Consider the following 113,811-nt stretch of genomic DNA (forward strand, 5'->3'; position numbering starts at 1 on the left):
TGAGACAGGACAGGCTGACAGGGAGAGAACTAGACCAGAATCCATCCAGACTCATGGGGCGGCTGAAGCCCGAGGGTCTAAGCCTAATGCACTGTCTGATTTTAATAATTTCAGGAAGTCAGATAGGCATATGCACTTGAAAGTAGATTTCAGCCCATCAAGATTTAGGAAGAAAAGACACAGAAACCACTGGCCAAAGGCCTAAGCTGATTCGAATATGTCTGGTATTTAAGCAGCGACTGTGCAGGAAATCATCAGAGTTCAAATGGACGATCCATCTTCAGACCAGAACGGAGGAGCAGTGGGAATAACCAGCAGCCAGAATGAGCACATGAGCTTCCAAACAACAGCTTTCTGCATTCTCCTCAATAAGGAAAGGAAAGCAATGAAAAGAAATGAAGTGAAAAAGAAAGTCTGGGTCTTCAGTTGGATTTGTGCCTTTTGCTAAAGAGTAGTATTCTATCTTTCCTTCTTTCCCTCTCCATGCTGCAGCAAATACATGGAGAGAGGGTTGACTCCCCCACTGAGTTGCAATAGCATGATTTGAGGGGTTGATACCAGCTCCATGGATGTACTCTGACTGGTCTACACTAAACAATTGTAATTTGGTCCTCTAAGTAGAGATTGGTTCAGGAACCTAGGTCTAAGCCTGTTAGGGAATGGATTGATTCAGAAACGGGCACGTGGCTCAATTCAAACCAAGGCAATGCAAGAAGTTTGGGTTTCTGGGTTTCTGCTATTCAGAGAACCACAAGACATAAAACTATCTCCCACTAGATGTGAACAGAGAAGCATGAAGCCCTGACTGAGCTGCAGCCAAACCACGACTCCTCAGAAAGCTAGTTTGTGGATGAAACTGATATTGCAGATGTCAGAACAAACAGACAGAAGATACCTGGACGCTTGAAGACCAACCACACTGAGCCGCTGGATCAAACAGCCCCAGAGTGTATCATAGCCTTGGATTTCTGCATGTGAGTCATTTCATTTTCTCTTAAAGCTGTCTTGAGTGGAGTTTCTTTTTCTTTGCAATTAAAACACCCTAATGGTCCCCCCCTCAATTTGGACCAACCCTCAGTCTCATGGTTCAGCATGCTTCTCACTCAATGTTCACCTAAGTGTGGGTGCTTGTCTATTAGCACCTTGAAAAATGCAAATTTTGAATTGAAATTTCTAACATGATTTTTTTTTAGTTTGTTCTTTTATACTCTACAATGTTTCAACAAATTAGTGTTGTACACCATAAAGACTGTGTAATTGCAAGTACACACACACACACAAACACATTATTCCCTCTAAAACGTTGATTTTTTTTCCCCTTGTTAAGATTACGCCAAGTAGACAGTAGGGCTCTAGTAAAAACAGTGAGCAAAAACTATGGTAATAGGCATGACACCAAGGATACCACAATGGCCCACATTCTACATGAGTAAATACATCTGTTTGCTGTGCTACTCTGTGGCCAGGTCCATGGAACGCTAAACATCTGGTTGAAAACTAAAAATAATCAAGTAATAATGAGGGTTTCCAAATAGTCATGGCTTTCAAATATGAAATAGAATTTTACACATTAAAGTTTTCATCCCACGATCTACCTATAATACAGCTTGTTGGAATTAAATTAAAAACTAAATTTTAACATTTGTGTACTTTTCGAATTAAGAGCTAACATATTGTATTCCTCAACTACTCCATAGACCAGAACTAGAAAATAAAACATAAAATTGAATTTGAAGTCCCTGTGTTTTTCCTTAATAAAGTCATCTAAATTTTGAGACTCCTATACATTTTCCAGATGTAGATTCCACATTAATTTCACAATTTAATTTTGAAACATAAATTTATTTCAAATGTTCACAGATGTTAGAATTCAAATACTCAAATTTAAGACACATACATTCTCTGGCGGTAGTAAATATATACTGTACTTTTGAAGAATTCACAGAACACTTCAAAAAATGTTTGCATGAAGTCAAGGAAAAAAAGTAACGACATTTTAACTGAAATCTGCCTCATAACAATTATGAAAGAACAAAAGCAGATAATTAACCTGTTTATTGTAATATAAACACCAGTAAGTTTTAGGTAAACTGTCTAATGAATGGTCTAGAATATAACAATATGGTAAACATCATCTCCAAACACATTTTTAAATATTTGACTTAAGTGGAAAATAAAAAGCAATGGTATTGGCATTTGCCCAAGACACTCACTTGCAAGTTCTTGTATTTATTTTCTAGATCTACATAGTACCTTTCATCTCAAGAATTCCAATTTAATATTAAAAATCTTGAAAATAACCAGGGGCTAACACACTGCATTGTTCTCCTCAAAAAACTCCCTAAGAGATTATATATCCACCAACATGTGAGAATCAGCTTAAACAATTATATTTAAAGAATAACTCTTGGAGGCCAGGCACGGTGGCTCATGCCTGTAATCCCAGCACTTTGGGAAGCCGAGACAGGTGAACTGCCTGAGCCCAGGAGATCGAGATCAGCCTGGGCAACATGGCAAAACTCTGTCTCTACAAAAAATACAGAAAATTGGCCGGGTGTGGTGGTGGGTGCCTGTAGTCCCAGCTACTCAGGAGGCTGATGTGGGAGGATCACCTGAGCCTGGGAGGTCAAGGCTGCAGTGAGCCGTGATTGTGCCACTGCACTCCAGTCTGGGTAACACAGTGAGACCCTGTCTCAAAAAAAAAAAAAAAAAAAGACTCCTCTCTCTCCCTCCTTCTCTGTCTCTTTCTCTTTCTTTCTCTCTCTCACACACACACACCCCACACACACATGAACACATACATAAAGAAAAAAAATACCAAATTGATTATTTGGATCTGAATAAATAGGCAGTAACAATTTAGCCTAATCTTTTTAAGCTACTGTCCTCTGATATATTTTTGGAGACTCCCAAGTTTTCTGCCTAGATTATTAATTTTCACTTCTTCATTTCAGTAACAATCTGATGTTGTGAATGCAAGCATGCTCTGGGTTATTTGGGTGTCTGATTTCATTTGTGGTTGTGCTTCTTGATTACATGGTCATCAGGTAATATCACTTTAAGTTTGGTGGGCTATGCAGAGTTAGACTTAATAGATCAAGGGGGTTTTTTTGGTTTTGCTTTGTTTTGAGACAGAGTCTAGCTCTGTACTTAATAGATCAAGGGTTTTTGTTTTGTTTTGTTTTGTTTTGTTTTGTTTTGAGACAGAGTCTAGCTCTGTCACTCAGGCTGGAGTACAGTGGTGCCATCTCTGCTCACTGCAACCTCCCCCTCCCAGGTCAAGCGATTCTCCCACATCAGCCTCCCAAGTAGCTAAGACTACAGGCATGTGCCACCACACCCGGCTAATTTTTTTGTATTTTTAGTAAAGACAGGGTTTCACTATGTTGTCCAGGCTGGCCTTGAACTCCTGACCTCAAGTGGTCCACCCACCTCGGCCTCCCAAAGTGCTGTGATTATAGGTATGAGCCACCGTGCCCAGCCTAAGGATTATTTTTAACTCAGTGAAGGTAAATTTCCTTGCAGACCACAGAAGAAATACATATTTTGCAATATTCTGAATAAAGTGTTAACAGAATTGTATCGCCTCAAGAACGGAGCCTGCCAAAGACCACAGAGGAGGGGAGGGGCAGAGAGGAAAATTGTCAATGTTAGGTGCAAATTTGTTTCACTGATGCTGTTAATTTGAATTAGATTGGTTTCATAACTTTGTTTGGATTAAATGATACATTAATCTTATTTTACAGTTGAACAAGATCTGTATAAATAGAGATATATAGGTTTGTATTTTTATATATTCATATTAAATATAATAAAAAATAATTTAAGGTTAAAAAAACAAACAGCTAATAGAGTCTCCTGAATTCTTTCATTTACACACACACACACACACACACACACACACACACACACACACAATGGGTTTCTTATTAAAATTTACCATTCCTCTGATATTTCACAACAAATTAGCAGAGTGGGAAATTCCAGACAACTGCTAAATCATGGCCTACGCCAGGCTCCATGGCCCGCATCTTGCTATCATAACATGTAGTCTTACAACATATTCTTAAATACACAGATTTTCATCCAACAATATGTCTGCTTATGGCTCTCCAAACAGAGGTTTCATAACATAGGTTCTGGCATTAAGGGAATAAAAAAATAAAAATAGTCACTCTGATTCAGTTCATTCATTCAACAATATTTATTAAGTGTACAGTACACTGTAGCAGGTTCTGGGGATACAATGCTGATTTTCTTTTCTTTTTTTTTTTTTTTTTTAGACAAGATCTCACTCTGTCTCCCAGGCTGGAGTACAGTGGCACAATTACGGCTCACTGCAGCCTTGAACTCCTGGACTCAAATGATTTTCTCACCTCAGCTTCCCAAGTAGCTAGTATTACAGGTGAACCACCATACCCAGGTAATTTTTTTTTTTTTTTTTTTGAGAGGTGATGTCTCACTATCTTGCTCAAGCTGGTCTCAAACTCCTGGGCTCAGGTAATTCTCTCACTTTGGCCTTCCAAAGTGCTGAGATTATACGCATGAGTCCCCGCACTCAGCCACAATGCTGATTTTTGAAACAACAGCAAGGTTTGTGCCTTCATGGAGCTTATGACCAAGTGGAGGAAATAGCTATGAACCACACAATCACATAATCAAGCAGGTAACAACTAACTGTGGTAAGTGCTCCAAGGTCACCTGGTGCTTTGAGAAAGTTATACAGACAACCAAGTCAGGCTTTGTCAATCTAACAGTCTATTGCCAAAAAGGAGCCCTCGCTTTGATCTAGGAGTTGATTTAGACTAGCTTTCTGGCTGGCAACACAATGAACACAGCTCTAGAAATCACACAAATCATACTTTAAATAATCTTTCATAATCTTACCTCTCAACTCTCAGGAACACAGCTGACCCTGACATTGCAATTTAAGGAAAAAAATTTCATGTTGATCCACCAGAAGGAGAAGGAGAAAGAGAGGAAGAGGAAAATGAAGGGGAAGAGGAAGAAAAAAAGAGATAGAGATGAAGCCTGGCCAACATAACAAAACTCCATCTCTACTAAAATTACAAAAAATTAGCTGGGCTGTGGTGGCACACACCTGTAGTCCCGGCTACCCTGGAGGGTGAGTCACGAGAATTGCTGGAACCCAGGAGGCAGAGGCTACAGTGAGCTAATATCACACCATTGCACTCCAGCCTGGGCAACAGAATGAGACCCTGTCTCAAAAAAAAAAAAAAAAAAAAAAAGAGAGAGAGAGAGAGAGAGATGAAAGAAAAGAAAGAAGGAAAAAGGAAAGAAAGGAATTGAGGGAGGTTAAAAGGAAGCAAGGAAGGAAAAAACAAAGGGAGAGGGTGGGCAAGAGGAGCGAAAGGGAGAAAGGGAGCAGAGAGAGAGAAGGAAGAAGGATGGAGGAAAGCAAGGGCAGAGAGGAAAGAAGAAAGCTATGATATACAAGCTGAGCAATGTACTCTCAACTCACACCCCTCCAATGGCCCCATCTCATTCAGAGCAAAAGCCAGTGGCCCTCCAGAGGCCAACAAGGCCTCAGAGAACCACTTCCCTAGACAATCTCTCCACCTCAAGGCCTGAGTGGGGATGATCTCCCTAGATATCTGTGTGTCTCACCCCAACTTTCTTCAAGTGTTCACTCAAATGATGCCTCAGGGAGGCCTACCATGCACCCTTCTTACAGTGCCCCCTCTTCCCCACTGTCTTACTCTACTCTGCTCCATAGCACCCTCGCTGTCTCTTGTATTCAGTCATTTCCTTATTTATTATGTTTCCTGCCTGCTCAACCAATGTCAACTAGAATATAAGCTTCTTGAGGGCAGGGGTTATTTAATGTTTTGTTCATTGCTCTATCACCAGCAAGTTAAATTATGCCTGGCATGTAATAGTCAATCAACAAATACTTATTGAATACATGAATTAATGAACATTTTGGCAACAGCTTTAGCATAATACCATAAGGGACTTCTGTCTTACAATGTTACCCCCATGCAGGCCAAGGACAGTACAGGAATGTGCGGTTAATAACTATGTTAAAATAGTTTTTAAAAATATATTAAAATATATCTCAGCTGGGTGAAGTGGCTTATGCCTGCAATCCCAACACTTTGGGAGGCCAAGGAGGAGGATTGCTTGAGCCCAGGAGTTTGAGACCAGCCTGGGCAACATGACAAGACCCCATCTCACTATATATATATATATATATATATGGAGAGAGACAGAGTACTTACTATGGGCCAGGCACTGTGTTAAGTGCTGTCCATGAATTATTTGTTTAATCATTGCTACAACCCTGTCAAGGGTATCTTTAACCCATGTGACAGATGAGGAAACTGAGGCAGAGAGGTCAGGTAACCTGCCAGCGGTACATGGCTGGCAAGAGGATAGAGCCAGGATCAGAGCAGGGTTCAGATCAGGGCCGTTGGTCTCCACAGTCCAAGCGCTCAGCTGCTTTCTTCTCCCTACCTGTTCAGTGAATGCAGGTCTACAAAAGGCCGCAATACCTCAGTCCATATGGGCAGCAGCCCAATGGTCTGCCCAGTTCAAGAATAATTTCTAGAGCATCTAGCAAAGTCCAGAGAACAGATAGACTTCATCATCATCATATCAAGGAAGAGGAAGTCCATGTTGGGGGTGGAGAGAGAGCAAAATCTATTATTTATGGATTACCGTGTAATGTGCTAGGCAGTCATGCTTCAGACAAATTCCTATAATTATTATTTCCTAATTTGTATAAATATTGGTCAGCAGAGTTTGGGGTTTTGCTCTGACAATTATCCAAAGTAAAATTACAGTATATGTTGCAAATTACGGACAGGTTCACCCTCCTCAAGAACCAATAGGGTTGAGGCAGGGTCTCTAGAATAAACTACGATGTGCCATTCACTCCACAGGAGGCGGCCCGGGATGGCAGCCATAGGCAGGGCCCTCGTTTCCCAGGGGATGGTTCCAGGGCCCCTCAACATACAAATGGACCCTTGAAGTCCAAGCTGTAGGCCATTAAGGATACCCACAGAAATTCCTACCAGGCGAGTGTTTTTAAATGAATTTTACCAAACGCTATTTGTAGCTGGGTTTTTTTTGTGTGGTTTTTGTTTTTGTTTTTGCTTTTGTTTTAATCTTAGTAAAGAGCCAGAAATGTCTTTAAACATTTTAACATTTCAGAAGCTTAAATAAACTGACCCAATCATGCAGCGTGCTTAGCAATGAGTCTTTAGAATGACAATCAGGCTTTGGAAAGGGCTACCTTATGTTACATTCCCTGATGATCATGACATGTCTATTTAGACAACCCCTCATTATTCATAATAAAGCCATTGGCATTGCGGTAATGCTTTCTAGTCCGTTTTCCTCAACAAAAAACACACGCCATCTTAACTGAGAAAAACAATGGACTAAAATAAAACGTGAGAAGGAAACACTCAAGGACAGAGTTCTTAGGTTCTAAGTATTCCCCATTTTAAATTAACACGCGCTAGGCGTCCAGCCCTGCGATAAGCTTTCAGGACACAAAAGTGAGTAACAGCCCCATTCCCATCCTGAGAAACTTGAAGCTTGTGGAGAAAGCAGACCTAGAAGCAGATTAAACCAGCAAGTACCAGAAAAGAGGGAGGAGCAGAGCCAGTGATCGATTTGGCCTGGGGCCTCAAAAAGAGGCACCGTTACACGGAATCATGGAGAATAAGGGGATTTTCCCAGACAGAAGGCACAAGTGAAACATTTGAGGAAACAGGAACTGAGGATTATAACCTACACAAATCGGATTACCCTCTTTTGGGAAGAAACTCCTGGGCAGGAAGTGAAGGGAATAAAATAAATACACGCCGTCGTGATTGGCATTTGCACGGGCGGTTACCCTACCGACCCCTTCACCTGTCTGAAAACTGACTATGGCATCCTGGTAACCTAAGTAAGTCAGAACAAAGGATTCAGAAAAAAAGAACTTGAAGCATGAGTTATTGCCTTAGGAAATGTTTTCTAGATGGGTAAGAAAAAGGAGAACGATACTAGTGCGTTCAAATTGGCATGTGATAATAATTCATCCCCGGCAGATTGAGGCAGCCTGTGCGGGATTGTGTATGTAGGCTAAATACTCTACTCAAATGTATCGTACAAGACAAACGGAAAGAGTGTTTTTTCCGTGGTCCCCACTTGCACAGGGTCATGTCAGTGTCCAAGGCAGGTTTCAAGCAGTTTCTAGTGCAGATCGTCAGAGGCCAGAGCCAAGGCCCGCTTCCTAGACGGTGGGACCTGTGCAGATGCACAGGGACCATACCCAGAAAATCCTTGCTTTGTTTAATGCTCTACTGGCACCATCTGGAAATCCTTAATAATTTTATCTTTGAACTTGTGTTTTGGATGTGAAGTCCAACAGGACACAGAACATGTAAATCAGCAGAGGAGACAGGCACAATGCCCATGTCTGCAGTTTACAGATGTCACATTCGTAACACTGGCGATGCCCAGGAGCACAGAATTCCTGTGGCCCATGATGAGTGGCGTTCGGTGACACCCAAACCAAGTACTCGGCAAGTACATGTCACATCTGTGACAGAGTAACAGGGCATTGACAACTCTGCGTTGAAACGCCACACTCTGCGTTTCAACTAGAACCTTTTTCCAAAGTAATGAAAGGAACACAAAAGACCAAGGAACCCTATCATGTTCATTATGACACGTGTTATTTTGTTTTAACCAGTCAGCTGTGCAGAAAACAGTGATGTAGAAGGAAAAGCAAAGAGAGGGCTCCACGTCATTCCTTCTCCTTTCCGTCCTCCCTTATTCATCAGTAAGCCAAAGGCAGAGAGTGTCATAGAATGTGCATGTATCAGGAGGAAATAAAAACAAGTGAGTTAGTACTGTACAGTGTTTCCACCCTTCTGGTAGGAACAAAATTCACCTGTACAATCTACAAATTATGCGTTGTGTCATTATCAGTGAGTCCCCATATGAGTTAAATGCTCTTATATTTGCATTGAAAACTACCATTACAGCAAGGCGCAATGGCTCACGCCTGTAATCCCAGCACTTTGGAAGGCCGGGGCAGGCGGATCACCTGAGGTCTAGAGTTTGAGACCAACCTGGCCAATATGGTGAAACCCCATCTCTACTAAAAATACAAAAGTTAGCTGGATGTGGTGGAATGCGCCTGTAGTCCCAGCTATTCGGGAGGCTGAGGCAGGAGAATCCTTTGAACCCAGGAGGCAGAGGTTGCAGTGAGCCAAGATCATGCCACTGTGCTCCAGCCTGGGTAACAGAGCAAGACTCCGTCTCGAAAAAAAAATAAAAAAGAAAAGAAAAGAAAAGAAAACTAGCACTGCACAACATAAAGATGAGTATTAAAATTAATGCTAGTAATTTACATTTTAAATTATTCTTTCTTAGAATGGCATTAAATAGCAAACAAAAATACTGTGAAAAGCTAAGAGAGGCTGTGAAAATACGGCAAAGGTCTATATTTCAGTAACTTTAATAGCACTTTTTCTGCTTTTTGAACAAAGGACACCACATTTTCATTTTGCACTGTGCCTTGCAAATTATGTACACAACTCTGGTGTGAATTCATGGTTTTCAATATATAAAAATATAGAAATAAATATAGCTGTATTTGTCTGATATATGTATATCTATATATATACACATATGTATATCTATATCTATACATATGTGTATATATTTTTGTATATGTATATGTACATATAAAAATAAAAATATCTGTGTGTATATGTATATATCTATACATATATATTATATCTATATCTATATATAGGTATTTAGCTCTGCCCATCAAAAAGACCCACAAGCAATGATACTCCAGTAGCAATGAGCTTACCTGAAACCACTCTACACAAAAAGACCCAGGGATCTGAGGAGAAATGGCTGATTTGGGATCAGAGGAAATACAATTTGAACTTTGAACGTGTTGTGCCAGAAATTATTGATGAGCATATCAAAAGGTCATAAAAGACATCTTGAAGTACTTTCCACCGACTAAATCTGAAACAATTTGAGCATCAAAATACCTACTAAAAGAAATAGAAATTCATCAGTCTATACTTACATAAATAAATAAATGAATAATTTGAAAGTTTGATAATAAACATGATACATAGTCTCAAAGTAACTCCTCACAAAAGTCCTATTAGTTACAAAGGGAAAGAGAATGTGTTTCCAGTGGAGAAATCTGGCAGACACAAAGAGAATCAACTGATCAAAGTTAACATCACTGATAATGAAACAAATCAACACGGTGTGCCATCTGATAGTATGCAATGATATTTCTGCCAAATACGCATAACTTTAATATTACAAAATTTAGACAATCCTAAATTGAGGGACATGCTACAAAATAAAGCATGTAATCTCAAAAGTGTCAAGGTAACGGGAGACAAGGAAAGACTGTGGAGCTAGTCCAGTTTGAAGGATAGTAGGAGATATGGTAAGTAAATACACAGGGTGATTGTGGACTGGGTTTTGCTATAAAGAGCACTATTGGAACAACTGGTGAATGGTATCTGAATGGTATCTGAGGATTACAAGATGGTAATGCATGAATGTAAATTTCCTGATTTTCATGGCCTACGGTGGCTATGTAGGAGAATGGCCTGGTTTGCTGGAAATGCACATAAAGTATTCAGCGGTGATGGTACATCACATCAGCAACTTACACCCCAATGACTGGAAAAACTAAGGTTCTTGTACTATAATTGCAACTTTTATGTCTCAGAATAAAAGGAATTTAAAAGTTTAATAATGAAAATAAAGTAAAAGATTATCAGTTCTCAGTGAACAACAACAAAAAAAATTCTGGGTAGAGCTCTGCTTTGTGGCACACACCTGCAATCCCAGCTACTCAGGAAACTAAAGCAGGGGGATCTCTTGAGCCCAAGAGTTCAAGACCAGCCTGGGCAACATAGTAAGGCTCCGTTTTATATTTAAAAAAAAAAGTTCTGGGAAATATGCATCTTAGGAGAACTCCTTTAAGGCTGTTCCAACACCCTGAACCCACTCTGCTTTTAGGTAAATCCTAGTACATGAAAGGGAGAAAAGTGTAGAAATACTGCCACCTACCGGTTATGGAACAAATATAATGAAGTTAATAAGAAAATAAGAACTCTGAGATTTACTCGGACAATGGAAAATAGAACTTTTTAGGGACATTGACTTTTAGAAGTTGTTGGAGAGCAAAGGAAACAGAGGTCTTTAACCTTGAGACGTGCCTAGGAATTAATTCTGTCAGAGCAGAGGGCAAATGACTTTTTTATTTTCAGATGAGCCCCAGGGCATAGGGGGAGTTTAAGAGAAGGGGTTCATCTAGAGGGTTTAATAAAGACAAAATAATTTTTCATTCCCCACCCAACCTCAGCAGCCTTGGCGAAGATGAATTCCCTAGAAGAGAGAAGAAATGGGAGTAGCGTACCAGGCCAGGACTCAAGGAGGGAGAAGACTGCTAACAAGGCCTAAGCTAACTCATGGAGCAACTTTGTAAGACCCAGAAGAGGAAAAGAACATCCTCTTCCTCCAAGCAGGTGCAGCTCCATGGGAGAAGTTTCCCGCCTTACCTGGAGCTGAGTCAATTTAGAGAGCCGAGTGAATTACAGGGGTAGAAGAAGCAGCGGAAAGGCGCTGGGAGCTCACTGGCCCCCAAGCAGGCCATTCCTGCCTGGCACCACCAGGCACCCTTCAGGAAGGTGGCTGGAGGCATGCAGGTGGTTGGGGGGAGGATGCCACAGGGAGAAGGAAGTCTTCAGCTGAATTTTGTAACAATTTGAACCGGGTGAGAAACCTCCTGGCCAGAACTTGGGGGAGGGTGTGAATCTGCCGTTCAGATTCCACAGGCAGGGGAAGAACCAAAGCCCTTTTCTTTCACAGTTGAGTGGTGGGTAGCCTGCCGCAAGTTCTGAAGCCCTGCTGGGGCTGTTGGTGGGAGTGAAACCAGCCCTTAGGATTGCATGGGAGCTGGGTGAGGCCTATGACTCCTGGCTTTCCCCGACTTCCCTGAAAACCTGCATGACTCTGCAGAGGCAGCCATACTCCTCCTAAGAACACAACTCCATTGACCTGGGAACCTAACCCCCAACCCCTGCAGTGGCCACAGCAAGACCAGCCCAAGGAGAGTCAGCTCAGACATGCCTAGCCCTGCCCCCACCTGATGGGCCTTCCCTACCCACCCTGGTAACTGAAGACACAGGGCATATGCTCTGGGGAGTTCTAGGGTCCCGCCCACCGCCAGTTCCTCTCCATACTACCACCGCTGATGCTCTCTAGAAAGCACCACCTCCCAGCAGGAGACCAACCAGCACAAAAATAGAACATTAAACCAAAGCTAAGAACCCTCACAGAGTCTATTTCACCCCCAGCCCCCTGCCACCCCCACTGGAACAGATGCTGGTATCCACAGTTGAGGGACCCATGGACAGTTCACATCACAGGACTCTGTGCAGACAACCCCCATTACTAGCCAGAATCCAGGTAGACCTGCTGGGTGGCTAGACTCAGAAGAGAGATAACAATTACTGTAGCTCGGTTCACAGGAAGCCACATCCATAGGAAAAGAGGGAGAAGTACTACATTAAGGGAATATCCCATGAGACAAAAGAATCTGAACAGCCTTCAGCCCTAGACCTTCCCTCTGACAGAGCCTACCCAAATGAGAAGGAATCAGAAAACCAACTCTGGTAATATGACAAAACAAGGCTCTTTAACACCCCCAAAAAGTCACTCTAGCTCACCAGCAACAGATCCAAACGAAGAAGAAATCCATGATTTACCTGAAAAAGAATTCAGGAGGTTAATTATTGAGCTAATCAGGGAGGCACCAGAGAAAGGTGAAGCCCAATGCAAGGAAACCGCCCCCCCCAAAAAAAATAATACAAGAAGTGAAGGGAAAAATATTTAAGGAAATAGATAGCTTAAATAAAAAACAATCAAAAATTCAGGTAACAGTGGACACATTTATAGAAATGCAAAACGCTCTGGAAAATCTTAGCAATAGAATTGAACAAGTAGAAGAAAGAAAATCAGATCTCAAAGACAAGGTTGTTGAATTAACCCAATTCAACAAAGACAAACAAAAAAGAATAAGAAAATATGAACAAAGCTTCCACAAAGTCTGGGATTAAGATAAACGACCAAACCTAAGATTAATTGGTGTTCCTGAGGAAGAAGAGAAATCTGAAAGTTTGGAAAATATATTTGGGGCAGTAATCAAGGAAAATTTCCTCAACCTTGCTAGAGACCTAGACATCCAAATACAAGAAGCACAAAGAACACCTGGGAAATTTACCGTAAAAAGATCATCACCTAGGCACTTTGTCAGCAGGTTATCTAAAGTTAAGATGAAGGAAAGAATCTTAAGAGCTGTGAGACAAAGGCACCAGGTAACCTATAAAGGAAAACGTATCACATTAACAGCATATTTCTCAGTAGAAAGCCTACAAGCTAGAAGGGATTGGGGCCCTGTCTTCAGCCTTCTCAATAAAACCAGTTAGGCCGGGTGCAGTGGCTCACACCTGTAATCCCAGCACTTTGGGAGGCCAAGGCAGGCAGATCACGAGGTTAGGAGATCGAGACCATCCTGGCTAACATGGTGAAACCCCATCTCTACTAAAAATACAAAAAATTAGCGGAGTTGTGGTGGCGGGTGCCTGCAGTCCCAGCTACTCGGGAGGCTGAGGCAGGAGAATGGGGCAAACCTGGGAGGCAGAGCTTGCAGTGAGCCAAGATTGTGCCACTGCACTCCAGCCTGGGTGACAGAGTGAGACTCCATCTCAAAAAAAAAAAAAACAGTTATCAGCCAAGAACATCCAGTGAAACTAAGCATCATTTACGAAGGAAAGATACAGTCTTTTGCAGACAAACAAATGCTGAGAGAATTCGCCGCTACCAAGCCACCACTACAAGAACTGCTTAAAGGAGCTCTAAATCTTGAAACATATCCTGGAAACACATCAAAACAGAACCTCTGTAAAGCATAAATCACACAGGACCTATAAAACAAAAATACAAGTTAAAAAGCAAAAACAAAAAACAAAAAAACAAAAAAACAAGGTATACAGGCAACAGATAGCATGATGAATGCAATGGTACCTCTACATCTCACTACCAACATTGTAAATGGTCTAAATGCTCCACTTAAAAGATACAGAACTGCAGAATATATAAGAACCCACCAACCAAGTATCTGCTGCCTTCAGGAGACTCACCTAACACTTAAGGATTCACATAAAGTAAAGGGATGGAAAAAGGCATTTCATGCAAATGGACACCAAAAGTGAGCAGGGGTAGCTATTCTTATATCAAACAAAACAAACTTGAAGGCAACAGCAGTTAAAACAGACAAAGAGGGACATTATATAATGGTAAAAGGCCGTGTCCAACCAGAAACTATCACAATCCTAAACATATATGCACCTAACACTGGAGCTCCCAAATTTATAAAACTTAGTAGACCTAAGAAATGAGATAGACAGCAACACAATAATAGTAAGTGACTTCAACACTCCACTGACAGCACTAGACAGGTCATCAAGACAGAAAGTCAACAAAGAAACAATGGATTTAAACTATACCTTGGAACAAATGGACTTAACAGATATATACAAAACATTTCGTCCAACAACTGCAGAATATACATTCTATTCAACAGCACATGGAACTTTCCCCAAGAGATAGACAATATGATAGGCCATAAAATGAGCCTCAATAAATTTAAGAAAATTGAAATTACATCAAGCACCCTTTCAGACCACAGTGGAATAAAACTGGAAATCTACTCCAAAAGGAACCTTCAAAACCATGCAAATATGTGGAAATTAAGTAACATGCTCCTGAATGAGCACTGAGTCAAAAATGAAATTAAGATGAAAATTTTAAAATTATTCAAACTAAACAATAATAATGACACAACATATCAAAATCTCTGCGATACAGCTAAGGTGATGCTAAGAGGAAAGTTCATAGCTCTAAACACCTACATCAAAAGACTGAAAGAGCACAAACTGACATTCTAAGGTTACACCTCAAGGAACTAGAGAAACAAGAACAAACCAAACCCAAACCCTGAAGAAGAAAGGAAATAACCAAATCAGAGAAGAACTAAATGAAATTGAAACAAACCCCCCCAAAAATACAAAACATAAATAAAACAAAAAACTGGTTCTTTGAAAAGATAAATAAAATTGATAGACCATTAGCAAGATTAACCAAGAAAAGAAGAGAGAAAATCCAAGTAACCTCATTAAGAAACAAAATGGGAGATATTACAACTGACACTACTGAAATCCAAAACAACATTCAGTCCTATTGTGAACACCTATGTGCACATAAACTATAAAACCTAGAAGAGATGGATAAATTCCTGGAAAAATACAACCCTCCTAGCTTAAACCAGGAATAATTAGATACCCTGAACTGACCAATAACAAGGAGTGAGACTGAAATGATAATTAAAGACTTACCAACAACAACAACAAAAAAGTCCAGGACCAGACGGATTCAAAGCAGAATTCTACCAGACATTCAAAGAAAAATTGGTACCAATCCTTTTGACTCTATTTCACAAGATAGAGAAAGAGGGAACCCTCCCTAACTTATTCTATGAAGCCAGCATCACCCAAATACCAAAACCAGGAAAGGACATAACCAAAAAAGAAAACTACAGACCGATATTCCTGATGAACATAGATGCTAAAATCCTTAACAAAATAATAGCTAACTGAATCCAACAACGTATCAAAAAGATAATCCACCATGATCAAGTGGGTTTCATACCAGGGATGCAGGGATGGTTTAACATATGCAAGTCAATAAATGTAATACACCACATAGACAGAATTAAAAATAAAAATCACATGATTATCTCAATAGATGCAGAAAAAGCATTAGACAAAATCCAGCATCTTTTTTTTTTTTTTTTTTTTGAGACAGAGTCTCACACTGTTGCCCAGGCTAGAGTGCAATGGCATGATCCTGGCTCACTGCAACCTCCACCTCCTGGGCTCAAGCAATTCTTCTGCCTCAGCCTCCTGAGTAGCTGGGCTTACAGACGCTTACCAGCACACCTGGCTAATTTTTTGTATTTTTTAGTAGAGACGGGGTTTCACTATGTTGGCCAGGCTGGTCTCAAACTCCTGACCTCGTAGTCTACCCACCTCAACCTCCCAAAGTGCTGGGATTACAGGCGTGAGCCACTGCACCCAGCCCAGTATCCCTTTATGATTAAAACTCTTAGTAAAATCAGCATACAAGGGACATATCTTAATGTAATAAAAGCCATCTATGACAAACCCACAGCCAACATAATACTGAATGGGGAAAAGTTGAAAGCATTCCCTCTGAGAACTGAAACAGGGCAAGGATGCCCACTCTTACCACTTCTCTTCAACATAGTTCTAGAAGCCTTAGTCAGAGCAATTGAACAAGAGAAAGAAATAAAGGGCATCCAAATCGGTAAAGAGGAAGTCAAACTGTCCCTGTTTGCTGATGATATGATTGTTTACCTCAGAAACACTGAAGACTCCTCCAGAAAACTCCTAGAACTTATAAAAAAATTCAGCAAAGTTTCTGGATACAACATTAATGTACACAAATCAGTAGCTCTTGTATACATCAACAGCAATGGGGCAGAGAATCAAATCAAGAACTCAACCCCTTTTACAATAGTTGCAAAAATAAAATAAAATACTTAGGAATATACCTAACCAAGGAGGTGAAAGACCTCTACAAGGAAAACTACAGAACACTGCTGAAAGAAATCACAGACAACACAAACAAATGGAAGCACATCCCATGCTCATGGATAGGTAGAATCAATATTGTGAAGATGAACATAATGCCAAAAGCAATCTACAAATCCAACACAACCCCCATCAAAATACCACCATCATTTGTCACAGAATTAAAAGAAACAATTCCATAATTCATATGGAACCAAAAAAGAGCCTGCATAGCCAAAGCAAGACTAAGCAAAGAGGAAAAATCTGGAGGCATCACACTACCTGATTTCAAACTGTACTGTAAGGTCATAGTCACCAAAACAGTGTGGTATTGGTATGAAAATAGGCACACAGAGCAATGGAACAGAATAGAGAACCCAGAAATAAACCCAAATACTTAAAGCCAACTGATATTTGACAAAGCAAACAAAAACATAAAGTGGGGAAAGGACACCCTTTTCAATAAATGGTACTGGGATAATTGGCAAGCCACATGTAGGAGAATGAAACTGGATCCTCATCTCTCACCTTACACAAAAATCAACTGAAGATGAATTAAATACTTAAATCTAAGACCTGAAACTATAAAAATTCTAGAAGGTAACATTGGAAAACCCCTTCTAAGCGTTGGCTTAGGCAAGGATTTCATGGCCAAGAACCCAAAAGCAAATGCAATGAAAACAAAGATAAATAGTTGGGACTTAATTAAACTAAAGAGCTTTTGCACAGCAAAAGGAACAGTCAGTATACAGACAACCCACAGAGTGGGAGAAAATGTTCACAATCTATATACCTGACAAAGGACTAATATCCAGAATCTACAACGAACTCAAACAAATCAGTAAGATAAAAACAAATGATCCCATCAAAAATTGGGCTAAGGACATGAACAGAAAATTTTCAAAAGATTTGCAAATGGCCAACAAACATATGAAACAATGCTTAACATCACTAATGATCAGGGAAATGCAAATCAAAACCACAATATGATATCACCTTACTCCTGCAAGAATGGTCACAATAAAAAATTCAAAAACAATAGATGTTGGCCTGGATGTGGTGGTCAGGGAATACTTCTAAACTGCTGGTGGGAATGTAAATTAGTACAGCTGAGAGGTGAAGCCAGCTGAGCTTCTGGGTCAGATGGGGACTTGGAGAACTTTTGTGTCTAGCTAAAGGATTATAAATGCACCAATCAGTGCTCTGTGTCTAGCTAAAGGATTGTAAACACATCAATCAACACTCTGTAAAGTGGACCAATCAGCACTCTGTAAAATGGAACAATCAGTGCTCTGTAAAATGGACAATCAGCAGGATGTGGGTGGAGCCAAATAGGGGAATAAAAGCTGACCACCCGGGCCAGCAACAGCAACCCGTTCGGGTCCCCTTCCACACTGTGGAAGCTTTGTTCTTTCACTCTTCACAGTAAATCTTGCTGCTGTTCACTCTTTGGGTCCGCACTACCTTTATGAGCTGTAACACTCACTGCAAGGGTCTGCGACTTCATCCCTGAAGTCAGTGAGACCATGAACCCACTAGGAGGAACAAACAACTCCAGATGCATGAACTTTAAGAGCTGTGTAGGTCTGCAGCTTCACTCCTGAAGTCAGCGAGACCACAAACCCACCGGGAGGAACAAACAACTCCGGACACACCATCTTTGAAAGCTGTAACACTCCTGGCGAGGGTCCACAGCTTCATTCTTGAAGTCAGCAAGACCAAGAACCCACCGGAAGGAACCAATTCCAGACACATTTTGGCAGCTCCGCCGGGACAATCACCAAGCGGTGAGTACCATCAGACCCCTTTCACTTGCTATTCTGTCCTATTTTTCCTTAGAATACAGGGGCTAAATATCAGGCACCTGTCGGCCAGTTAAAAGTGAGTAGCATCGCCGCTGGACTAAAGACACGGGTGTCAGGCTTTCTGGGAAAAGGCTCTCTGACAACCCCCGACTCTTCGGAGTTGGGAGCATTGGCTTGCCTGGAACCAGCTTCTGCTTTTCGTGTACTTCTGGGCTGAGCTGAGGGTGGACAGAGAGGAAAGGCACTCAATTCCGGGGTCCCAACAGCAAGTTGGTTGACCCTGTGGCCATGAGCAGAACTCTCAAAGTCACGTTGCCCAAGCGAGACTCACCCATCTATCCTATCTATCCTGATCCTTGCCTCCTGAGTCCTAATAACTGTCAGACAAACTTCCTCCTGCCTTTCTTCTCTGAGGCCAGTCCTGCTTCTAAAAACCACTTCCTGTCTCTGGTGCTTTTCTAGTTTCTCCTATAAGAATGATTTCTAGAATAAACTCCAGGACTCTATTCCCTTCTTCAGGCACCTGGGCTCACCAATCAGAAAGACATAATTTTTGCCCAAAGCCCCATTGTAGGGGGTACTAGCTGGAATTTTAGGATCCCTCCTCAGACAAGCAGGCCTAACAAAAGCTATTCCTGAAGTTAGGATATGGGGAGCCTCAGAAATTGTATCCTTCCTCTTCATATAAATGAATACAAAAGGCATCACTCTTCCAACTCTGGAGATCCCTTCCCTCCCTCAGGGTATGACCCTCCACTTCATTTTTGGGGGATAACATCTTTATAGGACGTGAGTAAAGTCACAGTACTAACAGGAGAATGCTTAGGACTCTAACAGGTTTTCGAGAATGCATCAGTAAGGGCCACCAAATCCGATTTTTCTCGGTCCTCTTTGTAGTCTAGGAGGACAGGCAAGGGTGCAGGTTTTCAAGAATGTGTTGGTAAGGGCCACTAAATCCAAACTTCCTCAGTCCTCTTTGTGGTCTAGGAGGAAAACTAGTGTTTCTGCTGCTGTGTAGGTGAGCACAACTATTCCAATCAGCAGGGTCCAGAGACTGTTACGGGTTTTTGGGCAGGGGGTGTTTCTGCTGCTGCATTGGTGAGCGCAACTATTCTGATCAGCAGGGTCCAGGGACCACTGCGGATTCTTGGGCAGGGGGAGAAACAAACAAACCAAAACCATGGGCAGTTTTGTCTTTCAGATGGGAAACACAGGTATCAACAGGCTCACCCTTGAAATGCATCCTAAGCCATTGGGACCAGTTTGACCCGCAAACCCTGAAAAAGAGATGGCTCATTTTTTTCTGCACTATAGCTTGGCCCCAATATTCTCTCTCTGATGGGAAAAAATGGTCACCTCAGGGAAGTATAAATTACAATACTATCCTGCAGCTTGACCTTTTCTGTAGAAGGGAATGCAAATGGAGTGAAATACCTTATGTCTAAGCTTTCTTTTCATTGAAGGAGAATACACAACTATGCCAAGCTTGCAATTTACATCCCACAAGAGGACCTCTCAGCTTACCCCCATATGCTAGCCTCCCTATAGCTCCCCTTCCTATTAATGATAAGCCTCTCTAATTTCCCCCACCCAGAAGGAAATAAGCAAATAAATCTCCAAAGGACCACAAAAATCTCCGGGCTATTGGTTATGTCACCTTCAAGCTGTAGGGGGAGGGGAATTTGACCCAACCCAGGTAAATGTCCCCTTCTCCCTCCCTGATTTAAAGCAGATCAAGGCAGACCTGGGGAAGTTTTCAGATGATCCTGATAGATACATAGATGTCCTACAGGGTCTAGGGCAAACCTTCGATCTCACTTGGAGAAATGTCATGCTATTGTTAGATCAAACCCTGGCCTTTAATGAAAAGAATGTGGCTTTAGCTGCAGCCCGAGAGTTTGGGGATACCTGGTATCTTAGTCAAGTAAATGATAGAATGACAGCCAAAGAAAGGGACAAATTCCCTACTGGTCAGCAAGCTGTTCCCAGTATGGATCCCCACTGGGACCTCGACTCAGATCATGGGGACTGGAGTTGCAAACATCTGTGTTCTAGAAGGACTAAGGAGAATTAGGAAAAAAGCCCATGAATTATTCAATGATGTCCACCATAACTCAGGGAAAGGAAGAAAATCCTTCTGCCTTCCTCAAGTGGCTATGGGAGGTCTTAAGAAAATACACTCCCCTGTCACCCGACTCACTCGAGAGTCAATTGATTCTAAAAGATAAGTTTATTACCCAGTCAGCCGCAGATATCAGGAGAAAGCTCCAAAAGCGAGTCCTGGGCCCTCAACAAAATCTAGAGGCAGTATTAAACCTGGCAACCTCGGTGTTCTATAATAGGGACCAAGAGGAACAGGCCCAAAAGGAAAAGCGAGATCAGAGAAAGGCCACAGCCTTAGTCATGGCCCTCAGACAAACAAACCTTGGTGGTTCAGAGAGGACAGAAAATGGAACAGACCAATCACCCAGTAGGCTTTGTTATCAGTGTGGTTTACTAGGACACTTTAAAAAAGATTGTCCAGTGAGAAACAAGCCGCCCCCTCGTCCATGTCCACTATGCCAAGGCAATCACTGAAAGGCACACTGTGCCAGAGGGCAAAGGTTCTCTGGGCCAGAAGCCCCCAACCAGTTGATCCAACAACAGGACTGAGGGTGCCCAGGGCAAGTGCCAGCTCATGTCATCACCCTTACTGAGCCCCAGGTATGTTTAACCATTGAGGTCCAGGAAATTGACTTCCTCCTGGACACTGGCACGGCCTTCTCAGTGTTAATCCCCTGTTCCGGATGACTGTCCTCAAGGTCCGTTACCATCCGAGGAATCCTGGGACAGCCTGTAACCAGGTGTTTCTCCCACCTCCTCAGCTGTAATTGGGAGACTTTGCTCTTTTCACATGCCTTTCTTGTTATGCCTGAAAGTCCCACACCCTTATTAGGGAGGGATATATTAGCCAAAGCTGGAGTTATTATCTACATGGATAGCAGAACTAGTGGCCCTTACCCAAGCCTTAGAACTGGGAAAGGGAAAAAGAACAAATGTGTATACAGATAGCAAGTATGCTTATCTAATCCTACATGCCCATGCTGCAATATGGAAAGAAAGGGAGTTCCTAACCTCTGGGGGAACACCTACTAAATACCACAAGGAAATTATGGAGTTATTGTATGCAGTGCAAAAACCCAAGGAGGTAGCAGGTTTACACTGACAAAGCCATCAGAAAGGTGAAGGAGAAAAGACAGAAGGAAACGGTCAGGCAGATGCTGAGGCCAAAATTGCTGCCAGATGGAACCTCTCATTAGAAATACCTATGGAAGGACCCTTGGTATGGAAAACCCCCTCCAAGAGATTAAGCCCCAGTATTCCCCAACTGAAACAGAATGGGGACTTTCACGGGGGCATAGTTCTCTCCCCTCAGGGTCGTTTACGACAGAAGAAGAAAAGATACTTATACCCGAAGTCAGCCAGTGGAAAATACTTAAAACCCTCCACCAAACTTTTCATATGGGTGTTGAAAACATTCATCAAATGGCCAAATCCCTATTTACAGGGCCAAATCTCCTCTGGACCATCCGACAGGAAGTCAAAATCTACGAGATGTGTCAAAGGAACAATCCCTTGGTCCACCGTAAGGCCCCTTTGGGAGAACAAAGAATAGGTCACTATCCCAGAAAGGACTGGCAGTTAGACTTCACCTATATGCCTAAGTCAACGGGATTTCAATACTTGTTGGTCTGTGTTGATACCTTTACAAATTGGATAGAAGCTTTCCCCTGCAAGACAGAGAAGGCTCAGGAAGTGATTAAAGTCCTAATTCATGAACTAATTCCTAGATTTAGGCTTCCCCAAAGCTTACAGAGTGACAGTGGTCTGGCTTTTAAAGCCACAATAACTCAGGGAATTTCCAGGGCCCTAGGGATACAATATCACCTTCACTGCACCTGGAGGCCACGATCCTCAGGGAAGGTTGAAAAGGCAAATGAGACCCTCAAGAGGCACTTAAGGAAACTTACACAAGAAACTCATCTCCCATGGCCTACTCTTTTGCCCATGGTCTTGTTGAGAATCCGAAATTCTCCTCACAAAATGGGGCTCAGTTCATATAAAGTGCTGTATGGGTGACCTTTTCTCACAAATTACCTCCTACTTGATCAGAAAATGGCCAACTTGGTCAAAGATATAACTTCCTTGGCAAAATTCACAGAGATCCCTTCACAGAGAAAAGGGAACAGAGTTGTTTCATCCAGGAGATCCAGGAGATCTAGTGTTGGTCAAATATCTCCCCTCTACCTCCCCATCTATGGATTCTCTGTGGGAAGGACCATACTCGGTAATCCTCTCCACCCCCACTGCAGTTAAGGTGGCAGGAGTGGAATCTTGGATTCACCACACCCGAGTTAAATTTTGGACACCCCCGAGGAACCTGCACGACCGTCCGCTCAGGAGTCCCAAGATCAGCCAGACCAGCGTCGATACACCTGCGAACCATTGGAGGACTTGCATCTCCTATTTCAGAAGGAAACATCCCAGACTAAAAAGGCTCCTACCACTGATCCTGAAGAAAAACCCCTTCCTCCTTAAAACAAAATAAGTGAAAACCTACATAATCTTTATATTTGACACCTCTCCTTGCCCCTTTAATGGAATACTTTTACTATTTCATCATATTATTAAACAGCATACGAACCATACTCTTTGCGATAGGACTATATACTGTAGCTCCTGCTGGGATGAAAATCCTAATCACATCAACCTTCTTTCTATCTGCCTTCCTTCTGACAGCAATTTACTCCTACTTTAACTCAGACTGGATAAAATGATCTCGTCTTGCAGAGCACCCTCTTTACCTTCCTATTTACTCTTTGCCTATCTATCTCTCCTGCTTCCTTGGATACCTCATACAATCACCCCTCCCCTTCCACTAGCTCCTAATTACCTCTGCAAAACTCTCAACCCTCTCCCTGTTAAACCAGTATAATCCTTCCCTGGCAAACAACTGTTGGCTTAGTATTTCTCTATCAACCTCTGCTTACGTTGCCACTCCCATTCCCGCAAAAAAATTGGGTCTTTACTAACTTAACCTACCACCCTCGTTATGAAGGAAAATATCGTTTCCGACTTCTAAATACGCAATCATTAGCCGACTTCCCCATCTCTGAAAGGACCAAGAATACCCTAACATGACTTGCAATCCAACTTTTACGTTCTTACATTTCCAACCTCACCTATTACACAAGCAATGAAAAGCCCATGCATGGCCCTGTAACTATGAATAATACCATCTTAACTTTCCAAGCCCCTTTATGCATCCAACACAATCTGTTATCAGACCTGCCCCTGGGGCACCTACTACCCCATCAGTGTAATTACACCCTACAACTTCAAGTCCCAACTGATCATAGTAACTTCTGAGTCACCCAAACAGCTCCATTCAGATGGCTTGTCCACTTCTCAAGGCCTCCAAAAATCATCACCTCCCCCCTGCTTAACAAACAGTCCAGGTTTTGTAATGGCAAACATACTCCCTGCATGACCATTCACCCCTGGACCCCCTGCAGCAGCACCACCACCACTAGTGAATGCCTTCTCATCACCTCTTTCAATCACTCTCTTGAATGGTTCCTAGTAGATACAAAATGGTTTTTTCTCCAATTTGAAAATAGAACGCAGGGAGCCACTCAGTTTGCTCCCAACAGCCCTTTCCAGCCACTCACCAGAGCTACCTTGGCAAGTACTCTAGGAGTATGGGAAATGAAAACAACAAACTCACACACCTTTTTAACATACACAACCAGTTCTGTCTACCCATCCAGGTGTATTCTTCTTATATGGAATGTCAGCCTATATCTGCCTCCCCACTAACTGGACAGGCACCTGCACCTTAGTCTTTCTAAGTGCCAACATTAACATTGCCCCAGGAAATCAGACTCTATCAGTACCCCTCAAAGCTCAAGTCTGTCAGCGCAGAGCCATACAACTAATACCCCTACTTATAGGGTTACGAATGGCTACTGCTACAGGAACCGGAATAGCCAGTTTATCTACTTCATTATCCTACTACCACACACTCTTAAAGGATTCCTCAGTTTGCAAGAAATAACAAAATCTATCCTTACTCTACAATCCCAAATAGACTCTGCAGCAGTGACTCTCCAAAACCAAGGAGGCCTAGACCTCCTCACTGCTGAGAAAGGAAGACTCTGCATCTTCTTAGGGGAAGAGTGTTGTTTTTACACTAACCAGTCAGGGAAAGTACGAGATGCCACCTGGCATTTACAGGAAAAGTCTGAAATCAGACAACGCCTTTCAAACTCTTATACCAACCTCTGGAGTTGGGCAACATGGCTTCTCCCCTTTCTAGGTCCCATGGCAGCCATCTTGCTATTAACTCGCCTTCGGGCCCAGTATTTTTAACCTTCTTGTCAAATTTGTTTCCTCTAGGATCGAGGCCATCAAGCTACAGATGGTCTTACAAATGGAACCCCAAAAGAGCTCAACTAACAACTGCTACCGAGGACCCCTGGACCAACCTGCTGGTCCTTTCACAGGCCTAAAGAGTTCCCCTCTGGAGGACACTACAACTACAGGGTCCCTTCTTTGTCCCTATCCAGCAGGAAATAGCTAGAACAGTCATCTGCCAATTCCCAACAGCAGTTGGGGTGTCCTGTTTAGAGGGGGGATTGAGAGGTGAAGACAGTTGAGCTTCTGTCTTGGATGAGGACTTGAAGAACTTTTGTGTCTAGCCAAAGGATTGCAAATGCACCAATCAGTGCTCTGTGTCTGGCTAAAAGATTGTAAACGCACCAATCAGCACTCTGTAAAATGGACCAATCAGCACTCTGTAAAATGGACCAATCAGCGTTCTGTAAAATGGACCAATCAGCAGGATGTGGGCGGGGCCAAATAAAGGAATAAAAGCTGGCCACCCACACCAGTAGGGGCAACCCACTTGGCTCCCCTTCCTGGCTGTGGAAGTTTTGTTCTTTTGCTCTTCACAATAAATCTTGCTGCTGCTCATTCTTTGGGTCCGCACTACCTTTATGAGCTGTAACACTCACCACGAGGGTCTGAGGCTTCATTCCTGAAGTCAGCGAGACCACAAACCCACCAGGAGAAACAAACAACTCCAGATGCACCATCTTTAAGAGCTGTAACACTCACTGCGAAGGTCTGCAGCTTCCCTCCTGAAGAGAGTGAGACCATGAACCCACCAGGAGAAACAAACAACTCCAGATGCACCATCTTTAAGAGCTGTAACACTCACCACAAGCATCCATGGCTTCATTCTTGAAGTCAGTGAGACCAAGAACCCACCAGAAGGAACCAATTCCAGACACACAGCCACTATGAAAAATAGTGTGGAGATTCCTTAAAAAACTAAAAGTAAAACTACCATTTGATCTAGCAATCCCACTACTGGGTATCTACCCAGAGGAAAAGAAGTTATTATACTTGCACGTGTTTTGTGTTTGGTTTTTTTTTTTTTTTCCTGGTTTTTTGGTTTTTTTAGATGGAGTTTCACTCTTGTTTCCGAGGCTGGAGTGCAGTGGCGTGATCTCAGCTCACCACAACCTCCACCCCCAGGTTCAACCAATTCTCCTGCCTCAGTCTCCCAGATAGCTGGGATTACAGGCATGCACCACCACACCCAGCTAATTTTTGTAGTTTTAGCAGAGACGGGGCTTCACCATGTTGGCCAGGCTGACTTTGTACTCCTGACCTCAGGTGATCCACCCCACTAGGCCTCCCAAAGTGCTGGGATTACAGGCGTGAGCTACCGCAACCGGCCCAAGCACACACATGTTTATAGCAGCACAATATGCAATTGCAAAATTGTGGAGCCAACCCAAATGCCCATTAATCAACGAGTAGATAAAGAAACTAATATGTATATACTGGGATTACAGACGTGAGCCACCACATCTGGCCCAAGCACACGCATGTTTATAGCAACACAATTTGATTGTGGAACCAACCCAAATGCCCATCAATCAATGAGTGGCTAAAGAAACTGTGATATATATGTTCCATCATACATCCATCATACATATATACACACACATGTGTATGATGGAATACTACTCAACTATAAAAAGGAATGAATTAATAGCATTTGCAGCTACCTGGCTGAGATTGGAGACTATTACTCTAAGTGAAGTAACTCAGGAATGGAAAACCAAACATTGTGTGTTCTCACTGATATGTTAGAGCTAAGCTATGAGGATGCAAAGGCATAAGAATGATGCAATGGACTTTGGGGACTTAGGGGGAAGGGTGGGAGGGGAGCGAGGAATAAAGGACTACAAATAGTGTGCCGTGTATACTGCTTGGGTGATGGGGTGCACCAAAATCTCACAAATCACCACTAAAGAACTTATGTAACCAAATACCACCTGTACCCCAATAACCTATGGAAAATTTTTTTAAAAAAAGATTAAATGAAGTCATAAGAGTACAGCTTGATTCTGATAGGACTGTAGCACGCTCTCTCTCTCTCTCTCTCTCTCTGTCTCTCTCTCTCTTGCTCTCTCTGTCGTGTGAAGAACACAGCAAAAATTTAGCCAGCTGTTTGCACACCAGGAAGAGAGTCCTTGCCAGGTTCTTGGGCGTCCAGCATCAAGAACTATGAGAAAATAATTGTCTCTTGTTTAAGCTGCTCAGTCTGTGATATTTTGTCATTGCAGCCTAAGCTAACTAAGACAAACACTGTTGACTTCCTATCAGAAAACTTGTTCCATGGAGACAGCTACAATTCCAAAATACATGGCTATATATCTGTCTGTCACTCCAACCTACGTGATATTAATTGAGATATCATATTTGATATGCTTTAGTTCAGGAGAATCATTAACCCTGGAATCAATAGGGCCCATAGACAATTTCTAGTCTGGGGGTTTCAAACTGCATTGTTAGAACCTCTCAGGGCCTGCCACAGGCAGAGGAGAGTTTATATTTGAGCATCACTATGTACTAGACACAGTGCCAGGAGAGTCAGCTATGGTACAACGTTCCTGTCATCTTGAAGCTTACATTCTAATGGGGAGAGACAGATAATAGACAAATAAAAGAGTAAATAGCCAAGATAATGACAGAATCTCCTATGAAGGAAATAATAGACTAAATAGCATGGTCAGGGGAGGCCTCTTGGGGAAGTGGGGCCATGAAAAGAAAGAGGAATAACTTCTTAGATGGAGAGAACAACAGGTTCAAAGGCCCAAATGTGCAAAAGGGCTGCAGGTGGCCTGGGAAAGACGGAATCCAGAATACCTGGCACATACTGAGCAAAGGGGGGAAGATGTGAGATTAGAGTGCAGAAGCAGGCAGGAGCCAGACCGTGCAAGACCGTGAACATCTTGGTAGAGGATTTTAGGCTTTAAGAGCAAAAGAATGACACTGGACAGTTTCAGGCAGAAGAATGCACAACTGTAGGATTCTCCTGGTTGCTATGTAAGGAATGAGTTAAGGGGAGGCAGGAATGGAAGCTGGAAGACCATTTATGGGGCCTTTGGAGAAATGCAGGTGAGTGAGCATAGGGAGGAGAAGGTTGTATTTTGGAGGTAGACTTGCTGCTAAACTGGATAAAGGAAGGGAGAGAGACAGAAGACCTAAGAGTAACCTAGGCCAGGCGCAGTGGCTCATGCCTGTAATTCCAGCACTTTGGGAGGCCGAGGCAGGTGGATCACCTGAGGTCAGGAGTTCGAGACCAGTCTGACCAACATGGAGAAAGCCTGTCCCTACTAAAAATAGAAAATTAGCCCGGCGTGGTGGCGCATGCCTGTAACTATTTGGGAGGCAGAGGCAGGAGAATCGTTTGAACTTGGGAGGCAGAGGCTGCAGTGGCCTGAGATTGAGCCACTGCACTCCAGCCTGGACAAAAAGTGAAACTCCATCTCAAAAAAAAAATAAAAATAAAAATAAGAGTAACCTAAATTCTGAGTTCAAGCAATTAAGTGTTACCATTCACTGAGGGGAAAGACTCGGAGATGAACAGATTTGGAAACTGGCAGAATCCAGAGTTCACTTTGGAGCAAGTGAGTTTTGAACGCCTCTTAACCACTCCAGTGCAGCGGTGAGATAGGGTGTATCAACTACGAAGTTCAGAGAGTGGAGGTTGGAGCTGGAACTGTAGTGGGGAAGAGTATAAGTCAGTACTCTTTTGACTGCAAGAGACAAAAATTCAACTCGAGTAGCTTAAGCAAAATAAGTAACTAAACAAAAATTGAACACAATAATATTAGTGAACTTTCAGCTCACATAACCGGTAAACCCAAGGATGGGCTTCAGGCCCAGCTAGACGCAGAGACTCATATAATGCCATGGATGATGCCTCTCTCCATTGCTTGGTTCTTCCTTCCTCAATATACTGGATGAGGTGGCACCATCTCACAGATCCTCTACACAGGAGTCCAGAGAAAGGGGAATCTTTCCCACTGCCCATATGCTGAGGCTTCAGGACAATTCTCACTGGCACAATTTGAGTCATGAGTCCATCTCTGAACTTATCATGCATCCAAAAAATAAAAGGAGAACATGACTAGTCTGGGTTGTGAGCCAAAGTAATGGGTCAAACTGGGGAGAGGAAGCCACAGAGCACAGAGATAAACAATCTTACCAACCCCTGATGAAGCGCAAAGTTGCTTCCCCAAAGAATAAGCAGGGTGCTTTATCAGACAGAGGGGATGGCTGCTAGATGATGAGTAACGTTAGTTATTGTAACAAGCAAATCTCAACATTTCTATATCTGAACACATTGAAGTGCTATTTCCCGCTCACATAATTTTTCTTTCTTGAGACAGGGTCTTGCTTTGCCACCCAGGCTGCACAGCAGTGGCATGATCTCAACTCACTGCAGCTTGGATCTTCCTGGCTCAAGCCGTCCTCCCACCTCAGCCTCCCGAGTAATTGGGACCACAGGCCTGAGCCACCATGCCCAGTCACTCACATAATCTGTGTGTTCTTGATCGGGCAGCTTTCTTTGAAGCAGTGATTTGAGGAAACGGGTTTCTTCTCTTCTGTATCTGTGCCAGCTTCAACAAGTGGCTTCTAAATTTCTAACACTAAGCCAGGCGTGGTGGCTTATGCCTGTAATCCCAGCTCTTTGGGAGGCTAAGGCAGGCAGATTGCTTGAGCTCAGTAGTTCGAGACCAGCCTGGGAAACTTGGCAAAACCCCATCTGTATGTAAAAAATAAGAAAAAAATTTTTTAAAAAATTAAAAAACAAACAAAAAAATAAAATAGTAGCACTCAAGCCAGCAGAAGTGGGTGAAGAAGATTAAGAAGACACACCCATTTCTCCACCACCTCTAGTCACATACAGAACTAGCCATGGGGCCCCACTGTGTGTAGGGAAGTCTTGCAAAAGTCAGACCTGGCTGGGCAACCGTTCCCAGCAGCCACTCTGCACAATGGGAGGGAAACCTAAGCCTCTGGTGGACAGCAGCCATGTCTCCCACAGGTGCTGAGCAGACAAAGAGCAGATGTCCACCTCTACCATCCATCCAGCAGTCCTGCACAGGATGGAGAGTGATCAGCGTGGGCTTACTTCATGCTTTTCTGGGCTGGTCTCTCTCACAATGAAGCTCCATGTTTGTGATTTTTGGCCCTAGATGTATATTAGAATCACTTGTTGCTGGGTATAGTGGCTCATGCTTGTAATCCCAACACTTGGGAGGCCGAGGTGGGAGGACCACTTGAGCTGAGTTCAAGACCAGCCTGGGCAACACAGTGAAACCTCATCTCTACTAACATTCCAAAAAAAAAAAAATCAGCCAGGTGTGCTAGCACATGCCTGTAGTCCCAGCTACTTGGGAGGGGTGGGCTGAGACGGGAGGATAACTTGAGCCCAAGAGGTTAAGGCTGCAGTGAGCCCTGAGTGTGCCACTGCACTCCAGCCTGGGTGACAGAGCAAGGCCCATATCCATGTTCAGACTGATTGAATCAGTGTTTCATGGGTGGAGTCTGGCATCATTATTTGGGTAAAACTCCTTTGAAGTGGCTCTAATGTGTACCCAGGAATGAGAACCATTTGGCTTAAATAAAAGAAAGACATTTGGCCGAGTGCGGGGGCTCATGCCTGTAATCCCAGCACTTCGGGAAGACGAGGCGGGCAGATCACCTAAGGTTGGGAGTTCAAGACCAGCCTAACCAACATGGAGAAAACCTGTCTCTACTAAAAATACAAAATTAGCCAGGCGTGGTGGCGCATGCCTGTAATCCCAGCTACTCCAAGGCTGAGGCAGGAGAATCGCTTGAACCCAGGAGGCAGAAATTGTGGTGAGCAGAGATCATACCATTGCACTCCAGGCCAGGTAACAAGAGCGAAACTCTGTCTACGAAAAGAAAAGAAAAGGAAAGGAAAGCAGAAAGAAAAGAAGCAAGGAAGGAAGGAAGGAGGGAGGGAGGGGGGAAGGAGGGAGGGAGGGGGGAGGGGGGAGGGAGGGAGGGAAAGAAAGAAAGAAAGAAAAGAAAGAAAGGGAAAGAAAGAAAGAGAAAAAGAAAAAAAGAAAGACATTTAATAGTTCTCAGTAATAAAGAGAGGAACCAATTGTCTTTTAAAATTGTAGTCTTAAAAATTTGAGGGAGGAAACCCAGGGAATCCCATCTTGGGACAGGCGGCCATCACTAGATTAGGGACCATTGCTGTAGGGATGACTCATGAAAAATGTGTCACACAAAACTACAAATGTTCAGCACGGTGTTCAAACACACACTGGGCGTGGCATGGGGCAGAACCTGCAGCGGCAAGATCAGCGGATGCGAGGTGAGAAAGAAGTGGGACTGAAGGCTACACGTTCAAGGAGTTTGTCTCAGAAGGAAACTGTGAAATAAAGACCATCCCTGACATGTTGACATTGATGCTGAAAGGGATAGAGAAAGCCCAGAAGGCCGGGCGCGCTGGCTCACGACTGTAATCCCAGCACTTTGGGAGGCCGAGGCAGGCAGATCACCTGAGGTCAGGAATTCGAGACCAGCCTGACCAACATGGAGAAACCCCATCTCTACTGCCTGTAATGCTAGCTACTCCGGAGGCTGAGGCAGGGGAATCGCTGGAACCTGAGAGGCAGAGGTTGCGGTGAGCCAAGATCGCGCACTTGCACTCCAGCCTGGGCAACGAGAGTGAAACTCCAACTCAAAAGAAAAAAAAAAAAAAAAGAAGGGAAAGCCCTGGAGAAGGAGTGACTCTTGGGACAGAAGGTTTGACACACTCAAAGTGAGAAAATTGATCACTTGGCATACACCATGCACAGGCCGAACCTGGCCCAAAATATCTCATTTTGTCTGAAAAAATGAAAATGTCACTTTCAACACCCCCCCAACCAAAATCCTTATTTGTTTACAAGAACCATGTAAGGATTCTTACTCCTTAACCATTTGATGGTTGAGTCCCCCCAAAATAGAAATTAAAACCACACACCGTTTTTCATCTGCCCTCTTTGCAGGGGTATGTTCACTTTGGGCTCATCCCAGGCATTCTTTTTATTTTATTTTTTTTATATAAAGAGTTTCACTCTTGTTGCCCAGACTGGAGTGCAGTGGTGCGATCTCGGCTCACCACAACCTCCACCTCCCAGGTTCAAGCGATTCTCCTGCTTCAGCCTCAAAAGTAGGTGGGATTACAGGCATGGGCCACCATGCCCGGCTAATTTTGTTTTTTTTTTTTAGTAGAGATGGGGTTTCTCCATGTTGGTGAGGCTGGTCTTGAACTCCCGACCTCAGGTGATCTGCCCACCTCAGCCTCCCAAAGTGCTGGGATTCCAGGCGTGAGCCACTGTACCCGGCCACATCCCAGGCATTCTTACAGAAAAGCTTAATCAAATAAAAATAAGCTTTTTAGGAGGTAAAAAACTGTTTTGTAAACACTGATATACTTTGGGACTCATGAAGAAATGAAAGGATACATTTAAAACATGTATACCAAGAAGCAAATAAAAACATTAGTGGAGTTAATTTATTAAATCAGAAAATTACAGCATTTTTGTACATGAAAAAGCTTTCCCCCACAGCTAATAAGGTACACATGAAAGGCATTCTGTCGGAATTATCATGCACTGTTGTGGAAAGAACACTAAGGCAGGAAGTGGGTTCCAGAACTAGCCTGGTGAATGTTCCATGTGCTGATGAAAAGAACGTGTGATCCGCAGCTATTAGAATGTTCTGTAAATGTCTGTCAGGTCCATTTGGTGTAAAGTGCAATTTAAATCCAATGTTCATTGGTTTTATGTCTAGGAAATCTGTCCGATGTAAAGTGAAGTCCTCAACTACTATTGTATTAGAGTCTATTTCTAACTTTAAATCTAATAACATTTGCTTTATATCTGGGTGGCCCAGTGTGGGGCACATATACATTTACAATTCTTATATCCTCAGGCCTGGCACAGTGGCTCATGCCTATAATCCCAGCACCTCGGAAGGCCAAAGCAGGAGGACTGCTTTGATACCCAGAGTTTGAGACTAGCCAGGCAACAGAGCATAACCCCATCTCTACAAAAAAATTTTCTTAATAAAACAAATACAATTATATCTTGCATGAATTGATCCTTGTATCATTACATAATGACCTTCTTTCTCTCTTTTTACAGTTTTTGACTTAAAATCTATTTTATCTCACGTAAGTATAGTTATTCCTGCTCTTTTTTGGCTTCCATTTTTATGCACTATCTTTCTCCATCCCTTCATTTTTGGTCTATCTGTCTTTACAGGTGAAGTTTCCTATAGGCAGCATATAGTTGAGGCATGGGGGTGGTTTTTAATCCATTCAGTCCATCTATATCTTTTAAGTGGGAGAATTTAATCCATTTACATTCAAGGTTATCATCAATAGAGGTGTGGACTTTTAAAAAAAATATCTTCCCAGGAGAATCGCCTGTTGTTCTAGAGACAGGGTTTCTTTTGCCCAGACTGGAGTGCAGTGTAGACTCACACTATAATCACAGCTCACTGTAGACTTCAACTCATGACCTCAAGGGATCCTCCCACCTCAGCCTTTCAAGTAGCTGGGACTATAGGGGTGTGCCATCATGCCCAGCTAAATTTTAAATTTTTGTAGAGACGGGGTCTTGCTTTGTTGCCCAGGCTGGTCTCAAACTCCTAGACTCAAGAGATCCTCCTGTCTTGGCCTTCCAAAGTACAGGGATTACAAGTAGAGACCACCACACTCAGCCTTGATAGGTGAAGACTTATTTGTGTCATTTTAAAAATTGTTTTCTGGTAAAAATGCTAACAGTAACTAGGAGCTAAAAGATTCATTTTTTTTTTTCCTCTGGGCATCCACTCTGAGCCCCAGTGAAGAATGGTGCCGGCTGTGAGCACTACCAGCAAGCGTACCCTACTGGTGGGAGAACTTTGTTTAAAGGATGTAAGTTGTATGTCTTCTGTAAAGGACATGACGATTTAATAATATCAATATCCACTTATCCACTATAATCATAGTAAATACACAGAGAAAACCATAAAATGCCAGAGTTGGCACCTTAAGATTCTCTTTCACAGCAAAGGAGCAGGACCAAAACCAGGCATCTTGACCAATATCCCACAGGTGCTTTGGTAAAATCTCCAAGACCAGGACCCAGGCCTTCCAGTACCTAATTCAGTGTTCTTTCCATGCCCACACAAAGGCAAGCAGCAGAAGGAGGAGCAAGCATAAGGCCTTCCCAGTCACCACAGCCATGCTGTCAAACCTCTCTGTGGATATGCTGTGTTAACTTCTGAGCCTTGGGGATACCCATATTTACAAAATGATAAATACAGTTAGTCACAGTGTTTAATACTTGGATACGGACCCAGACGCACAAATGAACAAGAACCTCATGTCCTGGGACTTCATGGAGCACATGTTATAGTGGGCAGAGAGACAAACTTGGAATCACCCGTGACACTGTGCATCGAGACTACTGGGTACAACAATGAGACACACTGAAAGATGACGAGCATGTCACAGGAACTTGAAAGCATTCATGCTCCTTCCTTTTCACAAACTGAGACATCTTCATTTTTTTAACGTGTCCCAGAATCATCTTGATAACAGAAGCACTCTCATTACTATAAAGCCCACGATGAAAGCAGACGGCATGAATTCACCCTAGACAGGTCATGCCAACTTAACATCCCTTTCCAAATAGTATGCCGGTACTATACCAAATAGTATACCACTCTAAGAAGAGTGGTACCAGGTCGTAAGCTCCTATATTCCAATGACCAGAGTAAAATATCACCAGAACTTTATGTAAAATACATCTTGTAAAAGTATGATTACTTTTTCAGAGTGAAGGCAATATTCTGTGGTTGGTTAATGTTCTAAGATGCTACAAGAACTTTGAGACAGGGTTTCACACTGTTACCCAGGCTGGAGTGCAGTAGCACAATCATAGCTCACTATAGCCTCACACTCCTGGGCCTGTGATCCTCCTGCCTTAGCCTGTTAGTAGCTGGGATGATAGGTGTGAGCGACCACACCCAGTTATTATGAGAAATATATAAAATACTATTTGTGATCATGTTATTTATAAGAAATATATATATTGTCTTAATCCTTGCTTGGTCTCTTGGCTGTAAACCCCTTGAAGTATCTTTTGTTTGCTAATGAAATGATTGGCGGCTGGGAGCCCCTAGGTAGCTTCAGGATGGGGGGCTGCTCACCAGAAAGACCAAGGCAAGATTGGAGAGTTTAGACTCCCAGCCTCAGCCCACAACCTCCATAAAGGGGAGAGGGGCTGCAGGTTGAGTTAATCGTCAATGGCCAATGGTAATCATGCTGACATAATGAAGCCTCCATAAAACCCCAAAGGGTCAGGGTCCAGATGAGCTTCTGGGTAGCTGATGGCGTGGAGAGGGCATGAAAGCTCCATACCCCTTCCCACATGTTTGGCCCTGTGCATCTCTCCCATCTGGCTGTTCATCTGTATCCTTTGAAATATCCTCTACAGGCCAGAGGCGGTGGCTCACACCTGTAACCTCAGCACTTTGGGAGGCTGAGGTGGGTGGATGACTTGAGGTCAGGAATTTGAGACCAGCCTGGCCAACGGAGTGAAACCCCATTTCTACTAAAAATACAAAAATTAGCTGGGTGTGGTGGTGCACACTTGTAATCCCAGCTACTTGGGAGGCTGAGGCACGAGAATCGCTTGAACTTAGGAGGAGGAGGTTGCAGTGAGCTAAGATTGCACCACCACACTCCAGCCTGGATGACGCAGTGAGACTCCATCTCTAAATAAATAAATAAATGAAATATCCTTTACAATAAATTAGTATTGTACCCAACATGTAGTTTTAATAAAGTAATAAAATTAAAAATGGGTAAACATAAGTAGAGTGTTTCCCTGTGTTCTGGGAGCTGCTCTAGCAAATAAATCAAAACCAAGGAAGGGGTCATGGGAACCCCATTTTATAGCCAGTCAGAAGTACAGGGACTTGCGATTGGTATCTGAAGTGGGGGCAGTCTTGTGGTCTGAGCCCTCCACTTGTAGGATCTGACTTCAATTCCAGGTAGATAGTATCAGAATTGAATTATAGGACATCCAGCTGGTGTCCACTGGACAATCTGGTATAAAAGTATTGAGTGGTATGTGACAACAGCAAAAACACTTTGGTTTTGTCCTATATCCCTAATACTATGCTTTCATGTTATCAGATGATGTTATTACAGATATGACTGGAGATAGAGTTCTTGGTCTTAAAAGTAGTATTTCAACTACCTATTATTTACGATTCCTTTCCCACGGAAACTCAGTGAAAATGATAGAACATTATAGGACTTTTAATGTTTTTGACATGCAAGCATAATGCAGACCTCTTTGATGGTTGACAGATTCCTTTATTAAGTCAAAAACTTCATACAATTGGAAAATAAATGTTTCTTCAATGAATAATCAAACAAAAATTATCCAGGACCTTATAGGATTTTCAGTATGTACCAGGCTTGATGCACATCTTAGCAGACAGGACATTATCTTGCTGAGATCATTAGGGTATGACTGAAAATGAGAAACAGTAATTTTTAAAACATTTGCCTAATAATAGCTTTCCCAAACAGTAGTTCCCCTGAAATTAAAACAGGAAATACAATTTACGTTTATACCTGGTTTTAGATATGACTCAATATACATCAATTTTAACTTTATGGTTTGGTATTACTTTTTTAAAGGTGCTCAATAGAAACTCAAATCTCACTTTAAGACCATGAATTTCAAGCTGCAATGAAGTGTACAATAAAGTTGTAATTTCTCAACATCAAAGTTTAATTATTACAAAATAGTTCAAGCAACAGAATTTCAAAAACAGAATTTGCTTTGCTTCCTTGTTTTGCTCCAACACTAATCATGCTAAGATTTTTGAAGCACAGCTATGACTAGGACAGGCACTGGTGATTCAATCACAAAAACCCTTCTTGGTCTGAACAATACTTGCTCTTTTCAGAAGAAAAGGCAACTTTACTTTTTCTATTTCTATTATGAAAAACAGAGCTAAACGATCTTTTTAAAATTGTTTTGTATTTTTAGTAGAGACAGGGTTTCACCATGTTGGCCGGGCTGGTCTTGAACTCCTTCAAGTGATCCACCTGCCTTGGCCTCCCAAAGTGCTGGGATTACAGATGTGAGTCACCCCACCCAGCCTGTTTTACAATCTTAAAGTCTCCTTTTCCACCAGATGATTAAATTCTTTAGTTTGTAAATTCCCTCAGTCTCTTAAAATCAGTCTATCCAGAAGCGAAGACAAACTTAGTGAAGGAAAGAACGCTTCCTCACTCTCTCACCAGAAAGCCAAAGCAAAAATAGAGCCCCATAGAAATTTCAACATTGATTATTTTTTAAATCTTAAAGCTTAGTAGGAATCAAAAAGCTTTATGTAAGTCAGCAGATCTGCAAACCTTGTTAGTTCAATACAAACCATGATCTAGCAGACGACTTATATTCAAAAGCTCATCTTCCAAAAGGTTCCACTTGCCCATCTACTTACACAGAGTCACCACCTTGTTTAGAGAGGCAAGTAGTAATCTTACATGACACATAAAAGCCGTTTCACTGTGATACATATATAATGAAAAGCCATCAGTCTCCAAAGTTTTTCCAATCCACGAGCATGCGTACGCACACATACACACACACACAGTTTCAGTACTCCCGTCTCTAATAATTTTTAAAGCCTACTTTTCTAATTGAATTTTAAAAGTACCTTGAATTTAAATTTTTTTTTAACTTCAGTCTTCAATATTGAAACTGCTAAGTTACCCCATTTTTCCTTAAAAAAAAAATAGAAAAATAAGGTTGGGGAAAAAATTAAAAATTAAAAATAAACTTGGGAAAACATTACTAAATAGGTTTAAGAGAAAAGTCTATATAGGCCAGGTGCCGTGGCTCATGCCTGTAATCCCAGCACTTTGGGAGGCCGAGCCAGATGGATCACTTGAGGTCAGGAGTTCAAGACCACCCTGGCCAACATGGTGAAACCCTGTCTCTACTAAAAATACAAAAATTAGCCGCGCGTGGTAGCATGTACCTGTAATCCCAGCTACTCAGGAGGCTGAGGTGGGAGAATCACTTGAACCCGGGAAGTGGAGGTTGCAGTGAGCCGAGATCACGCCACTGCACTCCAGCCTGGACAACAGAGCAAGACTCCGTCTCCAGAAAAAAAAAAAAAAAGCCTATATAAAGAAAATATTCCAATAGGAGATAAACCTATGTGCACAAGTTACTCACCCCACCCCAGCATGATCTGTAATAACAATTAGAAACAAATGAAATACTCAAAAACAGGAAATTAGGGAGATGATGAAACAACATGGGAAATGCATGATAAGCCAAATATAAAAAAAGATCCCTGTGAGATGGAGCAGGGACCCCTCTTTGGGGTGTGCCAGGGGGATTCCCACAAGCACAGAAATAAAGGAAAATCTTGAGTTCCTTCACTGAAAATTCCAGGCACCTAGCTGGCCCTGAGAAGTAAACGAGCAACCTGATAAGCAAGAAGGTAATACAGTTTCAAACAATAGCCAAGGAAGTCAGTCTCCTAGAAACATCCTTAACATGTGTCCTTGAGCTACTTTGCAGAAACCCAGACCCCCACCAAATGGATTCACACAGACGTCAGATAAGGGGGAACACCAGGGACTAAACTCTGACCTCCATTCTTTGTTCTAAGTTTCCTGCTGAGGGGCCTGGCCCAACCTTTTTGTTCCTTTCTGTGGACCCCAAGTTTTTAGACAAAGCTTTGCTTCCTTAACCAATCACAAATCAGGGAGTCTCTGAATCCACCATAACCTGTAAGCCCGCCCACTTCACTTTTCAGGCCAAACCAATATATAAGCTTCATGTATTGATTTACAATTTTGGTATACAGCCATTCCACCCTGAATGCACCTGATCTCAACTGATTTACAATTTTGCCTTTAACTTCTGCTTTCCTGAAATTTACCACTGCCTTTAAAAACTCTAGCTTGGAAGTCATCATGGAGATCGGGTCTTAAGTATGAGCTGCCCAATTCTCCTTGCTTGGCGCCCTGCAAAGAAACATCCTCCTTTCTCCTGCTGCAAAAACCACCTTTTTGCAGTTTGCTGTTGAAGTTTGCCTTTACTGCGCAGGTGAGCAAACCCCAGTTCAGTTACACCTGCTACATTTAAACAGTATACAGCTCTATTTGCAAAAACTATACAGGAACATTTGACCATAACAAAACCACTGGGTGACTTCTACCGAAGTATCACTGCAGAGGATTACTCAACAAAAAGTGCAGTTTTCTATAGAAAGCCGAGGGTTTCCCTTGGGAAAGTGTTAATATTTTATTGTTAAGTAACTGGGGCAAAAAGACTAGATTTTCTATAACTGCAATGAAATAGGATTGGAAAGGCATCCCTGCAAGTCCCCAAAGTATAAGGATGGAATATTTTTGATGGTTTTATAATGACAATTATAATTTAGCTCTCTGAAGAAAATGTCCAATCAGACTCAATCACACAAAGCATTTACTATTTTCAATCACTTGCCCAATAACAAAATGTTTAGTAAGAAATTATTCAGAACATTAAGTTGTTTATGAAACATGTGACTAAGCAACATCAAGAAACGCTACAATAGAGCAGCTTACTGTATTCTGCAGCACTCTATACCACTACAAAAATAGTCATAAAGAGCTTAACATACTCAGTATAATGATCGTGGTTTACTTTTTGCAAGCCATGTATCTTTCAGTTACATTCTCCCAGTTGATTACATTCCAAATAGCTTTTAGGTAATCAGGCCTGACATTTTTATACTGAAGGTAATAAGCATGCTCCCACACATCAATCCCCAGCAGTGGAATAAGGCCTGTTAGAAAGAAGGGGAAAAAAGAATGAGCCATCAGTTTCAGTCTAAAACACTGCATCTTCTCACGTTCAACTTTTATTATTCCACCCATACAAAATTACCCTTTGTAACAATCTCATTCACTTGTTTTTTTAATAGAAATAGGAAATCTAGATAAGAATGAATATTCCTATAGAATATTTTAAATTTATTGTTTACAAACAAAATGTGACAAATACTAACAATAAATAAAATAGACTTAGGAAAATTAATAACAGTATTTTAATAGCTATTCTTAAAAATACCAACAAATTCATTCAAGAGCCAATTCTCAGCCTTCCTCATGGTGGTCTTAGGAGCAGCAGGAAGGGGGTATTACATCCGTGGGAGTGGGCAGAGGCCCCCTGAGAATCTCCTCCAAAGGGTCTGGGCACTCACAGGGGTTTATGAGAAAACAGCTCTGCTCCGCAAGGCTAATTTTAACCTTTGGGAACACAGAGCAGTTGGAGGACACAGTGGTTTCAGAAATTAAGTGAGGTAAATGAAGAATTTGGTTCTAACTGTAAAACATTCATTTAAAAAAACTCTTAGGCCGGGTGCAGTGGCTCATGCCTATAATCCCAGCACTTTGGGAGGCCGAGGCAGGTTGATCTCTTGAGGTCAGGAGTTCGAGACCAGCCTGGCCAACATGATGAAACCCCATCTCTACTAAAAGTACAAAAATTATCCAGGTATGGTGGTATCTGCCTGTAATCCCAGCTATTTGGGAGGCTGAGGCAGAAGAATCGCTTGAACCCGGGAGGCGGAGGTTGCAGTGAGCCGAGATTGCACCACTGCACTCCAGCCTGGGCAACAGAGTGAGATCTGTCTCAAAAAAATAAATAAACAAATAGGCTGGGCATGGTGGCTCACGCCTGTAATCGCAGCACTTTGGGAGGCCGAGGCGGGCAGATCATCTGAGGTAGGGAATTCGAGACCAGCCTGACCAACGTGGAGAAACCCCATCTCTACTAAAAATACGAAATTAGACGGGCATGGTGGTGCATGCCTGTAATCCTAGCTACTCAGGAGGCTGAGGCAGGAGAATTGCTTGAACCCAAAAGGCGGAGATTGCAGTGAGCTGAGATCGCACCATTGTACTCCAGCCTGGGCAACAAGAGCAAAACTCCATCTCAAAAAAAAAAAAAGAAAAAATTTAAAAAAAAAAATAAATGCAAAACATTTTTGTTAATGTACCTATAAAATTACATGCACTTATTTTATGAAATATCAGGACTTCTAAAACATTTTTACTTACACAAGATTCTGAGTGTTATCTGTTAAGATTTGCATGATCGTAAGTGAAAACACTGCTGGTTTTCCTTATTTCTAGTTGAATGCTTTACAGCAGAGCATCTCTCCCAAATGAAATGACAATTTTTAAATCTAACCTGTTGTTCCTTGCAGTGGATCCTGATTCGGACAAGCAGCAATTTGTAACTGTCCCCGTTCCTTATTAAAACCAAGCCAACCCCAACCTGAGCCTTGGACACCAACAGATGCAGCCGTCAGCTTCTCCTTAAACTTTTCAAAGGAACCAAAGTCACGTTTGATGGCTTCCAGCAACTCCCCTATTTTAAAAAAATCCAAAAACACCCACAAATGAACAGATTTCAACAATTACAAAAAATGTTGTATTACATGTATTAAAATATTTTTGTCATAGGGCCCAAGAAACTAGACATCAGAAAGCAACACCTGGATCTAAGTTGCACAATTTTAATTCACATGTTTTCGTTTTTTAAACTTTTTTTTTTTTATTAATTTTTTACTTTTTGAGACGGAGTTTCACTCTTGTTGCCCAGGCTAGAGTGCAATGGCATAATCTCGGCTCACTGCAACCTCCGCCTCCCAGGTTCAAGCGATTCTCCTGCCTCAGCCTCCCGAGTAGCTGGGATTACAGGTATGCACCACGACGCCTGGCTAATTTGTGTTTTTAGTAGAGTCAGGGTTTCTCCATGTTGATCAGGCTGGTCTCAAACTCCCGACCTCAGGAGATCCATCTGCCTTGGCCTCCCAAAGTGCTGGGAATACAGGCATGAGCCACCGCACCCGGTTCAAATTTTATTTTAAATTCAGAGGGTACATGCTCAGGCTTGTTACGTGGGTTATCATGTGATGCTGAGGTCTGGGGTGCAATTGATCCCATCATCCAGGTAGTGAGTTTAGTACACAACAGTTTTTCACCCCCTCCCCTTCTTTCTCCCTCCCTGCTCTGTCCCCAGTGTCTATTGTTGCCATCTTTATGTCCATAAGTACCCCATGTTTAGCTTCCACTTGTGGCATTTGGTTTTCTGTTCCTGGGTTAACTTGCTTAGGATAATGGCCTTCAGCTGCATAGTTTACATTTTTTAATGAATCATGTTAGAGGGATTTCCCCACTCACTGTGCTATTTTTGTTAGGAAAGAAATACTACTTCTGTTAGCTTTTTCTTTTCCCTGAATAGAAAATTTTCCCTTGACTTCTACCCTGCTTCTTTCTATGTCTCTATTTGGGAATAAAGCTATTGTTCTTATCCAAGGCAGCCCAGATCCTTCTGTCTTGATTACATTGTTTTAAAATGGGCGATTTTCTCTATGACTGAACTAAGGGTATACTTTAAGAGCTACAACCCTTTTATTCTGTAGCAATACAGAATATAATTCTAGATTAGTCACATCAACTAAATCAACTGGGTCAAAATCGCACTTCTCTTATTCTACGGGTTTAAAAGTAATCATCTTCGTAAGCACAAATGATGGAATGAAATGGTACAGATTAAAAAAAAAAATGGCAGTGTACCAAAACCATTGGTTGCATATGAATATATCTGATATTCTGATAACTGACAAAACTTCATAAGTATTAACTGATAGTCTAGAAGACTGAACTCAGAAGAAAAATAAGTTGGCTGGGCACAGTGGCTCACACCTGTAATCCTAGTACTTTGGGAAGCTGAGGCGGGTGGATCATCTGAGGTCAGGAGTTTCAAACCAGCCTGGCCAACGTGGAGAAATCCTTCTCTACTAAAAATACAAAAAAATTAGCCGGGCACGGTGGCGGGCACCTATAATCCTAGCTACTCGGGAGGCTGAGGCAGAGAATCGCTTGAACCCGGGGTGGGCGGAGGTTGCAGTGAGCCAAGATCAAGCCACTTCACTGTAGCCTGGGCGAAAGAGCTAAACTCCATCTCAAAAATAATAATAAACAAAAACAAAAATAAAAAGTTGCCCAGTTTCCCATGCTTACTCCCCTCAGTCATCATTACCTTAAAATGAAATTGCTTATTTCAAGTGCGTAAGATAGGTTGCCTTCCATAACACTGATTAAAAACGAACAATAAAACCACAGAAACTTAGTGTGCATATCCGGAGCCCAGAAACAAGAGAGAAGAACTACATTTAGGCCTCATGCCTTCCCTGGGTGAGGAAGATAATTGAAGTCATCTGGGCCTCCACAAGCTACACAGGAAGTCAAGGAAACAGTGATATCGAACAAGACCATCCACCCCTGTCCTCTCCTCATTCCCTGAACACTTTTAAAAAATACCCAGAAAACCTAATTTCCTGGAACAACTGACTTTTTATCAGTTAGGAAGAGTGAAAAATAGCAAATGACACTGTAATTTAATTCTCAAAACAACACCATTGTTATCCCTGTATCACATAGATGAAAAAAGGTACAGAAGGTTAACTATCTAATCCAGGCCCTAGAAACTAGTAAACAGAAAGTTCATCTTTTTTAGGCTGGGCGCGGTGGCTCATATCCGTACCACAGTACTTTGGGAGGCCGAGGTGGGTGGATCACTTGAGGCCAAGAGTTCAAGACCAGCCTGGCCAACATGGTGAAACCCTGTCTCTACTAAAAATACAAAAATTAGCCAGGAGTGATGCCACATGCCTGTAATCCCAGCTACTTGGGTGGCTGAGGCACGAGAATTGCATGAACCTGAAAGGCGGAGGTTGCAGTGAGCCAAGATCACACCACTGCACTCCAGCATGGGCGACAGTAAGACTCCGTCTCAAAACAAAAAGAAACTTCATAAAACAAAGTTTCTCAGTCTTTCCCTAATGTGTAGTACAGTCCAGAAACCAGAAGGTGGAGTTGATGTGATATTCTATGTGTGTGTGAACATAAAATCTTATGACCTAACTCCATGAATGCATTCTCCATTCCTACTTGTGTCCTTTTGAAAGTTACAACTTTTATCGTACTCGTTGTTATGAAAAATATGCCACTATGATACCTCTGGTAAGAATAAGGTAACTTAGGCTGGGCACAGTGGCTCACACCTGTAATCCCAGCACTTTGGGAGGCCACGGCAGGCAGATCATGAGGTCAGGAGTTCAAGACCAGCCTGGCCAACATGGTGAAACCTCATATCTACTAAAAATGCAAAAATTAGCCAGGCATGCTGGCAGGCGCCTGTAATCCCAGCTACTCGGGAGCCTGAGGCAGGAGAATCGCTTGAATCCGGGAAGTGGAGGTTGCAGTGAGCCAAGACTGCGCCACTGTACTCCAGCCTGGGCAACAAGAATAAAACTCCATCTCAAAAAAAAAAAAAAAACAAGTATAAGGTAACGTAAGTAAATCAACCATTGACTCCTACTGTGCACAAGATGAAGATAACGGTGCACCAATATATACTAACCTTTGGGTTCTCCACCACCATTAGGGCTGAGGTTTGTCCAGAAAATGCTATGATTGATATGACCACCACCATTGAACTTCAGTGCAGGCTGAAGAGCTATCTGGGCTGTAACATCTCCTGAAAAGTTAAAATGCAAACACATTTTTTTTTATAACTCTTACTTTTTCAACCACTGTATACATTATATTTTTTTCTTTGTAAGCTATTAGATAATGGGACCAGCTTATCTATAACATCCCTGTTTGTCCTAAAATTTACCTCCCCCCAAAATTATTTGTCTCAGACATGATGAAGGGCCTAGCAGAGGTGGAAAAGCTAGAAAATTCACTCCTGGCTGCTAGGCTCAGGGTCTTTTAGATAGAAGAGATTTCAGGAAATGAAACACCAAAGAGGACAATCAAATAAAATAATAGAATGCCAAAATGTATGGCTCAACACACAGACTGTACAGAAAACTTTCAACTCTCATTTTCAAGACAGACAACCATTCATTGGGAAATATCTCCAAGTCCCATTAACAAGAAACTCAACATACTCAAAACTGAACTCCTGATGTTCAACCCCAAACTTAACTCCTCCTATTGTCCCCTCCGATCTCAGTAAATGCCAGCTCTGTCCCTCAGGACATCCTTGGGAACCTGATGTCATTTTTGACTCCTCTCCCTTCACCCCACATCCAATCCACCAGCATATCCATTAGCAAAGCCAGCTCTACCTTTAAAATACATCCAATCTATATAAAAGCACACAGGGAAAAATGAAAGACAAAATACAGCACAAGCAGAACCCAATCCCTTCTTCCTAACTCTACTGCCACCTCATTGGTACAGAGGACCAGTATCTCCCACTGCACTGGTGCCACTATTCCCTCAGTTTTGGGAGGGGGATGGGCTTTGCCCTCTCCAAAAGCTCTCCTTCTCACTGGAGTGAACCCTAGGTGCTTCCACTCAGCTACTCTCACTACCAAGAGGCGCTGCACTTGACCCCGTCATTGAGCACGTGCTTACCCAGCTGCAGCCACACTGGCATTTTTGCACTCACATGACCAACTCGGATGTTCCCTTCAAGGCTAGCTGAGCACTGCTGCCTCTGCTGAACAGTCTTCCCCATGACAGCCTCATGCTGCATTCCTGTTCCTCCTTCAAGTCTCCACCGAAACATCAACCCCATCAGTGAAGGCTTCTCTAAGCACCATACATGAATTAGCAATTCCCTGCCACCCTCCCAGACCCTTTACTCCTTCTCGATAGGCCCTGTAACTCCTGGCATACTGCATGGGTACCGTGTCAAACAAGTAGGCAAAATAAAATATTCTTTTCTATGCCTTCAAGACGCTACAGATTAACTGAACTATTAATATTAGAAAAAAATGGAAATCCCCTTGTTTAATAAATATTTCATGCATATTATCCACAAGATACCAAGAGAAGCAAAGTAAAGGACAGAGAGACCCACTGAGAGCTCTGCTCTCAAGGAGCTTACATTTTGGAAAAAGTTCTCAACTGCTGTTCTGAAAGTGTACATTAAGAACATATGTCTGGGTCGGGTGCAGTGGCTCAAGCCTGTAATCCCAGAACTTTTTTTGGGAGGCCGAGGCAGGCACATCTCTTGAGGTCAGGATTTCGAGACCAGCCTGGTCAACATGGTGAAACCCTGTCTCCACTAAAAATACAGAAATTAGCCAGGCATGGTGGCGTGTCCCTGTAATCCCAGCTACTCAAGAGCATGAGGCAGGAGAATAGCTTGAACCCAGGAGGCAGAGGTTGCAGTGAGCCGAGACTGCGCCACTGCACTCCAGCCTGGGCGACAGGGCAATACTCTGTCTCAAAAAAAAAAAAAAAAAAGAAAAAGAAAAAAAGGTACATACAAGGCCAGGTGAGGTGGCTCACACCTGTAATCCCAGCACTTTGGGAGGCCGAGGTGGGTGGATCACTTGAGGTCAGGAGTTCCAAACCAGCTTGGCCAACATGGAAAAACCCCATCTCTACTTAAAAAAACACAAAAAGTAGCCAGGCGTGGTGGTGTGCACCTGTAATCCCAGCTACTCAGGAGGCTGAGGCAGAAGAATTGCCTGAACCCAGGAGGTGGAGGTTGTAGTAAGCCGAGATCACATCACTGCACTCCAACCTGGGGGACAGATCGAGATTCTGTTATCAAAACAAACAAACAAACAAACAAACAAACAAAAACATATGTCTAGCCAGGCACGGTGGCTCACGCCTGTAATCCCAGCACTGCGGAAGGCTGAGGTGGGTGGATGGGGGAGCCCAGGAATTCAAGAACAGCCTGGGCAACATAGTGTGACCCCATCTATTTTTTAGATAAAATTTTAAAAAACATTTTTTAAAAAAGGAACATACATAGGCAATGCTGCTTTCTGAAACAAGCTCCAGTTGTTCAGCAATTCAGAAAGGAGGAGAGGACCAAGTGATATCTGAATACACGGCTAATCTCGAAGGGTTATTTAAAGACACCAACTTTTTTTTTCCTTTGCTAGGTTTACAAATAATTTTCTTATAGAACTGTGTTTCCCTTATTAAATTTGATTGAGAGTCACCCTAAAAATAAATGTAAGTTTTCTATTATTTTTTAATAAATCAATAGTAACTCAATTTTTCAAATGGGAAAGATACATGCTTAATGAGAGATAATTTAATAATCTTAACATCTTACAGTTTGCTTACTCATTTTAAAATTAATAAAAATTGAGGGCTTCATATCTGCTTTTAAGAACACTTTTCTGAAATTCAACATTTTATTTGGCTTCAGTTTAGTTTTTGCCTCAAATAATAATAAAAGTCAAATGCTTTTGGTTGAAAAACATTCATTAATCAGTTACATGTGATGAGATTATGATATTGTTTTACCTTTTTTCCCCAAGATTTCAAACATGAAAATCTTTTTAATAATTTTAAAAATATGTTTAAGTAAAAGAAAGCTCTGCAGATACTCACTTATAAACAATATAGTAAAATATAAAGCTTTTTTCCAGTGGGTTGTATTACATAAGTAAAGCTCTGATTCCAGAAGTAAAGGACTGAAATTAAGTTGTTTTTAAAATACCAAAGAGAAAGCTTTCCGGGTGTCAGATGTTGCCTTACAGGAATTACTTTCACAACTGGGGTATTCCCCAGTCTCTCCCCATTATATGTTTCCCAAATTTGTTATTTCCTAAATCACGGGGCCTTTTCCCGTAATTCAAGGTTCATCTGTCTCAAGCAAATCTTCCAGAATGTGGTAACTTCCTCCTCTTTTAGTTTAGTCATTTACTTCAAACACAATCAGGCTGAAATACCGCACTTTTCCACTAGATGCCTCCAGTCAACAAGATGTCACTGTGTAAAAAATTACTCAACAAATTTCATAACCCCGAAATTCAAAACATTTAAGGAAAAGTAAACACTTTGTACTACCTAGCTTACCAAGCAATACAGAGTCTGAAAACATGACTATTGATTATCTTCCTTGCGCACACCACTAACGAATAGATTAAGAGGACACTACTATTTTGTAAAAAAAAACGTTAAAACATAACATTCCCATACACACCCACAAACGGCGCAGACTCAAAAAGTCCACATACCCCTGGTTTTACCAACCAAGTTCTTGAGGGGAAAAAAAAAAAAGTTAACGCCATATTTTTTAATTGCATTACAAATACGAGTAAATAGTAAATAAAAACAAGCCGATTTCAGTTTCCCACTGAAGGGCTATTTTCCTTGTGAACTTTGACCCCTAACTGAAATCAAGAAAAGTATCCAGTCTAAAGATCCTGAACTGTTCCACAGTTAGGTTACTGCTTTACCAGTTAGGTTACTGCTTTTTTGGTAACGCACACCACAGTGGTGTGCCTCCTCTTCTCCCACCTGAAGTCAACAAGTGGGCTCAGTGAAGTTTCCCCTGCGGGGTTGCTGGGGACGCAGGGAGTCTCCAAGTCCTAGGCTGGACTCCCGACCCTGTTTGCTCTCAGGAAGATGACCAGGACCACGGTTCCTAGCACGGAGTAGTGTCCTCCTGTCTCCCACCTCAGTGTGACCTGGCAGCAAGGCGCCACTCCCACTTCTATCAGGAGGTGACCCTGACACTCAGAGACACTCACAGACACTTGCGGACCTGATGATGTCTGGGCCACCAGTGGACAGGCGCTCTCAGCCCTCCTGCAAACGGCTGGCACACCTACCTGAGAGACCAAACATTTCGCCAAAACACATTATACAACAAGAACAATTTTAGTTTGCAAAAAAAAACGAGTGACACAGTAGAGCTTTCTTTTCAGGCCCTACAATTCACTAGTGCTGGCAATATGGGTAACGGAATGTGGCTTACAACACTAAGACAAACTCCTTCGCAGGACCCCAAGTTCCCTGAGATGACAGAAGTGTGTTCAAACCCATCGAGGTACTCCTTCTACAACGAGGTAGACCATGTGTTTCAGAGAGACTACTGTGACTGGAAAACTCGGAACCGGTACAAACGCGAAGCGGGTTCTCCCCCACGGAGAGGCCCATTCGTGTGGGGCCCGGCTCCCCTGGGGTCGCCTCTGCCGGGGACTGCCTCCCGCCGCTCAGCCTGGAACCTACCCTTGGCCAACGCCTCCTGGTACTTCTCCTCGGTGACGTTCAGGTTGTTCACGTAGGCCGCGTGGTGCTTGCTGTGGTGCAGCTGCATGATCTGCGCGTTGATGTGAGGCTCCAGGGCGCCGTAGTCGTAGGGCAGGTCGGGGAGGCTGTGTTTCTGCCTGGAGCCCAGATACCCCAAAGCCGGTGCCAATTGCCTGCCGGTGCTGAAGACGCGAAAGCACAGCCCGGTCAGTCCGCGCCGCGGGACAGTCTACGCAGGCTGGGTTGCCGAGGAACGGCAGCGCGCGGCGTCCCCCGAGACCCCGCGTCCCCTCCCTGCGGATCCCCGCTCCAGCCGCCGCGCCGCGCACTCCCGGGAGAACCGCCCGCAGGTGCCCCGGCCCCGCCAGGCCCGGTGCGGCCACTGTCGCCATCGCCGCGGAGGCCCTGCCCGCCGCGCGCCCCTTCGCCCTTGGGGACTTCACCGGGTCCCCTTTCGTCTCACCCGCAAACTGCCCGGCTCAACATGCTGCTAGTGCTGGTGTTGGTGCTGATGCCGCCAATCTGCTGAAGCCGCTATAGAGGCCGCCACAGCCACAACTGCGGCTCCTGCGCCGCCCGCCGGCCTTAAGAGAGCGCGGGGAACAGCGCCGCGACCCCAGCTGCGCCGCAAGGGCACCGCCGCCCCGCCCCCCCGCGGGCCCCGCCCCGCCGCCGCCGCGCCCAACCGGGGGGGCACGCAGGGCGCCCCCGGGCCTATCCCGCCCGCCCGCGCTTGCCGTACACCCCGCGCCCAGGGCAGGGGAGAAAGGGGACTGCAGGCTAGCCTCGGCCTCGGCAACCTCGCTGCCTGTCTGCCTTACTTGGGCGGCGCGCGGCCGAGGGAAGGCGGCCCCTGTCCCCGTGGAGTTGGTACGGCCCGAAGGCCCTGCCTCCGGCTCCCCCAGATCCGGGTGCCGGCGGGGATCGCGCTGCACGAGGCGGCTGCGGCACCTGCCCCTGAGCTTTGGTTACGCTGGGGCGGCCGCGGGGTCCAGAGGCCTGACTGCAAGAAGACGTTCGTACCCTCCCAGGGCCCCCGGGGCCGTTCCTAGGGAAGACCGGGCCTAGCTGCCGGTCAGCGCCGCCCAGCCGGCCTATGAGCAGAGGGTAGAGTCAGCGGCCTTCCAGCCCGTATTCAGCACTCCTGCGCCGTGCCCTTGCTTTGCAAGTAAGCTGACCTTGGGACCTCCTCCAGGACAGGAGGCACGCAGACTTTGTCCCCACCGGCTGCCTAAGAACAGTTCTTGGACACCTACGACTTGCCCGAGACTACGGCAGGATTTGCACACATTTATCTTTATTTTACCCCTAGGGTTGGTATTGTTGATTCCAGGTGACAAAGAAATCCTGATGTTAAGCAGCTTCGCCTGGGTATAGTTACTGAGTTAGTCAGGACTAGTTCCTACTTTCCTGACTACTAAGCCCTGACAGTCATGTTTTGTGTGTTTACAGTAACTCTGTGAACCAACTGTTCAGGATAACATAAAAGGATAACAGAGGATTCTTTCCTGCGCTGTTTTGTAGCCTAGTAAGCTGTTAAGTATCAAGTGCTCTCTCAACAGTTAAACAATCCCGAATGGTGTGAATCTTCCATGTGTAGAGGTTAGGAAATCTACACTGCCATTGGCGGGAGTTACCCCTTTATTGAAGAGAATATGATGGAAGGTAGCAGGTGCTGAACAGTTTCCGTTGCTTCTTGCAACCCCGGTACAGCCCTCCCAAGGATGACTAGGCTTCTGGTAAGTGGAATGGGAAAACATTCAGGCAAAGAGGAACCACCTGAATTTGGCTTCACAACAGGAAGGGCTGGGCTTGTTTACAGACATCAGAAGAATGTAACTAGGGCTACGTGTTGGGGTGAAGAAGGAAATTCAGGCTGGGACCAGGTTATAGATACGCTTTTTTAAAGTTATTATTTATATATTTTTGAGACACGGTCTCGCTCTGTCGCTCAGGCTGGAGTGCGGTGTCGCGATGTTGGCTTACTGCAACCTCTGCCTCCCAGGTTCAAGTGATTCTCCTGCCTCAGCCTCCGGAGTAGCTGGAATTACAGGCGTGCGCCTCCACGCCCCGCATTTTTTTTTTTTTTTTTTTTTGTACTTTTGGTAGAGACGGGGTTTCACTATGTTGGCCAGGATGGTCTCAAACACCTGACCTCAAGTGATCCGCCTGCCTCGGCCTCCCAAAGTGCTTAGATTACACGTAGGAGCCACCGCACCCAGCCTATAGATACCCTTAAAACGCAGACAAGAGCAGAGATTTCATGTGGTTGTTAATTGGAAGCTGAGAAACATTTCTGCTGAAGTGAGACACACTGAAAGTGGTTTTTCAGGCAAGGTGGTCTGGTACTGACTTGGGCGGGCGAAGGGAGTGCAGGCTAGTTAGGAAGCTGGTACATTCGTCTCAGCAGGAGGTACTGCAGGTCACTTTTAGGGCACTAGCTATGAGAACTGGAAGAAAAGGGCATTTTGATGGATGAACCAACAGGATTCAGAGACAGATCAGTCATTGTAATGGAAAGACTTGATCTAGTGGTAATAAAATATTCCTATAGGGAGACGGAGCTCAGGCTACTTGCACTTCTTGTTTGTACAGAGAGTGATACTTTGAGATTAAAGTAACTCCTAGGACATGCCCTTTAGAACAAGCACCAAACGTTGGGGGCTGGTAGGACTGACAGTCAGGTAGAAGAATCTTCAACATCACACCTGTCATCAGCTACATCATTATAAAACACTACCATGACTGTGAGCGCATCCAAGGTTGTGGGATATGGGAGGTAAAAGAAAAGTTTATCACTTTGTCTACCACACCCAGTGAATAGGCTCCGTTTTCTTTTTCTTTTTGTCACCCAGGCTGGAGTGCAGTGGCGTGATCATGGCTCATTGTAGCAACTTACTGGACGCATGTGATTCTCCCACCTCAGGCTCCCAAGAAGCTGGAACTACAGGTGCATACCACCATGCCTGGCTAATTTTTTGTATTTTTTGTAGAAACAGAGTTTTGCCATGTTGCCCAGGCTGGTCTCAAACTCCTCGGCTCAAGTGATCCTCCCACCTCGGCCTCCCAAAGTGCTGGGATTTATATAGGCTTGAGCCACAGCACCTGGCTGCCTTTTTTTTTAGGTGGCCACTGTAGGGGTTACTGAATGGCCTCAGAAGTTAGATTACAGTCGATTGAGCTGTGTCCCATTTCTCCAGCCAGCTCAGGACGTCCTCTGCAACATCAGGACACCATGAATATGGATTTCCCATAAACTTCCTCAGGCTACATCGCAGCCAGCCATCCTGAGACCCACCACAGTGCAGACCTATATATTGTTTGGAAGAGGCAACCAATGTGGGTTGAGATGAAGTCATTTTGAGCCAGGTATTAACTGCATTCATATTCCAGTAACAGATCCAGCCACGGTTTCTTAAACACAGAAGAGTGTATTCCCTCATGTAACAAAGATCTGGGGCAGTCAGTCCTGGGTTGGGATGAAATTCCACAGTCATCAAGGATGCAGGCTTTCTGTCTTCAAAGCTGCCTCATGGCCCATAATAGCTTCCACAGCACCAGCAACCTCATCTCCTTTCTAGGAAAGGGGAAGCACAAAAGACTGGCCTCCCACTATCTCCCCCAACCTTTTTTTTTCTTTCTTTCTTTTTGAATCAGAGTCTTGCTTTGTTGCCACGCTGGAGTGCAGTGGTGCGATCTCAGCTCACTGCAACCTCCACCTCCCAAGTTCAAGTGATTCTCCTGCCTTAGCCTCCTGAGTAGCTGGGATTACAGGTGTGTGCCACCATGCCTGGCTAATTTTTGTATTTTTAGTGGAGCTGGGGTTTCACTGTGTTGGCCAAGCTGGTCTCGAACTCCTAACCTAAAGTGATCTGCCTGCGTCAGCCTCCGAAAGTGCTGGGATTACAGGCCTGAGCCACCGCGCCTGGCCCCACTATCTCCATTTTAAGGATCCTTTGTAGTAGATTCACCCAACAAATTCCACTCACTGCTCACTCGTCAAAATTAGGTACAAGGCTACCTAGCACAGCCTAGCTACAAAGGAAGCTGAGAAATGTAGTCAGGTATGGGGCCAGGTGCAGTGGTTCATGCTTGTAATCCCAGCTCTTTGAGAGGCTGAGGTGGGAAGACTGCTTGAGGCCAGGAGTTTGAGACCAGCTTGGGCAACATAGCAAGTCTCCGTCTCTACCAAAAAAAAGTAGCCGAGTGTGGTAGCACGTGCCTGCAGTCCTAGCTATGCAGGAGGCTGAGGGCAGGAGGATCACTTGAGACCAGGACTTTGAGGCTGCAATGAGCTATGATTGTGCCACCTTACTCCAGTCTGGGCAAGAGAGGTAGACACACACACACAGACGTAGTCAGCTTGGCACATCTGAAGTCAGAAAAAACTTGCAATTCTGTACCTACAAGGGAAAATGAGTTTTAAAAAATCGTCATTGCTACGTATCCTCCTATGAGGCATTATTTCCACATGCTTTGACATAAACTGATCATTAATGGAATTATCTTAGCTACATTCTCTTGTTTTTCTTTCTTCCTGCCTGTGGTTTGTGGGGTTTTTTTCTGCTTTTTTAAAATTTGGGATCACAAATCTTATCCAGGCAATTCTCTTATCTGAGAATTGGTTGTACCAACCTGTCCTTTACAAGATTGGTATTGTTAATAGGACCAAAAGTAGTACTTAAATTGCTAAAATGAAATGATCTAGGCTAAAAGAGAAAATGGTTATAGAGATATATTAAGGTTTCAACATGAGCTTAATTTTTTTCCCCACTTCAGGCAAAATTACGATTAGATTGCATCCTCAAAGAACACATTAACTATTAGAAAGGAAAGGAGTAGCTTGGTTCAGAACAAAAGTGTTCTGTTAAACAAAGGGATAAAGTGGACACGTGTGGCAGGTAATCACGAGTTGATTCTATCCATAAAGGGAAGAGGGAATCAGCATCATTGAGCAGATCCTCCATGTTGCTAGCTACTAAGTCAAATGCTTTATTCCTTCTGTAAGCAAAGATAGTGACTTGACTAAGGTCACTCATAGAGCTAGTAGGTAGTAAGGGGGATATGAATGTACGGTTGACCCCTGAACGATGCAGTGTCAGGGGTGCTGACCCCTTCAGTCAGAAATCTGCGTATAGGCCCAGCACCGTGGCTCATGCCTGTAATCCTAGCACTTTGGAGGGCCGAGGTGGGCGGATCACCTGAGGTCAGGAAATCAAGATCAGCCTGGCCAATGTGATGAAACCCCATCTCTACTAAAAATACAAAAATTGGCAGGGCCCAGTGGCTCACGCCTGTAATTCCAGCACTTTGGGAGGCTGGGGCAGGTGGATCATGAGGTCAGGAATTGGAGACCAGCCTGGCCAATATGGTGAAACTCTGTCTTTACTAAAAATACAAAAATTAGCCAGGCGTGGTGGCACGCACCTGTAGTCCCAGCTACTTGGGAGACTGAGACAGTAGAATCGCTTGAACCCGGGGGGTGGAGGTTGCAGTGAGCTGAGATCTCACCACCACACTCCAGCCTGGGAGACAGAGTGAGACTCAGTCTCAAAAACAAACAAAAACAAACAAACAAACAAACACTTGAACCCAGGAGGTGGAGATTGCAGTGAGCCGAGATCCCACCACTGCACTCTGCACACCAGTCTGGGCAACAGAGCGAGACTCCTTCTCAAAACAAACAAACAAAAATTAGCTGGGCATGGTGGCAAGCACCTGCAGTCCCAGTTACTCAGGAGACTGAGGCAAGAGAACCGCTTGAGCCTGGGAGGCAAAGGTTGCAGTGAGCTGAGATCACGCCACTGCACCCACTGCACTCCCGCCTGGGCAACAGAGTGAGACTTTGTCTCAGAAAAGAAAAAAAAAAGAATCCAATAAAAAATTTAGAAGAAAAAACAAGAAAAGAAATCTGACTATAACTTTTGACTCCCCAAAAACTTAACCACTAATAGCCTGCTGTTGACTGGCAATAACATAAAGATTATACATCACAGAGAGGACAATAACAAAGTTGATTAGCACATATTTTGTATGTATATTGTGTTCTTACAGTAAAGTAAGCTAGAGAAAAGAAAAATGTTAATAAGAAAATCAAGGAAGTTATATTTACTATTCATTAAGTGCAAGTGGATCATCATAAAGGTCTTCATCCTCCTCATCTTTATGGTGAGTAGGCTGAGGAAGAGGAGAGGATGATCTTGCTGTCTCGGCGGGGCGGGGGCCAAGGCAGAAGAAAATCTACATAGAAGTGGACCCAAGCAGTTCAAACCCATGTTGTTCAAGGGTCAAGTGTATTGCTGTTAAACCTGTGTAACTCTGTGCCTTTAAACAGCTGCCACTCCCTCTCCCACATTCCTCAAACCCAAAATAATTGGGCCCAGCCTTATCTAATTGGAGCCCAATGTTTGAAACTTTCCTCCTCCTTCTGTTCCTACGCAACTTCCCAACTTATCCCCATCTCCCCAACTCCCGATTGGCCTGTTGTCCCATCTCTTACACATGACTCTGGTCATCACTCTTGGACCTGAAGCTTGATACTGCTTCTCTGCCCTGACCTTGGTCCATCTGCCCCTTAGATCACATTTGCTTGGTAGCCTCAGTGAAGACCCAGTTTCCCGGAGTTTCCCTTCACAATGGCCCAGCTGAGTCTTCCCAACCTAGTCTAGTGAAAGACTCAGACTTGCTGGGGACCCAGAAGGCCAAAAGAGAAAGGTTGTCCCATATTGAGAGTCTGGCAGAGCCCTCCATAAGATCCCTTCATGAGGACTTCCTGCAACATCCTGCTTCCTTTATGGAAATGAACACCACCTCTTCCCCATTACTGCTCCACGGAAAAAAAAAAAAAAAAAAGAAAAACCATGGTCACTGCATTCATTCTATGTAAGGGGTGGGATCTGTCATTATTAAACTGCCAACTTCTAGTTCATATCCCAGGATTTGTCATAGAGTAAGACTGATTTCAGGTGCACAGTTCCAAGAATGACTCTCAAGAGCTACTCAAGCTACTAAAGAGTGGCCCAGACCACTGAGGGCCGTGACAAAGCATAGGATCTTGGCTGGCTGAATCTCTGGGCCAGCACAACCACCCCACACTGTACATCTCCTCGGAGGAGCCAAAATAGGTACACAGGAGGAATGGCCTCGCATACCACCCATGCCAGATCGTGGTCCACTGAGAACAGTATTGATATCAGAGTATTTCTGGGAACCAGTGTCCCATCCAGGCAACTCCCAGGACTCTCTCCATCCGGGCCGCATCACCCTCCTCTAGTGCCAGCTTACGTCTGCATTTACCCTTTGGTGAGAAATTAGATAAAATCGCATAAGACTTCATTTTCATGCTAAAGATATTTAGTTTGAGGGAACTAGACAGCTATATGATGGTACACTAGAGGCGAGCCACTAAAAACGATCACTGTTCAGTTAGATGTGGACAAAACAAATATTTAAGAGTGAGTCAATTATTAAACATTTAAGGGATCAGATTGGTTTGCAGGTGTCTAAGTTCCACTCCACTTCAGAGAACTGATGGAAATTAGAGACAACACATTACTAGTATGGTGATGCAGTAGCTCCAATAATTTTCTGGTTCTTCATCTGATTGTATTTACATGTTTTAAGTTAAAATGCGTTGTTAACATGTGTGGCATGTTTTCCAACTCCCATTTTTTTTGATGGCATGGATAAGAAGACTTAGTCTCCAAGTACTAAATGAAGAACAGATTATCTCTCTGAGTCCATTTTGAAAGTAATGCTTAAATGTGTCTGGTCTCAGCCAGGCGTAGTGGCTCATACCTGTAATCCCAGCACTTTGGGAGGCCGAGGTGGGCAGATCACGTGATCAGGAGATCGAGACCATCCTGGCTAACATGGTGAAACCACATCTCTACGAAAAATACAAAAAATTAGCCGGGTGTGGTGGCGGGCGCCTGTAGTCCTAGCTACTCGGGAGGTTGAGGCAGGAGAATGGCGCGAACCCAGGAGGCACAGCTTGCAGTGAGCTGAGATCGCACCACAGCACTCCAGCCTGGGCGACAGAGCGATACTCCGTCTCAAGAAAAAAAAGAAAAAAATGTGTCTGGTCTCTGGGACATAACATCTATCTTTGTTAAACTCTGACTTTTTATTGACCTGATTTTCATTTAGGTTCAATCTTAAGCTTTCCAAATCAAGCAGAGACCTAATTTTCTTAAGCTTCCCTGGAACACAATGTAGGTTCCCGACTTTTAGATTGAACTCTAAGAGACATTCTCAGCAATGGGGTGTTCTCCAAAATCTTATATATAAGAGTCCACTTAAAGCAACTGTCAGGCAAGACAGAATGTAAGATTTCCCTGTATTCCACCCACATGCCACCACCGTGAGCAATATAAATATAACCCCACACCTGCTTCCTCTCCAGGCCAATCCCTGGAGATGTGAGGAACCATGGTTAGCATACTCAAAGATGAGGAGCAGCAGCAGAAGGCAAGACGCTAGAGAAGACACCTGCCAGCTGCCAACATCTTTCTCCCTCAGTAGGCTGCTGGTCTACTATAGGCCTGTGCTGAAGAAGTCTTGACTGTAAATCACTTTTGGAGTTTTGGTTCTCACATGGGAATGAGCATTTTGGATAGTGAATTGAGCCTGTGTTCTGACTTAAAGTGATTATAAGACTTTTTATTACTAAAGAACATATTTTTTAAAAGGTCATGGGACCAAGCTGGGCGTGATAGCACATGCCCATAGTTCCAGCTACTTGGGAGGCTGAGGCAGGAGATCACCTGAGCCCAGGAGTTTGAGGCTGCAGTGAGCCATGATCATGCCACTGCACTCCAGCCTGGTGACAGAGTAAGACCCTGTTTCAAAAAAAGAGAAAAAAAAAGTCATGGGACCAGCATTTGCTCCAGGGACAAAGAAAAAACAAGCCCATGAAGCAAATTTAATGACCTATTGGGCAATAAAGGAATATCACTTCATGATCTCATCCATGAGTCACTGTTATTCATTGCGTAATAGTCACACATCAGTGCTATGGTGGAATCTCAAAATCTCCCATATTTTTGGTATTTGAACAGTACACAACATTTCCAGCTTGAATGTGGACTTTTCCCCCCCAGTCTATATAGTCTATGAGTCATTTCAGTGGGGATTTTAGGAGAGAACCTAAATTCCCCTTCTTGCCGGAGGATCACCCACCCCCAGTCAGCCCAAGTGTGACCTTTACAGTTAGAAAGTGCTATGCACAGCTGCAGCTTTGGATCTTAAAGACTTCCTGAGTTGTCTTCAAACATTTTTTGAAATTCCTTTAGAAGAGTAACACTCGCTGCTTTGACAGATATATTCCTGCTTCTCCACGGTTTACATTCTCATCACAGTCTCGTGCAGAGGTTCCTTGGCTTCCACTTCATGGCTTCATCCTCCTCTAGGTCCTTGGCTTCCTCTCCATCCAGTTGGAAGAAGGCAAAGAGAGTGAGAAAGGTTGTTGTGGAGTGGAAACATCATATATCCCCTCTGGATTATCCGGAGCTCAGCTACGTGGCCACATTCTGGCCATACCTCTGTGACCAGCAAGAAGAGGAAATGGATTTGGTGACTATTTGACAAGTCTTTGTCACAAAAAGTTGATTAAGGTTTCTGTAACTGGTAATTAGTAAATGTTAAGATATCAATTAATATCCACAGACTATCAAGAAATGTTATGCCACAATTCTAGTCACTTTCTAAAGAATTTAGACATGCAAGAAATGCATGCTTTAGCTGAATGCCTAGTGACCAGCTGTTAGGATCAATATCTGTTCAAATGCAAATATTACCATCAGAGAATGAACTTCTGAAATTCAAGAATGAATCTGAAGTTTTATTCAAAATAAATTATTAAAACATTTAATAGTAGTTTAAAATTAATTAATTTTAAATACCTGACATAATTTCTCAGCATGTCAGCTGCTAGATTACTGCAGAGGTCATTGCAGAACTATTAGATGAAGTGTAAGTGTTGTATGTATTATTGCAAGGGCACAATCCCATAATATTTATAGTGATTGTGAAACTTTTATTTTTTCTATTTTTAAATATTAACCATTATACAATCATGGCTGAAAGTTAGTTTTAATAATTAGGTTTTATGTACAAAGATAATTATTATGAACTTTTAAAAAACCCAAATAGGGCCAGGCATAGTGGCTCATGGCTGTGATCCCAGCACTTTGGAAGGCTAAGGCGGGTGGATCACTTGAGGTATGGAGTTCAAGACCAGCCTAGCCAACATGGTGAAACCCCATCTCTATTAAAAATACAAAAAAATGTCTGGGCGTGGCGCCTCATGCTTGTAATCCCAGCAATTTGGGAGGCTGAGGCGGGCGGATCACCTGAGGTCGGGAGTTCAAGACCAGCCTGACCAACATGGTGAAACCCCATCTCTACTAAAAATATAAAAATTAGCCGGGCATGGTGGTAGGCGCCTGTAACCCCAGCTACTCGGGAGGCTGAGGCAAGAGAATTGCTTGAACCCGGGAGGTGGAGGTTGCAGTGAGCCAAGATTGCGCCACTGCACTCCAGCCTGGGCAACAAGAGTTACACTCTATCTCAAAAAAAAAAAACAAAAAACAAAAAAAACAAAAAATACAAAACAATTAGCCAGGAGTGGTGGTGCACGCCTGTAGTCCCAGCTACTCGGGAGGCTGAGGCAGGAGAATTGCTTGAGGCTGGGAGGCACAGGTTGCAGTGAGCCAACATCACGCTACTGCACTCTAGACTGAGCAACAGAACAAGACTTGGTCTCAAAAAAAAAAACAAACAAAAAAACCTAAATAGGCTGGGCATGATGGCTCATGCCTGTATTTCAAGTGCTTTTGGTGGCTGAGGTGGGAGGACCGCCTGAGGCCAGGAGTTCAAAACTAGCCTGGGCAACATAGCAAGACTCCATTTCTACAACAAATAAAAATTAGTCAGACATGGTGGTACTCTCCTGTATTCCTAGCTACTCGGGAGGCTGGGATGGAAGGATCCCTTCAGCCAGGAGTTAGAGGCTGCAGTAAGCTATGATCATTCTACTGCCCTCCAGCCTGGGTGATGGAGTGAGACTCTGCTCTCTTTAAAAAAAATAAAAAAGCTAAGTGCAGTGGAAAGTTAATAAAGGCCATTAAAAGAGTACGTTATTAGCCAGATAACTTTAGAAAGACCATTATGTCCTTTTGAATCAACAAATGTGTATACGAAGATAAATGATATTAATCAGAATGAGATGTATTTAGCTCATTTAAAGTTATTGCATAGTATATACACATTTATATTTTAACTGACAGAATTTCACTGAATATAGAACTTAAGAATATTTTCACCCTACACTATATCTATTCACTATCTAGACATTGATAATAATACAAATGGCATGGCATGTTCATATGACTGATGATGTTAACCTGGTTGAATATGATGGTAACCTATGCTGTTACATAATCGCTCATCTAGCACAAGGTCAGGGACAGCCCAAATGACATTAAAATTATCACTTGACTCCAGCTTTCCAAAAGTCAAGGCTGAAGTTACATAGATTTTAGAAAACTACCTAGGTCAAAGCTATGCCATGGTTTATCCTTAAAACACTTATTAAATATATATTATCTTTTCTGTGCCTTCTAGTAAGATTCCTGTATAGAGTAGGCACACCTATCTGCTGACATTTATCCTGTGTATCTTGCTCACTCCCTAATTTCAGTGTTTGAGGCCCCCGAACATGCCCTGGCCCTTGCCAATCCCTTCTTTTGGGGCCAGATTCGTGTCTGTGTCCTGGCTTTCACTTACAGTCCTAGATGGAATATAACCAGCTGGTGTGCCACACAGTTCCACCTCCTGCACTCTCACTGCTGAGCCCTGCTCGGAGAATGGACCTCTGGAAACATTTGTTTGCCCGAAACATGCCTAAGTTTTCCCTGCCTTCTGGCCATAGCCTTAGACAGCCCAGTTTTCCTTATTAAGGAAGCCTCTGGGGCCCTGATCATCTCCACAGCAGCTTCTTTTAGCCGCCTCCTACCCAAATCTGCCCTCATTACCATGTGCTCATTCCCCTGTCAGGGGCACTGGTACTACTCAAACTTACTGGATCATTTGGCTAATGAAGCATTTTTTTTTCTCACTTTTTCCTAGAGAACAAGAACAAAATGTCCTTGCCCTGTATCTAAGGTTTTTTCTACTGAGAGGGAGACTTGTTATTCAGTTCAAAGGTTTATGGGCATAAAATAAGGATGTCCCAAATAAGGGACCTTACTTTTATCATATCAGTCTGATAAGCTTACACATACTTTAGATTACATTCTCTGAAGTTGTGCCTTTATGCTGCTAAGCATTTGTAGTGGCTAACACCTGTAATCCCGGTGCTTTGGGAGGCTGAGGCGGGAGGATCCCTTGAAGCCAGGAGTTCAATACCAGCCTGGGCAGCAAAGCGAGACCCTGTCTGTATAAACAATTTTTTTTTATTTTTTTGAGACTGAGTCTTACTCTTGTCGCCCAGGCTGGAGTGCAGTGGTGCAATCTCGGTTCACTGCAACCTCTGCCTCCCGGGTTCAAGCGATTCTTGTGCCTCAGCCTCCCAAGGAGCTGGGACTACAGGTGTGCACCACCACAGCTGGCTAATTTCTGTGTTTTAAGTAGATGGGGTTTCACCATGTTGGCCAGGCTGGTCTCAACCTCCCAACCTCAGATGATCTGCCCACCTCCTCAGCCTCCCAAAGTGCTGGGATTACAGGTGTAAGCCACCCCGCCACACCTGTTAAAAAAAAAAAAATATATATATATATATATGTGTGTGTGTGTGTATTTTGTTTATTGTTTATAAAAATTTTTTTTTTTTAAATCAGCCAGCAGCAATACAGGGAGACCCCATCCCTCCAAAAAAGAAAATAGCCAGGTCTCGTGGTGTGCGCCTGTAGTCCCAGTTACTGAGGTTGAGGTGGGAGGATCACTTGAGCCCAGGAGATAGAGGCTGCAGTGTGTTGTGATGGTACCACTGCACTCCAGCCTGGGCAACAGAGTGAGATCCTATCTCGAAAAAAAAAAAAAAAAAATCCAGGTGTTGTGGTATTTGCCTATAGTCCCAGCTACTCAGGAAGCTAAGGTAGGATTGCTCAAGCCCTGGGGTTCAAGGCTGCAGTGAGCTCTGACTGCACCACTGCACTCCAGTCTGGCGAACAGTGAGACCTCATCTTTGAAAAAAAGGGCTTCTGGCCAGGCGTAGTGGCTCACACCTGTAATCCCAGCACTTTGGGAGGCCAAGGCGGGTGGATCACCTGAAGTTGGGAGTTCAGGACCAGCCTGACCAACATGGAGAAACCCTGTCTCTACAAAAAATACAACATAGCCAGGCGTGGTGGTGCATGCCTGTAATCCCAGCTACTTGGGAGGCTGAGGCAGAAGAATAGCTTGAACCTGGGAGGTGGAGGTTGCAGTGGGCCGAGATTGCACCACTGCACTCCAGCCTGGGCAGCAAGTGCAAAGGGCTTCTGTTTTTGTATGTACATATGGAAATTCTGTTGTGTGTGTTTCAAGGAGTGGACTTGAAAGCAGCTTACTTCATGCAAGTTGAGGCTTTACCTTTTTTTTTTTTTAAAGGAAGATTTAACAAGTTTCACTTAGTACATTACTTCTAAATGGAAATCACAAGGAAAGATTTAAATGAAAGCCTCAGAATTCCATACAAATGACATGACAAAACTCCTAAAGTATTAGTATTACATCTTAAAATTGTCCCATATCTTAAAAAAAAAGTAAAAGTATACACTCAAGTGTACACTCACATGCCTTAGAGGATATTAAACCAAAAAGCTAAAATTAACAAACATGCCGAATGTTTTCATTTTGAATCGTATACACAGCCTCTATATTTGAGTTTTACAGAAAAGCATGTTTCTCAACGTGTCTCCAAAATTTTCAATGTATTTGTGGTATAAGAGCAACATTTAATATAAGTGAAACTGCATCAACCTAAATATGCCTACTGCTTAGGTACACTCCTACAACATAACTAACTTGAGGAAAGCTGAAAATTGTTTCAATAGTTATGGTCAATACTGAACTTATTGTTATGTCATAGATGAATGTTTCAGTGTTCAGTGTTCAAAACTACTGAGCTCAAAGTTTTAAAATAATCTTCCACTTTTACAGTAAGCATGTAGTGTCACAAGCCTGTAATGCAAAACTGGTAAACTTTTGCTTGTTTTCTTTAAAAGGAGAGGCTGGGCGCAGTGGCTCACGCCTGTAATCCCACCACTTTGGGAGGCCGAGGCGGGCGGATCACGAGGTCAAGAGATCGAGATCATCCTGGCCAACATGGTGAAACCCCGTCTCTACTAAAAATACAAAAATTGGCTGGGCATGGTGGCGTGTGCCTGTATTCCCAGCTACTCGGGAAGCTGAGGCAGGAGAATCGCTTAAACCTGGGAGGCAGAGGCTGCAGTGAGCCAAGATCGTGCCACTGCATTCCAGCCTGGCGACACAGAGAGGCTCCATCTCAAAAAAAAAAAAAAAAAAAGAGAAAGAAAGAAGACAAAGAGAAGCTGACTAAGAGTGATCAGAATAAATTATATTTCCCATTTATCCATCATACTGGATATACTAGATGTCCCTCCCATTCTATTCAACTCCCATAAATGCACATCTTTTATATCTGGAGTAGCTCTTTAGTGCTCCTTCTCTATCTGAGCAAGGTTTGACTGACAGTCACTGGGGTTTTCCTCCAGAACGTGGTCATATCCACTCATATTGCTCTGACCACCATAACCACCACTCACACTGCTCTGACCACCATAACCGCCTCTATAACCACCACTCACATTGCTCTGATCACCATAACCACCTCCATCACCACCACTCAGCTGCTCTGACCACCATGACCACCTCCATCACCACGAATCGCACTGCTCTGACCACAATAACCACCACTCATACTGCTCTGATCACCATAACCACCACTCAGCTGCTCTGACCACCATAACCACCTTCATAACCACCACTCACACTGCTCTGACCACCATAACCACCACTCATACTGCTCTGACCACCATAACCACCCGCATAACCACCACTTAGCTGTATAACTAGACTGGTTGGATAAGCCCTTCCCTCCCATCATTTAGCTACCATAAGCACCACCACTTGCCCCCGCTGTAGAATTCAAAAAAAGTTCTACAGGCTGGGTGGGGTGGCTCACACCTGTAATCCCAGCACTTTGGGAGGCCGAGGCGGGCGGATCACGAGGTCAGGAGATCAAGACCATCCTGGCTAACACGGTGAAACCCTGTCTCTACTAAAAATACAAAAAAGTAGCCAGGCGTGGTGGCAGGCACCTGTAGTCCCAGCTACTTGGGAGGCTGAGGCAGGAGAATGGCATGAATCCAGGAGGCGGAGCTTGCAGCGAGCCTCTGCACTCTTGCCACTGCACTCCAGCCTGGGTGACAGAGCAAGACTCCATCTCAAAAAAAAAAAAAAAGGTTCTACATAGCTGTGACCATAAACCCCCCTACTCCTTCCTGCAGCATTTAAAAAGATCTCCACTTATCTGTGCTGCCTATTAGCTTTGTCTTTTGCCATAGCTGCGACAGCATTCTCGTGAGCAGCAAACTCAACATCTGCCCTACCAGTAAACTCTGTCATTGAGTCCAATTTCAATATGTACTCTCACGGGGTTAAGAGGTGAACAGAAATTATATCATTCTCAGTGGCTCTGTAAGGTAACCCCCTAGTGTGTACACAGTGCCCTGTGGTGCTCTGGAAACTGGACCCACCATCTCCACATCCATGATCAGACATTCCTGAAAAACAGTAAATGCAGTCTTTTCCAAATCTATCAGACCTACAGCCACATCTATCATTACAGCCACGATAGTCATCATAGCCTCTATACCCTCCACCATAGAGACCCTGCCTCATCCTTTCAAACCCAGCTCCTCTGCCAATGCTATTATATCCTCGGCCAGCCCCTGGCCTATCATTGGGACACGGTCACTGCACAGCCATGAGTTTGTGAGGGGGATCATAGTAGGTCTGAACTTCAGCTTGGCTATTCTAGACGATTTCAATGTACCTGTGCCCTGTTCTTTGCCTGTGTTTCTTCAAGGCCTTCTCAGCTACCTCCTGCAAAGCAAACTGCAAAAAGGCTTCCCCTGAAAGTCCACTCGCAGTGTTAATCCATTTGGCACAATTTCCAACCCTGAAAAGAAATGAACAATCTCTTCCTTGCTACAGCCAAACGGAAGTCCCCTAAGCCAGACGAAGCCATCACTGGCAGTATCAGGGCTATTCAGACCTGTGTGCTTCAATACCCAATCCATTTCAACACTGTTAGACTTGAATACTTCAGTGTATCTGTGTCCCATAGTTTCTCTGTCTTCAAAGCCAATTTCGCTTCATCTGCAGATTCAAGTTCAACAAATGCCTCACCACTTGGTCTGCCTTCTCTGATGTAGATGAAACAAATATCTGATGTGCCATTTTGTATTCTGCAATCAGGGAAGTGCATCACTTCATCGGCTGAGCAGGACCAGGGTAGGCCCCTGACCTTTACCACGAACCCCTCCCTGCCTTCCATGCTCAGCATCGTGGCGACTGTTCAGCTCTTGGTGGCAAGTTTGGCTGAGTGCAATTTTGGTGTAGTGGGCAATTTTCCTCCTTCTGCCTTCAAATGGGCTATAGTGAGATGACAACCAGAACTACTTATGCTCACATAAGCAAGTGATCACATGAGCACACCAGCTTTACCTCTTATCTGTGCTGCCATCTAACTTCTCTGTGCCTCTGCTGTCCCATCTGTCACACGAGACTAATGCAGGCCCTCACTTCCCTAGATGTTGGGTTGTGAGGACCAAAGAAACATCATTCCCCATCTCTTTCTCTGCCTATACCTTTTCCTCTATTCTTTTTCCCCTCCAGAAACCCAATGACCTTGGACTTCCCTGAGTCCCGCACTGGTTGACACATTACATACTGATTCTTCCCTTAGGGAAGATGAGCCTAGCTTCCATCGGGAACAGACCAGCACATTCCATCAGTCCCTTCTCCTGACTGTACATTCCCTACTTCACTCCCAGGCTCAGCAGCACAGCCTCTAGATGTTTTGTTCTTGTTTCATCACCAGGCGGTGCTCTTTCCCACAGTACTATAAAGCAATTCCTATTTTTCACTTTGCTGAAAAGGTGTGCCAAATGACTGCAATTCTGTGTGCCCAGATTATGATAAGCCTACCCTGGTGTCCTGCCTAATTAATCACATCACAGCCCACTGGCATTTTCATCAGGAGCCTTTGCTTGAGTGGATGGGAGTAGGCTACAGATTCTTCTCTGTTGTCTGGCTGCAGTAGAGCAGTTACTGTCTAAAGGTTTTCTGTCTTGGTAGACTGCCTCCTTTCCTGGACCTTTAGTTATACATAAGAGGCTTTTGCTGGGGGCTGTTTTTGGTCTATGCTTGTTGACGTTTACAGATTGCTGGCTTCTGGGATATATGAAGCAAAAACGAAACACAGGGAGTCACTCCTGTGTCAGTCTTTGGATCCTGAAATCCACAGCCAGTTTGCCTTTTAGTCTTCTTCTGCTTGTTTTACATATAATACTCAGGATTTTCAGCCGTACTTGGTGAGAGGAACATGGCAAAGTATGTCTACTTCATTTTCCCAGGAGTGGAAATCTCCCAGAACTGTGCTTAGAAAAGGCTTGTTGTGTAGGAGACAGTTTTGATGGGAAGCAAAGATGGGTGGCAGAAGACCAACTAGGGAGCGACTGTTAGTCAACAAGAAAAGCTGAAGACCTGGATTGGCCAGTAGCACTGGGAGAAAACTATTTAGAGGTTAACAAAGACACGGAAGAGCAACAAAAAAAAGCCTAACAGGCAGTCAATGTGGTCCACAGTAGAACCATTGCTTAAGGCAGAATTCCTCTGGCAGAAATACGGATTTGCAGTTTTCAACAGGCACGTAGTTTTTGAATGGACTGTCTCCTGTTCTAGTGGGTCTTTAATTTGTGGGGAACAAAAAACTGTCCTTTTAAAAACTGAAGAGATTTGACTGAGTGTTCGACCAAACAAGATCTTACTGTTGCATCCATAAGGTTAAACATAATTAGCAAGCATCAGAGGCAAACAGAATAGCATTTTGAAAAGTTCTGAAAATAGGCCAGGCATGGTGGCTCACGCCTGTAATCTTAACACTTTGGGAGGTGAGCCCAGGAGTTTGAGACCAGCCTGGGCAACATAGTGAAACGCCTGTTTCCACAAAAAATGCAAAAATGAGTTGGGTGTGGTAGGTCACACCTGTAGTCCCAGCTACTTGGGGGGCTGAGGTGGGAGTGTTGCTTGAGCCCAGGAGGTGAAGGCTACAGTGAACCGAGATCACACCACCGGACTGCAGTCTGGGTAACAGAGTTAGACCCTGTCTCAAGAAAAAAAAAAAAAAGTTCTGAAAATAAAATGCTTCAAGACCCTTATATTTTTATTGTAGCTAGCTTTTTGTCTTATAAAAGTTTGGTTTTCTGGAAATGAATAATGACTTCTAAATTTTTGCTTTATTAAATTATAAAACAAGGGCTATGTACATCATAATGTAAAAACAACAACAATAAAGCAAATTGTCACAGAAAAACCTAGTTTTGCTGGCACCTCTCCATTTTATTTCACCTGTTTATCATATAAATGCCCTTCCTAACTAAGTTAGAATGTGTTTGGCTATGGGTAACAGGAATCCTGATGAACAGGGTTTTAAATGTAAGGACATATCTGTTTTACCTAATAAAAAGCCCAAGAACTGGCAGTCCCTTGGTGAGATTGGAAGATTAACAGGGTCATCGAGGATCCAGGGACTTTCCATTCTTGACTCTGAATTCCCAGCAGCCTGCTTTCATTTTCCAACTTGTTGCCTCATCATCATAAGATGGTTTCTATAGGTGCAAGCATCACAGCCTCTCACAGCCTAGTAAGAGACAAGGAAGGGAGGGAGGGGGAAAACATTTCATCTTGTGTGCCTCTCTCTTCTCAGGAAGGAAAATTTTTCTCAGAAACCCCGAGAGATTTCCTCTGATCCCAGTCAGAACTGCTCAACTGTCCAACTCTGCCTGCAAGAAGACTGAGCACCACCACTATTTGGTAAAGACCATGATAGCCATGCTTACCTTAGACCACGGGTTCTCATCAAGGGTATGATGGGAGGGGGCAGTATTGAAAATATAGAAAGGGACACTTTCAGTTGTCACATAAACAGAGAGGTGCTATTGGTATCTAGTGGGTTGGTCTAGGGATGCTAAATGTCCACAAAATACTTTTCACACACACACAAATTGTCTTGTCCAAAAACAACAGCACACTTGTTGAGAAACACTGGCTTACAACGGCCGTAATTCATCTCCTGGCCTGAAGACACTATGACTCAAACACAATTTAGAAGTTCCTAGATTGTGCAAGAGGAGGAACATGGCTCCCAGTAGTGTGTACTGGGATGTTGGAAGGAGTACAGCAACGCCTAGTCATTCTGGCATGCTAAATCCTTTTCAGAAAGCTGCTGTTATTTGTACCGAATGGGCAACCAGGAAAGAATTACAGGGATCAGGACAGGGAAATTCCATGCAAAGTGTGCCTTTATTTTTCCCAGTAAAGGGATTTTTTTCCAGTAGCTGGACAAGCCTGTTTCCAAGAATAATTGACTCTGAGTTACCCATACCTCTGTTACCTCTGTTGACTAACGGATGCTCCTCATTCCCACCAAGGAGTTCAGAATGTTTAAAACCTAATTCTATATTTATTTTTTTACTATTATTATTTTAGAATTAGAGACAGAGTATAAAATTATTTATAAAATAATTTATAGTCATAATATTATTTTTAATGGACACATAATAACTGTACATATTCTGGAGTATACTGTGATGTTTCCATACATGTATACAATGTGTAGTGATGAAATCAGAGTAATTGGCACATCTATCACTTCAAATACCTATTATTTCTTTGTTTGAAAATATTCAAAATCTGCTCTTCTATTTGAAAATATACAATAAATTGCTGGTTATTATAGTTACCCTATAGTGCTGTAGAACACTAGCACTTATTCCTCCCATCTAGCTGTACTCTTGTATCTGTTAATAACCTCTGGCTGTCCCCTCCCTACCCCCACCCTTTCCAGCCTCTAGTAACCACTATTCTACTTTCTACTTCTATGAGATCAACTTTTTTAGCTTTCACGTATCAGTGAGAACATGCAGTATTTCTCTTTCTGTGTTTGGCTTATTTCACTTAATATAATGTCTTCCTGTGGCTAAATAGTATTCTTACATATATACATGGATATGTACATGTATATATATACACACCACATTTTCTTTTTCTTTTTCTCTCCTTTTCTCTTTCTTTCTGGGATAGGGTCTCTCCCCTCTGTCACCCAGGCTGGAATGCAGAGGTGCATTCATAGCTCACTACAGCCTTGAACTCCTGGGCTCATGAAATCTTCTCACCTCAGCATCCCAAGTAGCTGGGACTACAGGCACACACCACCATGCCTGGCTAATTTTTATTTTTTTTTAGAGATGGGGTCTTACTTTGTTGCCCAGGCTGGTCTCAAACCCTCCTTGAGCAATTCTCCCACTTCAGCCTCCTAAAGTGCTGGGATTACAGAAATGAGCCACCATGCCTGGCCACATATACCACATTTTCCTTATCCATTCATCTGTTGATGGACACTTAGACTGAGTCTTTATCTTGACTATTGTGAATGGTGCTGCAACATACACGAAAACGCAGATATCTCATCAACATATGAATTTCTGAAATAGTATTTTAATAATAGCCTAGTAAAAATTATAAAAACCTACTTAATTTTTTTTAAAAAAACTTAGAATGTCAGAAGTCTTTGTCGTCTGCAGAGAAAATGAAGACTAAACATTATTAGCTTTAATTATAATTTAAAAGATCTGAATGTTCACTAAATCTGAAAGATTAGATACATTGGGTTGATATGCTGCATTGCTGCTCACAGTAAAATCACATAAGTCAGTGTAAAATCCGCTAGATTAGAAAAAGAAGACTAGGAAGTTTGGTTTGCCTTCCCTATCTGTAAAACCACAAATCTCTATGCTTGACACAAACTAAGGTAAATAAATAATGTTTCTTAGGCTAATTGCTAATGGTGAATAGGAGATAACCTGGCATAGAAGAGTAGAAAGAGCATTCCAGACAGAAAGAATGGACCCAGCAGAGGTACTAACTGGTGAAACAGCATGACATGGTCATAGTCATACCAGATGTGAGTTCTTGAGAGCACTGTGGATTAACATTAATGTTTTTAACCAACAACTCTGATCTCTCCAGGATCCCTGGATTTCTGGGTGCCAATACCAAAAGCTAGACTTACTGCAAATTTTTTTTTTCCTCTGTACTTCTGCAATAGATGGAATGTTTGCATCCACCCAAAATTCATGTTGAAATCTTAATCCCTAATGTGGAGGTAGGTGGTGAGGCCCTTGGAAGGTGATTAGGTCATGAAGGTAGGGCCTTCAGGAATGAGATCAGTGCCTTTATAAAAGGGATCTCATAGAGCTCTCTTTTCCTGTTTTCACCACATAAGAGATAAGAGAAGTCAGCTGGCGCGGTGGCCCATGCCTGCAATCCCAGCACTTTGGGAGGCCGAGGCGGGTGGATCACGAGGTCAGGAGCTCAAGACCGGCCTGGCCAACATGGTGAAACTCCGTCTCTACTGTCTCTACCCATGTCTCTAGCCGAGCATGGTGGCACATGCCTGTAATCCCAGCTACTCAGGAGGCTGAGGTGGGAAAATCGTTTGAACCAAGGAGGCAGAGGTTGTAGTGAGCCCAGATCCAGAGAGGTGGCTTACGCCTGTGGTCCAAGCTACTGGAGAGGCTGAGACAGGAGGATCACCTGAGCAAAGGAGGTGGAGTCTGCAGTGAGCCAAGATCGTGCTACCTCACTTCGGCCTGGGCAACAGAGCAAGACCCTTTCTCAAAAAAAAAGAAAAAAAAAAAAGTTATAGGCTAAGTATTAGGCTTATGACAAAGAAGTGGCCAATTCACTTAATCTCAATCTAACTCAGTATTATGTTTTGTTTTGTTTTTTGAGACAGAGTCTTGTTCTGTCCCCCAGGTTGGAGTGCAGTCACGCGATCTCAGCTCACTGAAACCTCCATTTCCTGGGTTCTAGAGATTCTCCTGCCTCGGCCTCCCAAGTAGTTGGGATTACAGGCGTGTGCCACCACACCCGGCTAATTTTTGTATTTTTAGTACAGACAGGGTTTCACTATGTTGGCCAGGCTGGTCTCAAACTCCTGACCTCAAGTGATCCACCCACCTTGGCCTCCCAAAGTGCTGGGATTACAGGCGTGAGACACGATGCCCAGCCTTGTTTTTTTTTTTTCCTTTTTTGGGGTGGTGGCGGGGGGACAGAGTCTCGCTCCCTCTCCCAGGCTGGAGTGCAGTGGCACGACCTCGGCTCACTGCAACCTCTACCTCCGGGGTTCAAGTGAATCTCCTGTCTCAGTCTCCTGAGTAGCTGGGATTACAGGTGCCCACCACCACGTCCGGCTAATTTTGTGTGTGTGTGTGTGTGTGTGTGTGTGTGTGTGTATACATATATATATGTAGCCTGTAGAATGATACTTTGACGGCATTTCCCAGCAATCTTTCATCTAAAGGTTTTAAAGTCCATTGACAGTCCTTGTCTGAGTCAATTATTTCATTAAGGTTTGCATCATGGTTATTTTCTAATTCTATATTTTATTCTATACTTATTAGCTGGCATCCTATACTAGAGTTTTTCTTCATCAACTGGGGATAAACCACATTTTTTATTTTTAAAAAAATGTAAATATATGTGTATATATATTTAGTAGAGACCGAGTTTCACCATGTTGGCCAGGCTGGTCATGAACTCTTGACCTCAAATGATCCACCTACCTCAGCCTCCTAGAGTGTTGGGATTACAGACGTGAGCCACCGTGCCCAGCCTGTATGTACTTTTTAATACACTAATATGTAAATAACTTTGTGTGTGTATGGGAAAGCGGTTTCTCATTTTCCCAAAAATTGCACTAAGGTAAAGCAAAGCTCTAGTTGATTTCAATGTTGTGCAGGAGTTAGTGGTACTGCCCTCACTAGGCACTCATTGAACAGTAGCACAAACCCAAGAAATGGATGGTTGTAAGTAACTTTCATCATGTACTGATATTTCATTCGAAATGGTGACTTGAAGCTGGTTAGATATTGAAACTGAGACTATAGTATGCCTAACTCAGCTGCTCAATATTTATTGCTTATAGTCTTACGACTTTTTTTTTGAATAATTATCTTTGCTAGTACTATTAGATTTGCATGACAACCCTTTCTCTTGTATTTTCTGTAAACTGGAGGTTGTCCCACTATTACTGATACTAAATTTGATGGGTTGGTTCAAATGGTGACCACCAGATGGCTCCACTATACAGGTGTATTTTATCTTTTTTTTTTTTGAGAGTCTTGCGCTGTCGCCCAGGCTGTAGTGCAATGGCGCGATCTTGGCTCAGTGCAACCTCCGCTCCTGGGTTCAAGTGATTCTCCTACTTCAGCCTCCCGAGGAGCTGGAACTACAGGCGCATGCCCCTGCGCCCAACTAATTTTTTTTGTATTTTTATTTTAATTTACTTTTCATTTATTTATTTTTATTTATTTTTTTTGAGGCGGAGTCTCACTCTGTCACCTAGGCTGGAGTGCAGTGGCACAAGCTCGGCTCGCTGCAAGCTCTGCTTCCCGGGTTCACGCCATTCTCCTGCCTCAGCCTTCCAAGTAGCTGGGACCACAGGCGCCCGCCATCACGCCCAGCTGATTTTTTGTATTTTTAGTAGAGACGGGGTTTTACCGTGTTAGCCAGGATGGTCTCAATCTCCTGACCTCGTGATCTGCCCACCTCCGCCTCCCAAAGTGCTGGGATTACAGGCATGAGCCACTGCGCCTAGCCTTTTTTATTTATTTATTTATTTATTTATTTTTGAGGTGGAGTTTTGCTCTCGTTGCCCAGGCTGGAGTGCAATGGCGCGATCTTGGCTCACCACAACCTCCGCCTCCCGAGTTCAAGCAATTCTCCTGCCTCAGCCTCCCGAGTAGTAGCTGGGAGTATAGGCATGTGCCACCACGCCCGGCTAATTTTGTATTTTTAGTAGAGATGGGGTTTCTCCATGTTGGTCAGGCTGGTCTCAAACTCCCAACCTCAGGTGAGCCGCCTGCCTTGGCCTCCCAAAGTGCTGGGATTACAAAGATGAGCCACTGTGGCCTTTTTTTTTTTTTGTATTTTTAGTAGAGATGGGGGTTTCACTACGTTGGCCAGGTTGGTCTTGAACTCCTGACCTCGTGATCTGCCTGCCTCGGCCTCCCAAAGTGCTGGGATTACAGGCGTAAGCCAGCACACCTAGCCTGTAATTTCTTTTACAATTAGGTAAGTAGCCTGTAGAATGATACTTTGATGGCATTTCCCAGCAGTCTTTCATCTAAAGGTTTTAAAGTCCATTGATAGTCCTTGTCTGAGTCAATTATTTCATTAAGGTTTGCATCATGGTTATTTTCTAATTCTATATTTTATTCTATACTTATTAGCTGGCATCCTATAGTAAAGTTTTTCCTCATCAACTGGGGATAAACCACATTCTTTATTAAAAAAAAAAAAAAAAACAGGGTAGGTTGGGAGCAGTGGCTCATGTCTGTACTCCCAATGCTTTGGGAGGTTGAGGTGGGAGCAACACTTGAGCCCAGGAGTTCAATACCAGCCTGGGCAACATAGCAAGACCCCATCTCTAAAAAAAACCAGAAAAAAGCAAAAACACTTAGCCAGGTATGGTGGTGAGCACCTGTAGTCCCAGCTTCTGAGGAGGAAGGAGGATCACTTGAGACCAGGAGGTCAAGGCTACAGTGAGCCATGTTCGTGCCACTGCACTCCAGTCTGGATGACAGAGCAAGACTCTGTGTTAAAAACAAAAACAAATGAAACAAAAAACAAACAGGGTAAATGCTATCTCCCTTTAATAACTAATTTTCAGAGTATCGAATTGATGTAATGGACACTACTAATGAGGGAAAAATAGTTTCCCTCTTCTTATTCTCTCTTCTCTGTACTAGATAGCAGATTTTTATTTATTTAGTATTTGCAATCAATTGTATTTATTTTCTTTTTGACGCTAAAACTGCCCTAAATTTGGCCTGTGGGAGATCCTTCAAGCTGGCTCCCATGTCTCTAAAATTTATTTTTGAGAGACTGAAAATACAAATGGAAAATCGCCAGAATATACATAAAAGCAGAATTCTGACCCATTACCTGCAACAACTAGCCCAGTAAACCAACCACCTATCTACCATAAGTGCTGTCCTCCCAGCCTGAAAGCCAAACCTGCTATCAACCAGACTTGTAGGAAATCAGACTCTATCTCTGGTATTTCTGGATTGCTATCTCTGGTAGCAATTCAGGAAGCTAAATAATAACTTCTATGACAATCAGCTCAAAATGGCCAGGACTTGATTAAAAATTGACAGCTTCCCTAATTTTTGTCCCCATTTCTAGCTTATGACCATTCACAGAAAACCAAATATCCTCCTTTAACCAAGCCCATAGGATGCCAACTTGTAGTTAGCTTCCAGCTTCCCCATGCCAACAGCTTCCGATCAGGCATACCTGTGAAACCTTTCCTTTTGTCCACTGTAAAGCTTTCCCACTCCTCTGCATGCCTTTGAACCTCTGCCAAAACATAAGGGATGGTGGCTGACTCCCGTGCTATGGCAAGTTCTCAACAGACTTTGCTTTTCTCATTTGGTTTGCAATAAAATGCATCCTTTATAGTGACACAATTTGATGAATTTTGACAGATGTATACATCCCCGTTAACCATGACACAGAACATTTCCATCACCCCCAAAAGTTCTCCCATTTTCCTTTCCAGTCAATTCCTTCTCTCTTCCCCTCCTAGTCAACCACTGACCTGCTGTCTTTCACTATGGATTAGTTTTGTTTGTTCTCCTAAATACAGCTGGCATAGCCTCATTGGTCTAAGCACTTCCTTTGCATTCAGGCACAATGAAATACCTGGCTCATCTTGTACTTTTCCCATCCCAGAGCTGGAATCAGCCAATTCTCCAAAGGAGCTCTGGATCTTTTTAGTGGGAAATGGAATTTAGAAACCAAGATCTGGGTGTTAGATGTGCTCACTGTTACTGTAGGGTGACCATGCCTGTACATCCTGGTTCACCTGGGACTCTTCCAGTTTTAACCGAAAGTCCAGCATCCAGAGAAAACCCCTCTGTCTGTGGCAAACTGGAACAACTGGTCACCCAAGTGCTTCTAGGCCCTTTCAGTCCACAGAACTAGGACACTATTTTTTTTTTGCAGTTTAACTTTTTTTTCCTTTTTCTTTTCTTTTTTTTTTTCTTTTTGATAGGGTCTATTGCCCAAGCTGGAGTGCAATGGTGATATCACAGCTCACTGTAACTTTAAACTCCTGGGTTCAATTGGGCCCCTCGCCTTAGCCTCCCAAGTAGCTAGGCCTATAGGCCCAGGCTACCACCCCTGGCTATTTTATTATTTTGTATTTTGTAGAGACAAGATCTCACTGTGTTGCCCAGGCTGGTCTTGAACTCCTAGGCCACTTTGGCTTCCCAAAGCACTGGGATTCAAGGTATGTGCCACTGCACCCAGCCCTCCAGTTTAAACTCGATATTACAGACTTTTTTTTTCTGAACTTCTTAAAATTCTTTTTTTTTTTTTTTTTTTGAGACGGAGTCTCGCTCTGTCACCCAGGCTGGAGCACAGTGGCCGGATCTCAGCTCACTGCAAGCTCCGCCTCCCGGGTTCACGCCATTCTTCTGCCTCAGCCTCCCGAGTAGCTGGGACTACAGGCGCCCGCCACCTCGCCCGGCTAGTTTTTTGTATTTTTTTAGTAGAGACGGGGTTTCACCATGTTAGCCAGGATGGTCTCGATCTCCTGACCTCGTGATCCGCCCATCTTGGCCTCCCAAAGTGCTGGGATTACAGGCTTGAGCCACCGCGCCCGGCCTAAAATTCTTTATATTAGTTTTCTTCCCCCCGAGGATCAATGAACTTCTTAAAAATTGTTTTAAATTTTTTTAAAAAGGAGACAGATCTCGCTACGTTGCCCAGGCTGGCCTTAAACTCCTGGACTCTTACGATCTTCCCACCTTGGCCTACCAAAGTGCTGGGATTACAGGCATCAGACACCCGGCCCTTTTCTGAACTTCTTTGATCTTGCATTTGTATCTCATTTTCTCATACACTGCAAGTCTTTGTACACAGTAACATTAAAATACTTATGTTATCCTACCATATGCAGTACAGTTTCAAAACCACAGTAACAATGTTACCATTAATCATAAATCAGTGAAGCTGAAAGCTCCTTTGCACTTTTTTCATCCTTAGGATACACAGTTGACCCTTGAATAACACTAGTTTGAACTGCCAGGGTCCACTTATATGTGGATTTCTTTTTACCCAAACACAGTGGGGCCAGGGACGGTGACTCACACCTACAATCCTGGCATTTTAGGAGGCTAGGTGGGAGGATCACTTGAGCCCAGGAGTTCAAGACCAGCCTAGGCAACATAGCGCTCTACAAAAAAACAGAAAAAAATTACCTAGATGTGGTGGCACATGCCTGTGGTCCCAGCTACTCGGGAGGCTGAGATGGGAGGACTGCTTGAGCCCAGGAAGTCAAAGCTGTAGTGAGCCATGATCATACCACTGCACTCCAGCCTGGATGACAGTCAGACCCTGTTCTCAAAAAAGAAAAAAAAAGAAAAGCAAGGGAAGGAAAGGAAGAAAGGGAAGGAGGGAGGGAGAGAGGGAGGGAGGGAAGGAGGGCGGGAAGAAGAGAAGGAGAGAAAGAAAAAAGAAAAGAAATGAAAGAGAAGGAAGGAAGAAAACAAAGCAGAAGTACAGCAGGATGCAAAACATGCCTATACAAAGAACCAACTTTCCCTATGCTCAGGTCTGGGACTTTAGTATGCAGATTTCTGTATAGGCTCCCAGAAGGTCCTAGATGCAATCTCCTGCATATAAGGAAAGACTACACTATCTCAACACAGATACACTACTAGAGTACTGTGTTCAAAAGCTCAGAGGTGCCAGTGGTGGTGGCTCACGCCTGTAATCCCAGCACTTTGGGAGACCAAGGCAGGCAGATCACCTGAGGTCAGGAGTTTGAGACCAGTCTGGCCAACATGGTGAAACCCCATCTCTACTAAAAATACAAAAATCAGCAGGGGATGATGGCACATGCCTATAATCCCAGCTACTCAGGAGGCTGAGGTGGGAGAATCGCTTGAACCCAGGAGGCAGAGGTTGCAGTGAGCTGAGATTACACCACTGCACTCCAGCCTGGGCAACACAGTGAGACTGTCTCAAAAAAAAAAAAAAAAAAAGCCCCAAAGAATATTTTTTCTGTGTATCGCTAGTTGTATTGGTTAAGTTCATTTGTTTCTATTTGCTTTCAACCTTAGGATTTATTTTGTTTTCTTTTTTATTTACTTTTTGGCTATGTAAAACGAAAAATTCAAAGTAGAGAAGTCTTGTCTCCCCTCCACTCTTTCCCACCACTCTTTATAGGTAACTATTTTAAGTTTCAAGGATATCCTTCCAATTCCTCCCCCAAAATAAGTATATATATATAAATATTCATATTAAATATATTTTTATATATTTAAGTAAATAAAAGCATATATGCTTATTTTTGCTTTTGAATAAAGTGAATACTTAATATACTTAAGTATTTAAGTGAATATTTGATATAACCTGAGACTCATTTCAAAGCAACACGATTATTTTATGAATCTTTTTAATGGCTGCACTGTATTCTACTGTATGGATGCACCATTCCCAATCAGTTCTCTATTAATGGATATTTGGGTTATCCCTAACTTTTGCTATGACAGCACTGCAATAACCTTGTGTACCTATTGTTTCCACGTGTGGAGCTGTACCTTCAGAATAAGGTTAGGGTTAGAAGTATAACTTCAAGGTATAAGAAAAAACAAGTAATTTTGAACTCGACAGAACTTGAACCATTTTTCCATTCCCACCAGGAAAGGCAATTTCAATGTGTATTTCTATTGTAAGTGAGGTGGAGCGACTTTCTATGTTCATGAGGAACATAGAATTACATAGAACATAAAAAATGACTGTATTTTTTCTGAGAATCATCTGTTCATGTGCTTCCCCATTTTCCCCTTTGGCTTTTGGACTTTTTGTTTTCAATTTTTGAGAGCTCTTGTGATACAAGTTGCAAAGATTTTCTCCAGACTGATCCGATTCACTGGGAACACACTATGGCCATCTGGAATGTACTTTAATCTTATCCTAATAGATCACCCTACTACAAGACACTCCTTTGGGGATGAACAGGTTCGAGAAAGCCGGCTAAGGACAGACCAATCAAAAGAATTACGTGCTCCTCTAGTAAGTGTTTAGAGACTGCTTCTCCAGGTAACACCGTCCTTACTCGGCGGTCCAGATGGCAGTCTTGCTTCAGGGAGTCTACTCCACTTGCAGGACCTCTTTGGTTGGGTTCACTAAACCTCACAGGGCCGCCTTCCCCACGTTCGAGTTAGCAAGGAGCCCTCAGCGCCGCGGACACAGCGCAACCTCCGACGCCAGAGAACAATAGCTCCTTGATGCGTCTCCAGAGATGTCAAGGAGGAACGAACCCAGCGGCCAGAAGGCTGCGCCTCACGACTGAAGAGAGGGAGGACATCGGATTCTAAGTTCCCAAAACTTACAGGTGACCCTCTGCTAAGAGCAAAGGCCCGCTGCTCGCCGCCCACCGCTTCTCTCCTGAGGTGGCACCTGGTTCTCCGGCACGCGGAAGCATCACGGATGAGCGTGGCGAACACAAAGCGGCCAATCACGCGCCGCCTTCGCCCAGATCCCTCCGCACGAGGCCGCCCCCGCAGCCGCAGGTGGCCCCGGCGAGTACGTCCACCTTCCCTTCCCGTGATGCCCCGGGGCTGACCTCCGACCTCGCTGGCCCGCCCCTCCCTTCGGCCGCTTCCCTTACCGCGCTAGCTGAGCTCCGGCGCCCGCGGAGCTCGCGCCAGGCTCCTGGGAAAGGACGGGGCGTATTACCGGGGAGCAGCTGCTCAATTGCGCCTCGAGGCCCCGATCGGGCTAGGCTGGCGGCCTCCCTCCCTTCACCTTTCCTCTCCTGGCAGGGCCCGGCGGCGGGCGAGTGACTGCGGCCACGCCTGAAAGGCGACTCTTCTGTGAGTGGGCCAGAACGCGAACATGGCGGAGCGGGGAGGCTGGCGGGAGGCGGGAGGCAGTGGCGCTGGCCTGCGGCGAGTTTGGGCCGGCTGTGGGGCGGGGCAGGGCGGAGCGGAGCCCGGTGGCGGGGCGGGGCCGGGCGGCGGGTCCTGGTTTCCTCCCTCAGCGCCATTTTGTGGCAGCAAGACCCACAAATAAAGGGGAGCGCTGGGGTTGCGGCGGGACTAGGAGTGCGGCGGGGCAGGCGCCAGAGCTGTCCGGCTGCGCGGGGGCCCGGGGGGCCCGGGCGGCAGGGCAAGCAGCGCGGCCTCGGCCTATGCGACTGGCGGCGCCGGCGCGGCTTCTGCCTGAAGAGGTAGGTGCGGGCCGGCTGGCGGGAGCGGCCGCGGGGGACCTCCGGGGCTGAGGGTTGGGGCGCAGCCGCCCCCGGCCGGTAAGGGGCTGGCAGGGCCCGAAAGGCCACTCGGGCCCGGCGCGGCACCAGTCTCGTTATCCGCTCTACCTTCCCGCCAGCGGGGAACACTTCCGCCGCGTCGAGGCCATTTTATCTCCGTCCTCCGTCCCCAGGGCCCGGGGTGAGAGGGGTGCTCCGGCGGCCGGAGAGACCGGCCACTCACGGAGGTCGGAGGATGCCCTCCCCAGGCTGAGCGGCGGCGCTCGTTTTTTCCTCACCTCGGTGTTGCTCCCTCCACCTCCCTTGGGCCTCTCCCGAGTTCAGCAAGGAAAAAAAGAAACGTTCGTTCCCTACATTTCATGTCACGCAGTAGGATGTTACTGCAGCTACGTTCTCTTGTAGACTTCCATTTTTAAATGAGTGCATGCATTCTGAGGAAAGAAACTGAATTATTTGCAGATTTTTGTGAAATCCAAGTCTTACGTTGGATCCCTGTGAGACAGTTACTACATTATTTTTTTAACCTTTTTTCATAAGTCAGTGTACACGTAGTGGAAAAGGCCAAGTTCTTGTTTTGATAAGGAAGTCACTTGGTTGGTTGATCCCAAAGGACTAGCTTAACATTATCAAGGACTAGCATAGCTGATTATGTAAAAAAAAAAAAAAAAAAAAACTGTTTAGTTTGGTAGGGAAATACTTCGATTGGTATGTTACAGTTAGAAGTTGTATTTGTGCCTATTTTATCTAGTTTTAGTTAATTCCATTGCTTCGGAAGATAAGTGGACGTCATAGATCCATCACAAGGTCTCGTTTTTTGGATTTTAAAATTTTGACCTTTAAGTTTTCTACGATAAACATGTTGTGGTCATTTAAAACCGTAATTTAAAATTATGAGCGAAAAATCTTTTCAAGGTGGATACATTTTAATTCATTCAAGTAGCATCTGATCAGGCAAGTCCGCAGGTTGGCTTGTGATAAGGTTGAGGTTACATTTTACAGGTTTGGATAGGTGTGTTTCTTACAGTGCTTTTAGATCTTAAGGTATCTTAAGCAGACACATAGTTTAAAAGTTCAGTATTTTTAGTACTTTTTCAGTGGCAGAATTTGTACAAGCTACCAGAATGTCTAACTCCTAAAGGATAAAAGTAATAATAATAGGGTGTCCCAGGCACAGCTTATTTTTACATGACTCTTTTATGTGTAGCTTTTCCAATTCAACGTTGAGTCATGTTTGCTGAAAATATTTTTGTGTATTGTTTGTCAGAAATAAGCTGGTAGAGATGAAACAGAAAATATGTAAAAGCCCTATGATGTGGAGATGAGCATTGTCACAATTTGTACAGTACAGTAAAGCGTTCAAGGTCCCCTGTGGTCTTGTATGTAGTATTGAATCCCTTTGAATATATTGTTTAGCAGTTTAGATCATTATATATTTGTTTCTTGTTCGTCAAAATTGTGTGTTAGTAGGTCCTTCAGCAAAACAAGACTAAGATAGTGTTTTTAATTTTTTTAGTTGTCTCCAACTTTCTGCCTCTAAATATTTTGTTTCTTGTAGTTACTAAGCTTAACACAGAAAAACTTTTCAGTATCTCCACAATAGTATACTTCATTGTGTATAACGGTATTCCATCTAACTAGAATATAGTGCTATAAATATTTTATGCCTTTGAAGATACAGTTAGTAGAATTTAATCTTTTCTAAGTGCACATTGAAGTTGCCTTTTATGTTCATATTATGTTCATATTTTGTTTGAAAAATCTATTTTAGCATTTTTATTGTGCTGAAAGCATTAATATTTGCAGCACTTTGTGAGGCAGGCAAAATTATCTTTTTGCTGACTTGAAACTGCAAGAGTTAAAAGACTTGCTTGGAATCAAGTCTTTTGGCAGATAGAGGGTAAGGAAAAGATGGCCTTTCAGTTCCTCATCAGTACCTTGCTCCTACAGTGTTTGAAGATTGATTTCTTACATTCAGCTATGATTTGTTTCACCAAGGTTTACTGTGTCTTCTTACTGAAGTTGTGTTGGCTGGCGCTTGCCTCTGTTCAGAGGGAATTGAGTTACCTAACTTTATGATGCTGAGAGCCAGGAAGGTACTGGAATCTGGGATGTTAGGCACCTAACCAGTCAAGACTGAACTCCGTACTAAGCTGTTTTTCTATGTTAAGGCATCAAGAGTAGATGGTTGTCCTGATATTCTGAGATATATTATCTCTGAATTATCTACATAAATAACTGAAACCTTTTCGTGTTATAAAACTAGTCAATCATGTTACCACCTATTTGGGTGGCACCAAATTTGAGACCCTTACCCCAATTTATTAATAGTTGTTTTAATCACCTAATAGCTAATCACCTAATGACTCACAGTCATTTTCATCCTGGAAAATGGGAACTAACTTTGACTTTGAAAAGTGCTGTTATTCAATGTGTGACTCATAAGAACTGAGCATATTTTATTATTTTCCTTCAGGATTCAATTTTAATTGACTCCAAATGATGTTATGGTCATTCTGTTTTTCTGATGTGACAGTAGATTGTTCTAAAAACCTGGAATATTCATTGTCTTTATGAATCTAGAATTGACTTTAAATGGTAATTGTTTTTGTCATTTGCGCTAAAAAAAAAAAAAAAAAAAAAAAAAAAAATTGCCCTGGGGAATACCAAACTTCTCAGTACATTCTTGTGGTGTGAAAGTCAAAATTGCCAATTAGGTTCTGTTTTGACCAAATAGTTGAATGTTGTTAGATAGTTGTAAATTTTGAACCTGTTCTAATTTGATTTTGCCAGATGGTGCATTTAACTTTGTGACATATCATGGACTTTCAAGGAACGATTTACTTTTCATCAGATAAAAGTTGAGAAAGGGTTTTCTTTCTAAATGCTGAGGCTCTGAATTTCCCAAGTTGGATACCCCAAACAGCTGGAGTGATCTTAAAAGTGACTCTGAGAATGACTTAGGAAGCATACACATTTATCCAAAACCTGTATTTACTCCTGACTTACATTACAAATACAGAATTTTATTTTTAGAGAAAATTTCAGTAAAAATCTCCATTTAATTAAAATCTACTCAACATCAAACTTTTTAAAAAGAATGTAAGCCAATGTCAAGTTCGAGACCAGCCTGGCCAACATAGTGAAATAATGTCTCTACTTAAAAAAAAAATAAAAAATACAAAAATTAGCTGGGCATGGTGGCGCGCACCTGTAGTCCCAGCTCCACAGGAGGCTGAGGCAGTAGAGTCGCTTGAACCCAGGAGGCGAAGGTTGCAGTAAGCCAAGGTCATACCCCTGCACTCCATCCTGGGCAACAGAGAGAGACTCTGTCTCAAAACAAAAAAAAAAAAAAGAAAAGAAATTTCAATAACTGTAGGCTGGGCATGGTGGCTCACAACTGTAATTCCAGCACTTTTGGAGGTCCAAACAGGAGGATCACTTGAGCCCAGGAGTTCAAGACCAGCCTGGGCAACATAGCAAGACCTCATCTCTACTAACAAGAAAAAAAAAATTAACTGGGCGTGGTGGTGCACACCTGTGATCCCAGCTACACAGGAGGCTGAGGCAAGAGAATCAGTTGAGTCCAAGAGATAGAGGCTGCAGTGACCCATAATCGAGTCACACTGCACTCCAGCCTGGACGACAGAGTGAGACACTGTCTCAAAGAAAGAGAGAGAAAAAGAAAATTTAAGTAACTTCTGTTTAGAATTCTAAATATTGGAGATGCCAAGAATTCCGCAGTAAGTGTTAGAAACAGTCAGGATGACAGTATGACTATTACCTGCAACCTGTGAATTATCTTTGCAGATGTTTCAAGAAACACTGAGTCTGTGTTTTTGATGGGGAGAAGGAAACTAATAATTAAATGCCCATTTTGTTCCAGTTACCATGCTAAAGATTAATGTCTGTCTTCAGAAATAGCACAGTATTTGGACCCTGGTTGCAGTAATTCTCTTTGAGGTGGGGAAACTGAGGTGCAGAGATTTTGCTACTTTTGTATTTGCAAAGTTGACAGCCTGTTTTAGAATACCAAGGTTATCAGAACTGTCTTCATGTGTTTCTCAGTCCTTTTAATGCCCTTTAAAAACAGATTATCATCTCGTTGCTAACTAAGCTTACAGTTAATTTTATTTTAATGGAATAAGAATATGGATACCTGTCTTTAAGAAGAGGGTAAGCAAGTAAACTTTAAGAAGAGAGTAAGCAAGTAACTTTATGATGCTGAGAGCCGGAAGGTAGTGGGATCCGGGAAGTATCAGGTTGTAGAAACATACGCAGACAATCCTTGCCAAAATCCTGGCAAAGGAATTTGAACCCTGGTGTATGAAAAGTCTGCCCTTTGCATACTCAGGTTTCGCATGCCATGAATGCTGTATTTTTGATCCGCGTACTGTATTTTTTATCTGAGTTTGATTGAAAAAGATCCACATGTAAGTGGACCCATACAGCTAAAACCTGGGTTGTTCAAGGGCCAACTATAATAACTTTCATAAACTGGAATTTATATTGAATAACATCAATGATACTTTAGTATTACAACTAAAATTGTACATACTGAGTAGGTAGGATACCAAGTAACTAGATAAAAGGTATACCACCTAGCCTTAGTGATAAATACAGCTGTTTTCAAACTGTCACTCTCTTACCACAGTACCTGTTATATGAAGTTCCTGGTTGGTTCTCAAAATTTTGTGTTTGCATATACATAGATACAGATACTGATATACTAGTTAAATATGTACAGCTAAAATAGCTAAAATTGTCTTTTAAGATTTTTTAAATTAAAAATATTGGCCGGGCATGGTGGCTCACGCCTGTAATCCCAACACTTTGGGAGGCCAAGGCAGGCGGATCACCTGAGGTCAGGAGTTCGAGACCAGACTGGTCAACATGGTGAAACTAAAAATACAAAAATTAGCTGAAAGTGGTGGTGGGCCCCTGTAATCTCAGCTACTCAGGAGGCTGAGGCAGGAAAATCGCTTGAACCCAGACTGCGGAGGTTGCAGTGAGCCGAGATCGCACCATTGCACTCCAGCCTGGGCAACAAAGACTCCAGGGTGGGTGGGTGTGTATGTATGTGTGTGTGTGTGTAAAATTAATATTTCGCTCTAGAAAAATTACAAGGAAATGCCATTTTTGATATCTGAGTTCTAAGACTTCGCAGTCTAATGAAGTGGATGCACCTGTCATGCTAAAATAGAAGTAGTTAGACATGTGGAGTTAAATATGGTGATGGTTTCTCAAATGATTAAAATGACTGCCACCAGGTTAAAGTAGTTACAAAGCTGCTTTCTATAATAGCAGCAGAGATTATAAACTGGGCAACAAGGGTCATAAAGTAGGCAGGAACCAATTTAAAGAAAAAAATATACATTTTATTCATAGTACGGTTTATGTCTTCATAGGACAGAGTGACTTGCTCAGTGAAACAGACTGTATACATTTAGCTCAGAAACAAATAATATACTGAGGTTTTTATCAGTTTACTATATCCCTTGAGAAAGATTAAAGAGGGAAGGCAGGGTGCAGTGGCTCACACCTGTAATGCCAGCACTTTGGAAGGCAGAGGCAGTTGGATTGCTTGAGCCCAGGAGTTCGATACCAGCCTGGGCAGCATGGCGAAATCCCATCTCTACCAAAAAGTACAAAAATTAGCTGAGTGTGGTGGCACATGCCTGTAGTCCCAGGTACTCAGGAGACTGAGGCTGGGAGGATCGCTTGAGCCTGGGAGGTCAAGATTGCAGTGAGCCATGATCGCACCACTGAACTCTGGTCTGGGTGACAGAGCAAGACTGTCTTTAAAAAAAAAAAGCCTGGCACAGTGGCTCACGCCTGTAGTCCCAGCACTTTGGGAGGCCGAGGTGGGCAGATCACCTGAGGTCGGAATTTCAGGACCAACCTGACCAACATGGAGAAACCCTGTCTCTACTAAAAATACAAAAAATTAGCCGCGCGTGGTGGCGCATGCCTGTAATCCCAGCTACTTGGGAGGCTGAGGCAGGAGAATCACTTGAACCCAGGAGGTGGAGGTTGCGGTGAGCCAAGATTGCGCCATTGCACTCCAGCCTGGGCAACAAGAGTGAAACTCCCATCTCCAAAAAAAAAAAAAAAAGATTAAAAGAGAGAAAGAAGCAAGCCAGTAACCTAGATCAATTTATGATTTTTTTCTCTGAATTCTGCTTTCTTCAACACAATTTACTTAATCTGAAAACCAGGATTTAATAACAGTATGTTTAGAATGTTTCATTTATAAAGTAGAGTTGAGATTGTACATAGTATAAAAAATGCTGTTGGAAGGTTATCTCCTTTTGAGGAATCTAAAAATCAAGTGGGAGAAATCAAGTAGTTTTGGTGTGTGTGTGTTTTGTTTGTTTTAATGAGAGACAGGGTCTTACCACATTGCCCAGGCTCGTTTCAAACTCCTAGGCTCAAGCAGCTCTCCTGCCCCAGCCTCCCAAAATGTTGGGATTGCAGGTGTTAGCCACCACACCAGCCTCAAGTAGCTTTCGAGATGGCGCCACAGCACTCCAGCCTGGCAACAGAGTGAGACTCCATCTCAGGAAAAAAAAAAAAAAATTCAGTTTAATATACCAAGCTTTTGGTCAAAGTTCTAGTAGTTTAGAATTTATGGTAAGTATGGGTAAGTAAAATAAACCATAAATACTGTAAAGTAAGGGAACATTCGTGACTGTGCTATTAGAAATAATAACTAGGGCTGGGCATGATCCTTGCATGTATAGTCTTAGCTACTTGGGAGCCTGAGGTGAGAAGATGACTTAAGAGTTCAAGACTATCCTGGGCACTCTGGTGGGTCCCTATCTCTTAAGAAAGAAAGAATGAGAATAACTAGTGTAAGAACTAATTTCTTAATTTGTATAAATTATTAATATGCCGATTGCAATTTAGATGCTTTTTCAAAAGATCACTGGTACTCAGAACCTGATTCAATTTTTTAATCCTCATAGAATTTTTATATAAAGATTTTATGTTTGTCAGGTTAGCGCTTCATGTTGTGTGCTTCTTTTTTCCGACCTTGTATTTTAATGTGATGCTTAAGGTACGTTTATTACACATTTTTTCTTTGTCTTTTTTTAATTGTGTGGATTTGTAGAGTTTAATGAATAATAGCTGCTATTAGCATTCATTCTAAAAAATAGCATAATAAACTGTTCTCTACTTGAATTCATTAACCTATCTTTGAAATGGGGTTAAGTGAATTTTGTATAATAAGCTAATTTTGAGATGCAAAATATTTGGCATAAAATTAAATACTGTAGGAATATTTTTATTAAGGTGTGACATACCCGTGTATGTGAATTTTTGTTGTTTGTTTGAGATGGAGTCTCTGTTGCCCAGGCTGGAATGCAGTGGCGTGCCATCTCGGCTCACTGCAACCTCCACCTCCTGGGTTCGGGCAATTCTCCTGCCTCAGTCTCCCTAGTAGCTGGGATTATAGGCGTGTGCCACTACTCCCAGCTAATTTTTTTGTTTTTAGTAGAGACCGGGTTTCACCATGTTGGCCAGGCTTGTCTTGAACCTCTGACCTCAAGTGATCCACCCACCAGCCTCCCAAAATGCTGGGATTACAGGCGTGAGCCATCACACCCAGCATATACATATATTTCAAAATATAGGGCGGGCGTGGTGGCTCATGCCTGTAATCCTAGCACTTTGGGAGGCCAAGGCCGGCAGATCGCAAGGTCAGAAGTTCGAGACCAGCCTAACCAACAGGGTGAAACCCCATCTCTACTAAAAATACAAAAACTAGCCAGGTATGGTGGCTCGCACCTGTAGTCCCAGCTACTTGCGGGGCCGAGGCAAGAGAATTGCTTGAACCCAGGAGGCGGAGGTTGCAGTGAGCCGAGATAGCACCACTGCACTTCATCCTGGGCGACACAGTGAGACTGTGTCTCAAAAAAATAAAAATATATATTATATCTAAAAAAAAACTATTGGGCAGTAGTAAATTATGACTGTGGTAGGTACTGCCTTGCTTTAACAACCTAATGCTATAAAAGGAAGACTTAAGCTGGTATTACCCTTTAATAGCCCCTTAGCAACATGGCTAGGATACTACTTGAGGTCAGTATCACGTCTGTGAGGAGACTTTCATAGGGAGATTGTAATAGTGTGATGAGAAATTATATTTCTCTTGACCCTTTATGGCGACATCAAATGATTTGAATGGCTGATCAGCTTTTTTATGAGGGAATTTGTAAAAACTACCCAATAACTATAATAATGGAAGATGTTAACAGAGGAAGATCTGGGTGTAGAGTATATAGGAACTCTGTAATATCTTTGCCACTTTTTGTAAATCTAAAACTATTTTTAAATTATTTAAATTGTAATTACTCGACAGTAATTTAGTTCACTAATTGATTTGAAAGAGTCAGTATTTTTTGTTCCTACTTTCACTGGAAGAAAATCAATTGAACTTGTTTTCCTCAACTTTTTTTTTAGGATTCAAGATGACCAACGAAGAACCTCTTCCCAAGAAGGTATGGGTTTTGGTTTTGGGTTTTTTGTTTTGTTTTGTTTTGGGTTCTGTTTTGTTTTTTTAAGCAGTTGTAAGCACTTTTTAAAAAAAATAGACTTGAAGGATTATCATTGTTTTCTTATTTCTCATTTCTTTGCCTTTATAACAATAATAGCATTGGAGTTGTACAATGTGCTATATATTGTATCTTATATCCAGTATATTTTTAGAATATTTTCAGATTTTGGAAAACTTTAGTTATAATAATATTCCCGTGGTCTACTCTTAACGTTCATTATGTGAATATTTCCAGCTACATATATACAAATAACTTCAAAAATGGAAATCATGAGTATATTATTCTTTTCCTAGTGTAAATCCCTTTGATTAAAATTAAAAACTACTTTATTTTTTAAAAATGGTTATAGCTAGTTTTCAAATTCTACTTTTTTCTCTGAAATTTTGTTGTCTAGTCTCAATCTCTCCCTGCTGTGCATTCCTACCTCGAGTTTACTCTTACATACACACACAGTGGACGTTATAAAAGAGCAACATAGTCTCTAGGAGGAATTTGTGATTCAATTGGGAAAGCAGGGCATGTGCTTAACTAAACTGAATATTTAAGTGAATAGATACTACAGAAGTTTCCTGTTGTGGAGTGAAATTACTCATAAAATGAGTAAAGGATTGTACTATACTTTCATAATCTGAGAATTACTATGTGTTCCCTCTGGTAGCCTTTGATTTTCCTCCCTTGGAACAGGGTCTTGCTCTGTTGCCCAGGCTGGAGTGCAGTGGTGCAGTCTCAGCTCACTGCAGTCTCCGCCTCCTGGGCTCAAGTGATCATCCCACCTCAGCCTCCTGAGTATCTGGGGACTACAAGTACGTGCCACCACACCCAGCTAATTTTTGTGTTTCTTGTAGAGATGGGGTTTTGCCATGTTGCCCAGGCTGGTCTCGAACTCCTGGGTTCAAGAGATAGCCACCTGCCTCTGCTTTCCAAAGTGCTGGAATAATAAGCGTGAGCTGCCTTTGGCAGCCTTTTAATATATCACACTACGATAGTCTCCACCATTCTATTTTATGGTAATACTATTTTACTGGTTAGTATTATAATTTGAAACATTTTTAAGGAAAAAAATTTAAGTGAAATAAGGAAAATACTAATAAAATAAGGAAATACTAATAAAGCCTTTATTTTCTTTTTATTTTTTATTTTCTGAGACAGAGTCTCACTCTGTCGCACATGCTGGAGTACAGTCGTACAATCTTGGCTCATTGTGGCCTCATACCCCAGCTTATGCAATCCTCCCACCTCTGCCCCCCAAAGTAGCTCAGACTACAGGTGTGCTGCTACGCCTGACTAATTTTTGTATTTTTTGATAGAGATAGAGTTTTGCCGTGTTACCCAGGCTGATCTTGAACTCCTGAGTTTCAAGATATCCTCCTGCCTCAATCTCCCAAAGTGCAGGAGGCATGAGCCACAATGCCCACCAAAGCCTTAATTTTATACTGAAGTAGGAGAGGTATCTCACCTTTACAGCCTTTATTTGGTATAGTGAATATACTGTTTCTTAATTTTTGAAGCATGTCAGCTTATGCCCTTGTTTCAACTTTTTATTTTCAAATAATTATAGATTCACAGGAAGTTGCAAATAAATGTCCAGAGAGGTTCTGTGCGGCTTTCACTGAGCCTCCTTCATTGTTAACATCTTGCATGACTAGCAGACATCTCTAATAACTGAAAATCAGGGAATTGACATTGGTACAATCCACAGAGCTTATGCACATTTCACGTTATACTTGTATTGTTTGTGGGGGGAGTGGGGAAGAGCTATATGCAATTTTATCATGTCTAGCTTTGTGTAACCATCATTAATCGAGATACATATCTGAACTATTAGCATAAAACTTCATTGAGTTATTCTTTTGTAGCCACATCTACCCCCTCCCTCCCCATGCTTGACCCCTGGCAACCACTAGTTTATCTCTATTTCTATAATTGTTATTTCAGAGTGTTTATATAAACGACATCATGTAGTGTGTATCTTTTTGAGACCATTTTACATTCTCACCTGCAGTGTAGGAAACTTCAATTTCTCTGAATCCTCACCAGCATTTGGTGTTGCCGCTAATTTTTATTTTAGCCATTCTAATCAGTGTGTGGTGATACCTGGGATTTTAATGTGCACATTCCTAATGATGATGCCCATTGTTAAGATAACAAATAGTTTACCTTAAAAAAAAAAAAAACTTTTGTAATCAAATAATTTTTTTTTAGTGGTAAGTATGTACTGAGCTGTTTAAATCTCACACTCAGATGTTTCATAGGTCTCATAGAGCTTTGTGTCTTCAGGAAGATCACTCAATTCATATTGTAATTCTCTTTATAGGTTCGACTGAGTGAAACAGACTTCAAAGTTATGGCAAGAGATGAGTTAATTCTAAGGTAAAATGTTATTTGTTCAAAAATAAAATCTTTGTATAGAACATTGTATTATGCCTCTACACTGTAATTGTCTTTGTGCCAGATACTGTTTTTAATGTTGTTACATCCTCAAATAATTTAATGTACTTTTTGAACATACTATGACCTATTTCTTATATTAACACTGAGGAAAACGTAACACTTTAGAGAACTACTAGGAAGCTATAAGTTTAACAAATATGGCTTGTTTTGTGTAGTTTTTCTTTTCGTGTTTAACATTTGAAAAAAAAAGTAATCCTAAAAGATAAACTTATATTTGTGGAAGAAATACATAATTTACTAATGAAGTGAGGTTACTTTTTCTTACTAGTGTGACCAGCTCATTTAACTTCATACTCTTCATTTTCTCATCTGTAAGTTGAAGGGGTTGGGTTAAGTTATTTTTAAAGGTGACTTCCAGTTCTGAATTTCTGTGGTTATCTTATACATGTCTTACAAAAGCAGACTGTCAGGTACAGCATATAATCTTTATAGATTGTGTAAGAAATCAGGAAGTAGGATGTTCTATGTTTTATAGCTTTGATAACTTTTAGATAAAAATAAAATGAGTATTTTAACAAACTGAAAGCCAGGGAGAAAAAAGATGTTTTGTGAGATAGAGTAACAGATTTTGTTGTTTCCTACAGTGTGACAGTTTCCTACTTTGACCTTTGCACAGCTACTGTATTATGAACACTTTATCTTTTTTTTTTTTTTTTTTTGCCATAATCTCATACATAGGAACAGTTTCCATTGCATACCTTTGTCTTCTTGCACATAAAATTTAAATTGTTGGTATTCTAAAACACTCTGTCTTACGCTGAAGTAGATACTTAAGATACACTACTACTCAATGCTGGGTTTTTTGTTTGTTTATTTAACTATTAAAACAACAACACATATGTTAAAACAGCATATATACATATATATAATGTACATATAAATTATAATAGAGGTGAGGTGTTGCTCAGGCTAGTCTTGAACGCCTGGCCTAAAGTGATTCTCTCACCTTGGCCTCCTGAAGTGCTGGAATTACAGGCATGGGCCACCATGCCCGGCCATGATTTTTTTTTCCCCTACCTCTGGCACTGTACACTTCTTTTTATGCCTTCTTACATAATTGCTCTGGTTAGTCTTTGCAGTCATTTTCTTGATTTAACTGTAGGAGGGGAAAAGTCAGTAATCTTAATAAAGAATCATAGAAATGTTGTATTTTAAGATACCTTTAAGGTTTCTAAATTATATGCAGTGTATTACCTTGCAGTCAGTTTAACATCTTTCCTTAGGGAATTCTCATGTAAGACTTTTAGGTGGATTTTTTTCTCTTTAATTTCCTTGGTGATTTTAAACCAGCTGCTACTTATTTAACTAGTCTATACCTTCTATCCTTGTGATATGCATTTTCTTGCTTCAGTTTTTATATTTTTCTGTTCTTCTAAAATAAATTGTTCTTTTATAGTCTCCACTGAGACCTTTCTCTTATACATCCCCAAATATTTGGTAAACTGTACGTGTCCTAGGTTGTAAGTGCCATAAAAACAAAGCATGACCTTAGCTTAACAGTAGTGTTTATATAGAAAGTGGATTAGTTTGGTATTAAGAAGGTTTTTCTTTTTTTGAGACAGAGTCTCGCTCTGTCGCCAGGCTGGAATGCAATGGTGCAATCATAGTTCACTGCAACTGCCGCCTCCCAGTCAAGTGATTCTCCTGCCTCAGCCTCCCAAGTAGCTGGGACTCCAGGCATGCGCCACCATGCCCTGCTAATTTTTTTTGTATTTTCAGTAGAGACGGAATTTCACTGTGTTGGCTAGGATGGTCTCGATTTCTTGACCTCATGATCTGCCCGCCTTGGCCTCCCAAAAAATCCCCTGTTGGGATTACAGGCGTGAACCTTTTTGTTCATTATGTTGTAACATTATTAACTCATGCCAAGCCTGTTTTTAAGATTATAAAATGGTTTTCTAAAGCCAAATTTTAATTAACTGTACCTGAAGAGCAGCTTGAAAACATGGCTCTTAAGTATGCAGGAGAACAGACATTCAGGGCAGGGTACTTTCCATTAGGAACTGCCTAATAAGTCTAGGAAAAATCTTTATTGCTAAGAGGACTTAGCAGTATATATATTCAGGGTAGAGAAGTATAATGAAGAAAAACGGTGCCCTTGTATTCCGATAGCGTGTGGCATGCAGGTTTCTGCCAGTTAGATATGATTGTTAAATTACAGTCTTGAAAAATGTTGTATTCTCCCCCTGTGTTTACAGGCAGAAATTGATATTACCTCGAGAAGAGTCACATGGTGTTTTCACAAAAGAGCCAAAATAAAGAACCTTCAATTCTACATAATTAGGCACATTTCTAATATGCCTTTTGTTCTAAGGGGACAACATATGAAAGTAGCAGTAGGATTTTTTTTCTATAATCCAGGATTATCCTGAACATCACCAGTGATACCAAAGTATCAAACCAAATCTGGGATTTGATCTCACCCAGAGCACGCTTGGCATGTTCTCAGCAGAAAACACCTTCTCTATATATCTCCTTTTACCTGTTTCCTGTAAAATGGGAAGGAATAATGAGTGGACTACTTTATTATCAGTTAAACTAGATTTGGGCCAGGATGTGGTGACTAAGGCCTGTAATTTCAGCAGTTTGGGAGGCCAAGGTGTGAGGATCATTTGAGCCCAGGAGTTCAAGACCAGCCTGGGCAACAGTGAGACCCCCTCTCTACAAAAAATTAGCCACGTGCCTTTGGTCCCAGCTCTACAGGAAGCTGAGGCAGGGATATCGCTTGAGCCCAGACCCTGTTTGTGCCACTGCACTCCAGCCTGGGTGACAGAGCGAGACTCTGTCTAAGAAAACTAGATTTAAAATGAAAAATCATCCAGCAGAATGCTCAGTATTACTAAAATCTGTGAGTTTATAGATATCTTCTAGTGTATTTAATAAAAGCTATTTTATTATAAAAACTAATGTATGGATTTTTTTTATTAGATGGAAACAATATGAAGCATATGTACAAGCTTTGGAGGGCAAGTACACAGATCTTAACTGTAAGTTTGAGTTTTAGCTTCTTGAAGACTGAATAATCTCCTTTTGATCATTGTTACAATCAAAAGGGTAATTGGTTTTATTAAAGCAAATGTAATTTTTCTGGTGTTTTATTATAAGAACTATACATAGGCACTTTTGGGTGCAAGAAAATATAAAGGTGAATGAGACATAGTCATTGGAGAAGACAGACATGTAATACTCATGTAATGGCGTGACTTAGCAAAATTATATGCAAGGTTCTGAGTATAGATACAGTAACTCAGAACTACTTGAAACTTTTCTTACTTGTCCCTAACCCCTTCTACATAGGAATTTGACTTGAAGCGTGAGTTACTAGTCTAGAAGAGAAATAAATAGAAGCAACTAGTAACAGATTTATGACAGGTTAAATTAATATGTATAACTTAATTATATGTAATATATATTTACAAATTTTTTTAATCTGCTGAAAATAACAAAGTTTATCATTTTAAGCCATTTTAGTCTCAGTTTTTACTGTTTGAACCACATACTATTTGTTGAGTATAAAAACCAATATATATTGTTTTCTAACTTCAGAAGGGTTAATACCCTGAAATTCTAATTTTACGTGACTGTGTTATCCAAAGAAATCATGAACATTATGAACGATTAAGGCTGGGCACAGTGGCTCACACCTGTAATCCCAGCGCTTTGAGAGGCCAAGGTGGGAAGATACTTGAGCCCAGGAGTTTGAGACCACCATAGGCAGCATAGGGAGACCTTGTCTCTACCAAAAAAAAAAAATGAGTCAGGAGGATCACTTGAGCCTGAGAGGTCAAGGCTACCGTGAGCCCTGATTGTGCCACTGGACTCCTGTCTGGGTAACAGAATAAGATCCTGCCTCAAAGTTTAAAATACAAATTGTCCAGCAGTTACTATCATATTATTTATTTGTTTGTTTATTTGAGACAATCTCGCACCGTCACCCAGACTGGAATGCAGTGGCACAATTTGGACTTAGTGCAACCTCCACCTCCCAGATTCAAGTCATTCGCCTGCCCCAGCCTCCCAAGTGGCTGGGATTACAGACATGCACCACCACGACCAGCTAATTTTGTATTTTTAGTAGAGATGGTGTTTCACCATGTTGGTCAGGCTGGTCTCAAACTCCTGGCCTCAGGTGATCTACCCGCCTCGCCTCCCAAAGTGCTGGGATTACGGGCGTGAGCCACTGTGCCCAGACAGCATTTTTATATTAAATAGGTTAAAACATACTCATCAGGATTTTGTGCATACTGTAAAACACAAATGTTTCCTGTCTTCTGTTGGGAATAGATGAAACTATGAAAACATAATTCAGTTGGTAGTCATGGAGCACTATGACACCTTGCCTTCTAAATGAGCTGTCATGACCAGGAAATAATTTGCTTGTTATAAAAGTAGTTAGGATGGAAATTAAAGACTTGATTAATTTTTTGACCCTAGTTTTTAATTGTTCTTGACAGAAGTATTTGAACTTGATCTTAAAATTATATTTATAATTATTTTTTAAATCATCAGCTAATGATGTAACTGGCCTAAGAGAGTCTGAAGAAAAACTAAAGCAACAACAGCAGGAGTCTGCACGCAGGGAAAACATCCTTGTAATGCGACTAGCAACCAAGGAACAAGAGATGCAAGAGTGTACTGTAAGTATTTCAAGTTACATAAATGTCTTTACTTGAGGAATTGGTTTTTAGTCTGCCTTATTGCTTGTTAATTTTAACCACCTAATACTAAATATAAGAGGTTTTTTTTTTATAGGTATGTACACTTAGAGCTTTAAGTATACCAGGTGAAAAATTTTGATAATGTCTCTTCATTTAAACAAATTTTTTTTTTGGCCAAGAAGGCAATAGTTTTAAGTTGTGTTTTGAAATTTTCATGCATTGTGAATATTAGTTCATCAATTCCAGACATTTTTCAGATATCTTGGTGTCTGAGGGTATAATCAATAAAAGAGCATTTGCTCCTTATTGCTTTACTTTCACTGGTTAGGAAGGCCATCTGATGACTTTACCTCTGCTCTCTTGTCCCCTCTATGTATAGAACTGTTTTTCCTAGTGTCAGCAACTTCTTCAACGTGTCCTTTTTAATTGTTAGAACTTTGATGTGTACTGTGTAGTATTTACTATGTCTATGTAGATCTGAAATCTAGTGACATAATTGATCATCCAGCTCTGGTAGTTTAGACTCAATCTTACAGTGTAATTATACAAAATAATTAGAGGCAGCTGTATCCTTGTTTCTGATTTTAAAATCTGAATGTTTCTTCAATTCTTTGGGTACTCTCCATTCATTTGATACATATTAAAGTCTTCTAATGTGTTATTAAAATCTTCTAAGGTAGTATTCTGATCACTGGAGACACCAAAAATCTATGGGCACAGTCTTTTCCTGTTTGTTTTACCAATAGAGTGTTCCTTAAGGCTCAGTCACAGTCCTTTTACTTCCTGTACAGAGATTGTTTAAATTTCCACAAAAGTACCTATTTACTCTTTCACTTTTTACTAAATGACTTCTTTACATTTTGCTTTGCTAAAGGCTGGCTTTTATCATTTTCTTTCCTTTTTTTTTTTTTTGTTTGTTTTTGTTTTTGTTGTTGTTTTAGTTTGTTGTTATTTCCCCCTTTTCTTGAGACAGGGCCTCTCATCCAGGCTGAAGTGCAGTGGTATAATCATAGCTCACTTCAGCTTCCTGAGTAACTGGGACTATAGTCACGTGCCACCAAGCCCAGCTAATTTTTTAATTTTTGTAGAGATGGGGTCTTCCCTACGTTGCCCAGGTTGAACTCCTGGCCTTTGGCAATCCTTACTCCTTGGCCTCCCAAAACTGTTGGGATTATAGGTGTGAGCCATCACACCTGGCCCATTATCATTTTCTCTACCTTCTCACCACATTTTGTTCTTTTGTTTCTGCCAGTTTTGTTGTAATTCTCACACCACTGATACTTTTTTCTCCAGTTACTTATGAATGTTTTTTAACAAATTTCCCTTTTCACGAAAAATGGATCTTACCTTTAGACTGCTAGCACTTGGGAGATAGATTGTGAATAGATGGTGTTGATGGTAATATCTCATAGGATCGGAATGTCTTGAATTCCTTTTCTGTTCCAGATTCCTACTCTTGACATCATAGTTGATGTGTGCACATCACAATGTGTGTGCTATTCATGCACCTCTGATTCTCCATCTGTGCTATATACACTGGCGGTTTTGATCATATTATGCCTGGTCAGGGCCTTTGGTGATACCTCATCACTCTTGTCTGCTTGACCTGGAATTTTTTTTTTTTTTTTTTGAGACGGAGTCTCGCTCTGTCGCCCAGGCTGGAGTGCAGTGGCCGGATCTCGGCTCACTGCAAGCTCCGCCTCCCGGGTTCACGCCATTCTCTTGCCTCAGCCTCTCGAGCAGCTGGGACTACAGGCGCCCGCCACCTCGCCCGGCTAGTTTTTTGTATTTTTTAGTAGAGACGGGGTTTCACTGTGTTAGCCAGGATGATCTCGATCTCCTGACCTCGTGATTCGCCCGTCTCGGCCTCCCAAAGTGCTGAGATTACAGGCTTGAGCCACCGCGCCCGACCGACCTGGATTTTAAGGTTATTTCAACTATAATGGAACCTAACCTTTTCCAGGTTTTTTGTTGTTTTTTTTTTCTTTAGACAGCTGTCACCTGCACAGGCCAGCTGAACAACTTCCTATTCTTCCAGTTATAATACAAGTGAGGTTTTGCAGACAGGGCAGGGCAGCAGGAGCAAAATCACAAGGAAGGGGCAAGATTATATATGGCAGATGAGGATGAAGTTTCAGGTGAGAGTGAAAAAACATGAGATCAGGCCTGGAATCTTGGGTATTCTAGAAGAGAGGGGGCCACTGAAGAATTTTTGAGCAAGAGATGTATGTGAGGGTCAGATTTAGATTCACATTTTAGGTAGATCACTTTGGCTTGAGTATGAAAGATGGATTTGAGTGGAACAGGACTTTAAGCAAGAAAACCAATTGTGAGGCTATTAAAATAGTCCAGATGAAATAAATTAAGCCACTGGTAATAGCAGACAGGACAGAGCAGGTGTTTTGGAGGCACAGTCAATAGGAATTGTTTAGTTTGGATGCTGTTGTGGAAGGAATGAAAAAAAATCTAGGGAGGAATCACAGCTTCAGGCTTGTCTCGTTTGAGTAACAATGCACTAGGATAGAGCCTACAAAGATCAAATTTTAAAAGAAGAGTAGAGTGTGGTGTTAGGAAAACTGAGGAAATCCAGCATTCCCTCCTCCTTCCCCAAAATATAAAGTGATTAAAACAAAGGCGTACATAAAGTTCTGTACAATACGAATTTAAAATTGTTCGTTAGATTTGGCAGTTAAGAGGTTGTTGGCCAAGGATGCCAAAAGATTGGATACCCCTGCTCTAGAGGAACTGTCAAGTGGGAAGTGAGAGAAACTGAATTTAAAGAGTAGAAAGAATGGGAGTTGTGTAACTATAGGAGGTAGGAGGGAATAGGTTAAGCAAATGGTTGAAAGGATTGGCCCTGAGAAGGAGGGTTTCTTACCCTCTTGCGAGTGAAAAATAGTGGAAAGGTTTGTATTAGGTACTTATCCTTTAAAACAGAGCTGCTGCTTTTACTTTTGGTGTTTCAAATTAAGCTAAGCTTAGAAAAAATAAAATACATCCTCAGGAGTCAATTTGTTTTTGTAGATCTTTTGTTTGTCCAGCATACTAAATCATCTATTTGATTGTCTATGTGCAGTCTTTGCCAAGTACATCAGTAGTCAGTTTTCAGTGTAAGGCATAAGTTAGCCACATAGTTACTATAGTCTTAACTATATACTGTGTTCTTAACTATATGCTATTTTGTTGGTAAGTAAAATCTATCATTTTTGTTCACCTCAGTGGTATTTCTATTTTTCATTTAGTCTTTTGCCAACCAACGCAAAATAGATTTAGGAATAAAACTAACTTTGAAAACACTTTACTCAGTGTTCTCTTCTGTAGAACATGGAATTTATTCTAGTCAGATTCACCTCTCTTTTCATGATTGAAAGTGTTGACTATTGGGTCTTTGTAAAGCTAAATAGTAACTGAGTCTCAGTCAGTGTTGTAGACTGTTTTAATCAGTCTTGTCTGTACGTGGAGTGCACTGTAAGTCATGGTTTATTCTTGCTCTCTTAAGTTATCTTAGCAGCTGGTTTCACATTGACTATGCAGATTTTTGCTCAGTGGAACAAATATATTCCCAAACTACTTAGTATATTTGTTCCTTTACTAAATTTATATTAGAAAATTTCAACTGTAATTCTGTTTAAGCCTTAGTATGGAGTTAGATCTTGGGCCGGATCTACTTTGAGTATGAAGAAAATGATGAATTTAATGCTAATAACTATATTTCATATTTTAGAAATGTATTTTTAGTGTTCTAGTAAATAGTACAACTGAAGTCGAAATTGAAGGTTTCATATGTAAGTAGAAGGGTTCCGGTGTGATGGAAAAAGCTCTAGACTGGGAATCAGAAGGCTGGAGAACTAGAGTTCTTGTCCCAGCTATGGCACTGAACTAAACAGTTGGGTTATTTAATCTCAAAATAAGCAGTTTGGGTTAGGTTAGTTACTTTCCAGCTTTACAATTCTATGATTCAAATCTATTCAGAGGGAGAAAAAATATGAATTATACTTTATTTTGGCTTAAGGTCCTATAGAGTTTTGCTTTTATAAAGTTGTAACGGCAACTCTTGTAGCTATGAGTACTGTATATTTTTTCCTTTAGAAATGCAAATGTGTATTTTAAGTTATAATCTTTCACCTGATGTATTTTTAGGGGACTTTACATAGAATAATTTCCATAGGCAAAAAATTAAAATAAGCAAACCATAAGACTTCATTAACTCTTAGGTAATTAATATTTTAAACTTTGCTTTTTTCCAGTGGGTTGTCAGCATTTTTAGTAAATATAATGTTGATTTTTGTTTGTTTTTTTGGTAATTTTGGATTGTAAAGTAAAATGTATGTAGCCCCTTTAAGATCCAGATTTGGAGATGTAATCAAATGGCCTCAATTCCTAAATGAATAACCTTAGTTATTTTTTAATTGACAAATAATTTTTGTACCTATTCAAGGACTACTAGTGATGTTTCAATACATATAATGTATAGTGATCAGATTGGGGTAATTAGTGTATTCATCAAATAGTTTTTAATCTGTACTTTTTCGAGAAAGTTTTAAGATTTTTCTAGAGAATTTCAGGATCAAAGAGGGGAGGACTTAATGAAAGTTGGTAAATCAAGTGAATGGAGGGAGTTTTCCCCACTTTCTTATGTATGTTTCCTTTGATTTGGTCGTAATTGTTTCTTTTGCTTTGCACAGACTCAAATCCAGTACCTCAAGCAAGTCCAGCAGCCGAGCGTTGCCCAACTGAGATCAACAATGGTAGACCCAGCGATCAACTTGTTTTTCCTAAAAATGAAAGGTGAACTGGAACAGACTAAAGACAAACTGGAACAAGCCCAAAATGAACTGAGTGCCTGGAAGTTTACGCCTGATAGGTAAACAAATCATACTCCCCAGTCAAGACTTCCCTGACAGTCCCACTACGAGAAAGCTGTGGTGGGACAGCCAAGTACTCGTTTCCACACCAAGACTCAGACTTTTTGAGCCAAAAAAAGCCACATTCTTACACTGTCCAGCTTGTAATGGTTAATGTAAAACTTACCAGATGAACCTTGTGTTTCAGCTTTTTTCTTTTCCCCTTCCCCTTGCTTCAGAGGCCTGATGGCGTCGGACTATTCCGAAGAAGTGGCCACCTCCGAAAAATTCCCCTTCTAGAACATGTAGACACTTGAGAAATGTTTCTGTTTGAAGAAAATAGAGGGAGAAACAGAAGTCTTAAGTCTGTGGCACACTGTGTCTTCAGACAGTTTGAAGGAATGAAAACCTAGAGATTTTAAATCATGAATTGAACATGTAAAATTCCAGTAAAATGTAAAAATGGAATATGCATCGCTCTTAACCTTGAGCATAGTGACTTAGAGACACTGTGTATCAGTTTTGCCAATAAGACTGTGGACTTCATGATTGTTGTTGAACTTCTGGGTCAAAACTCAAATGAGGTGAATTTTGCCTTTAAAGGGTTTATTTGCTGAGAACCAACTTTTAATAGTCACGAGAGAATCAAATAATAGATGTCCGTACAAGTAGCGCATATATTTAACCATTTAGTTTGGGGCTCTATATTACTTGCTTGAGCCTTAATCAATGTGGTTTTATTCAATGGTTTGTTCTTTGAATGGTTGCAAAACTGTAGATTATCTTACTGAGGACTGTACAAACGTGAAGGTGTGGTATCAAACTTCAGGTTGAAACTGTTTGAAGCATTATAAACATTCATTTCACAACTAGATTGTATAAGGATATTAGCTGTGATGAGACTCACTGCATTATTTTTTTAGTGAATTTTATGAAATCCCCATTCCATTCAACAGGCACATGTTTAAAAGAGCATTGTCGTTGGTGTTAATGGGGGAATGTGTTCCTTCATTGTATTTGGGCCTTTTGTATTGCACTCTTGATATTAAATTAAATGTGCCTTGAAATAGTTGGTTTTTTTTTTTAAGTTCAAAGAATATTATGATGATTTTGTTGTACTCTAACATTTTAATTTGGGGGGGGGCCTGTGGAGAGCAGATTCATTTTGGAAATACTGTTGCTGTGCTCTTCAAAGTGAAGGAAAAGGCGCTGTGCCTCATTTTTAAAAGACCTACATAAAAGACAAGGAGACTTGACACTGGTTACTTTTATGACACTTTGTCCCAGGGTACTGCAGTAGAAAGTAATTGCGGGACAGCTTCACAGGGTGCCTGCCAGAAGATAATGTGTTGGAACTGTGGGCTGGCCTAAGTAAGACATTTTGTGAATTGAAAAAAGGTATAGTGATCATTTCTAGCAAATTCATTTAATCATTTAGATAAATGAGGCATTATTTTCTTCATGCTTCCATCCAATCCTGGAGGTGAATTTTTTCCGTCAGATCATTCTATAAGTCACCAATTCAAATTTTCGCTTGGTGATAATGGAGTCTAAGATGAGTGGAAGATAAATGTTCCAGCTTGTCCCAACGTTTAAGTGCAGTTTTAACAAGGGTGACTTAAGTTCTCTCTTAATCATTCAAATCAATTGTAAGTATCTTATATATGTTTGTGCTTTAGGGAACTGATTGTGGGGCAGAGGGTGGGTTGAAGAAGTGGTTTGTGTGACTTTTCAGCAAGAAACCTGCTTCTAAAATTCTCACTATTTGTGAGGGTTGGAGGGTAAGTAACCGGATCTGTTTGAAATTAGCTTATGTGCTTGCATTAACGCTTTTGTATATATTTTATGCCATTTTAAGTTCACAGTAGAAATGGCCTAAGTATCTTTTTAGTAGAATTTAGTAGAAAAGTAATTCATAAAATGTATTATTAACATGTACTCAAATTTAGCAGGCATCTTTCTTTGCCACTTAGATAACAGTCATGAGTTCTATGGGTTTTTTTCTTGTCATTGTTAAAATTTTCTCTTTTAATAATAAGATAATACATGCTTGTATATAAAATTGAAATACTATAGAGAAAGGGGGAGATGAAAAGTGAGTGTCACTCTCTGATGTTACCTGGACATCCTCATTCTGTTCTCCAGGAGCAGTAACTGCTATTACTTTTTCTTGGGTATCATCAAGATAATTTCTATGCATATACAGTCATTTTATGTATATTATTTTAAACAAATGTGATCATACCATAAACACAGATGAGTTGCACCTTTTTTTTTAGTTGGTCTCTTCGGCATTTTTCCATTTTTTAGTGTATCTAGACTACTACATTTTTAATGGTTGCATAGTGTATTTCCATTATATTAAGGAATCATAATTTATTTAAATCACTTATAAATTGATTTTTTTCTGTAAAATTGGCTGTAAGCCAGAGTATATCAGGTACTATAAATACATCACTAATTTGAAACAAATAATGGCTCAGGCAATCCCCTGTCTGGAATATTTCCAGTAGTGGAATGGGTTTTGCTTTGGGGTGTGTGCGTGCGCACGTGTGTCTTCGCTTTACTGTTTTTTTGTTTTAATTTTGAGGAAGAAAGATTCTCAGAAATAACCTGTCCAGTTCAGTTAAAATATTTCATTCATGTGAGAATGCACACATTTTAGAGTGTTTAGAGGTATATCTTTCAAAGTGCTTTCTATTATGTGTGTGGGTTAATTGATTTTAGGAATGGGTTTTTTTGTTTGTAATTTTAAAAAATTATTTCAGAAACAATTACTTGTAATTAAATTATTTTTTCAAAACTGTGGTTTTGTTAAAATTTATTTCAGTAATCACTAGTTTTAAATGTGATACGATTATCTTAGACATTTATTTATTAAAAGGTATGACTTTTTAAACGAACCCCTTTTTTGCATTAGAATTTGTGACATTTTTATATGGGGTTAAGTCAGGTCACAAATTAATGTCTCTTATAGTTGTCTTTTTCCACTCTTTAAAATTCATATAATAAGAAGGTTAGTTGTAAACACCAATGAAATAGATATACTTTGCAAGAAGATAGTTTTGAGCGCATAGGCAGGAATTCCATCGCTTTTGACAGTCTTGCATATCTCTCATTTTCCCACTGTTTAATTTCTAAGTGGATGTTCAGTGGAGGCTAACGCCTGAGAGTGCTTATGGGAAATGGTGGAAATCTGGAGCTACAGTAGCAACGAACAAGAACACCAGCTAATAATGTTATGAAAGAATAAAGCCTTTACCACATGCTCACTGGTGACCTTTCACCCTTCGGCTCCTCTGAGCAGTAGTAACCCAGGTTTAACTGTTCACATATTTTCTGGAAGAAAGCTTAATTCCAAACTTCCTTGAATTACATTAGGTTAGAAAACATGCGGCCAGGCACGGTGGCTCATACCTGTAATCCCAACACTTTGGAAGGCTGAGGTAGGCAGATCACTTGAGCTTAGGAGTTTGAGACCAGCCTGGGCAACATGGTGAAACCCCATCTCTACTAAAACTCCAAAAATTAGCTGGGGGTGCTGGTGCACACCTATAGTCCCAGCTACTCTTGAGGCTGAGGTGGGAGGATCATCTGAGCCTGGGGACATCAAGGCTCCAGTGAGCTGAGATCACGCCACTGCACTCCAGTCTGGGCAACACAGTGAGACCCCCATCTCAAAAAAAAAAAATTATGCTGTAGGTGAAAGAACCGTGCAACACTTCTTCAAAGACTGACAATTATTTACAAAATGCTCTCATTTTTAAAGTTCTAAGGCATACTGAAGTAGTGTGTCAGGCAAGTGAAAGCCTCACTAGGAGAAGGAAAGACTAGAATTTAAAAAACATTTTAACCAATAAGGTCATTCTGAACTTACCCCAAGGACAAGAATGTCACACTGTCTTTATCCAAGTCTCAAAGGTAAATATCACAATTATTAGATCCCTTTAAAAGTGATCATTTTTTTCTTCTTGTCTTCATAATTACAAGAACAAGCAAATAATTTCTCCTTTTATTGCTGAGGCTAAAGAAAAGCAGTAAAATTTTATTGGGAAACATTTGAGCTTTTCATTACATATTTGCAATTGCTCTGTATGTGCACATAGGTTCCACTAGCATTTGGAACTAATTTGTGGAAAGTGTGACACTCCTAGATTGGCAGATATTTGCATGTTTGAATTGTGGTACGTGACCACTGGTCTTATTTTTGTGTCAAAAGGATGATCTTTTCTGTTAATAAAGTCTTAAAAAAAAAAAAACCTTAATTGTTGAATGTGCCTCAATTAATATAATAGATATATTCTTGAGAGTTATGGAAGATGGATGTACCATAAACTTCCCTCTTTCCTCCTTTTTTTGAGACAGGGTCCCTGTTTCCCAGGCTGGAATGCAGTGGCATGGTCACAGCATCAACCACTTGGGCTTAAGCAATCCTCTCACCTCAGCCTTTCCAGAGGCTGGCACTACAAGCATGTGTGCCTGGCTAATTTTTTTAAAAAAATTTTTGTAGAGTTGGGGTCTCACTATGTTGCCCATGCTGGAGGACTTCCTATTAAGGAAAATCCTTATTAAATGTTTTTTTCTAGCAAGAATAAATATACTCTCATGCATTTTTATTTGTAGGTACTGATTTTCATAGAGAAGCATTTGTGATTGATGTTGCATGTACCTTTTCAAGAACTTTTCTGATAAAGCACTAGATTCCTTAGTGTAATAATATTGGTATAGCCAAGGTGTGTGTTAAAACTGGCTCTGTTTCCATTTCAGATGATAATTTGAGATGAAAACAGATGGATTTCAGAATTGATTATTGATATAATAGAAACAAGGTGTAGCTGTTTGGGCACTTTTTGTTTAGGGTTTATTTTTGTTGCTGTGTTGGCAAAATACTGAAATGCAGAAGATGGATGTGTCCCAGAAAAGAAGATGGTAATTATGGGGAAGCATCTGCTGTGATATAGTTATGTTTGTATGTGTGACATCTATCACTGTAATAATTGTAAGCAAAGACAGAGTTTTGTCTTCATTTTGTGATGGATGGCTCTTTCCTTTGTAGCCAAACAGGGAAAAAGTTAATGGCGAAGTGTCGAATGCTTATCCAGGAGAATCAAGAGCTTGGAAGGCAGCTGTCCCAGGGACGTATTGCACAACTTGAAGCAGAGTTGGCTTTACAGAAGAAATATAGTGAGGAGCTTAAAAGCAGTCAGGATGGTAAGGGTTTTTTTGTTGTGTTTTGTTTTGTTTTGTTGAAAAGTTCTCTTAACTTTGCATTGGCTTTTTAAAACTGCCAGTCATGAATATTATAGGTTAGATTCTCTACATTGTTAACCTCTGCCTGTGATTGTATATTATTGTGAATGAAACATTTTTAGTTGAGTCAGCAAAAAAAGCCATATAATTTTATTGTGTTTATCCCCACCCTCCTAATTCTTTATTGTTCAAAATTTCTTAAGTTTTTGTTTTTAGTCGGGGGTAGGAGTTGGTAAAAGATAAAAGGGCGTTGTATTATTTAACAAGATGGACAAATTTGTATTCAGTGTTTGAAAGGAAGATATATCTTTAACCATTTCTCATTAATTTTGAATCTTAGAAACATGGGCAGTTTTCAGCGATCTGAAAGTAATATAGTTGATTGTATCTGTGAAGATTTTATTAGTGAATAAAAGATTTAATCTTTAAATTTGCTGAGATAAACAAAACTTGTCAGCCTCCATCCTTTTTAGTGCAAGTGTAGCTGCATCTCTCCTGTTTCTCCTCTCTGTTTTTTTTTTTTTTTTTTTAAGACAGGGTCTCACTCTGTTACCCAGGCTGGAGTGCAGTGGCGTGACCTCAGCTCACTGCTACCTCCACCTCCCGGGTTCAAGCAATCCTCCTGCCTCAGCCTCCCGAGTAGCTGGGATTACAGGCGCCCGCCACTGCTCCCGGCTAATTTTTTGTATTTTTAGTAGAGATGGGGTTTCACTCTGTTGGCCAGGATGGTCTCGAACTCCTGACCTCAGGTGGTCTGCCCACCTCGGTCTCCCAAAGTGCTGGGATTACAGGCGTGAGCCACCGCACCCAGCCTCTCCTCTCTGTAAGGTGCATTATTAGTAAGGAAAATATCCAGATTCTTTGAAATTTTAAATTGAAAATTAGTGTCTCAGGTTAATTGCAAAGATGATCAGTAGCCAAGTAATTTCTTCTAAACCACCTACCTTTTCAAAATCTTCAGGAATTATTTCCTGTGACTTTTGTCCTTACATGTGTAACAGTCCTTGGTTGAGAACATGGGCCTCTTTGGAGTGTTATAGAGGACCACGCTGTCCTTAAGGGCCAGAGCTGCATGGAACTAAGGCACTGGGTCAGGAATATGGGGACTGGCCATAGTGGGTCCATAGGTAAACGTGAGTCAAACTTTGGGGCTGTAATCAGGCGTATGGCAAGATGGACTAAAACAATTTTAACTTGGTTGCTTAATACAGTTGCCCTCGGTATCCATGGTGGATTGGTATCAGGACCTCCCACAGATAAGCTCTTCATATAAAATGATGTCGTATTTACATACAAACCGATGTACATCTTCCCATTTGAGCCATCTCTAAATTACTTAACAGTACCTAATGCAATCTAAATGCTATGAAAATAGTTGTTTTACTGTATTGTTTTGGGGATAATGACAAAAAAAATCTGTACATGTTCAGTATAGACCCAGTTTTTTCTTCCTTGAATATTTTCCTTCTACAGTTGGTTGAATCCATGGGTGCATGTGGAGGGCCAACTGTGTATTATTTTAAGTATCTGACTTCCCTCAAAACAAACTCAGTCATATTTTAAGATTCCAAGCAAAATTGTTAAATGTAGTGCGATTTTAGAATTGTATTTGTTGGCCAGGCGCAGTGGCTCAAGCCTGTAATCTCAGCACTTGGGGAGGCCGAGATGGGCGGATCACGAAGTCAGGAGATCGAGACCATCCTGGCTAACATGGTGAAACCCCGTCTCTACTAAAAAATACAAAAAACTAGCCGGGCGAGGTGGCGGGCGCCTGTAGTCCCAGCTACTCGGGAGGCTGAGGCACGAGAATGGCGTAAACCCAGCCGAGATCCGGCAACTGCACTCTAGCCTGGGCGACAGAGCGAGACTCCGTCTCAAAGAAAAAAAAAAAAAAGAATTGTATTTGTTTACTTAGGCATTTATTGACTGCTTTGCTTTGTGGCAGGCACTAAAGAAACATTTTTCAATGTTATAAGCGATATTAAACTTGGTTTGACTCTCCTTTGCACAGAACTGAATGACTTCATCATCCAGCTTGATGAAGAAGTAGAGGGTATGCAGAGTACCATTCTCGTTCTGCAGCAGCAGCTGAAGGAGACACGCCAGCAGTTGGCTCAGTACCAGCAGCAGCAGTCTCAGGCCTCTGCCCCAAGTACCAGCAGGACTACAGCTTCTGAACCTGTAGAACAGTTGGAGGCCACAAGTAAAGACTGCAGTCGTCTGACAAACGGACCAAGTAATGGTAGCTCCTCCCGCCAGAGGACGTCTGGGTCTGGATTTCACAGGGAGGGCAACACAACCGAAGATGACTTTCCTTCTTCTCCAGGGAATGGTAATAAGTCCTCCAACAGCTCAGAGGAGAGAACTGGCAGAGGAGGTAGTGGTTACGTAAATCAACTCAGTGCGGGGTATGAAAGTGTAGACTCTCCCACGGGCAGTGAAAACTCTCTCACACACCAATCAAATGACACAGACTCCAATCATGACCCTCAAGAGGAGAAAGCAGTGAGTGGGAAAGGTAACCGAACTGTGGGTTCCCGCCACGTTCAGAATGGCTTGGACTCAAGTGTAAATGTACAGGGTTCAGTTTTGTAATATTTTTTCAGCAAATTTTTATACAGTGTCATTTAATTTGGGAGAGGATACTGTCCAGAAAATTAATGCAAACTTTTGTCACAATTTGCCTTTTTGTGGGTGTACGTTTTGGTTTTTTGTTGTTGTTTTCTCTTTGTTTTTTCTTTTTTTTTTCTTTTTTTTTTTCTTTTTTTTGCTTCAATACCTCTGCCACTTTGGAAATTGTAACAGTTAATTACTTTGAATGTTGCTAAAAGAACATTTTGTGTAGGGTCAAGTTATTTTTATATGAGTTAATGTGAAATTGTAAATGGAAATTTTTCCTTAAAATATAACACAATGACGTCTGTATAAATCTATGTCTGTTTAGAACCTGTGCTGTGTAAGGGCATTCTTCCTCATGCTGTTACTGTACTTATGCACCATTCAGACTTGTTAGAGTAGATGTGGGTTTATGACTGCCAAGTTTGCCCAGTACAGTAGTTTTTTATCACTAAAAGTTGGACTCATTGATGGAGTCCTGTAGTAGTTTCAGTGTTAGATACAGTTTTTTCCACCATACATCTGTGCATTTTCTCTTTAGGTGACTGAATGTTTAAGAAATTTGTGTGCATAGTTACTCAGTTTTTATGAACTGTTGTATCCTGTTAATGCATATTGCTCTGTGACTCCAGTATATCTTACCTGTACTGACCAAACCTAAATAAAGATTTTTATTGTAACTCCTTAATTAGCGTTTTTGTTTTGTTTTGGGTGTCTGTTTAGCATTTGTCATTGATTTTCACTGAGTCACTGAATTTCTACTCATTATCTTTCAAGTACTACAACAGTGAAACTTAAGACTAAGCATCGATTTTGATTTTGCACTTAATTTTTAATTTATGCCTTATTTTGCAAAATGGAGCTGGAGTTTAGGTCTACACTTAAAATTTTTTCTTGACTTATAATTGTTACAAAATATTTGAAAATACAGAGAAGTATAAAGAAAATAGTCATCCAAATATTTCTTAGGGGTTTTTAAATTTTTAATTATTTATTTTAAATTGAGACAGGGTCTCACTTTGTCACCCAGACTCAAGTGCAGTGGTGCAGTCATGGCTCACTGCAGCCTCCAAGTCCTAGGCTCAAGTGATCCTCCCACCTCAGCCTTCTGAGTACATGGGACTATAGGCATACACTACCACACCCAGCTACATTTATTTTTAGTAGAGACAAGGTCTTGCTGTGTTGCACATGCTGGCCTCAAGGGATCCTTCTGCCTTGGCCTCCCAACGTGTTGGGATTGCAGGAGTGAGCCACAGCTCCTGGCCCTTTTTGAGTTTTAATTGAAAAGCAGGATTTGTTTTTTGTGACCTGATTTCAAGTAGAGTATCTTTGTAGTCAGTGATGTTTGTTTTAAAACACTTGCCAATACTACTGATTTTTACTAACAACATACCTGGTAATATTACATGAGTAAGGGGTGTTAGAATGTAGGTAGGAGAGAATGTTTTTAAGGTGGAAGAATCTCAAAGTTTGCTCCATTTTCTCAGAGGTAATTAAGTATAAAGTCTATGATACTGAATGGCCTTAAAAATGTGTAGCTTTCTTATATGGTTGAAATAAAATTCCATTTCTGCTAAAAGAAAAAAGTATTGTTTTAGACATAAAAAGTATTGTTATGTCTAAAACATAAAAAGTATTGTTTTAGACATAACTTGTAATACAATCCAGGAACCCTGGAAGTGGAATTACAATACTTGAAAACTGAGGTACAACTTATTTGAAAGTAACTGCTGCTTTTGCTTGTTTAGCTGATACAGGTATGTCCAGTCTTCAGAAGTATATTAAATACTGTACTGTCTCTTGATTAACCTTTTCTTTTCTGTTTTTTGTTTTTTGCAACAGAGTCTCGCTCTGCCACCCAGGCTAGAGTGCAGTGGCACCATCACGGCTCACTGCAACCTCCGCCTCTCGGATTCAAGCAATTCTGCCTCAGACTCCTGAGTAGCTGGGATTACAGGCACATGCCACCATGCTTGGCTTATTTTTGTATTTTTAGTAGAGACGGGGTTTCACCATGTTGGCCAGGCTGGTCTCAAACTCCTGACCTCGTGAGCCACCGTGCCCTGCCTTGATTAACCTTTTCTACAATGTGCTCGAGTGCGTAAAAAATCCTGTATTTGCATATGATTAAACATTTTGGTGTTTGATATATCAAATATTGTGGCTTTTGTTATGTACATCCTTCAACTTGACCAATTTAAACAAAAATGGAATTTCTCTGCCCTGTTGGTGTAATCATGAGTTGTGACAAGAAATTAAATTTTTCAACCAGTGATATAATTTTATGACTGAATTTAATATTGACCTGTTAATGTGACATGTTCATGTTTCTGTTGAGTCTGCCTTGATGAATAACTCAGAGCACTTATGCTGTGGTACATAGTATTTCTCATTTCTGGAATTGGATGCTTTATTTTCTGGTATGACTATGGTAAGAGAGGTGATAGAGTGGCTTCTGCATCTAATTGGTTTGAATCCTGGCATTACACTTAACTGATTTGTGGCTCGATGTTTTGTTTTTCTCCCCTGTAAGAGCACTTACTACTGTCTTAGCTCGGGCGGCTATTGGGAAAAAAAAAAAGACTGGGTGGCTTTTACACACTCATTCCTCACTGTTTTTGGAGCCTGGGAAGTCTAAGATCACAGTGCCCCGATTGGTGCCCCAGTTTGGTTCCTGATAGGAGTCTTCATACAGAGAGCGCAATAGATGTCAGTTTCCTTGGCTCCTCAGCTGTATTGGATTCAACTAACTACTCCAGTTTTTGAGACACTTTTGCAAAACAATGCAAAGCCATTCCTTCTGACAACTTTGTCTCTCGGATGTTCCCTCTTTTCATGAGTAGTTATGCCCTGTACTCAATCATTGCCTGCCGCTCTACAACACTGTCTTGGGAGTTCACCTATCCCTGTAGTTACAGTGAACCTTTCATAGCCCCAGGTAATGTCATTAACTCTGATCTGGACCCACCATGGGGTGGCTGTGCTGAGGCAGTGTTGAGCCACCCCTAGTGGTAAGGAGCACACTGCTGACCTCCATCCTATGGCAAATCCAATTTGGTGATTCACTATTTCCCTCATGGAGACCAAGGAGGAATTTGCTACATGGTAGATTGGTGAATCCAGCCTCTGGCTAAGACCTGGCCTGGACTCCTGCAACTGTTTATGAAACTTAACCAAGAATGACTGCATCTTTACACGGGGCGGAGGGGGAAGATGCTGAGAAGGCCCCTTCAGGATAAACTGGCTCCATAGCTCTGCTATAATGGTGGCTCCTCATGAGTAAGCACTTGGAGATTTTTGTGGCTTCCTGCCCACTCACCCTGCTCACCAGTCCAGGTATTTATGATTCAAGATCTAGACATAATTTTTTTTTTTTTTGAGACGGAGTTTCACTCCTGTTGCCCAGGCTGGAGTGCAATGGCGCAATCTCGGCTCACTGCAACCTCCACCTCCCGGGTTCAAGTGATTCTCCTGCCTCGGCCTCCTGAGTAGCTGGGATTACAGGCATGTGCCACCACGCCCAGCTAATTTTGTATTTTTAGTAGAGATGGGGTTTCTCCATGTTGGTCAGGCTGGTCTCGAACTCACAACCTCAGGTGATCTGCCTGCCTCGGCCTCCCAAAGTGCTGGGATTACAGGCGTGGGCCACTGCACCCAGCCAAGACGTAATTTTTAAAATTACCTTCAGCTGGCTGGGCGCGGTGGTTCACACCTGTAATCCCAGCACTTTGGGAGGTGGGCAGACCACAAGGTCAAGAGTTCGAGACCAGCCTGACCAACATGGTGAAACCCCATCTTTACTAAAAATACAAAAATTGGCCGGGCGCGGTGGCTCAAGCCTGTAATCCCAGCACTTTGGGAGGCCGAGGCGGGTGGATCACAAGGTCAGGAGATCGAGACTATCCTGGCTAACATGGTGAAACCCCGTCTCTACTAAAAATACAAAAAACTAGCCAGGCGCGGTAGCGGGCGCCTTTAGTCCCAGCTACTTGGGAGGCTGAGGCGGGAGAATGGCGTGAACCCGGGGGGCGGAGCTTGCAGTGAGCCGAGATCGCGCCACTGCACTCTAGCCTGGGAGACACAGTGAGACTCCGTCTCAAAAAAAAAAAAAATACAAAAATTAGCTGGTCATAGTGGCACAGGCCTGTAATCCCAGCTACTCGGGAGGCTGAGGCAGAAGAATCGCTTGAACCTGGGAGGTGGAGGTTGCGGTGAGCCAAGATCGTGCCACTGTACTCCAGCCTGGGCGACAGAGTGAGACTCCATCTCAAAAGAAAAAAAAAAATTCCTCTTCTTTCCTTTATTCGTTATTCTTAGCCCCCATCTAGCCCATATAAGTAGGTAATAATATGAGTAGCTATAACGAGGACCCCTCAGGGAACAGATGCTGTTTGGCCACTCAACAGAAGCATGCAATTACCTTCTCAAGATTTGCTCCTAAACTTACTCTAGATAGAGCCTTCAGGCAGGAAACAATATATTTCATGTCTCCAGAAGAATATATTCATACTCATTCAAATGTGCTAGGCACTGGCCATAAAGAATGTATTGGTGTTTGGGTCAAGGCCATTCCAACCCACCAACTCAACCCCAGAAACCTCTGTCTCACTAAAAAAAAAAATACAAAAACCAGTCAAGTAGGTATGCATGGAGCCTGTAGTCCCAGCTACTGTGGGAGGGGCTGAGCAGAGCATCATGAACTGGTGGCAGGAGCCAGGAGCCAGATCCGCCACTGCACCTGTTAGGCTTACAGAGCCAGACCCGCCTCCCAAAAAAAAAAAAAAAAGAATGTATTGGTGTTCATTCATACAAAGCAGTGTAACAGGATCATCTTGCAAAGCTTATATAGTCTGGTAGAGGAGACAGATAAACGAGGAATTATATGGTAAGTTGAAAGAGGAAGTTAGGGATAAGATGCTGCACCAAATCCAGAAGATTGGAAGGTTTTTCTAGAAGAAGTAATGTTTAAGAGGAGTTTCAGAGGTAAATTTCTGGCTTGGTTAACAGAGGATAGTTACACTGCTCACTGAGATTAGAGAAGAAACAGGCTGGAAGAGTTTGGTTTCAATGTCAAATTTGAGGTGCTTATAGGGAATTTTATTTGTTTGTTTGTTTATTTATGAGACACGGTTTCTCTCTGTCGCCCAGGCTGGAGTGCAGTGGTGTGATCTCGGCTCACTGAAACCTCTGCCTCCCAGGTTCAAGCGATTCTCCTATATCAGCCTCCCCAGTAGCTGGGATTACAGGCGCACGCCACCATGCCCGGCTAATTTTTGCATTTTATGGTAAAAGTGGGATATCACCATGTTCGCCAGGCTGGTCTCAAACTGCTGATCTCAAATGATCCGCCCTCCTCGGCTTCCCAAAGTGCTGGGATTACAGGTGTGAGCCAGGGTGTCCGACCTGATGCGCTTGTAAGAATTTAAATGAAGAGGGTCAGTTTAGGAGACTAGGTTAGATGTAAAGATTTCAGACTTGTCAGTATACAGGTGGTGACTGATGCCATGGGAAGGACTGGTATTACCCAGGGAGCTGGTGCAAAGTAGGAGCCTTGGGGAACATGTTAAGGGGATGTCAGAGTAACCCCACAAAGCCTCAGAAGTGGCCAGAGAGTAAGGCGAAAACGGGATAGAATACAGCAAAAGCCACGGGAGGCATTCCTTGAATTCCTTGGACTCAGATATGTTAGGGGACAGGAAACACATTCAAGATAAC

The 113,811-nt window shown here is 42.2% G+C and overlaps 3 protein-coding genes, 1 non-coding gene and 1 pseudogene across 14 annotated transcripts; 1 reads left to right on the forward strand and 4 right to left on the reverse strand.

Annotated features, from left to right (window-relative positions):
- Positions 1 to 36,317: 36,317 nt before the first annotated feature.
- SOD2 (superoxide dismutase 2) lies at positions 36,318 to 49,716 on the reverse strand. Its single transcript, XM_009206338.3, has 6 exons — positions 49,540 to 49,716; positions 49,056 to 49,258; positions 44,476 to 44,592; positions 41,236 to 41,415; positions 39,662 to 39,826; positions 36,318 to 36,498 (listed from the first exon to the last, which is right to left on the reverse strand). Exons 1-5 carry the CDS (start codon positions 49,560 to 49,562, stop codon positions 39,681 to 39,683), a joined length of 669 nt encoding a protein of 222 aa, XP_009204602.1. The 5' UTR covers positions 49,563 to 49,716; the 3' UTR covers positions 36,318 to 36,498; positions 39,662 to 39,680.
- An 8,000-nt stretch (positions 49,717 to 57,716) lies between these two features.
- LOC116275390 (translation initiation factor IF-2-like) lies at positions 57,717 to 96,795 on the reverse strand. 8 transcript variants are annotated; one of them, XR_004184466.1, is made up of 3 exons: positions 96,731 to 96,795; positions 67,824 to 68,007; positions 57,717 to 58,618 (listed from the first exon to the last, which is right to left on the reverse strand). XR_004184466.1 is itself a non-coding variant. In XM_031667555.1 (3 exons), the coding sequence occupies exons 1-2, from the start codon at positions 79,492 to 79,494 to the stop codon at positions 67,936 to 67,938; spliced, it is 450 nt and encodes a 149-aa protein (XP_031523415.1). In that variant the 5' UTR covers positions 79,495 to 79,509; the 3' UTR covers positions 57,717 to 58,618; positions 67,824 to 67,935. The 8 variants fall into 8 exon arrangements, 3 of the variants coding, with proteins under 3 accessions (XP_031523415.1, XP_031523414.1, XP_031523416.1); XR_004184467.1 differs by lacking the exon at positions 96,731 to 96,795 and adding an exon at positions 79,185 to 79,288; XR_004184465.1 differs by lacking the exon at positions 96,731 to 96,795 and adding an exon at positions 78,839 to 78,969.
- LOC101002920 lies at positions 63,573 to 67,296 on the reverse strand (annotated as a pseudogene).
- On the reverse strand, positions 72,111 to 72,234 carry LOC116275585. The gene has a single exon (XR_004184700.1). It is a non-coding gene; the product is annotated as a U4atac minor spliceosomal RNA (small nuclear RNA).
- On the forward strand, positions 78,990 to 108,781 carry WTAP (WT1 associated protein). Of its 4 annotated transcripts, none has more exons than XM_003898351.5 (8): positions 78,990 to 79,321; positions 88,180 to 88,217; positions 90,589 to 90,644; positions 93,654 to 93,712; positions 95,235 to 95,362; positions 100,069 to 100,247; positions 105,284 to 105,438; positions 107,489 to 108,781. In XM_003898351.5, the coding sequence occupies exons 2-8, from the start codon at positions 88,188 to 88,190 to the stop codon at positions 108,070 to 108,072; spliced, it is 1,191 nt and encodes a 396-aa protein (XP_003898400.1). In that variant the 5' UTR covers positions 78,990 to 79,321; positions 88,180 to 88,187; the 3' UTR covers positions 108,073 to 108,781. The 4 variants fall into 4 exon arrangements, with proteins under 4 accessions (XP_003898400.1, XP_009204603.1, XP_003898401.1 ...); XM_003898352.3 differs by lacking the exon at positions 78,990 to 79,321 and adding an exon at positions 79,433 to 79,677; XM_009206339.4 differs by lacking the exons at positions 105,284 to 105,438; positions 107,489 to 108,781 and adding an exon at positions 100,467 to 101,296.
- The last annotated feature ends 5,030 nt before the right edge of the window (positions 108,782 to 113,811 follow it).

This window comes from Papio anubis, chromosome 6 (genome assembly GCF_008728515.1).
Source record: "Papio anubis isolate 15944 chromosome 6, Panubis1.0, whole genome shotgun sequence".
NCBI lineage: Eukaryota > Metazoa > Chordata > Mammalia > Primates > Cercopithecidae > Papio > Papio anubis.

Bases quoted from the DNA above. Each gene is read 5' to 3' on its own strand.
- SOD2 (XM_009206338.3), bottom strand. From the start codon at position 49,562: ATGTTGAGCCGGGCAGTTTGCGG. The intron at 44,593-49,055 runs GTAGGTTCCAGG...TTAACTTTTCAG, and splicing joins CCAGGAGGCGTTGGCCAAGG to GAGATGTTACAGCCCAGATA. The intron at 41,416-44,475 runs GTTAGTATATAT...TTTTTAAAATAG, and splicing joins TGGTGGTGGAGAACCCAAAG to GGGAGTTGCTGGAAGCCATC.
- LOC116275390 (XM_031667554.1), bottom strand. From the start codon at position 79,494: ATGGCGCTGAGGGAGGAAACCAGGACCCGCCGCCCGGCCCCGCCCCGC. The intron at 58,619-79,184 runs GTAATACGCCCC...TGCTGGTCACAG, and splicing joins AATTGAGCAGCTGCTCCCCG to AGGTATGGCCAGAATGTGGC.
- WTAP (XM_003898351.5), top strand. From the start codon at position 88,188: ATGACCAACGAAGAACCTCTTCCCAAGAAG. The intron at 100,248-105,283 runs GTAAACAAATCA...TTTCCTTTGTAG, and splicing joins TGGAAGTTTACGCCTGATAG to CCAAACAGGGAAAAAGTTAA. The intron at 105,439-107,488 runs GTAAGGGTTTTT...TCCTTTGCACAG, and splicing joins GCTTAAAAGCAGTCAGGATG to AACTGAATGACTTCATCATC.